This window comes from Amphibalanus amphitrite, unplaced genomic scaffold, assembly GCF_019059575.1.
Source record: "Amphibalanus amphitrite isolate SeventyFive unplaced genomic scaffold, NRLGWU_Aamphi_draft 000144F_arrow, whole genome shotgun sequence".
Classification (NCBI taxonomy): Eukaryota; Metazoa; Arthropoda; class Thecostraca; order Balanomorpha; family Balanidae; genus Amphibalanus; species Amphibalanus amphitrite.
Window position 1 is genome coordinate 817,046 of NW_024881639.1, and position 137,838 is coordinate 954,883.

Genomic DNA, 137,838 nt, shown 5'->3' on the forward strand with positions numbered 1-137,838 from the left:
TTTGTGAAACTGAATATAATAAGATTAAAAAAAGGGTTGTTGTCATTTTCATTGCAAAATAATCGCAAAATTGACATTTTTTGTTGCTGGCAAACAGTGCTTCACAATAAATACCTGTGCGTCATTGGTCAACTAAAGGATTTCTGTGACGTCATTATTATTACCATCGTAAGGTACTTTTTTAAATAGTTTGCGAAGGGAAATTGGCGCGCTTGTGGCAAGTAATTTTCGTAATTTTAGCGATTCAGTCTCTCAGTGACGCTTCAGAAGTCAAGGGTGTAGGTGCTCGATTGGAGCTCATCTGCTCATTCATAAAAGCCACGATGTCTGTCACTCAGGTTCAGTCAACGGTAAGAAGCTTTCAGCTTTTTTGCAGAGTATGACCAGTTTTTGTTGAGAAGCCATGCCAGGTCAGCCAGGCTGAACATCTCGACTTGTATGTTCAGAACAATTCTAGCCCTAGGACACTACAACTAGTGGGGCGACAAGCAGATATTCTTTTCAGATATAAAGAGAGGCAACACAGAATGGCAGTTAATTTGTTGAAAATATGATTATGCATACATGTCTGAAAATGCAGATGCTAAATATTCTCATCTTGATCTGCTTCCACAGGATGAATTCAAGAACAAGTTGAAAGAGGCTGGCAACAAGCTGGTGGTGGTGGACTTTTATGCCACATGGTGCGGCCCCTGCAGGCAGATTGCTCCCAAAATTCAGGTGAGTTGGTCCTTAATATTGGTAGCTGTGGGCACCAGCCAATTATTTTGCAATTGTGGTGAAATCCTTTTGTACCCTAATCTCAAAATTGAATAAAAACCAGTATTAGTAAGCCTGGCATCTCAGGAAGATGCCAGCTTGGGACGACGGAGATATATAGACCAAAAACAAACCTAACGTGACCTGACCTAACCTTACCTACAACCTACAAACCTACAACCCACAAACCTACAACCTACAAACCTACAACCTACAAACCTACAACCTACCCTACAAACCTACAACCTACCCTACAAACCTACAACCTACCCTACAAACCTACAACCTACCCTACACACCTGCAACCTACAATGGTATCTGGCATCTTCCTGGGATGCCAGGCTTACTTATACCTAAAAACCACACCATATTGTCCCAAACATATTAGAAAATTGTTCATAAAATCATTTAATGTAAAAAAAAATCAGATACACTACAAGCAGAAGTAACAAAACAAAATCTAACCTGACTTACCTTACCTAATGTAAAGATTACACTTAGTCATTAGTGAAATCTTCCAGTTTGCTGTTAACCCTATTCCTGGCGGGGGGGGGGGGGCCTCAGGAGCCCCCCCCCCCCTGAGGTTTTTTGGTTATTTCTCCCAAACGCGTTGAGCTAGGAAGCTCAAATTTTCTGACTTTTCCTAAAAGGCTTCTACGCAACATGTCTGAAAATTTTGAGTTGATCTGACCTCAGGTCAGGTCACCAGAGGCGGTTTGGTGACCCTACCTCAGAAAAGTTTGCAATCACGCCAGAGCTAGAGTTTTTGACCGATCAATTTCTTCTCTTCAGGGTTTAGTAAGGGTACCAGTATGTGCAATTTGTATATCTCGGAATTTTGATATCGGTGACCTAAGGTCAGGTCAATTTTGCGACCTCCCCATTATAAGTCAATGGGGGAAAAATCAACTCCCTGTTTTTACCACTAAAACGGGTCGGAATGGCCCCATATACCATACATGACTTCAAATACGATCAACCTTCACTACCTTGAGGTCTGTTTTGCTGTTGGGCAGCTGTGAGGTCATGTGACGTCATCAAAGGTCACCAAAGGTTTTTGGCCAATAACTCCGTACAGGAACAAGATACAGACGCGTGGATGGTCTCATTGTGTTCAGCTCGTCAAGACGCATCGAATGATATACATGATGACCTCGAGGTCACGTGACCTGAGGTCAACCTTTGACCTTGACCTTTCGAGGTCAACATATATATCATTCGATGCGGATTGACGAGAGGATCACGATGATGCCCTTAGTTTGTTCCTATCTTGACTAATTCGAAAGTTATTGGAGAAAAACTCTCTCCATATCTAGCGCCGCCATTTTGACTTTTTCGACCCCTGTGACGTCATCTTTGACCTGACCTGAAAATGACCTTTGTAAAAATTGTAGATCTTGGCCATGCGTATCCGATGCCGTTTACCGCTTGTCGCTATCTTGCTTCGTTCTCGAGATCTCAGGGGGGGGGGGGGGCCGAATCGGCCCCCCCCCGCCAGTTTCTTGTCCCGGCGGAGCCCGCCAGGAATAGGGTTAAGGCTATGGTTGTATTCAATGAATTACAAGGGTTTTGTGAAATATGCCTTACAGGGTGTCTCAAAAGTTCGTTCACAGGTACCAGCCATGCTTTTTTGTCAATAATTCTGAATCAACAAGAAATTAACAGTCGAAATTTTGCATGGGCATTGGTGACAACCTTCCTCAAGCAGTCTCATTGTTTTCAAGTTCATTCGACCCTTCATGAGCTCACAAAAAGGGTTCACCTCTGACCATGGGTCAGGCACGAAAATGTAGGTTGCAAAGTCGGGTATGTTGTGAAACTCTCTGTTTCAGGAGTAATGGGAGTGGTTAAGTCGGAAATGACACATGGCTAAGTGTCGGCGAGGATGAGTGCAACATGATGATCATCTCATAAAAACGGTGGCTAAAATTTTCGAAGGACGAAACCATGCGAGACTAACGGCGTTTTGAACGACCCTCGCACGACAGCAGACTCGTGTTCCGGAAAGCAGCTGAAAATGCGGTCATAACTATTGAAAACTGGCAAGAAGGTCACAGACAGAGGTTACCCATTTTCAAAAAGTGCAGGTAATCGTAAAATAAAGACAAATTATAATTTAAAATTGTTTATAATATCTATAACGCTAATTTTTGGGGACAATAACACAAAAATCGTCAATGCCAAGGACACCTGACCCTCCAAAAGTGTCAGTTATTGTAAAATTTTATCTAACGAAGTTTCAAGAGGCAGATCTGCAGCGAATAATTTTCTTTTAAACACAAAATCCCGATAAAACCACACGATGGACAGGTTTGGGCCGTTTACAAAGCAGAACATCTCCCGAGGAAAACACTCCGCAACCGAGCGAAGGTCTTGGCATGGGGAATGACGAGCGCTTGGAATTTGCAAAATTTGCACAATGTGTCTGAGAAACAGACGTCCGACACATTCTGCTACCATATGATGCGAAAAATTTACTCCTGGTACTTCCCGTTTGTTCAGGACTGGGGTCGTTTTGAAAAGGAAAATGGCGCTTGGGATGTCGGCGCCAGTCATTCATGAAGGAGTTAGCGCCAGAGAATGCCTACAAAATACTCAAGAATGGTGTCGATGCAAGCTGTCGGCTTTCAGGGAAAATCAGATGTTGCCGGGGAGCTAGTCAAAACTAAATCCGACGCAGAAACTGCAGGGGATTCCCCTGCAAGAGCTTGAAAGCTGGTAACCTTTTATCAGCCTCCGGCAGCTGACGGAGCAACAAAAATCGGTATGGGCAAATATTTTTGGAGATACAGCAAAGGGGTTGGTTTCCAACCTTCTTAATCAGTTGTCAAAGCATGCATATTTGTCTAGTGTACACACAGACACCAAAACCTTATACTTTTGGCCGGTTCTTACGAGTATATGCTTTATTGGCATGGGAAATGTGTGAACGAACTTTTGAGACACCCTGTATGAGTGTAAAATTTACCTTTATTTTCAGCTATTCACATTAACATTTACAATAGCAAAATTAAAAGTACCACTGCAAACTTTCTTATTTCACCATGTGTGCTGTCCAGTAGGTGATAAGTAACATATGGATGAGGTATGGATAATTAATGGTGCTGATGTTAGCCAAATGAGAATACCAGTCAAATGTTCTTGATCCATGATCATATCAATAACGGTTTGAGGCCAGTTCAGCTATTTCACATTTGGACAATGCATTCGCTGACAGATGTTAAGTCATCACTTTTGTTTAGTTTTGGAATGAGACAATTTTATTACATATTTGATTAAAATTATATCAAAGGCCGGGCTGTGGAATCTGAGTCGGATTCGGAGTCGATCGGAGTCGGCAGTTCTGCCCGGTGTCGAAGTCTGAGTCGGAATTCACATTACATGGCTCAAAGTCGTGGACAGCTTCTTTTTTTTTGTGAGAAAATATTACGTTTGATCAAGCCTTTGAAAACAGATTTTGCCGAATCTAGGGCCTGCTAAGCCCTTACTGCCATTTTGGACGAGCGTTTTGAGCTTGAAAAGCAGAATACTGCGGCTGCCCGGGAACCTGCTTTTACTTTACCGTTTGTTGTAAAGAAGGTACAATTGCAATGTAAGGCGTTGTAACGCCGAAGGAGAATGTTTCAGGCAAGATAAACAGTATCCGACGTGAGCTTAACAGTCATAATGTAAAGCCGGAATCGGTGAGGGATGTACGGAGTCGGTGTCGGAGTCGATAGTCCGCAGCTCAGCTGTCATCGGAAGACGCTCAGGGCCTTTGATTCTCGCAGCCGGAATGGCTTCCTAAATTGCGCCTTTTCAATGATGCATAATGCAGTCCATAAACTGGCCAACTGCCTTTGGGACATCCATTGTGGATAATCATTGATGAACACTAAGCGAAACATGTCCAAATTTATGTGACCGGGCAGCGGCAATATTGCGCCGGGAGTTTCTTGATAGCGTCACAGCACGGTCGATTTATCGCCTCCGCCGGTATGGGCTGGCCCGGCCTGTGACCCACCGAAGCCGCAGTCTCGTTCGTCACCCAGCCGCTGTCTGCGCGGACACCGGTCCCACCCAGCCGGTCTCTCGAACCGCACCGCGCCGCTGTCCTGTCCGCGCGGACACCGGTCCCACCCAGCCGGCACCCTGTCCGCGCGGACACCGGTCCCACCCAGCCGCCGCGCTGTCCCCGCGGACACCGGTCCCACCCAGCCGGTCTCTCGAACCGCACCGCGCCGCTGTCCTGTCCGCGCGGACACCGGTCCCACCCAGCCGCCGCGCTGTCCCCGCGGACACCGGCCCCACCCAGCCGTTCTCCGCCGTCACCCGCTTCCGTCGTCCACAGCCCGTCCGCCCGTCCGCCCGCCGGCTGATTGTTTGCCTGCCGTCGGCCAATGATGTCCGCCAGCGCGATAGTCAGCGACTGTGTCCAGCGGCGGACGTCTGCGGCCTAGAAAAGTGCAGTCCAAGGCCCTATATGTGCATTGTGCAGTCTGCGTGCGGAACAGTGGAGACATGCCTCGTGAGATGGTATAGCTGACCATCCAGGCTTATTGAGCGGCTGTTACAGCTGTGCGCAACTGCCATCAGCTGGCGCTGGATGTTTGTCTGCAGCTGTTGATGGAGGCCGTCCGCGGGCCAACGATAACGGTGAATCGGCGTCTCTGCGGGATAGGCATAACTGGCTGAGCACCGCCGTCATTCGAGATCGTTGTTGTAGTTTAATTTTTAGTTTAATTTTCAGTAGCTTGGTGTCTCATCTAGCATATGATTTGATTAACGTTTTGGTAATGCCCATTTTGTACAAAGTCCTCACCAATTATAGAGTGGTTTTGCGTTGGAAGGGATCTCTATTCGTTTTGCACATTTGCTGGTCTTTATTTATGTTTGTCAGCGGGCGCTGTGTGCGGGCGCTGGCGTTTTGTGGAGGCCCGCGGTACGGTACCGGGGCCACACCGGGACACATCAGGGATCGGCCAGCCAGATACGGAGGTGACGGCCAGCACGGGTCGGCCGTGGCCACCTGTCCGGGCGACCGTATCGATCCGCCCGTCCCGGCCCGGCCCGTGTGTGCGCCGCCCGCGGCCTGTCACCGCCCGCCCGCCTGCGTCCGTTCATGTTTGATGCGATGTGTACGCACTTACGGCTCTACGTGTTTTAGTCACGCAAAAAGGAAATAGGTACAAGCATGCCATCCGCAGGTGAATTATATCGTTGTCTGGGCTCCGGATAAACACGATATTTCACTTCGCCGAAAAAAGCGTAACAGTTGTGCAAAGCCTTTGAGATTTGGCCTAAACTGTGAGGATGTGCAGCTAACCCGCTCTGTACCGAAAATAGGGAAGGGTATCGAAGGACGTGTGTGTACGTACTTCTTGCTGCTAACTGGCTGGACCCGGGCGCAGTGGTGCCCCGGCGGTGCCTCAGCTCGCCGCTCTGTGCCACCACCGTCTCACCGTCGCCCTCGTCACGTGGTCGGACTGACTGCCGGCCGGCGAGCACCCTCGGAATGTGACCCAGATCGCACCCCTGGGTCGCTGCCGGCGCGCCGAACCCAGCCGAGAAAATGGCACGACCGGAGCTCGCGACGCGGACGCCGCGCCCGCGGGCGACACGTGCCCGGCGCTGCTGCGCTCGAACAGCAGCTCAGAGACGGGCCTTGATGCCGGTCTGTTTTCTTCGTTGATTTTTCTTCAATATGTTGTAGGGGCTGATGCGGAAGCGATCAACGCCTGCCTCTGAACAGCGACCCAGTCTACTCGTAGTCGGTCGCTTTCTCTTCCTTTCACTCTCTATTTCTTTACCCTTGTCTTACGTGTCTCGTCATGGGTTTCACCTCTTTTACGTTCATGAGTCAAGTCTCTTTACCAATTCTGTCTGCGTTGGCGACGTCACCGGAAGGCGCGTGATAGTCATGCTGCTGTCACTGACTAAAAATAGCTTTAGGAGTTGGCTTGTGCAAAAATTCCCGGCCTTCTTCTCTACGGCATGCAGAGAAGTGTCATACCGTGTTTTCCGTGCCACCCACCCGCCGCCCGTGCGCGAACCGTGCGACCCGGCTGCGGCCCGTGTCCCCAGCTCTGTCCGGCGCCATCTGACCAGTCTGATTACTGGGCGGCTCGACCGACGGCGTCACGGCACGTCGCTGCACTGGCGGGGGTACGTCAGTCCACTGCAGAGGTCAGGTCTCCCCGAGGCACGGAGTGAGAGAAGACCCGTGGACAAAGCAGACAGATACCGCTGCCCAGACAGAACCTGAGGACAAAGCAGACAGATACCGCTGCCCAGACAGAACCCGCGGACAAAACAGACAGATACCGCTGCCCAGACAAAAACCGGCAGCACGGACGAACCCGCTGCCCAGACAGGCAGATCCTCGCTTCCCACTTCCCAGACAGTAGAACCCGCTGCCTCGACAGCGGAACTCGCGGTCCAAACAGACAGAGCCCGCGGTCCGGCAGCCGCTTTTGTAGACGGCCGGGTGGCGTGCACGGCTCACAGTGCTTGGTTTATGCACGGGTCACACCTGTGGTGCACGTTTGTGCGCTTTTGTGGTGCACGTTTGTGGTTGGTCGCCACCGGGCTCCGTCCTGCCTCTATGTCTGGCCTCCCTAGTCTCGCACAGAATAGGGTGAGTGGTGAGTGGTGACATACCCAAACAATTTCCGGAGTTGTATTCGTGGCAAAGGTTTTGCATGATCTTCAATATCTCGACAATATTTTTTATGCCACATCGTAACAAATTCAGTTAGATACTGACTTTTTAGTTTTCTTTTTTGCATTTATGCATTTGTTTTCAATGTCTGATCCTTCGGTATGGGCATGGCGAGTAACTGTATAGGAACGCTCAAACTGTCCGCTGCTGTATCAAGAAATGCCTGTGGGATTTCGGACGGCTAGCCGCGAGCTTCCAAGTCGGTTTGTTCTGCTCGACACGATTCGCTGGGTTTTGGACGGCGGTCGTCGCCGGCGAGTCGGCTGTGACATTTTGGCCACTGTCACCAGGGTGATCCAGCTCTGAACCGCTTCTGAAATGGGGTGTTTGGATTTATCTAAGGGTCATCGTGAACTGTTTGTCATTACATGGTGCTCTGATGCACCGCCAGGGTATGTCAAGAATGTGCAACGAGCCGGTAACTTGGTTACAACCGTTATGCATCGTTAATATAAGCATTTTGGTATTAAAATGGATTTAAAAACGCGCCGAAAAAGAGAAAACCATTACTGAAAAAACGAACCATGTGCATAAACTTGGCCCGGGCGGCCAAGGCCAATGACTTTTCTGTTGTGCCAACACGCATTTAACCGCGACGAATCAGGTCGCTGGTGCTTTGTCAGTGATAAATCAGCGTCAGTGCTTTGGCGCCAACACGCGTCTTACCCTGGCGAATTAGGTGACTTAATCAGCACATCTCTGATGAGCTGAGGGTCAGGTGGGAATCCCCCTCTGTCAGGCAGGCTGGATACCAGTCATCACTCATCACGGCTGTTGGGTCACCTCCGTGGGCCTCACAACACTGATCACTTGTGCCCGCTGCTCAGCATAATGAAAAAAGTCCTGAATGCCCTTGTACAGGGTGGAAAGTAATTACGCGAACATGTATTTTCTTACAATTTCGCCTGTCAGTGGAGATTTTGCATGAGCGCGGGCTGTTATGGAACATGACTGGTCGTGTTTGTTGTCGCCTCATCTAACAAAAGTGACCTTACTTTGAAAAATGACTTGGAAGGTCTACAACACCTCTCGGCTTCGAGTGGTGCTGACGCCATACGCTGCTCAAGACCAAAATGGGCAAAGAGATCAATTTGAAGTTGCCAGGGAAAGCGTTTGTGATTATTTTGGCTGGATTGGTGCGGAAGGGACTCGGAACGGTCTCGGCACCAGCATAACTCAATTACACGTTTGGTTGAAGCATAATAAAACTTAAGAGGACTTAAAAAGCAAAGCCGTTGGCGGCAGTAAAACCTCGGCGAATTCAGGCGCCGAATGGGTGGTCACCATTTCCGCGACCAAACGACAACAGTCGACCCGAAAACAGGCGAAATGGTTTACTTTGGCCGGGTACCCCATCTAAGATATCACGATTCATACATAAATCCGTGAAAATTCGAAAATCAAGTCGTACAAACAATCGAGATGGCCAAAATTCATAAATTAACAGCAGGATTGTCAATTTAAGTTTTCTTAAGACCGCCAAACCTGAACAGAGGAGGACAGGCAGCTGGCTTTGTGGTTGGGTGAGACATCTTCGAAGCTATTTCATCCGTCAAACCTGCAGAACAACGCGTTGGGGGCTGCTGATGCGTCCGACGTCCCGCCCGTCCCAACCTTCAAACATCCGGCAAAGGAACACACATCAGCGTGTTATGAGCGCCCGGATGGTGTCAGAATTGCATGTAGTGACCAACAAGGCCACAAAAAATAAAGTATACAACTGGTGGAACATCCTTCCAGACGAGTCTCTTTATCTAATCCATCAATGCACCAAAAGGGGCAAAATGATTGAGCGCACTTTTGTGCCCGACGCAAAGAAACTCTTCTTCATGATTGATGAAGTCCTTCCTCTCACGGCCAAAAAGACGCAAGACTGGTGCTTTGAGAACCCGTTCTTCTTCTGGGCATATAATAGTCAATCTGGGAATAGCCCAGACCTCAATTTGATCAAAAATATCCAGGCGACTCTTCAGGAGAGCGTCTAAGAGCTGCTAGTAGCCACTAACATCGATTGCCTCACCAGACACCTCCAGGAGGCGTGGACTAAGCTTTGGCCAACAGTGCTTGACATGCTCATGTCAATTATGCCTGAACGCCTTTGTCAGTGTATCGCACATAAATAGGAATATATGAAAAGATGAAATTTTCATGTCACCGCCGCTTTTTCCATTGCTATAAGACGAAAAAATATGTTCGCGTAATTACTTTCCACCCTGTAGTTTGGTCGAAATTTCGAATATTCGCCGCAAGACATGTATTCGGTATAGTTAAGTTTCATGCTTTCTCGACAATCCTAAAACAGAACAGGAAATAGTCCTCCCTTCATAGAGATAATGACGACCGCTCGTAGCTCTTGCCCTTGAAATACGAATCTTCGCATCAACATGCTCACAAACCGCAGGCCTAACTTCGGCAACTCCGTATTCTATGGCTCCTTACTCAGCGGCGGCGATTGCGTCGTAACGCAAAGTTTGCTGCTCGTCAGAGCCAAAGTTATGGTTGTTAGCAGTGAGGCGGCAATGCCGACTGAATGCTGTGCGTCATCTGCGGGTCGGCTGCCAGTGCTGCTCGATCCGGTCCCTGTTAGAAAAGCAGGGTGACTGAACATTGTGGACGTTCCTCGGGGCCGGCACGTAGCCGACTTGAGCTGACGGTAGCTGCCGTAACTGTCGGTAGCTGACGATGCACGTCAGCTGACACAGGATCGCGAGCATTCAGCATGGTGATCTGGTTACTTATCACCGCCGCTGTTTGACGTATGGAGAAAATATCCACTGGAAAAGAACTGGAACGGCCTATACAATTTCCGAGATGTTTTTTTTTCGACAATTGGATATAACTAACCGAGCCAGTATCCGTGAAGCGTTATTTCCTCATCGACATGTCTGCGCTATTTGGCGGCGTCCCACGGGCACGGGCGGACCGGTGTTGGCCTGTGTCCGTTGGTGTTGCTGTTATTCGTGCTATCTGCCGGGCGTCGGCGGACTTTCTGTCCAGGACGTCCGACCGGACACGGGATCATGGCTGACAGGCACTAGCCGCCACTGACAGACACTGGCTGTCATCGTTTGTCACAGTCACGGCCTGTCACTCACTGTCACACTCAGTCAGTGGTTGTCGATGGCTGTCGCTGTTCGGCACTGTCACGAACCATCAACTGTCACCGACATCTGTCATAAACTGCAGTTGCCACTGTCACCGGATATGTCAGTACTGTCGGTCAGTCAAGTTTCAGGACAACCCTGTATGTATAATGTATGTAAAATCTGCCTCAGCCACCGTGACACTACTGACATCGCTGACAGACGTCTGCTGTCTGCCAGGGAACTTTCAGGACAACCCTGTATAAGTGTATAATGTATATGGATGATGTAGGTACGGCCCTCCAGGTATTAAGTGGTTGGTAGCCAACATCACAATAATCGAACTGCGTTGATGAATACGTCTAATGGCTGTTGACAACCACTGCCGAAATGTGTGCACGAGCTCTCTTCTCATTTGTATTGAGTCATTTTACAGGAGTGTCTCCGTCATTTAAAGTTATTACACCTAAAGCACATAGGCTAACCAACCACTCTTTTGCTGGAGGGCCATACCTATTCCAAAGTCTGCCATGGCCATTGGCCAGTGCGACACTACTGACATATCGCGGACAGACATCGCGGACATCGACACCAGCGACGGACGTCCTTCACAAAACGTTCACCGCTGTAGCCTGTATGCATGAACAGTTGAACACGGTGTGCACAGCACACTGCACAATGCACTTGCATATTGAACTGCAATGGTGATACCGCGGATAGACTTGCCTTGACGTACAATATCTGTATACTATGCTACGCCGCTACGGCTTTCAAGCACTTTGTGTACGGTTCCAATGTCCGTATATTGTGTAAATTGACTCTAAGAGGCAGACTAGAGGGTGATCGGGAGAATACATATTTTGTTTGCTACCTTTGAGCCTTTGAGGTGTTTTATTCACACCTCGCACAACAAACATACGATTGTCTAAATTAATGTTTTACCGATTGACCTGAACGTGCTACGAATTACCAGAGCTACTAAACGCCGAAGGTCGCCATTATAATGCGCTTCGGTTTTCGGATAAAGCTTCTAATAAATTCTACATAGAGCTGCCTGCGTATTGACGTAGAACGGGGATGGATACCGTAACTGATTTTCTAGCTACTTGTTATATATTTCTTCCTCCGATCCGATGATCATGATCATGATCATGCAGTTTGGTACAAAAACTTTGAGTTGAGCCAACTTTTTGTGGTACAACATTAGATGAACCACGATGAACGTATGAAAAGTTCAGCCGTTTTTCTGTAAACCAGTACCGTTTGCCTGTGAGGCTGTGACCATATGGGAAGAGAAGTGGTGGGAGTTTATTTGGGTACTGAGGGCCGATGACTGGGAAAAAACAGGCTGGGGGCTGCGGTCTGGCACATCGCTCTCCTCTGGCAGCTCTGCGCCGCCCTTTCCTATGGCTGCCACAGTTCGGCTATAAAGTGCGCCGCACACTGGATAATTGGTCGGCGCGTCTGGCGCACACTACTCAGTACTCACTGCTCAGCCCACGGTGACTCACCGCGACCCGGGCAGGGGCGTGGTGACCCCGTCTGGCCCCCGCCTAGACACTGGGTGACTCACTGGGCGGGCAGTGACAGGCGTGGGACCGGAGTCGCGTGGCCGCGCACTGCTGCCGTCGGTCCCCCGAAAGGGCCTCATGTTGATGAGCCGCCGGCCGTAGCGACCTATGACTGTCGCCGGGGATGATGGGCCTCCGGCCGTCAACGACCGATGACCGTGTCGCCGGGTGGAAACAGTCTTCGGTCTCAGAAAACGGCGTCGCGCTCGCGCCGCTGGCCGCTGCAGCACGATTTATGAACTGCCGAGCGCAGGTCTGGTCTCGGGGCACGCTGACAAAGTCTCTACTAAACAGCCGGGTCAGACCGTGCAGTGAGCAGCTCTGGCCTCGCTGACAGACTGAAGCGCGAGACGTAGGGGCGTGATGATAGGACCCCGGACATAGCACGGGTCGGTCTGACGACCGGTCACTACATAACATGGATCGAGCCGCGACCTGGCGAGCGGGCTACCAAAAATAGGCAGTGGGCCGTGGGCGTCTTAGCATGTGGATCGTGCCACCAAACCATCTTGGATTGGGGGCTGGAGTCGCGGCTGAGCTGCTTTACATTGTGACTATCAGATCGGCAATGCTACCGGGGTGCAGAGAGGCCGGGCCGGCATTACCAAAGGTCGATCCGCATTCTGTTCCGAAAGGTCACCAACACCACCACTGATGGACTCGCCTGTCACTGCCGGTGATAAATGGGCTGGAATGAAAGGGCTTTTCGCTGATATTAGCACCTTACATTCCGTGTGTTTGGATAATTATCGGAGCAAAGCCCATCGTTTATCCTCACCTTTTGCATTGAGTCTGTTTATGTACTGATATAATATGATGATCGAGTGAATTACCATTCAGAGGACTGACGGGTAGGGTTAAAGGCGTAGGAAAACCATGAAACTTTCCTATGCTTTTATTAGATTGTATGATAATTGATAAGCGACATGGCTTTTATAAGCTGGCTAATTCAAAGCATTCGGTGCAATTATTTTGTCGATAATGGGTACCTGCCTTCTATTATTCGCTGACTTTTTTTGGTGAAGGGAAGCCATCTCGGCGTTGATTCGTGTGGTTTCGACCCTAATTATCCTAAGTGCTTCCATTTTTGGTTTGGGTTTTGTATAGACTTCATTATTGGTCCATAAGGATCAAATAACAGAAGTGGCTGTTTCTGATTTGAGTGAGGGAGTCTCCAGTGGTGCCTTCATCTTTTCACAGCTCACCGCTTCGGCGTGCTGTGACTATCATAGTGATTGGTGATTTTCTTTCTTTGCTTTGTGCCATCTGTTATCCCTTCTCGATCCACAGTATCAGACGGTTTTTGTCTCTGCCGGCCGTCCTATTCCGTTGCGCCTATACCTATTGGACGCTGGGTTCAATGACTCCCCGAAATAGCGAGGTCCGCCATGAGCTCTGCACTCATGCAGCGCTCACGTACCGGTGTGCTAGCTGTCAGTCTTTTGGGACTGCTTTGTGGTCCGCTGTCCAGTCATGGTGCGCGGACGAGCGATAGCCGCGCTGTGGGGTACTCGGGGGCGCCGCACCGGACTCGATGTGCCCGTCATCCGCGGTGACCGGCGCCACCCCGCTGCCCTCGCCGCCGCTCGATCTGATGACCCCGGATAAGATTGGTGCCGATACGCGGGGGCCGATCAGCGAGATGTGGTGGCTGTCGAGTGTCGATCGACTGGACAGTGACGACAGATGAATAGACGACTCCCCTTCCCGAATGCGTTCTTGCCTCCGCACAATGAGCTCTTGTGAGTTGTGAAGGAACAAGTCTTAATCGTCCACGGAATGGCTGAGACAGACGTCAGTCTAGTCCGTCAGCGCAGGGGCCTTGTATTTGGTCCACCAGTCCAGTGCTCCTGATGGACCTGCACAAGATTTTGCCGTCGCTCTCTGCAGCGCGCATGCCTTCGGCCTGACACGGCTCTTCTGTGCGGTGCGGGCCGTATGATTCATTACGGGGTTCTCTGAAACAGGTGTGACTCATCCCCGCAGCCGTCAGTGCCAGGCCGCATTTTCCGGCGATGGGGAATAAAGCGCTTTTCACACCGCGATAATATCCCGGGGAAGTACTATGCTAATCAGAAATGACGAATGCTCCAGGCCCGGTTCCGGGCCCTGCTCAACAGCATCCCGAGTTGTTTGCTGTTGCATGACGCTGTCAACGACCATGACCAAGACAGACAATGTCTGTTGAGGTAGGCCGTGTCCTGCCGCGTGGCTTATTTATGTTCCGTGCACGCGGACAGGCCGGCCCTGCGCGGCAGTCCGGCCAGCCGGGGCGGCCCGCGCTGCAAAGTACTGGACCACTCACCCTGCCAGCAGTCGGCGGCGAGCGGGCCTGACCCGTCCACACGCCGCCGCTGCCGGGGGTGACGTCACGCAGCCGCCGAGATGACTCGGCAGTTTTACCGTCCGGCCGGACACGGTCGGCAGTGACCGGCGTGGTCCGATAGCCGCCACCGACCTGTCTGGGGGGCGCCACTCTTGAACAGCATCCCTATACGTGATGTTTGTGAAGTGCCACCGACTTAGCCCGCTGGGTATTCGTTACGTAACTGCCGAGTCATCCTCGGGCCGCGGCACATTTTACCATTGCGCGGCTGCCACATTTTGGCAACTGCGAATGTGAGGCGGCTGCCAAAAGTGCAGCTACACGATGACCTGGGCAGTCTATGTGCGAGGCTTGTTCTGCGCTCTTGTCCGAGTGCCGGGACTGCCGTGCTGTGGAGGGCCGAGAACTGGGCTGAACTCATGAATAGAGGTGGCAAAATGTGGACCCGAGGACCCGGTCCAAAGAACTAGTCTGGACCCATATGGGTCCAGACCGGTTTCTGTAAATTTTCTGACGGGTCCAACCGGGTCCTACCACAAACTAGACATCTTGCACACTGCACAGTATTGCAAAATATGAAGTGAATGTTTCTTTGCACACAGTAGCTCATGAGTATTCCCAGTGGGAAATAGGCTGTTATACATGATGCAACTAATGATACCTACAAGTAGTTTGTATTAATTGACTCTTGGGGAACGGGTCCAACTGGTTCCGATTCCAACTGAGACCGGGTCCGACTGGTTCCAGAAATGTCCAGCCGGGTCTGGTTCGAGTCTGGTTCCCAAAATTTTCATCTTTTGTCACCTCTACTCATGAAGTGCCGTGTGTGCCACAGTAACGCGTGGACTGACCGTGCGGTGTGCCGCAGTATCGCGTGGCCCGGCCGGGCGGGTGCAGCGGCGCGATCTGTGCGGCAGCTGCGGCGCGCCGTCTGACCTCCAGCGCTCCTCTGTCCGTCCGTCTGGTAGCAGGGCTGCCCCGTGTCGGCCCTCTGCCGCCCCCGGGCTGGGTTTACGGGGCACGGCGGGCGCCGGCGTGTCGGTCGCGGCGGAACCGCTGACCGATAGGGCTGTGTCCGTGGCCACACCGCCGCTGGGGCCTCGCTGGCCGGAACCACCGGCTATCCTGCTGGCCAAATGTTTGAATATGATACACTGCAAATGTCGAGGGTTGGGTTCGATTTGTCTCGCTGAATGATTGTAAGGGGCCCGCGCCGTGCAGCGCCGTCTCCGTCTCGCCATTTCCCGGCTCTCACTGGTCTGTTTACCGGCAGCACCCCGTCCGCTGGCTGTGCCGGGACGACCTTTGTGCCGCCGGCCGTCACTATCTTCTCTCCTTCCGACCGGACCCGCTTCCGCGCCGTCCGCCATTTCTGCGAGCGTCCGTCTTTTGTGTTCCAGTGTCGCTTGGCGTCCGCCATCCCTCATCTATCTATCTCTCCTCTTTTCTTCTGTCCGCTTTTCTCCGCATGTCTCCGTTTATCTGCCTCTTTTCTCACGGCTTTTCTCCTCTCTTCTCGGGTCCTCTGCTCTCCGCTGCTCTCCGTTTATCTGCTCCTCTCTCCTCTCCGCTCCTTTCTCCTCTCCCCTCTCCTCTCCGCTCCTCTTCTCTCCGGTCCTCTTCTCTCCTCTCCCGGCTAATATTTCCGCCCCTTCCCCCGCCGGATGCCAATGTTCAGCAGTGGTTATCCGACCCGACCACCCTCGTCGGCTATCGCTAGCTGCACGATACGGCCTTGATGCGTAGCAGAAGGGAAAGATCATCAGTCTTCCGTCAAGGTGTGCTTTTTTTAGGCAGACGGCGACCGCACCGCTACTTTGAATCATGCTCTTGAGCTTGAACGCCGGGAAAGGATTACTGGCGCCGGTGGGGGTTATCAGAGCGACTAAAAATAGACGGCTGGGACAGTCGCAATCGCGTCTTGTGTTGGCTGCGGCTGCAGCGGGGCGGAGCGGAAGAGCCGCGGCGTTTGGCCGCGTGCCGTCTGCTCGCTGGAGAACGTTGGCGCTGCAAGTGCGCGTGTATCTGAAAGAGCTGAAGCGATATGAAATAATTACGCAGTTTATTGTGTAAGGACAAATTTTGAAATAGCAATTCCAACTACAAATGGCTATTACATTGTTGCAAATTAATATGTGTCAAACAGGTGATAAAACGGTATATAGGCCCTTGGACAAAACCAACTGACGTTAGTTTGGTGTGGTGTGGCGGACCGCTTTTGACCCTGACCGCCTGTCTTTCATCATGACGACCGTCTGTTTCTGACGTGATATGGCTGACTGTGACTGACTGTGTGTGTCTGACTGTAACTGACTGTGTGTGACAGACTGTGACTGACTGTGTGTGTGTGACTGTGACGGAATGCGTGTGACAGACTGTGGCTGTCTGTGAGTTGTGACTGACTGTGACAGACTGTGACTGACTGTGGCTGACTATGGCTCTCCGGCAGGCGATGGCCAAGGAGCACACGGACGTGGTGTTTCTGACTGTGACTGACTGTGTGTGTCCGTCGGGCAGGCGATGGCCAAGGAGCACACGGACGTGGTGTTTCTACTGTGACTGACCGTGTGTGGCTCTCCGGCAGGCGATGGCCAAGGAGCACACGGACGTGGTGTTTCTGACTGTGACTGACCGTGTGTGGCTCTCCGGCAGGCGATGGCCAAGGAGCACACGGACGTGGTGTTTCTGACTGTGACTGACTGTGGCTCTCCGGCAGGCGATGGCCAAGGAGCACACGGACGTGGTGTCCCTGTCTGTGATAGACTGTGTGTGTTTGACTGTGACTGACCGTGTGTGGCTCTCCGTCAGACGATGGCCAAGGAGCACACGGACGTGGTGTTTCTGACTGTGATTGACCGTGTGTGGCTCTCCGGCAGGCGATGGCCAAGGAGCACACGGACGTGGTGTCCCTGTCTGTGATAGACTGTGTGTGCTTGACTGTGACTGACCGTGTGTGGCTCTCCGGCAGGCGATGGCCAAGGAGCACACGGACGTGGTGTTTCTGAAGGTGGACGTCGAGGAGCTGGACGACCTGGCGGCCGAGTACGAGATCAGCTGCATGCCCACCTTCGTCTTCATCAAACAGGGCGCCAAGGTGGGTCTGCCGGCCGGCTGGACGGACGGACGGAGGGACGGGTGGGCCCCGTACGGCTGCGGGTGAAGTCACTATGATTGGACACGGCTGGACAAACACCTGTGGCGGTGGTCAAACAGCGCGGGAAGTGTGCACTGCAGACGGACGCACGTCACTATCGGACGCGGCCGGCTGGCGGCGGGGCGGTGCAGTCTATTCTGTCCGTGCCGTTATGTCTATAGAGCAGTGGGTCCGTCCCGTCCTAATATCAGAGCGGGCCTGTCCCGTTCGTGCGGGCAGAGTGGGTCGATCCCTTCCGTACCCCCTGGCTTGTCTGTCCCGTCCTAATGTCAAAGCGGGCCTGTCCCGTTCGTGGGGGCAGAGCACGATTGTCCCGTCCCAATATCAGAGCGGGTCGATCCCGTTCATACTCCCCAGATCTGCGGGTATGTCCCGTCCATGCGTCCCCGTGTGGGTTCGTTTGGTCAGTACATGTCATGACGGTCCGTGGACAATCGGACATATTGAAAACGTGCATGTTCTGTACATGCGCGCATCAATCTGCTTTGCCCAATGCCCATTAGACAATCTCTTTCATGACTGGCGTCACGTGTGTTTGGTCACTGAGTGTGACCGGCCGTTCGCGGGCCGTGTTTCCGCGCAGGAACCGGCAGCCACTCGCTCCGGAACTGCTCGGTACACAGTGCTGGTCGCCCACGCGGCGGCGGTCAATAAGCGACCCGCTGACTGGCTGGTGGGCCGGGGTGTGATTGGGGCGGTCCATGGCTGGGCAGGGTGTGCCCGCTGACCGAGCCCGAACCTCTGAGAGGTAGTTCACCGTCAGCGAACAACACCGCGGCATCGCGGGACGGCATACAGACGTGCTCAGACGTCCCCCGCCGGCTGTCCGCCTCATCCGATCCTTTTTATTCGGTTTATCTCATAAATAAGCTGTGAATCTGTTGTGCAAATTCATTCTGATGAGCGTAGCGCTTTGTTGATGCAACCTATTTTGTGCAGAGTGGCTCTAGTGTCGCGTTGGTGCATTGGCACGTTTGAGGGCGCATTTTTGCTCTGCACAACCGGATGTAGTCCTGACCGTGGATCGTGTTCTGACCTCCAGAAGTAATTTGCATGTGCAAGCGTAGTGCTGTTGGTAGTAAGACGTGTTTTTCGCACCTTGGACGCCGTCACCCTCCCTTCACATTGCCTCTAGTCACCGCCTCGCCAAGGCAAACTAGCAAAGCTGACCGTTGCCTTTCTGCAGGTCACGAGCTTCTCGGGCGCCAACGCTGACAAGCTGCTGGAGCTGGTGACGCAGAACAAGTAGACGCCATCGGTGGCTCGGACCTCGGGCAATCACTCACCCCACAGGGCCGGGCGGCGGTGGTGACTGCCGCGACACCTATTCTGGTGTGAGCGGTGGCGCAGCGCCACCTGCCGCCCGGGGTGGCCAACATTCCAGCTGCCCGTCATTCGCCTCACCTCGCGTCGCCGCGGGCGGCCAGCCCGGCGACCGAGGAGCATTCAAGTGTGCTTCGTTGTTGCGCCTTATCCAGTACTTGCACACTTCTGTTATCGACGAGTCTCTCTGTAATGCGTGTCATGTTGCGACTGGACACCGGTAAGTTAATACAATCAGGTTGGCGTTTTCGGACTTTTTTCCTGGTTGCCTTCTTGGCCAATTATTGATGAAATTAATCACTCAACATGGGGCCATGGCAGGCCTACCTGCTTCTGATGAGTGCAGACGGCCGACGGGCGACTCGGGATCGGTGCAACCACCTTCAGTTCACCCATAAAATGTATTAGCAAACAACGAACGTAACACGGTGTGGAGGGCGGGCCTCGGCGGCCGGTCCAGGCGAGGCCGCCCTGGCGGTCAGGGATTGCGGACGTCCACTGGAGACGCTACAGCACCTCGCTGGTGTTTCGCCCGCGGCTCCAGACCGGGTCTCAGTGGTCACTGAACAATGGACGGACCTCGGATAACGTCAGTATCCGCCGCCCGTGCCTATGGGTGACCCAGCGGCCGGGCAAACCTCCGAGACGGCCGCCGACAGCCCGCTATGGAGTCAACAGCAGTGAGAATGATACGGACGAGCTCAGCGCGCACGAGAAACAATGCCACTAATGAACAGGCCAGAAGCGCAGTTTGAAGACACCACACATTTGAAAGACGCCAAGCCACTAAATGTGCAAAAACAAGCACAATTGATGCAAAGGCAGCGAGAAAACAAAGCCACAACCGGGTCGACAAATAAAAACTGGCATAGGTTCCGATTCCCTAATAAAATAACAAAACACGCAGACTCGATAGCACGGTCTAACGAAGCAATACAAAACAGCAAACTATAAACGCAAGCACACCCCTGTTCCAGATAACCATCCCTGCTAGTGAGAAAAAACTGGTAACAACAATGCACGGATTTACTCACTGTCAACAACAAACGTAACAACTAAGTAGCATGCGAAAGTGAGTCCTACTGAGACAGGTATCGCCAATCCTCCAACAAAGAAACAAAGGGCGAACGGCAGTCGGCAGCCGACGTGGCGACCCTCGGCGACAATCACGTGCGTCACCCCAGGATCGCGGCACACCACACACACTAGGACAGACTGGAATGTACACGCACAGCTGCGCTGGCCGCTCGGCCCGCGCGGAACCGACTGGGTCTCGGCAGCGGGCTCGCGGAGTATGCAGAGGATTCGACGGCCGGCGGTGCGCCCCTACACTGGCCCGGGCCGGCTGGCACGGCCCGGTACCGCTGAGGGCGGCAGGGACGGAAACTGAGGCACACCGGAGACCCGTGGCACTGGCCCGGAGGGAGATCCCTCGAGAGTGGCGGACGCTGCCGACAGACCCCCGCCTGTGGTCCAGCCTAGACCACAGCCACCGCGTCTGGCGACCAGGATCCCGGGCCAACGGCTGGGCAGCCGCACTGGCCGAGTAACTTGGAATGTACGAACGTAGCGACGGCACCGCACCAATAGAACTGCTCTCTGTCAAGGCACTTGACGTAAGGTCGATGTAATGTTTCATAGGCTAAAAATCTGTATAGGCACGGCAATCCCCGGATTTGTTGAGCCAAATGTTGGCGACCGCCTTGGATCCCGAGCGGGCCTGACTGACGCGTTACCGGTGAACTGCCGCGGACCGGTGAGCGCCTCAGAGGGCGCTGGGCTTGCTCTCGGTGAGGTCCTTCTCTGGCAGACGCGTCTCCTGGTAGCGGCGCGAGAAGCGCAGGCAGGCGACCAGTGCGAGCATCAGCAGGCCGGCGCACGCCATGAAGATCACCTGCCGGGGCGGGGAAAACAGTGAGAGACGGAGTGGCACAACCCGAGACGAACCGGGGTCTGGAACGCGCTGAGAGATGAAATGGGACACTAAGAGACGTACTGAGACACACTGAGACACGACAATTTGTCTCACGATTTGTTCCACGACAAATCGACAAGTGCCCTGCACCCTCATATCTTATTTTTTGCTTAAAATTGGTCTAATGGGTTGTGATGGGCGGGGAAGCCAGCTGTGGCAAGGATTTTTTTCTTCGAACAACGGTGTCCGAGATATAGCCTCGGGCAATTCTTGGAGTTCGCGCTGCAGCCCTATGTTTGGCGGCCTATAACTCAGAAACTATTGGTTTTCTACGATAAAAACTTTATATGGTTCAACTCACAATCAACCAACAAACACTTTGGCTATCTCGGATTTTCAATTTTTGAAAATTTTGATCACGTGACCTTTTGTCCTATTTTTCGAAGAGTGACCTTGATATTTTCCCCACTGAAAGTTGCAATTTTGTCTGATGACGATTAAAGCCTTATCGATTGTCATTCATATGCGATAATAAAAAAGTGGTTATCGCCCTGCGTTGACCTCAGGTCAGGTTCTTTTTATGACCTGTCCATTATTATGAGCAGGAGCGACAGCGAGATCTCAAGAATAAAGCAAGATAGCGACAAGCGGTAAACGGTAAAGGGTACACACGGATAAGGTCTATAATTTTTACTGAGGTCATTTTCAGGTCAGGTCAAAGATGACGTCACAGGAGCTAAAAGGAAGTCACAATAGCGGCACTATACATATATATGAAGTTTTTTTTCGAATAACTTTCAAGGTATCCCAGCTAGGAACAAACTAGTAGCACCATCGTGATCCTCTCGTCGATCCGCATCGAAACATGTGTATGTTGACCTCGAAAGGTCGAAAGGTCAAAAGTTGACCTTAGGTCACGTGATCTAAGGTCAACTTTTGACCTTTCGACCTTTCGAGGTCAACATACATATGTTTCGATGCGGATCGACGAGAGGATCACGATGGTGCTATTAGTTTGTTCCTAGCTGGGATACCTTGAAAGTTATTCGAGAAAAACTTCATATGTATGTATAGTGCCGCTATTGTGACTTCCTTTTAGCTCCTGTGACGTCATCTTTGACCTGACCTGAAAATGACCTGAGTAAAAATTATAGACCTTATCCGTGTGTACCCTTTACCGTTTACCGCTTGTCGCTGTCTTGCTTTATTCTCGAGATCTCGCTGTCGCTCCCGCTCGTAATAATGGACAGGTCATAAAAATGACCTGACCTGAGGTCAACGCAGGGCGATAACCACTTTTTTTATTATCGCATATGAATGGCAATCGATAAGGCTTTAATCGTCATCAGACAAAATTGCAACTTTCAGTGGGGAAAATATCAAGGTCACTCTTCGAAAAATAGGACAAAAGGTCACGTGATCAAAATTTTCAAAAATTGAAAATCCGAGATAGCCAAAATGTTTATTGGTTGATTGTGAGTTGAACCATATAAAGTTGTTATCGTAAAAAACAATAGTTTCTGAGTTATAGGCCGCCAAACATAGGGCTGCAGCGCGAACTCCAGGAATTGCCCGAGGCTATATCTCGGAAACCGTTGTTCGAAGAAAAAAATCCTTGCCACAGCTGGCTTCCCCGCCCATCACAACCCCTTACACCAGTTTTCAACGAAGAATAAAATATGAGGGTGCAAATTTAATTTTTTATTTGTCGATTTGTCGTGGAACGCCCCAGACACGGAAAGAAGATCTGGGTCTGGGACACGCTGAGAATGAGACTGCGTTCGTACGTACACACGCACGCACTGATATGCTGTTTTAGGTGGGTAACCAATTAACTGACATGGGTACGCTGAATGAACGAACGTAAAACTGGCCATCACTGGCGGGCGGATCCGGGGGGGGGGGGGTGCAGTCCCAACATAAAACCACAAGGGAACAGCTCATCCCGTCAAGGACGACGTAATTACAATATGAATTAATCAGTCCTGCCGCTTTCGAACTATAACAGTTCGAACATACACTAGCTGCCTGGAAATTACATCACTGCGTTGTAAGTATCCATGACAATAGCCAAAAGGGCGCCAGCTCCTTTAAATGGTATATCCCCACCCCACCTCCCGCTGAAATACGCCCACAACAAATAGCGTGTCGAGCTACTACCGATCATCCCGGCAGCGTAACCGTGAGCCGGAGAGTGTTCGTTCGGCGCTACCCTGCCCCGCTCGATGACCTAGTCTGAGGGTCATCAGCGGCCAGCGGCCGTGCACCGGGCCCGTAAATCGATGGAACCATGCGCCAGATTGGAGCTTAGGCCCGGTAGATCTATGTCGGCCTGGGCACGGATCCAACGGGAAAAAAAAACTTTCAAATGACATCCGACAGAAAGGCACCAAACGTTAACAAAACAGAGTCATTAAGACGGCCCGATGTAACATTCGAACCTGTACCAGCTACCCGACCTTAGGGCTTAGAAAGCAGGTGTCCACTGCACGAACATGTCCGCCCCCACGTGGAGGGAGGGGTCACAGAGCAAACAGCCGGCTATCACAGCCCCCCCCCCCCCTTCGGCCCTGCCGCGCGCGGCGGCTCCTCACCTGGTTTCCGCCGGCCGCCTCGCCCTGGTGCAGCCACAGCAGGCCGCCACACGTGATCAGGTTCATGGGTACGCGGAACCAGTTCATGATGGAGGCCCGCTGCTCCTCGGGGATCACCTGGCTGCGCAGGTAGCCCATCGACGGGAAGTACATGCCGACCGCCAGCTGCCGGTGCACAGGGGGGAACGGTCAGCCGCCGTCCGCCGGTCACACACAGACACAGTGAGCGCACGGGTGGGGATGGTGATTTGGAGTTTGCGCACGGACTGCAGCTGAGGTCATCGGCGCCCAGCTAACGGGCGAGACACGGTGCCTACTACCTACCGACAAAATCTTGGTTGTGAGAAACGCTCGACTGTTTTAGCTACTCTGGACGGCTGTGAAAACTTATTGAGGTAATTTGTCCTTAACTTCACAGGACGATTTTGCCGTGTCACATACACAGTTCGTACGATTAAACCCAGGGACGACATTCACATGCACACTGTTCGATGAACGCGTCCACACGGAGAGCTGGAGAAGTGAACCTATAACGTACCGTCACCTATCAGTGTAAACTGGACGGACCAGCGATATGGTTGATAATTGATATCGCGGTCATTACGGAGGGCGTGTCTCTCTTATCAGCAGAGCGGGAGAGGGAGGGAGGGGGTAAAATGTCACACTATCGTTCGATACGGGACATGAGGGCGGGCAGAGCAGCCCACGTGGTGTTCAGCAAACATTCCGGGTGCAGCTTGGTCTCTAACGGGACGCCAGAGAACAGACACGGTTATCGTCATCGGCCGTGACTTGACTGATGTAACGGGACAAACTGGTTCAGCTGGGGAGTGGGGACCGACCGACGATGACAGGCCTGTCATCTGCTTCTGTCCTATGGGCCTGACTGGTGCACCTAGGTCAAATGAGATGGGCGGGAACGGACACATCTGAGAGGAGCGAATAGTGCCAGCAGCGGGTTTCCCGGGTACGGAGCTCGGCTCAGACTCACCTCCAGGAAGAGGAAGGCGGCGAAGGCCAGTCCGGGCATGGCCGCGCCCGGCCCCGTGGCCACCGTGCACACCAGCATGCAGACGATGTTGATGGCGACGGCCAGCGTGAGCACGCGCTCGGGCCGCATGCCGCGGCCCATCAGCAGCGTGTTCAGCGACGAGCCCATCATGATGCACACCATGAAGCAGGAGAAGACCATGCCGAGCGGCGGCTGGCTCGGGTCCAGGATGGGCGTCCACAGGAACACGAACATGTACATGACGGACTCGAAGAGGGACTGTATGAGTCCGAGCAGCGCCACCACCTCGCTGGCCAGGATGGTGCGCAGGCCGTTGATGTAGCTGCGCCGCAGGTTGATCTGCTGGTTGCCGTAATTCTCCTGCCACTGTGCCGACACGAGGCCGCCGCACGCCACCAGACACGGGATGGCCATCAGGAAGGGCGCCACCGGACCGAAGCCCAGCCACTCGGCGGCCATGTTGCTGGCCACGCCGGCCACGATGGCCAGGATGCCGTTCCAGAAGGTGGCCTTGCTGAACGTCACGGCAATCCACTCGGCCGGAAAGTCGTGCGTCTCCACGTGCTCGTACACGTACCACGACTCGAACGTCGAGAACAGCATCGAGGTGGCGATGCCGCCGAACACGCGGCCCAGCAGCAGCACCGCGTACGTGCGGCTCAGCTTGGTCAGGCAGCACAGCGAGTAGGCCACGCTGAACGCGATGCACGTCTTCTTGCGGCCGAAGCGGTCGGCCAGCGGCCCGGTGGCCGTACCAAACACGACTGACGCCGCGAACCCCACCACGTAGATGACGGCGATCTGGTACTCGGCGAACCCGTAGTGGCTGTACAGCTTGTACACGTACGGGCCCTGCAGCCAGTCGGAGAAGAGGGCCAGAAAGTAGACGGCGAAAAACTGCCGCTGGAACTGGACAAAGTGCGGGTTGCTGGCGGCCGTCAGCTGCGCCTTGGTGTGACGCGCCAGGTGGAGCAGCACGAAGCACGCCACCGAGAGCGCCATGAACGCCGCGTACGTCATGGTGGTGACGTCCATCTGTCGGCGGGGGGGGGGGGGGAGTTCCAGTCAGAGAGCAGTGAGCACAGGTGGCCCACTGTGTCAGTCGCAGAGGGACGGACGGCCGACTGACGTGGCGCGGCCGACCGCCCGGAGCCAGGTGAGGCCGCTATAACAGACCGGAACACGATGACGTGGCAGCCCTGCCGCCAGCCGTGCTGCTGTCCGCACACCGGAAATAATCGGCCACCGGTGACGGGCGGATAAAACAGCAACGTGGCGCTCAACGTGCACCGTGAATAATGAACACACAGCTGTGTGTTTTAGCAGGACCAGTAACGCAAAGCCTGGCCGGAACTCGCCCCCAAACTAAGTTGAAGATGCTCCAAACGATTTTTAATGCTTAATGACGTTTGCAGAGCCCACCTCGTGATAGCACAAACACTACATATTTGATCAGTCTTGAATGCACACTAAATACACATGAGAGGTCAATGCCCCATAGGCTCATAAAAATTACTTAATATGTACCCCAGTCACGATTCCACGATTTCTTTCTTTTAATGGCGCCAGAAAATTTTTACCGGCAAGGTCGTTACAGGTTGGAGAGGGCAACTGACCTTGACGTTGGAGACGTAGTACTCGATGAATCCTTTGGCGGGCTCGGCGGCGGCGGCCGACTGCACCAGGCCCTCGGTCGGCAGCATGTCCCCCCGGTCGGCCGCTGTGGGCAGGGGCGCGCTGTCAGCGGGACACACAGCGGACGGCGGGGAGACGGCCGGGCGGTACACACCGGCCCACCGGGCGGCGGCCGGACACACTGACATACTGACAGAGCACAGAGTCACGGTCGGAGCCGTACTGGCAGCCCGTCCGCACTCAGCGGTGCTGCCCAGCCAGTCTGCACTCTGCAGGGTAAAATGTCCCCACCATCCCTCCCTGCCTGAATAGTGCACTGTGCAGCAGAGGGGCAGAGCTGCGCTGCAGCCTACTTCCTGAAACTGCCCAGTGAGCATACAGAGCAGAACAGCTTATGTCCCACACAAGCCAGTGATACGCGGCGTGAGTGCTCCGACGAGCTTGCTGTCCCCCTATGTAAAATTTTCTCGTCTTCTCTGTCTTCCGGTATTTTCCCTGAACAGTGGGCTGAGGCAAACATTGTTCCGATATTCAAAAAAGGTTCTCACAGTTCACCCGAAAATTATCGTTCAGTATCACTTCTCCCAATTTGCGCCAAAATCTTCGAAAAGGTAGTCGGTCAGCAAATCATGCATCATGTTCAGCCACTACTTTCGTCCTATCAGCATGGCTTTATGCCGGGCCGATCTTGCGCCACAAATCTGGCTACCTTTCTGTCCAGTGGATATGACGCAATATCTGAGTGTCCAACTTGATGCGGTATACACAGATTTTTCAAGTGCATTCCAGAGCGTTAACCATCGTCTTTTACTGTACAAACTGGAACACATGTATGGTGTGAGAGGGTTGGCTCTGAAGTGGCTGTCGTCATATTTAGGAAGGCGCAAGCAACGAGTTGTTTTAAACGGCAAGGTGTCGGAGTGGGCCCCAGTCGTCTCAGGAACGCCGGAGGGCGGTTTGCTCAGTCCGATGCTTTTTTCGCTCCTTGTGAACGACCTGCCATCTGTCGTCAAGACAGATTGCTTGATGTTTGCCGATGATTTGAAGATTTTTCAGAAAGTTAGAAATCACGATGATGTACAAAGGCTCCAGAACGATATTGATGCTGTAACGAAATGGGCGGCGGTCTGGGGGCTCAAGCTGAATCCCTCGAAGTGTAAAACTTTTAAAATCACGCTCAAAAGACACATATATCCATCTGTGTATCAAATCAGTGGTAGCACTCTGCAGGAAGTGACTTCGATTCGTGATTTGGGTGTGGTACTTGACCGAAAGCTTACTTTTGCAGACCATACAAATGTGATTGTTTCAAAGGCGAATCGGGCACTAGGGCTACTCATGCGGAGCCTCCAGGCGACCTCTCCGCGGTGCAAACTGGACAGGAGAGCAGTGTTCGCGGCATTCAATGCAAATGTTAGGGCCATCCTAGAGTACTGTTCTGTAGTTTGGGCCGGTGCTTCCAAGTGTCATCTCGTGCGTTTGGAACGTGTCCAACACAAGTTTTTGATTTGGCTGGCAAACATGACGAACGTTCACCATGACTCGATTGAATATCATTACCTGCTGAAGCTGTTCGACGTGAGATCGCTACATGCCAGGCGCATTGAGAGTGACATTATATTTTTGTGCAAGGTATTCAAAGGTTCGGTGTCATCCTCTCATCTTCTACGGTCGTTCTCGTTACACGCTCCGCTCAGAGCGACACGCAGCGCTGTGTCGACATTGTTCCATGTGCCGCGTGGGCGAGTGAACTGCATTGCAAACGGCCTGTTTACGCGCTGCCTTCGTGCCACCAACAAATTTCTGGAAGCCCAGCCTCAAACTGATGTGTTATGTGATCCTGTTGGAAGCATCAAGAGGCGCCTCGTCCTCTATACCGGATCCGTGAGACCCTAGGGCAATGTACATGAGAATACTGTTTTTATTATGATAGTTTATTGTGCATGGTTTTTTCGTATTTTATCTTTTGACTTCACCTATCATAGGGATCATGCCTGTTGGTGATATTATGCAATACAAGAATACAAGAATACTGTAGAGATAAACAGAGCAGCCCCACAATCGCCGCCCCAGCCTGAAACTGAAGAATGTCCCATGAGCGTACACAGTACAGTACCTCACCACAGAGCACAGTCCTACCCACGATATCCCTCAGCTAGCCTAACCTCAAGACTGTATAGTGACCTCTTTACTGCTCCCAAGCCTCTGTTCAGTGGTGAGCCTGCAGAAAGGTAGCCTCCTCCCCCCCCATCATTTCCTGTGTGACCAATGTCCAGTAATTGCCTACAGGGAGGGAAGGCCCCTCATCCCACCAAACCTGCCTGAGTTCTACTAACAGAGTGGACCATCCCTAGTTCAGCTTTCCTACCAAGTCCCAATCCCATCCACCCTTATCCATATCCATCATCCAGCAGAATCTACCATTCTTTACTACAAAACATCTGAGCACAGCATCCCCCATGACCATGAGCTAGGAGAAACAATTGAATTTGATCAATCCTGTGAAAAGTCCAGCCCAAAACCTCAGCCACATCAATTTAACAGCTTAAGTGCAGTCTAGTAGGTGGGCTTGCAGCCTAAAGGACACTGGACAGCTCACTAGGTAAATATGCTGTCCAGCCAAAAAAAAAAAGAACTTCTGCAAATCAGCCCTTGTGCATGCATAGTAACAAGTCTACAGTTTTTACTTGCAGATAAATTTCACTTTTCTATCATTGTATGATTGCAATCAAAGTCTTAGTAACAAAATTTACTCCAGACCCTTCTGATGTCTGCCTGTGAATCAAACCATTCCTGATCAACCTTCAATTCTAGCAGGCCTGATAAACCTTTGAAATCAAGCTACAAATTTTCTCTGCAAAAAAAACAAAACAAACAATTGAGCCAAGCCACAGTAATGCATGAATGCATCCTGAATTAGAATAAATGAACCATAAAAATTACATAGCATCAAAAATCTGATATCAGTATGATTAATGGTAGGTAGATAACTATCTGTAGTGTAAACACACAAAATTACCAAATGCCATCAACTTGTCTTTGGGTTATAGGTCACTAGGCACAGTAAGTAGGTATGTACATATTATAAGCCTTTAAGTACTCCATTGGATCTGCTAGAAGATCATAGAGAATACCTAGGCCTACTTATATTTGATAACCTTTTTTATGCCTAGGCAATGGGCATGCAAAATCAGTGTCCCAAAATGTATTCTGATCCTGGCTTGGGTGTCAAAGGGAAAATTAAAATCCTTTCCAAAAATGGTATGGGAATGGAAAATTCTGAGTGGAAAAAGGATCAATACCATAGCTCCATATGCTTGGTAGGATGCAGAATGTAAAACGACCCTCCAAGCAGGTGTTTTTTTCTTTCTTAAGGTTGCCAACTCAAACTGGGGTCATCAACTTTTTATTGAATTGGGAGTGAAAAATTGCTCTTGACATTGGACATGAGAATGAATTTTTTTTCATTTGGGTGTTGTTTCCCAGCCAAATCAACAAATTCTGCCTTTTGCAATGATGTGTAAAATTTGTGAACATGTCAATAGTTAAATGTACAAAATGCAATTTTCTCCAATAATTAACTATTTCACGATACTCATCAATGCTTACCAAGTTACATATAATTTGAAGCAAGGTACCAAAGACACTAGAAGAAAATTTATCAGGATTGACACCTTTTGATTTTGTATCCCAAGCTTGAGCTGAAACATGTTGATGTTGACGTGGCAACCGTTCATAATACATCTCAATATCCAGCTTTCCTTTGCCATGAAACCAAAAGTTCCTGCAACTGTTTTACGAGAACGTTATCAGGGATGCGATGGATAATATTATTCAACAAATCGGCATCAAACTCACCTAATAAATGCACCCCCCCGCGTCCCTCCGCCGACTGCCGCGATCGAAACGAATTTTGTTTTATTTTATTGCATTCAAAACAAAGTGAATGAAACAAGTTAAATATTGACGTCACAGATTCAGAGCCAATCAGCTGATAAATACCACTGTGTCCAATGTCCATCCTGTGTCTCATTTGTGTTCTGGCTTGTCGGGAGAGTTAATTTTTATTATGTTTTGATCCAATAAAATGTGGCTGAATTTGAGCAAAGGAAACGGAAATATGTCACTCCTGCTCACCGTATTTTTTCCAAATTCAAACATTTTTTTCAAACTATGACGTCATTTTAGCTGGGTTCTCGCAAAGCGAACCGCTCGCTTCGCCAGCCTTGAATGCGGCTACGTCACAAGCCGAGATGCATCCCAGCCGCCGGAGGGCGGGCGAGTTCGTCGACCTCCGGGAACGGACAGTCGCCAGGCGGGTGCAAGGAGACCGTTAACCAGGCCGCCAGCGACCACAAATGGGAGTTACCTACAGCGTGCGCTGATAATATGACGAGCTCGTCTGAGGACAGCCGGCAACTTTACCGCACCATAAACAACGCTGTCCCCTCATGCAACTGCGTCGGATGGTGTCAGGAGGCGGCAGTCCCCAAAGCCATGTGATTTTCAGAGGCTGTGAGGAAGCTCACTCGACCGAAGCAAGACTTGCAGTTCAGCGCAGTGCAGCACTGCACGATGTCCCGGCGACCTCCCAACCGACCAGTAGCTGAGCTGACTTTCAGTTCCAGCGACTGTGTCCCATATCGGAAACGAGGTCTGATCGGTCACAGTAAGTATATTAATTCAATTCACCATCAAAATACCAATCAATGAGCACCTCAGCTTTCCCGTCATCTCAGCTAGCTGTTGTTGTTGTTGTTGTTGTTCCTCCCGGTCACCGCCGAGGCGGTGACGGAGCCACGCGGCTCTTGTGGGCCGCGTAGCCGGCGGCCAAGGCCGCCACCACGTCGTCGCGCTGTACGTCTCGGGCCGTGCCTGTGATGTTACCCAGCGCTTGGAGGCGGGGGCCGAACAGGCACGGGCACTCCAGTAGTACGTGCGCCGGGGTGTCCGCGGCCTCGCCACAGACGAGACAACGGCCCGCCGGGCATGTGATGTCGTTGCACTGAGCGCACTCGGGTGTCGGTCTGCGCCCAATGCGGTGGAGATATTGTTCCGACCGTCCCCAGTGTCCCGATCGGAGTTGATGTATGTCGATGGCCTCCTCCCTGGTAGCGGCTCGGACCGGGTCGGGGGCGCGGTCCGCCATGACGTCTCGGTACCAGCCCGCAGGCCGGCTCGCTCGCCACTCCCTGCCGGCGACCCGCGCAGCAGCCCGCGTGAGGGTGCGGGCGTCGACCGGCGTCGTCCGCTGGGACATCCCGGCCGCCTCCTTCGCTAATGCGTCCGCCCTCTCATTACCCGGGAGCCCGCAGTGAGCCGGTACCCATTGGAGGTGAATTGAGCTGTTGCTTGCTTGTAGGCGCAGCAGTTGGGTCCACACACTGGCACCCAGTGTTGTGGTCTGGGCCGAGGCGCCTGCAGCCAGCGTTAGCAGGGCCGCCCTGGAGTCCAGGCAGGCGACCACCGGCAGGCCCGCGCTTCTCGGCAGTTCAGCGACTGCCTCCAGCGCTGCCAGCAGCGCGGCGAGCTCCGCGCGCGTGCTGGAGCACAGCACGCGCGCGGAGCTCGTGCTAGCTAGCTCGTCATCTCGGCAGTCATCCACAGCGCACACCCGAACAGACTCGGACGGTACTGAGTGTGGCGGACGGGGCCGACACGGCGGCAGCGGCGGCTCACTGCGCCAGTTTGGTCAGCAGGCGCGCCGCGTCGGCCGCGTCGTCGCGGATGTCGTGGCTGGCGTCGTCGGCGGCGGCCTGCAGCGCCGGCGTGAGTCGGACGCTGAGCGCGCCGGCCGCCGCCAGCACGGGGAACCGGCGCGTGTCGCGCAGCTCGCCGACCGCGCGCAGCACCGCCAGCGTCACAGCCACCGCCTCGCGCCGCAGGCTCGGATACTTGGGCGTCTCTGCAGAACAAAAATCAGCGTTCAGCGAGAAGTCAGCGAGTAGCTCTACATCAGAAATCAACGAGTAGCTCTACCCTGAATTTCAACAATATCCACACTTAAATAACGTCACTCAGCCACAAGGCTTCGCCACGCTCGCCAACCCTCCCCTTCCCCGGACCCCGACCCCCACTCGGAGCTCGCGCCGCGTCACTCACCCAGCGCCAGCGCCAGGACGGCGCCCAGCTGGTTGGCCGCCTCTGTCAGCGCACTCTGGTCGTGCTCGGCGCTCGGCGTCCTCAGCAGCCAAAGGCGGTCGACCACCGCGCGCAGTGACGTCACGATGGACAGCTGGTGCGCGCGTGTCGAGCGGGGCATGGCCGCCGCCAGCAGCGCCATGTAGCGCGGCCAGAACTCGGCTGAAAAAGTCAGGGATGGCGAGGTCAAGTGGGGACACACTCGGAGGGGAACTAGACAGCGAGAGTCGCGGGACTCGAGACAGTTGGCGGGCTCAGACGATGGCAGTCGGCAGACTCGGACACTGACATGACAGATGACCGGCAGCAGAACCATCCACGGTAGGCCTTAGAGGCTACAGCACATTCAGACAGCAAATTCAGACACGTTGGCGGATTCAGACAGGCAGTCAAGGGGTCTAATCAGACAACCTGGGTCAGGCAGTAATTCAACGGCGCGGATGGTAGTAAGCTCAAAGCGGCGGTTCCGTATCATGTGTAGCGGCGTCGACGATTTAGGCCGTGTAGGGAGAGTTACAGTCACTCCGTACCCTGAGTGGCGGCGTCGGCGGGCCAGGCGCGCCCCAGCGCCGTGTAGGCGGCCTCCTGCAGCTGGAGCCGGGTGGCAGCGCCCATCTCGTCCTCGTCGCCGCTGCCGTCACCAGACTTGGACTCGGCCTGCCGGCGGCACAGTGCGACTCACATCTCTCATACCCTTCAGTCGTGGGTCTAACCTACGGCACCGAGCTTGTAGCGTGATGAGGATCAACACCCAAACTGGACCAATTCCATGTAATCAAATAACGATACCAAAAAGTAAGCCCCCGCTCACCTTACGAGATCTGCTGCGATGATACAGCACCCATAGACTCCCGCCGTCGCTGATTCGCTCCCCTCGCACTTCCGTAACTGAGTCGCTCCCCCCCCCCCACCGTCGTCGCTGAATCGCCACTCTCACTGCCAGTAACCAGCCCACCCACCTGTAGGTAGGGCTCCACGATCTGCAGCAGCCGGCCGAACCTGTCCAGCTGCAGGTCCCGCAGCACGCGGCCGGCCGCCGCCACCGCGTGCACCTTGTACTCGGGCTTGTCGCGGGCCGCCTCGGCCAGCACGGCGTCGGCCAGCCGGTCCCGGTCGGGCACGGCGGCCGCGCAGTTCTGACACACGTCGGCCAGGGCGGCCAGCAGCGCGTGCTTGCCGTCCCAGGTGCGTCCGGGCAGCGCGGTCAGCAGGGCGTCCAGCACGGCGTGCAGCTGGTCGGCGGGCAGGCCGGCCGACAGCCGGGCGGCGGCGGCGCCCAGCGCGCCGGCCGCCTGCGCCTTCATCGGCCACGACTGGCCGGCCAGCGCGGCGCGGCACAGCGGCACGATGTCGCTCAGGTAGAGCCGCAGACCGCCCTCGGTGCCGGGAGACAGCTCGTTCCACACCTCCTGCCAGCGGGCGATCTCGGCCTCCGTCTCTGGCGGGGGACGGCACCGTCAGTCACGGAACAGTATCGGTCACAGCTCCATCCACAGGGTTCCAAACAGCGGCCGACCTCGGCGACCGGCACCGGTCGGATATTTGCCAACGGTACCCACCACACGACGACGGCACACAGCAAACATCTATCACCAGCTTCACACACCATCGAATGGACACGGTTGTAAGATACCTTAACGAGATACTAATTAAAATAGGTAGACATTCCCATATCGCATAACAATCCGATTATGTCAGACAGCGTTCGTCCGACTCACCCGTCGTCTTTTGTCGGTGCATGGCGAAGAAGGCGAGACTGGCGGCGTCTGCGGCGTGCTCTTTGAGCTGGGCCGAGCCGTGCTGACTGAGCGACTGTAGCGCCTCGGCGCAGACCGGGCGCAGACTCTCGTCTGAAACACCGCAGTAGAATGACCTGACTCAATGGCCTGACGCCTCAGCGCAGACTGCGATCCTCATCTGAAACGCTGAAACTGGAACGAGTGACTGCTAATGTCGGAGTAACTAGCCGTGTGAACATCAGCTCGGATGGCTTCAGCAAGTATCTACCATATCACACAATGACTGACTGACTGCAGTTCCAGAGCGCTGTAGTCAGTCGCAGACTGTAATTTACGAACGAGGCGTCGATGTTACGGAAGCTTGACGTGGCCAGGCAATTAGCCATATGTCCGTCACCTGCCTCACTAAAACAGAGCGCGCTCCTCCCAGCAAGTGCGTATGCCTACCTTCACCCTCCATGTACCAGGTGCGCAGCTTGGCGATGAGCTTCTCCACCGAGGAGGCTTTGGCAGCGCGGCAGACGTTACCGCAGGCGGCCGCCGAGCAGCGGCGCACCGTTACGTTCCTGTCCTGCATGCCGGTCACCAGCACCGAGAGCACCTTCCCTGTCGCGGACACGGGCGGTCAGAGTCGGCACTTATTAACTTCCTTCTCTGTCACAGACACGTCGAATAGTTTGAAGTAGAACAGCTCAGCAGTGCCACATTTTCTGCTACAGACACGGATGGTCAAGGTTGCGTTCTGCAGGATCTCCGTAGTATTGACCTGCCGTGTTTCGCAGCACAGCTGACCTGCCGTGCTCAGTGTTTAGTAACACTAACATGCCGCGTTTCGTTACACCAACCTGCCATGTTCACTATTCTGTTACACCGACCTGCCGTGTTTTATTACACCGACCTACCTAACCGTGTTCAGTTACACTGACCTGCCGTGTTCTGTTACACTGACCTGCCGTGTTCTGGAGCGCCAGCGGCCTCTCGGCGGCCAGCCGGGTGGCGAACAGCGCCACGCCGCACTTGGTTCCCAGGCCGGTGTTGCGCTTCATCAGCTCAGAGAGCCGCGGCACGATCTCGGCGGCCTCCGCGGCGTCCACGTACTGGATGCACTGCGGCACAAAGCACCGGCACGTCACGACACGCGCTACCGGCACGTCAGGGACGGCTCAAACCAGCAAGTCAGGGGCGGCACTCACTACGGAACGTCAGATACGGTCACTGCGGCCGTCATGTCCCGGTCTCCCAATTAGTGTGTTCCCCCGAAACAAGTATAAGCATGTTCGTAGCTTACTTTTCCAGCGTTACAACGCAGACGCCAGTCAAATGCTACCAATCATGCAGCTGCACACCCGTCAGAGCCCGTCACAGAGCTGGGCTGCCCCTGCTGCCGCTGCTCTCCTCCCGACCGGTCGACACGCACCTGGCACAGCGTCTTGAACATGAGCGACTCCTTGGTGGCGGCGAGCCGGGCGCGGTCGACCGCCTCCTGCGTGTCGGCCTGGTGGCCCACGGCCACGCTGATGTGCCGCACCGTGGCCGACTCGAGCGTGGAAAGCGCCTCCAGCAGCGCCGGCACCAGCAGGCGCAGGTGGGGCCGCAGGCGCGCGCCGGCCGACCGCGACAGGCGCACCACCGTGGACAGGCTGCCGGACAGGGGGTCGGTCAGACAGTCCGCACAAACGGCGACCCGGGGGACGGCAGTCTGGTGAGGTACGCCAATGGTACGCTGCTCTCAGACTCAGTCGCGGTACTCCTCCGTCCTCAGGCAATGATGGATGCGTCTTTTGTCTTAATTGAATAATAAAAAGGCATTATAACGCTTCGACAGAACAGCTACACAACACACAAGCACGCGATAGTACAGGAATCTCCGCAACATCCCCAGAACTTTTTTACAACTTCAAGTTAGCGTCTTCGTGTAGTTACTTTTTTGTTCTCATTAAACAATCGAGTCGTGACGTCGATGTCCAATTCACAAGCTGTCGAAGCCCGGAGGTCCACACGAGATGGGTTTCACATATTGTAAACATGCAGCCGACCAAAAGCCCATTGAGCAATTCCGTGAATGCAACGTCATAATGCACCAGAAAAGAGCTGGATTATATTAACTTTTCTAAACAATATGCACGAGGCTCGTTTGTTCGGACCAGTCCATTCCGTGGTGCTATTAATAGATTCTGTTTGGTACTGACACGCGATGCCGGTGGCGCGGTACCTAACTACTGTACCTATGCAGTGCACGACAACTGCGGTACTCCACGGTATCCAAAACCGGTCCCATGTAGTGCCCGACGAGTGCATGGTCGATGATTAGCGAAATGCGGCGCGCCAGCCAGCTCAGTGCAGGCCGGGAGGGCCAGTTGGACGGCGGCCGGCGCAGCTCCCTGTCGACACCACCATGGCGAGACTCGGCTCAATCGCCCTGCACACCACGGTGGTGTGCGCCGCGCTCTCCTGGCAGTTGGCCATCGGCGTCCATACGTCCTGCGCCCCCAACCAGAGCTGCACCGTCATCCACCAGTGCGCCGCCTTCCAGACGGCGGAGCAGATTCACAGACACCGGCCGCGGCCGTGCGGGTTCTCCGCCCTGGTGCCCCGCGTGTGCTGCGACGCGGGCCCCTTGACAGGCGTGCCTACGCCGGTTTTACCAGTAGGAGAGTGCGGAAAGCCACGACCAACTGTTCGACGAAGGTTCAAACGCCAGACCCCTTTCCAGGCGCCTTTCCAGAATCCAGCGCCAGGCTCTCCTACAGACAGCGACTTAGCCGCTGGCGCCGTGGGAGGCATCAACGCCATTGTGGGCAAGTGGCCGTGGATGGTGCTGTTCGGCCGGTGGACGGACGCCGGTCTGGGCGGCTGGTTCTGCGGCGGCACCCTCATCACCGACCGGCACGTGCTCACGGCCGCCCACTGCCTGCGACCAGAGGAAGCCGGCACCGTCGGCGCGCGCATCGGTGACAACGACCTGAACCGGCTGGACGAGGTGGAGCACCAGCAGCGGAACGTCTCCGGCACCGTGCGCCACCCGCAGTACGTGGGCGCGCAGAACGACCTGGCCGTGGTGCGGCTGGCGACGCCCGTCACTGTCACCAGGGACGTGTCGCCCATCTGCCTGCCGCCGGCCGGCGCCGACCACGTCGGACGAGACGTGGAAATGGCCGGCTGGGGCCTGCTCGAGTTCGGTGGGAACACTTCGGACATTCTGCAGGAGGTGGCCCTGCGCGTGGCCGACCCATCCGTCTGTGAGACCGCCTACCGGCGCGTGCCGCAGTTCGACAGTCGCTTCCCGGGCGGCTTCCAGGGCACCAAGGTGTGCGCCGAGAGCCGGGACGGCGAGCCGCGCGACGCGTGCCGCGGCGACTCGGGCGGCCCGCTAATGGTGCGTCTGGAGAACGACACCTACCAGCTGGTGGGTGTGGTCTCCACTGGCGTCGGCTGCGGCAACCCCGAGTTCCCCGGACTGTACACCAAGGTGTCGGCCTACATCGACTGGATCTTCAGCCAGCTCACATGACCCGGAGCGAAAAGAACGCATCTGGCGCTCTTCTCGCCTTCTTTTGTGCACAATGCTGACAACTGATCATTTTTACAAGACGTTTCATCACATCATTTGGAAAAGTTCGTCGGGTAACGTAAATCGATGTGCCAGTGTGCCAGAGGAACCTTTCAAGGTTCACCGCTTAGCGGTTTGTTGTTTAACTTGGCTGTGGAAATGTTAACGATTAAGATTAGGGCGTCGGCAAACATAAGGGGGATCAAAATTGCTGGTGAGGAAATAAAGTTGACCCAATATGCGGATGACATGACTCTGTTTCTGAATGAGCCAGATTCTGTGCATAATGTGCTAGAAATGCTAAACGATTTCCAATTAGTGTCTGGTCTCGCTATTAACATACAGAAGTGTAATATTATGTGGCTGGGAACGATGCGTCAAAAGCGAGAGGCGGTATGTGGCATCGAAGCCCACGGAAAGGTCAAAATTTTAGGAATATGGTTTAGTGCTACAGAGTTATGTAATGAAGATAATTCATCCCCCATTGTCAAAAAAGTAAAAAATACCATAAATTTATGGAAGCAGCGAAGTCTTACAATAAAGGGTAGAGTCGTGATTGCCAAAGCACTGTTGGCCTCACAGCTGGTGTTTGTAGCATCGTGCTGTACGATCGCAAGGGTAGATTTGAGAGAAATACAAAGTGAAGTTATGAGGTTTATTTGGAGAGGCAGGCCTCCCAAAGTAGCGAAAGGTACACTTTGCCAAAGCATAAAAAATGGTGGCCTGAATGCCGTTGACGTGGAGCTCTTCTACACGGTTTTGCGATTTAACTGGATTAAACGCATGGCTAAAGACACGGGAGCGGCTTGGAGAAAACTATTGCAGTTAAGATTAAGAGAATTTAATCTTAGTGATATACTTAAGATCAAAAGTTGCAAGTACTTTTTAAATCTACTGAAGATACCGGTGTATTATAAGGAAGTCATTACAAGCTTCCAAAGCCTGTGCCAGGAAGACGTCAACGACGCATCGGCAATTAAATTACAAAGCGTGTGGCATAATGACGAGATAGTGATCAGAGGGAAGCCGCTTTTTATTAGAGACATGTACCTTAACGGCGTTAAGTTAATTAACGATATTGTTGATGATGAGGGAAAAATTATGAATAGCTGCAAAATTAGACTCAAATATCCATCAATAAAAACTGATTTTTTGACGATCCAAAGCATTGCAGCCGCGATTCCAGACCGATGGAAAACAGTACTGCGTCAGAACCCGGGCTGTAAATTGGATCTGACCAGCCGCACTAGTATCACCGTTAAAATAGATGGCAAAAGGCTGCCAATCGAGCAGGTGGGAAGTCGCCACATTTACAGAATGCTGACGGAGCCTAGAACGCCGGCAGCTGTTGGCAGGTGGGCTCATTACGGGATTCGTCCACGCAGCTGGCGGGCAATATATGAAATACCCTACAAATGTACAAGTTCAACGCGATTGCAATCATTACATTATAGAATTATTAACAGGTACATTCCCACTCGTCATTATTTGTATACCAGAGATGTTATAGGAAGCCCGCTGTGTCATAAGTGCTTTGTAGTAGACGACCTCAAACACTTTTTCTTTGAGTGCGCTGATGTAAAGCCTTTGTGGGGAGCAATATTAAGTCTGATTAAGGAAAGGTTTAGGCTGCAAATAAATGATTACAAGTCGGTGATACTAGGAAGGCCTGATGTGGATCCAATAGTTAACCTCATATTGCTGGTAGTAAAACAACACATAGTAACCTGTAAACTATCTTGCGATGGCGTGGAAGAACCACGACTAGCGAGGGTTACGGCTATGTTAGATAAATTTTCAAAGGCAGAATCGATAATCGCGAGGGTAATGTAAATCGTGTACGCCAGGTCGTAAATAATTATTTCTAGTTATTTCAAGTATCCGAATAATGAATTGCTGTAAACCCCGCTTAGCTAGGTAGGTCTCACCAAGCTCCAGCAACGATAGCTTCACTGATGATAGCCTGGTGTTGCCCAATAAATTATCTGTGAAGCCCGAGGTGCGTATGAGCTCCGTAACTAATGGCTGTCTGCTCACTGCTGTCTGTCTGAATGTTGGACTAGCTAAATGAAATATAAAAAGAAAACGTAATTGACACGATGGGACGCGACCAAGTGAAAGATGCGTCTGAGGTGGTAGACAGAAAAGCAAACATAGTTTGAAGACGTCCTTCGGTCATGTTATTAAAGACCATCGAAAGTGGCATTGAAAGTTCTACAAAGTTCATGTTCAATGGGTGATTGACATACTTTGCTCTTCCCCTGGTCGTTTAGGGTGAGCAAAAAGAGACAACGTTGAACTCCCTCCAATTGACTAAACTCTCGCACCTACGGGGAAGGGGCTGGGGGAGGTTAAAGACTGCGAACAATATCATTTCAAAATATTCTATCAGGTCCCAATTTTCACGACATTCGGGTCATTGAACTGACATGAACGGTAATCCGATGACCTAGGACCTTAAAATTGGGCATCATCGGCTTCCTCTCGTCAAAAGCAAGATGCTCGGTTTTTCCGTGAAGCTCCAGCTTGATCAGGGAACGAACGGCTGCGGGTGTGTGTGTGGGGGGGGGGGAGGGGAGGTTCCGATCAAACCCCATCTTTTGCGGCTGTGAAAATGCCAGTGCAGTCACAAATAACCAAGAGTCACAAACACAAAATAAAGCTTACCATATCAAACTCCCTTGAACAAATTTAGTGAAGGATGAACAACTCGACCCGAATCTGATACGTCGTGAATGCTGCACCGTGTCTTCAGATTCCGTGAGGATCAGTGATTAGTGAACGTCCATATACATGTTAACATGTAGTTGTAAAATCCATAAGACAAGTCACAGACCGAGCAGCGGCCTTTGTTCCCGTTCGTCGAGGCGGAGCTAAAGTGGCATTCCCCACGGACTGACAATCTCCTGCGCATGACCGACCAGCGCCAAAGGAGCGCTTCTGTGTTCGGCGCCCGCGCTGCGGGAAGTCCGATAGCTGCTCCTGTCGTCACGATCATGTAACTGCCGTCCGCTCGGCCTGGTCGACGATTGTAATCGCCAAAAACGGTAAGAAAGGCGGCTGGACGGATGTGGGTCGTGCTTTGCTGCAACGTTCGGCATCACGCATTACAAGAGTAGGTGTGTTGCAAATAATGAAGGGTGCTGCCATAAAACCAATGGCCCTTCAACTGAGGCATAGTATGTGAGAGGATTTAACATTTAAGGTGAAAATCTTTGACTATTTTAAAGGCGATCGATCTTTGACGCAACGTGCCATCTAATATGTTGAACATAGGAATAGGAACTCAACGTGCTACAAAACAAAGGGCGAAAAAGGGTGCTGGCGCAAAGGGCGCTGCTTTATCGCGGCGACAGCGTTGATTGTCCAGTGAGACGATCAGAGCCGGGGCAATTACATTAAGACTTTACATAAAACTTTGTAATTTAAGAACTAAATTTCACGAACAATGAACTTTGAGGATACATTGCTGCTTGACCTATTTTTCCTAACCTTATTTTCACAAAAAAAAAAACATCGAGGTACCACTAGGGCTAAAATAATGTTCTGGGTCAGCGGCGGAGTCACAGTCGAGGCCGAGCAGATTCTGCGAGCTGTGCAAACATTACGGCTGCGCAGATGACAGCTCGGTGAACAGATCCGTGCAGGCAGTGGAGACTGAGGCCGCACGGACCGAAATCCGGCACTGTTTATATGTAACCTCTTCACGTGTCGACTGCGCAAACTCCGCGGCCGGACGGCGGCCGCAAGTGGCTGGAACCGCGAACCTAATTTACATAGGCATTTGTACGCTGGCCGGGGGTGGCCGAGCCGGCGCTCAGTGTGTGCCACAGAGCGCGGGGGACCGGGTGTGCTGAGGCGGGCTGCCGGGAGGCCACGCTGTCACTATGGTGCGCGCCCAGTGGTGCTATTTAGCGGCCATCGCCGCAGTCATTGGTGCGAGTTCAGGCTCCGAGCTGATGTTCACGCCGTCTGTGAGGAAATTGTGTGGTGATACCAGCAAAAAGTGCGTCAATATTCGTCAGTGCGCGCTGTACAAAACGAGGGAGGATCTGTCGAGGCACCCGCCGCAGATCTGCGGCTTTTCCGGCATGGCTTCCCGCGTTTGCTGCCCGGCCGATCAGGTGGCGATTCCGTGGCAGATCTCGGGAGGTCCGGAGGTCACAGGACCGGTCACAGGAGGACCTATGCCCGAGCCGCCCGTCCCGGAGCCGTCGTCACCGCTGCCAGAACAGTGCGGTCTGCCCCGAGAGACCGTACGATTCATCAGGCTTAAACGCAGCGCAAACACGCCGACCTTTGACTTCGAGATGGCTAGACCGATACCGCAACTAGTCGCAGAGCTCTCCACCGAGCCACCGATCCAGGCAGCCGTGGGAGGCATCAACGCCATTGTGGGCAAGTGGCCGTGGATGGTGCTGTTCGGCCGGTGGACGGACGCCGGTCTGGGCGGCTGGTTCTGCGGCGGCACCCTCATCACCGACCGGCACGTGCTCACGGCCGCCCACTGCCTGCGACCAGAGGAGGCCGGCACCGTCGGCGCGCGCATCGGTGACAACGACCTGAACCGGCTGGACGAGGTGGAGCACCAGCAGCGGAACGTCTCCGGCATCGTGCGCCACCCGCAGTACGTGGGCGCGCAGAACGACCTGGCCGTGGTGCGGCTGGCGGCGCCCGTCACTGTCACCAGGGACGTGTCGCCCATCTGCCTGCCGCCGGCCGGCGCCGACCACGTCGGACGAGACGTGGAAATGGCCGGCTGGGGCCTGCTCGAGTTCGGTGGGAACACTTCGGACATTCTGCAGGAGGTGGCCCTGCGCGTGGCCGACCCATCCGTCTGTGAGACCGCCTACCGGCGCGTGCCGCAGTTCGACACTCGCTTCCCGGGCGGTTTCCAGGGCACCAAGGTGTGCGCCGAGAGCCGGGACGGCGAGCCGCGCGACGCGTGCCGCGGCGACTCGGGCGGCCCGCTAATGGTGCGTCTGGAGAACGACACCTACCAGCTGGTGGGTGTGGTCTCCACCGGCGTCGGCTGCGGCAACCCCGAGTTCCCCGGACTGTACACCAAGGTGTCGGCCTACATCGACTGGATCCTCAGCCAGCTCAGTGCGGTGCTTTGATTGTTTGTGATTTGATTGTTTGTGATGTTTTTACCCCCATTCGCTTCATCTGAAGCCCCAATGAGTGCCCAGCAGGCCCCCATAGGTGTCTAGTACGAAATCGCTGATAATTAAGTACAAATAAACACTTTTGGCACCGGACAATAGTATCTTAATAACGGCTTCATTGCATCTCATTTGTGATATTTATCACAGCGTCAAGTTCAATAGTAAACTTTTTTTGACGTACAATACGAGTAAAAATGTTAATTTTCACGCAATCGACAATCAGGCCGTTCAACATCGAAAGTTACTTTTTTACCAAGCAGCCTCCAACGTTAATCGGTGCACACGTTAAAAGCGTCAGGACGCAATAAGACCTGATGGGTTGGGGGCGCAAGTTTGGTAATGGGCAATAGGCAATCAAGGCATGCTATCCACTATCCAGTGCCCATTAGCCCAAGTGACTAATATTTAAACTTCCGTCCGTTAAGGGGCTCCATATCGATATAAAACAAGCAAAGGGGAAACAAAATGTTAACTGTTTTAATTTGCATTCGTCCGAAGGGCGAATGGAATTTCCACAAATACATCACCAATCATCCCATCGTCTACTTCATTTTCGCTTGGAACACGGCCGGCGGCAGCAGTACAAACCGGTCCCGTCGTCCTTGGGTGCGACGGGTCATACCCGGAACATGTTCCGATCATAGTCCGTTCCGAGAGTTGCACATTTCCCGGAGAAGCCCGCCTTCCGCGGCCGGCAGCAGTCGCGGTATGAATCACACCAGACTTGCGGAAGTTAACCATATCTACGACGACAAAATAATTAATAATAGTATACCGGCATTCGGGAGCGAACTGACCAGCTTGTTAGATACCGAGGCGGAATAGGTTTGTCCCTTTATCAGATAGAGAAGCAATAAGGCTTCCACCCATTTTCTTTTTGCCTGGACCGGAGGCGGATACTCTTTTTCCTGCCACAGAGATCTTTCAACCTACGACAGGTAGACCTCACAAGTTTACACGGCTCGAGTAAGCACATTCTAAATGGCATGGCCTTACCTGATGGCCCGCACTTCTCTGACGGTGGAGGCCAGTCCCGTCTCCAGGAGCACCGGGAGGACGAGCGTCAGTGTCTGCTCGCTGGTCTTCACCGACTCCTGCTGCTCGCAGAGCCGCACACACACCTGCCAAAAGAGCACGCACATCTCAGGCTCCGGTCGACACACGCGTTACCAACACAAGGCTCATGTCCTCCTGACGACGAACGACTTGCGCAGAAAGCGTTTCACTACGGACGCGTCGGACCGTATCCATCAACATCCATTCGTCACTTGCCGCCGAAGGTATTAGCAATTGTATGTCCCCGCACAGCAGACTAGCCGACCCTCCGTTCCCGACCCCGCGTCACTCACCCTGCTGAGGACCTCCAGCGTCTTGTTGGCGGCCAGCCGGACCGACTCCTTGATGTCGTCTCGCACCCTGAACAGTGTGCTCCACATCTCCGGCAGCCGCGGCAGCACCGGGTCCAGGCCGGCGCCGCAGAGCAGCTCGGCCAGCGCGGCGCAGCACGACTCGCGCACCCGCCACAGGCCGTCCGTCAGGCGGGCCAGCACCTGTAGAACGACAGGGGAGTTACCCTACACTACCCGCTACACAGGCCTTCCGTCAGGCGAGCCAGCACCTGTAGAACGACAGGGGAGTTACCCTACACTACCCGCTAAACAGGCCGTCCGTCAGGTCAGAGCCAGCACCTGCCACACACAGACAAACAGGGGGCTCAGCAGATACCATCCGACACAGGCCGTCCGTCAGGCGGGCCAGCACCTGTCACATAGACAAACAGGGGGCTCAGCAGACACCACCCGCCACAGGCTCAGCAGATACCACCCGCCACAGGCCGTCTGTCAGGCGGGCCAGCACCTGTAGAACGACAGGGGAGTTACCCAACACTACCCGCTAAACAGACCGTCCGTCAGGCGGGCCAGCACCTGTCACACAGACAGGGGAGTCAGCAGACACCACTCGCCACAGGCTCAGCAGACACCACTCGCCACAGGCCGTCCATGAGGCGGCTAGCACTTGTCATACACGGCACATAACTGACCTCGTCCATAATCTGGGGCAGATACAGCTGAACCGTCTTGGTCGACTCGGGAACGATCGAGGACCAGATTGAGCGCATCGTCTGCTGCACCTGCGGCTTCGGGTCGAACTGGTACCTGACGGGGACGGGGCACTGGTCAGTGGTTGGTTGGTAACACTGGTCTGGTCACTGGTCAGCTGCACGTAAAACGGACACGGACTGCCCCGGTACCCAGACAGTGTAGTGAACGAATAACTCGGGAATATTTTAGAGAAAACACAGCAGGAAATTGTACTACAGTACTTCAAGCATATTATCTGAAATGTCGGCCAGGCACTGGCTAGACTGATTCTTACAGGTGGTTGAGCGTAATCGAAAAATAGGATCCGACAGCGAGACTCCTAGTTACAATATGCAATGCATGCTCTTCAGGACAGCGGAGGTCAGGGTCTACCGTGAGCGTGAAAAGGGTCGAAGGGCGACCCGTGTAGACAGCGCTCCCAGCGCCCAGTACGTACCGATACAGTTTTGGCACGATGTTGGCTAGGTGCGGCGTCAGCGCCTCGCCCGCCTTGGAGGCGATAGAGGAGAAGCCGAACGCCGCGCCGCGCCGGGAGTTCCACGCCGCATTGTGGTTGACCAGCGTCATAAACTTGTAGATGAGGTCGGGCTGGTTCAGGTCGGAGGCCAGCGAGCACAGCTCCTTGTATGTGGACAGCTGGCCCCTGCGGCAGCGAGACAGTTGGTGTTGGACGAAATCAGCAACTGCTATCAAGACATGGCGACATCACACACTTTCGGGCGGCGGTCGCAGCAACGACGAGTCCTACTCACATGGATCTACTCACAGCCTACCACAAGGCCGCGCCCTTTGTCTCACCCTGAGGGGTCCTTGCCGAGCTCTCCCTGGGCGAACAGCTTGGTGTCGGCGGTGACCTTCTGGGTGGCGGGCCGTGCGGCGGAGCCGGTCAGCGCGCCCACCAGGCCGTCCACCAGAGTCGCCCGCTGCTGCTCGTCCCCAGAGTCGTACACCAGCGCCAGGCCCTTGGAGGCCGCCTCCTGCACCAGGTCTGCCGAGCAAAGGACTCAGTGAGCGTCTGGGAGACGGGAGAGGCTCATAGTTACAACGGCGGACAAGCGTGAACGTATAGCAAGACTGAAGACACTCGAAACTTAAGCTGCACCTGAGAATCACGAATGCCTTCCAAACCTGCAGTCAGTTCACAAAGGAAGGACAATATCGAAAAAAATCGAAAAAATTTGGCATCAATACACCACGGTCGACCCTCACTCAAAACGTACCGTTTCCCGACGCGAGTAGCTCCATGAATGCCGCCTGGATGTCGGCCAGTTTGTCCTTGAGCCGCTGCAGATGCTGGCAGTGCTTCACCAGGGCTAGTAGCCAGACGGCGGCCGACTGACGCACCTTCGGGTGTGTCTGCGGTACACAAAACACAACAGGTTCGGGTCTCAGGTGAACCGTACACAAATGCCGCGGTATGATTCTATGTAGTAAGCAGTAAGCAATACGTAATTCACGGTACGTATGATACCTTGCGAAATCAGCATGGGTTTGCATGCTTCATTCTTTTAGAAAATACCACTTTAATCCGCGACTGTCCATCGAGCACTACGTAACTGCAGGGACAGTTACCTGTGTAAGTTGCGGCTGTTACCTGTGTGAGCTGGTTCTCGAGCAGCTGGGACGGTTACGCTCACCTGTGTGAGCTGGTTCTCGAGCAGCTGGCGCAGCAGCCAGGTGAGCAGCTGCTCGGGCCGGTGCGGCTCGGCGCCGGCCGGCTGCTCCGGTGTCTGGCCGGGCTCGGCGGGCCGCCACGGGTCGGCCGCCTCCGGCGACTGGGGTCCCAGCACGGCGCCCACCAGCGCCTCGCCCACGGCCATCTGCAGCTCCAGCTCGTCCAGCTGGCGGCACGGCGGGCCGGGGAAGACCGTGAAGACACGACAGACCAAGGGGGATCATCAGCGATCAGCTGGACACGGCGGACCCAAGGGAGGCTATCAGAGACCATCAGCCAGACCCAGGGGGGGGGGGGGGGGAGACCGTCATTGGCACAGCGAACCCAGAGCGGACGGGGACACTATACCTGAAAGCACAAATCACAGGCACCCAGCGGGAGTCGTGCTAGGATGCAAGAAACCAGCGTCAGCTCGGTGCCGAGTCTAACCTCGCTGGAGACGGACAGAAAGTGCTCCACTATTTCCCGTCGGAACGCCAGGCCGGGGTCGCCCACACACACCAGACCGCAGGCGACTATGGCACGCTCACGCATCTGTAGAGAAAGACGGACGGGTTACGAAGCGCAGCATATTTTCATCAGCCATTCGAGGTGTATAACCTACCAGAAAAACCCGAACATTTTGATTTTGCTATGGACTTCAGCTTCTTGTGTGCTTCTGTAAATATTAACTGCCAGAACGCTTATTTGAGATAAGTTGGTGACAGAACATGCTGTTACAACTCACATAAAAAATATCAGCCATCTGGTACATCAGCTGGTGTATGTTGATTGGAGCGGGCTGTACGTCCTACCTTGGAGGGCAGCTTTTTGCTGGTGGCCGTTTTCAGCAGCGTGGTGACCACGTAGTGCAGTGACGGCGGGCTGCGCTGGTCGGCCGGCCCGGCGGCCACCGGCAGCGGCCCGGTCCTGCCCAGCTCGGAGACAGAGCTCAGACAGGCGGCCTGCAGCGCCGGCTGGCTCGACTCCAGGTGAGCCACTGCGGTCCAGAGGACGGGGACGCAGGGCGTCAGTGGCGTAAAGCGGGGGTGTACACACATGCAGCAGAGCTGCCACATGGCACCAGGCAGAGACCTTCCCACAGTCATGACAGATGCCTATTCAGCAGCACATTGTGACCTCATTCGGCTGGGAATACTACCGCAACTGGCCCCATTGACTCCGAAGATACGACGAAGGGCGGTCCGACTGAAACAAAGCGACTAACATGCGAACTTATCCAGCTGAGAACTATCTACGCATTCACATATCACAATTAATTTGTGGCTGCATATTCCGCTATGCATTCAAAATATGTAGCCGCGTATACCGAGCGGAAGTGACAGCCTGCTCCCTGCGGCGCAGTGTGTAGGTGTTGGTAACTTACACAGGTCGGCGGTCAGCTGGATGACGACCTCGTCAGTCCGCTGGGGCGGGCGGTTCTCCCTGGCGCGGCGGGCCAGACACTGCGCCAGGCCGAGCATACCACCGTGCTGTTCTTCCAGCACCTAGTGGACAGACAGACAGACATCATACTCAGACAGACACCCAGACACTGAGCCAGGCCGAGCGTACCACCGTGCTGTTCTTCCAGCACCTAGGTGGACATACAGACAGAACTGACAATCTGTGACAGATACACTGACTCAGACACACCCAGTCACCAAGCAATAACAGACCGGTCAGCACAGGCCGCTCAAAGTTCGAAGATGTTTGTCTTCCCAGCGTAATCCTGCTTGAACACCACCACTTTCACCATTAGAATATTCTTTCCGTATCCGGACCACGATTATCTCCCCGCTAGCAGTGCAGCTCTCCCCGTGTTTGCGCCGGTACCGTTGGTCAGTCCCCCCTCGTCACCGTACTACCCTCCCCCGTCTCCAGCGGCGGCGCCGTGCCCCACCTTGCTGGTGGCCAGCTGGTGCATCAGCCGGAGGCTCTCCCCGAACTGCTTGTCGTCCTGGATGGCGGCCGCCACGACGCCGTACAGCTCCGCCGCGTGGCCGCGCACCGTCTCCCGCGGATAACACACCAGCGTCTGAGGGGAACAGAGGCTGTGGGAGAGAACTCGCTTCGGCTATCAGATTTCATCTGATATTGAGCCGCCCAGGAGCCAGTAAACTAAGCTAATTACACAAAGATAAACTAAAATGAAATAGTAGCGGGACTCACTTCAGTACCATGAGCTTTCAGTACAGTACTTTTGCTCAAAACCACCAAACAGTGATATGGGCCTCGTTTCATAAAGCGAGTCCGTAACTTACGTAACTTACAGTGATCACAGTGAAGCCGTAAACTCAGCCGGTTCTCGTCTTACCTTGAGCCAGTCGAGCTGGTCGGCTAGCAGCGGCGCTAGTCGGCCGGGCGCCGCCGCCACCGTCTCCAGCAGACAGAACAGCGGCGCATCTGTCACACTGGCGCGTAGTAGACGTATCGTCAGCGCCAGGAACGTCTCGACGGGCGCGGCGAGCGCCGGCGACTGGAGCGCCGCGCCCAGGCCGGCGGCGCGGCCGCGGACCAGCTCCGTGCTGACGGGTCGGTCAGGAGCCGCCTGGTGCTGCAGGCACAGGCTCAGGTACCGGATCATCTGCGGGGAGAGTGGGATGGGCGCGTCATTTACGGACAGGCGAGTCATAAGGCCAGCGGTGCGGACCGTGTCAAAGGCCAACCGTCACTGACGGCCAGCACGGCTCGTGTCAAGCACAGACAGCTTTTGAGAAAAGGAACAGCACGTTTTTGAAAGCAATGACTGTCACTGAAGCCCGAATACACCATGGACACATAACTGCTACTCGGGTCCAAAATGCTTGCGCTTGCCGGCCCGATCTATAAAAGTGATGACGGTCCCAGTCTGCACTCACCATGGCAAAGGCAGTGGGCGGGAACGGCAGCACGTTGTTTCCCACCGTAGTCGTCTGCTTCTTGGACTCGCGTTCGCTGATCTTCCTCGTGATGCACGTGATCATCTGCGCAAAGTCCGGGAAGTCGCTAGCTTTCGAGCTGTCCTGGACATCCTTCCCGTCCAATTTGAGATGTTTCAGGGCTTCGGCAGCAACTTCCTCCTGGCTATAACCAAAAGGTTGACAGAAAACTAAGAACAATACCACAGCTTCACCACACAGCTGGTATCAGTCCATATAGTCACATCCAGGGCTGCGGAGTCGGAGTCGGAGTCGGAGTCGGTCGGAGTCGACAGTTGTGACCGGAGTCGGAGTCGGAGTCGGAGTCGATTTTAGAAACCCGAGCCGGAGTCGGAGTCGGAGTCACCGAAAATCTGTCGACTCCGCAGCCCTGCTAGGTTTGCGGAATCGGAGTCGGGAGTTGGAGTCGGTCGGAGTCGACAATTCTGCCCGGAGTCGGAGTCGGAGTCGGAGCTGGTTATTGAAAGCCGGAGTCGGAGTCGGAGTCGGAGTCGCCGAAAATCCATCGACTCCGCAGCCCTGGTCACATTACCCAAGTAAAAATTAAATAAAGATAAAAAACTACAGCCAACCACCGGCTTGCAGTTATTTAGCCCCCGGCCGGACTCACCTGTCGGCGGTGGCCAGCAGCAGCTGCAGCCGGGACACGGCGTGGCTCTCTGGGAACACGACGGCCGCGTACTGGACGGCCACCTGGCGGGCGCGCGCGCTGGGCCGCTCCAGGCAGCTGCCCAGCAGCGCCTCCATGACCGTCTGCTGGGCGTCGTCCAGCCGGCGCAGCGACGGCCCCAGCAGCTGCAGCGTGTCCTGCACAAACTGGCCCGTCTCCGACTCCTCCTGCAGAGTCACAGGAAACGGGTGGGGCGTGTCAAACAAACTGCGATGGGAGCTGCAGCACAGCACATCACTGCATACTGCAGGATGCTGCTGAGCCAGTCGCTACCCCAGACATGACATGCCGACACGTGAGTGACGATTCACTAAGAGATGCTCAAAATAACTTTCCCACTGAACCAGTGACTAGCACTCCATAACATTACATGCCTCAATTGAGGCATATGCTACTCCCTTTACACGTCGGCTCCCGAAAGGACGGACGACAGGGTATCGCCTTCAAGCCGGGCGCCGGCCGTCTCACCTGCTCCAGCGCGTCGAACAGCACCCGGACCACATTCAGGTCGCGCGAGATGACGGCCGGAAGCTTCTGTCCCAGCCGCCCGATGGCCGTGTAGGCCGTGGAGCGCAGCCGCTGGTCCGTCTTCTCCTCTGCAAGCACACTGTGGAGCACGCCCAGCACCATGGGGCCCAGCGGCGCCAGACGGGACTCTGTTGAGCTGTCGGCGCATACGGGGCAGCGTCAGAGAGTATATCACAGAACAGTCAGCCTGTTCGGACCACTCAGACCAGTTCAGCAACGGGCGAGAGTTCGGAGAAAGTGCAATAGACTACTGTTTCCTGAATGTATGACGCAGTTTAGCTAGAGTAAAATAACCATTTGCGAGCATGTGAGACGCATAAAGGGTGACACTCACTGTTGGATTATCTGTATAATGAACTGAAGGGCCTGCAGTTTCAGCTTGGGATTGGTATTTGTGCCGTAGAAGCTGTCAAACATCACCTGAAAAGAAACGGGCACGTGAGTAATGATTCACTGAAACGACATTCGCACACCTCACTTAAAGCAATGGAATAACAACGATTCACTACGACTACCCTATGGAGGTGAATGTGGACCTACCGAAGCAAATCGAATGCAGAAAGGGGCTACTACGAGTTACGACAGTTGGCATCCATCTACTCAGTCTGATCAAGAACGAAATATCACCCGCTTCAGCCCATCCCACCCGTCCGCCGTGAATACCTACCTGGACCGACTGCGGGAACATGGTGGCCGCCGTCTTTGAGCGGCACAGGTAGGGCAGCAGCTTCAGTCGGATGCGCGTGCCGACCGGCTGGCGGCGCTGCTCCTGAGGCGGCGCAGCCGGGCCCGACGGCGGCGCGTTCTTGTTGACCAGCGTGCCCAGATAGAGGGAGCAGAGCTGACTGATGAGCGTCGGATCCTCCCAGTCCAGGTTACTGCGGCAGAACACGTATGACGTACAGATAAAACAACACTCGAAAGAAGACAGGACGAATAATTCCGGTATCATCAAGGCATTATCATCTTTTGTATTTCAGCATCAAACGTGTATGCTTCCTAAATTGAACGTTTCAGGGTCCACAAATGACTTACACAGTCTTAAATCGACTAAAAAGATCAGTTCCTCTGTCCTCATATGCGATCTCCTACACCGACACACTGCTTCACTCAAATCGTCACTACTCTCTCCTCCAAACTCACTCACCAGAGCCGCCTGAGCTCCATGTCGGCCAGATTGGCCACTGTGAACCGCGTGTCGGCCATGGCCACCAGCAGATGGGGCGCCACCCGGCCGGCCGGCAGCTGGCCCAGCGACAGGAAGCGCACCAGGCCCGCCTTGAGCCGCTCCAGCCGCTCGGGCGGCGGCGGCTGGTCGCCCAGCGCGCGGCGCACCGCCTTCTCCGACAGACCGGGCGGCGGCACCGGCGGCGCCGCCTCCCCGCCCTGAGCGGCCGGCGGCGGCCACGTCACGCTGCCAACAGGCAGGGGTCAGAGACGGGAGGGACATATTCGACTCAGTACTGATTAACACTCTTCCGACAAGAGTCTATGAAATTGTTGTACTGACCAGCACCCGTATCAAAGAAAGGTCTTGAAATACACAATTTATCGTCCTGCGACCTACTGAGCTCCGCTACCGGAGGGCGCCACGGAGCGGCGGCTGGCGCGCACAGCTGACGGTATTCACCCGTAAGGCAGCAGCAGCAGGTCCAGGATAAAGTCCAGCAGGAGGGTGAGCACGGCCGGCTTCTCCTTCAGCTTGTCGATGTCGGCGCGGCCCCGCTCGTTGCTCAGATCGGCGGTGGCCAGCACGCTGGTCACCAGCGACAGCAGCCTGCAGCCAGTGGCCAGGACAGGCGCGCGGGCGGGCACGACGTCAGAGCGACATAATAAACAAGTCGGTGAGATGATAAGAATAGACTGGGACAGTGTGTAGATACATGTGTGTGTGTAGGTGCAAGGTACAATGTACATGGTTGTTTCTGCCATCCTGGGGAAAACCTGTTGACCTTAGGTGACTCAAGATAATAACTTACAGATTGAGATTTTGATGAGCTATTGACAACTTTTCTGTGATATGGGTCTATGACTTTATCAGGCAAAGAGTAAATTTCTTATATAAAACAAATGCTTGATGACCTTTGACAACTTTTTGTCAGGCCTAAAAATGACTCAAATTTCTAGGAACACCATGAACCACTTGTCACTGTATAGCCAAAGAAGTTTGGTTAGTGGGGTGTGAGAAAAATCATCCCATCCCTCTAGTGTTACTCCTGGACTAGCAGAGGTAGGTAACTAGGCACTGGTAATTGGACTTACGAGTCCTGATGTGAAGTAGGACTGTCCTCTATGCTCAGCAGTAGAGGTATTGCCAGCTCAGCCTGCTTGGCTGGCTCCAGTCTTGGGAAACCCATTTTCACATAAATCACAGTAAAGTTCTGAAACACACCAATACCTAAGTCAAACATTACATTGAGTACAGATGAGCTATGTTTGACATGCAAATTGCAAAGCAAACAATAGGGTAAGGGCGGGTAAGAGTACGCGGGCGATAAGAGTACGCATCAGCTGTTTCGGTTGCTTAGCAACGCGGGTTCGAGCGTTATGATATTATTTTGGTATGGTACAATAATTTTGATACTTGGCAGTTGAGATAAGGTACATTTCCGTGATTGTTGTGAGAAACTTCTGAGGTTATCTTGGGAAATACTGTGCAGTGCAATATTCTGTTTGCGAAGTTTTGCACAACGTTTCGGGGTTGTTTTGTGAGCGAATTGCATGTACGGTAAGAGGACGCACTGTTCAGGAGGGTAAGAGTACGCAGAATTATACATTAAATCGAATATACAGAAATATAAAATTATTAATCTATCACTCAATGACGTTTGTTTTGTAGGTATATCATCAATGGAGCACTGTGATGCAGATGCGTACCCGAAATTCTTCCAAATACGAGTTATTCTCCCTTTTGATTGTGCATTGTTTTTTAGAAACACACGACATGATTATTTCCTGATTTATAGACTTGAAAGATTTATTTTATGTTTTTCTTTTTGGATACTAGAATGAACTTAAATGCCTTCTCAGTTTGAAGTTAAGCATTTGGGCAGTACAAGCTGCATAGGTGTGTGTGTTCATATGCTTGCGTACTCCACCCGCCTGGCGTGCGTACTCTTACACACCCCATATGGTAAGAGTACGCAACTGCAGCGGTTCAGAAAATTTCAGTTTTAGACCACTTCCATTTACGCTGAAGGATCGTTGCCCCATGGGTTGATGGCTAATTCAGTGAAGTTTAAAATTCCCTATTTGCGATTTCTTTCTTTCAAATATTAAACAAATGAGAGCAAGAAATCCACTAAGTGCGTACTCTTATACGACTTCACCCTATTACCTATTTGAATTTTGACATAACCAGAGAAAAGAAGACCCAACCAGGAGGAAGGGAATCAAGGGCTTTGGTAGGGAACTTGCCCAGTCAAGCCTTTTCCATGAAGTTGGGAAAAGGTCCTTCACCTTGTAAGAAAACAGTTTGCATAAATAATATAAATAATATTGTGTGGACTCACCAGTCACTGATAGTTAAGCCTATGTGTCCCTACATTGTGGGGCCTTTGATTGAGTTACCACTGTACCCTAGCAGCAACATTGTTTTACTGAGATCTTCATGGTCCATGGATGCTGAGAATTTGGTATGGTACCCAAGGCCCCATGGTTTCAAAGAAATTAACCCGCGCCCTGCTGGGGGGGGGTGTTTGAACACCCCCCCTTGTGGTTTTTCGCGAATATCTCAAAAACGGCGGCGCGGAGCGCCGCCGTTTTTGGTACACCTTATCATACATCAATTCTACACATGTTGTGAAAATTTCAGACCAAGGTCATTCAAGGTCAGGTCACCAGGTCACTTGAAGTGACCTCACCTCATAAAAAGTTTCAATGTCTGTCATAGCTACACCGAGTGACCGATCGCTTTGAAACTTTCAGCGATTGCTAAGAGCAATAGCATGTACAAAATGTATATCTCAGAATTTTGATATCGATGACCTAAGGTCAGGTCAATTTTGCGACCTCCCCATTATAAGTCAATGGGAGAAAATTGAAATGCGCCTCTTTTGGACGAAAGACATTATACACACTCCCAAACACTGAATTACAAGTGGTTTAGACACACTGAACATGAAAATGGTGTCCGTGACCCCTGTTTATGCCCTGAGGTCATCTTAGGTCACGAATGGTATCTAACAGTTTTTCACAAATAACTTTTGATAGAGGCATGCTAGAGCGATGAAAACGCCTTAGATGTGTTCAGCTAGACGATACGGATCGACTGATATGCAACATGACCCTTTCCGGTCAGGTCATGACCTTGACCTGAGGTCAAATTTTCAAGTTGACCTTTCAAGGTCAAGTTATAGTTCATTCGATGCGTCTTGACGAGAGGAACACGATGCCGGTAAAAGTAAGCTCGTACAAGGCTTGGGTCAAAAGTTATTGCAGAAAAACTGTTTCCGAAAAAATCGGCTATTTTTGCAGTTTTTGCCCCCTGCAGGCAAAACCGTTGACGTTAGGTCAAATCTGAGAGAATTACTCAGAAAGGGCGTTAATAGGGCTATCGAATGCGCTTTTCCGCGGCGCTGTAGCTCTATTGGTTCCCGAGTTATGCGTTGGCTTCTTGGAAATTTTCGACATTCGACCTGGAAATCGGCGAAATTTTGCCTTCAATGACCTCTGGTGACCTGACCTTTGACCTGACCAAAAAATTGACCGAAGTGATTTCGTCATTATTTTTGACGCTCTTTCGAACGCCGCCTTCCGCGTATCGCTACGTGGCCCAGGAGCCGAGTTAGAAGGGGGGGTGTTCAAACACCCCCCCCCCCCAGCAGGGCGTGGAAATCCAGGACCCCCAGCAGGGCGCGGGTTAATGAATGAAATTAGATTCATGGAGTAATTAGGAATTACTGAATGAATCTAGTAATTTCTAGCTGGATTGGCTTTTCCAATGAATCTTTTCCAGCATCAAAATTAAGGCTTCTTTGCCCAAGCCTCCTAGGTACCAAGCGATTTTTGGCAAGCATCTCCTCACCCTGATACAGAGTGATCAGTTACCAGCGCCAGCAGAAATCACCTTTAGGAAGCTAGAGGCAGCTGGATCCTGATACTGCAGCAGCAGAGTTTCCACTGGAAGCTGGACGACTGGACGGCTCTTGAGGCGCTTGTTGACATGAACCAGTAGCTCCATCACCTGTTCAAGAACCCTCTGGTCACAGCTAGCATATGTACACACATGTAACATATGTGAGTCACATTTGAGTCACCATCAATAACATAGATCATTTCTTAGTATTTAAACTTGTTTACACACTATGGCAATCACAATTAAAAAAGTGGCTAAGAGACAGTAGTGGTTCATTCAGATATGATCCTGCAAAACATCAAATCTTAATTGTTATCAATCCTAAACTAATATTTTGTCTGTTAAACAGGACACAATTCAAGCAAGTACTGTAGGTACCCTTTGAACTTTTTAGCACAATATTATCATATTAAAAATCAAACCTTTTTCCTAACTCCTTCCTGTGTGCTGGATAACTTGAGCAGAACTGGTGGCAAAAATTTGGTAAGGGCATTTTGCAATTGTTCATCAGTTTCTGCTGACCCAATGCGCAGAAACACCCGCTCCACCAGAGCTGAAACAAAATAAATCAATCTATCTGTTATTTATCCTTGCTTGTATATGGTAAAGCAAGAATAAAAATACACTTTGATTGAAAAAAAAGAAGGCAAAAATGTCTTAATCAATTTTAATCAAGCTATGATAAACAGACTAGATTGACCCAAGTGAAATCAAACTGATGCAGAAGAACATGAGTTTTAAAATGTTTAAAAAAAGAGTGGGCTACGGCATAGACCTAGACATTTGCTTTTAGAGCTTAAACAACCATGAATCTCGATTCAATAAGCAGAACTCTAAATTTTGATTTGGGCGCAATTTATTCGTGACTGGTGTATGTTAGGCTTTGGAAGCAATGGGTTGCTTTCTGGTAGTTTGAATTAATCAACACATTGTTGGAATCAATCAATAGAAAAATGCAGCTTGTCTAAAATACTTAAGATAAATACAAGGCTAAATTTGATTTGCAAAGGGGCAAAATAAGTGTCCAAGCCTACTTAGCCAGACTTAAAATACCAACAAAGTATTTTGCAACTGGATTTCATGAAAATAATCCATATCAAATCAACACCGTGCAATTGAAATAATCGTGGATTAGAATAAAATAGAATATTCCACAAAATGTTATGGAGATTGATGGTTTTCAGTTTTAGGCCGCGTCAATAACGTCTCCAGCATCAAAAGACATTAGTAACAAGCCAATATATGATCTGGTGAGGTACAACTAATGAATGCTATCATGTCGTTGTGCCAGAATGCATAAATTTAGTAAATATTGCAATATAAGGTCAAAAAACATACCAAGCTCATCTTGATTCACCGGCGGATTCTCCATGACTATCAGCTTGCAGAAACAGCACAACAATTCCTTCATCGTTTTGAAGGCAAACCGAAGCTAATTATTTCAAAATTGAGCATTTTTTGGCTATTAACAATAGCTCATATCAGAATTTTTTTAGAGGAACATGGAATTAATTATTGATTTGAAATGCAATTGCATTACCTTAAAAAGCGGTTGACTTTAAAGGAAAAATTAGGAATTTTCTGAAGGCAAATATGTAGAGTAATACTTTCCATTCGCTACCATATTTTGTTATTGTCTAAGCTGCGGGATAAACGTCAAAAATGGATATCAATTCGCTTTGCACATATTTCTCTTTGGAGAAGGCGTATAGTGTAGTGTATTTAAATATTTTTCAGCGATACGTTTTTCTATCTTTTTGTCATAAGCAAGGATCCAAGTGAATATATCTTTTCACTTGCTCTGCTTTCAGGTAAAAGCAACAACATAAAGTTGCATATGAGCGCCAGGACAAGGAGTATGATGTAATTGTAAATCTCATTCATTAATCAACTCGAAATATCTGGCTTTAGTTATCTAGTGTTTGATTGTTGATATCTGACATGCTCATTTGATATAATATTTTTCATTCATTTTTATCTATTAATTGATGAGTTTATTCTGCTTATATTGCTTATATTGGGTGCTATTATGCTTATATTGCATGTTAATTGCTTCGGCAGTGCTGGATTTCACTGTTTTACATAATTATTTATGCCTGTAAAACCTTGTCCTTCAAACAATTTTGTCCTCTGCAAAATAATCAAAATCATTTTTTTGTTCGTTTGATATTGATATATGTAAATGATTAGGTACCTATGGCATAGGCAAAATTATGATTATTATGTTAGCTTGGTAGGTATGTACCTACCTACTTATCCCTGCTATTTTTATAAGCGTGTCTCATATCACTTACATCTAGATACATTTGATAAGGTACAAAAGCTTTCAATAATAATAAGTGATAATAGATATTTCTTAGGTTGAGGTATCTTTTTTTGTAAATGCATCACTTCAAATATATTGATGTGCTTTGAATCCATTTGCTCTGGATAAGATATATTAAATTTGTAATTTTTGCATGGGTAATTGTACTGGATGTAACTAAAAGTAGGTGGTAGTAAGTTTTGCTACCCTGACTTGATGGGGTCATGTGTGGTCTAGAGTTTCTTCAAACCATAAAGAGGTTACCAACAGTGTAACAAAGTTAGTAAATAAACCATAAGTCAATATAGATACACATCCTTTGGTGGAAGCTATTTTATCATGCTCACTGCTCTCTAGGCTCATTTCATTTTAGCAATATTGAGTACCTATTTAAATAACTTATAAGCTTGTATTTTTCATAGGAAACCAAATAACTGATGCCTGAGCTTTGGATTTTGATTGATAGATGGATTCCCTTTTTATGCTGTTGTGGTAATGCAATGGCTTTGCTAAATAATTGTTCAATGTTAATGCTCACATTTTGAACATCACATTGCTCACATTTACCCATTTTGAACATACAATATATAACTAAACCTTAGCATAGACGGGAAATCGGCTGTTTCGTGTCAGAAGCCATGACAGAGACTGTCCTTGTTGGGCTTGAGAGCCCTCGATTATTATATACTTGTGTCATATTTGTATGGTTTGTCAATAAATGTTGAAAAAAATAGATAACTAAACCAAGAACTAAACCATCTAAGGCTAGTCTAAGTCAGTCATCTAAGATTAACTTTTCTTAGATATTCCATTTTATTAGTAGAAGAATTTCCAAATATTGTTTAAGTATTGTGCAGATATTTAAATATTGTGTGCATACTAAGGTAAAATTTGGGCGGATGGGAAAACAGGTGCACAGAGCCAGTTTCAGACTCCATCGCTTGACCTTTCCACCAAAATAGTGTAAAACTGTAAACCTGCTTATCAGTAACAGTGAAATTAATTATTAATTGATAATGCAAGCAATTCCTGCTCATCGTTGTTATATTAAATATACTGAATATCTGAACTTACCCATTGAGATGCAAAATGCTGTCTAGTGATGCTTACCAGGGAAGCAAACTGGTTGAAAATGAGTGGATGTTCAACAGGTTAACTCAGATTGTGACATTTGACAAGGTTTGCTTGTTTCTATCAAGGAAAGCAAAATATGTCATGATAGACAGAAATTGGGAACATGATATATTAACCTTTGTTGCTAGTGGTGTATAGCTGTGATTGACTGGGACCAGATGTGGTCACAGCATTGCTCACTGTCTCTTAATTTTATAGCCCATGGGTTTGTGTTACAGGTACCTTATCTGGAAGTGTGAGTGTATAAACCATGGCTGCAACACTGGATCCACATGACAGATCAAGGTGAGCTCCTGGCGTATGCCAGTCTGACCCCTCTACTGATCCTGCTTTTTCCTCTCAAGTTTCAATCACTTCTACAAGTAATTTACCTAAGGCATGAATTAGCTGCTGTGATTTTGGCACTGCTGAGAGTTCATCAAAGACAAACACTAAATGAATGTAACTCATCACTGCCAATGTCGCCACAATGTCCTCTGGCTCACAACTCACATGCACTGGCGACACTTTGGTTTTGTCATTGGCTGAAGGGGATTAGGAGGTCAAAATTGGGACAGGATCGGTGAGGAAGGCGACAGTTGCTGCCTGATCAAGGCTCCTCAGTGGCGAGGGCGCCGTGAGCAGACAGATATACCGATACTTCGACGCCTCGATAGCGAGGTTGGCCGAAGCCGACTGGCCGCACCCCTTGTATGGAAAGATGCTCCTTTCCCCGGTGTCGATGGCGAAACACGGGAAACGAGTTATGCCCTCTGTGTTTCGATGGCGAAACACCGATGGCCGCCCCCCCCCCCTCCTCACACACCCCAATGAGCTGAGAAATGCCGAGGTCCGCGGAAGTAGGACGGGTCAAAGTCACACGCGTTTGTGGCCTGTTGTCACTCCACGCACTTCCGTCACCTCCGTCTCTCAGTTCTCGTCACAGCCGCTGAGTTTAACCAATGGAGATTTATTGGCACTTCTCACAATTAACTCCAGAGTTCAGCTCCACTCCGCCCCCCCCCCCCCCACCAGACAGCATAACCCACTAAACCAGCCTACGGCTCACCCTCCCGAGATCACCTCGCTGGTGTCCCGCCGCCGCGCCGCGGGACACCAGCGACCAATCAACGCGCTCCCCGCGCACGACCTCAACAGGTCAGACACACCTCGGGCGCCACGGGGCCGCAGCGGCCGGCTCGGCAGCCACGCGGGCCGGCCGGCGACTCGGCATCGGTCGGGGACAACAGCCGTGTACTACCTACAAATTTTTTCAATGAGGCTTGTATTAGCCTTCTCCCTTCTAGTTTGTCAAATAGGTCTGAGGTGCCACACCGCCGCTGGACTGACTGAGTGGCCTGGCTGTGTGTTCCAGCTGGTACTTTGGTCAGATGTCGCGCCAGGACGCCACCGACCTGCTCATGTCCGAGCGAGAGGGGGGCGTGTTCCTCGTCAGAGACTCCACCAGCATCCAGGGAGACTATGTGCTCTGTGTCCGCGAGGATAACAAGGTCTCACACTACATCATCAACAAGATGCAGAAGGACGACCAGGTGGGTGGGACAATCGATCAAACTTGTCGCACTCGCTGCTTTCAGTATTAGCTTTTACAAACGTCTTCTGGTAACAGCTGGTGTGGCACAAGCTCTTTTGTAAATGTGACGTATTTAGATTACATACTCGTATATTCTTGTTGCCTTCCAACGTTCTAGCTGTTGTTTGCGGGTGTGCGACGTTGTGTTCGTGTGCGCTGCTCAGCGTCTACGGCTGTTTCGAGTGCTTACTGCTGGGTCCCGGTCAATCCACGGCCGCCTGTTGATTCAGCGCGTCCTCGGACAGGTCCAGTACCGGATCGGCGACCAAAAGTTCCCCGACCTGGCCAGTCTGCTGGCCTTTTACAAGTGTCACTACCTGGACACCACGCCACTGGTGCGGCCGGCGCCCAAACGGATAGAGAAGGTCACCGCCAAGTACGACTTCGAGGGACGGGTGAGTCTGATGCTGGGACCGGGTTCGCTGCTGCAGCCGAGTGCTGCTGCGGGATCGTCGATTGTGACAGGTGGGTGACAGCACGTGATCGCCTGAGGCGGTGGGGAGGTAGAAATATTTTCGTCATTTAATGCTCAATGCAATCGCTGCGACTTTTTACAAGACCTTCTCCTCATCGTTGTTTCTTGCTTTCAACGACTGGTCCCCGAGTGATGACTATCCTCACGCAAGATATGATGAATGGAGCTAGCAATATCGAAAAAAAGATATCGAAAAAAGATATCGAAAATAATACAAAACACTTCTTTTGAAGGAGATGAATTGAATGGTTTTGGAGCCTCACGAAATATGTTTCAGATGACGCGTCACACAAACTGACGCATAAAGACTGTGTTCAAAAGCGTGACCGCGATCACTTGTTGGCGAATGAAAAGCGTAGGTACTGCCCGGTCGCCATAGCAACTAGTAAGCGTCACAAACTTCGAACACTATCCGAGTGCGCCAAGTTCGACTACATCGAGGACGATGGATGATGATTGCCAGCTGATTAATCTAATGAGACGCGAATAAATTCAACTTTTGTTTGAGATTGCGAGTAAATATGTGTTTGTTTATTTCAAATATCATTGAATTAGTTTTTGTAAGTAAATTAACTACAAACGCCTCTGCGCAAAGTGTTTAAAAGGATAAATCAAGGCTTATGAAAATCGTGAGGAGGGTTGGGAAAAGCAGGAAAAAGGGTCACGTGACTGGTGTCCCAACCTTATCTGTAAGAATCTTGGATTGTGATGCGTTGCAGTGGCCGTAGCTGTAATTTCTACTGTAAGACGAGTGAATGGCGTGATCGATTTATCTAGTTGACTTGCGAAGAACCTGGTTAAAAAAATGTAGAAGAGGCATGTATTTTGTCTTGTGATTAGTAAGTTGAACGCAATGACGACGTATTAGCCGGATAGCGACAATTGGCGTCACCATCTATTTCCGACACCTGTTGTTCGCTCACGGTGCTGTTCTCTGTGGTGACGCAGGACGCGGAGGACCTGCCCTTCAAGAGGGGTGAGGTGCTAACCATCATCTCCAAGGACGAGGAGCAGTGGTGGACGGCGCGCAACAGCGTCGGAAACACCGGCTCCATCCCCGTGCCCTACGTACAGAAGGTGAGTCCGGTCCCGGGGCATAGCGCTGACTGTCCTGTTACGAGACTGAGAGGAGCGGAAAACCTAGCGTGTCAGACGCTCAACTCAGTTTGGGCGATAAAGCAGCTGGTGGAGGTCATTGAAAAACGTTAGTTCAAATGTGTATGATGTCCCACTGTCACCCCGATGTATTGTGTGATATTTGCCTTTTTCGCGTGCCTCGCCCCGTTTGTGGCCTGGTGTTGACCCGCGCCCGCTCCCTCCGGTCGGCCAGTACGAGGAGACGCCGTCGGTGGCGCCGGGCGCGCCCAGCGGCGCCAGTCCGGCCGCCAAGGACGCAGCCGCCAAGCCCAAAGTCAACCTACAGGTGAGTCGGCCGGGAGAGGCGAGCGCACGCCGCCCGAGCCGACTGTTTGGGGATGAACATGGATCATTCACTGAGTCGGTATGTGCTCCACGTACATTTGCAGTCAGGCCTAGGCATTTTGACTCAGCGTCTGTGTTATGTTGTTCCGAGCTATGTTGCTCATGTTTTCGTTCATCAGTTAGGGTGTTGAGGTCATGGGTCACGGGCAATTTTACATCATTCATGTAGACGATAGATGCTGTATACATGTCCTGACGTGCCTGCGTGTTGCGTTTCAGCGCCAGCTTCCAGCCGACGCTCGGGTCAACAAGGCGCGCGTTCCAAACGCCTACGACAAGACGGCGCTCAAACTCGAGGTCGGTGACATTATCAAAGTGACAAAGATGAACATCAATGGACAATGGGAGGGGGAGCTGAACGGTAAACACGGCCACTTTCCGTTCACACACGTAGATTTTGTGCAGGATCTACAGGAGGGTGACGCGCGCTAGTGACATTGCCGTTTCGTGGGGGAGAGACGTTGGTTCTCGGCGCCGCCGCAGAGTGTCGCTGCAGTCGCACACAGTCCGCTGGGCGGCGGTATCCTGCCGACCGCCGGACGGCCCGGAGAGGCGGGCGGCCCGAGTGGCCGCGCCGCCACCGCCGCTGCCGGGCGGAACTCGAAGAGGACGGCGCTTCCTGTGTTAGACAGTCCGCTTTTACTAATTGTGGACGGGTGTGTCGGCCAGCCGTCCGGTCCTGTGTTCAGGAGAGAGGCACCTGTCCCGCAGCGGTGCCTTACCAGAGCTTTTAGGAAGCAACCATCTCTCTTCCTGCCTGCCAAACGTCGCTCGATTTTCTGGTAGGCAGTGTGTACCCAATATTTTATCCCTTTTCAATCAGGTGATTGTGTAAAGCGTGTTGTTTATTTTGTCATTGCTCGTGTAGCCGTTACGATGGTGGGCGGTCGGCAGTGACGGGCCGGCGAGTTGTTTTGTGCTGGTGCGCGTCCGTGGGCCGAAGCTGCCGCGGCGCTCGTCAGGGGTGCGGGGCGGCCAGCCAGGCCGGCTCCGGTCGATTTTTGTATGCTGTCTGCGCGCCAGCGCCGGTCGAGTTGTGGAATAATACTGTGCTGCATCCTAGACCCCATGTGTATGCTGGGCCAGATGTCCAGGTGGGAGGGTGGTGAGCCATGTTCAATGGAAATCTGCCTGCATTGTGGTCAGGGGAGCTCTTATCTGGCCTTGTTTTGGACCGGTCTCGATGCTGATTTCGGATCGGTTGACCTGTCGTAAGGCAAAGCAGTTGGCTTTACTCCTGGGCAGACACCTTTGGTTGAGACGGAATACTAGGCTGGGATGGGATCCAACTACGGATAGTTCTGCAACATCTGCAAAGCCTGAAGGTAAGCGGGATATTCATGGGTTTTATCGCCGGGATGTTCACGGAGGGGATCATTTCCCGGGCTGGTCTTCCCAGCTCGTTTCCAAGGACCGGCGGGTGACTCATCCACCTCGGAGCAGAGACCGGCTGGTAAGTACGCTGTATTCATAGCGTCATTGGGTCGGCGCCACCGTACAATCGGCGGCTTCGCCCACCGTCCGTCAGCGATTTCCATATAAACATTGTACGATGACGCGTCGGATCAAGTAACAGCCAACGGTGAAAGCCGACCGCGGGCAGGCCCTGGTCGTTCGCTCGCGTGCGGCGGTAAGATAGCACCGCGAGTGGTTGTACATGAGCGCTGCCCTACTCACAATCTCGCCTCATCCCCGATCACCTGCATGAGGGAAATTGACTAGGCCGGCGTGTCGCGCGCCCGTCTGTGCGGGCGGCCACCGACGGTCGTCCTGCCGGCGGGTCTCGGGAGGACGCGGGCGGCGCCCGGTCCCCCGCCACCCCTGTCGGCCCGGCACTAACACACAGTCTGTCCGCTGGCCGGCCGGCTCACTGGGCGGGCCGCCTCCTCCGACCGCCGCCGCGCCGCCGCAGACTGCCGCGGGCCGGCGGCGGCGGCGGCGGCGGCTCGGTCGCCTCCTCGGCGGCGAAGTCGGCCGAGACGGGCTCCAGGTCTATGGGGTAGTCGTAGTCGTAGTAGGCGGCCTCGTCGGCCGGCGGCGGCGGCGGCGGCGGCTGGGTGGGCCGCGGCGCCGGACGGCGACCCGGGCGGCGCCCGAACCCGGCGGCCGCCTGCCGGCGCGGTCCGCTCGGCCGCCGGCGGCTCGGCGCGCGCTGCGAGAACGTGTCAAGCACCTCGTTGTCGACGGGCGGCTCCTCGGGCAGGGCGGGCTGCTGCTGAGCGGGAGAGGGCTCCTCGACTGCCGGCGCCGGCGCCGGCTCCTGCGCCTGGGGCCGCACTCGGGACGGCCGCCGGCGGCTACCGGGGCGGCCGCGCAGTGCCGGACGAGCCTGTCGACAAACGGGGCTGGTCAGACACGGCGCATTGCTCGACTACTGAGCGGGCTGTTCATTGACCTGACGGATTACTTTGTTGGAACGATATCGCACGTTTTTGTCAATAGGACATGCATGCATATCTCCCTGGCCATTATTCTCGGTAAATTAACACATGCGTACCCATGTATAATTGTTCAGCTCACCCCGTTTTCCCTCGGTGCTTGGAACATCTACATCCACATTGCACTATCATTACGGAAAATTGATAGTTTTCAAGCACTGTGGTTCAAGTTTAATTGTGTAATATGGCAAGTGAAAGTATTCCAATAGGTGGTCAGTGCGGTCTTGATAAACTGGTTTGACCCTCGGGTCTCGTTCTGGCGTGAAGGTGGGTTTCGACTGTCAGCCGATGGCAGGGCGGCTCGCATGCTGCGATTTCTTGGGACAGAAACAATGTGACGTCTGTCTGGGTGTCCGGTGTCGCCGAAGCGTGACGGGCATGACTGAAGTGTATTGTGTTTTTTTATAGTGGTGTCGGGTGTTACTGCGCTTGCAGTGTTCAGTGTGCATGCATCGATATGCGTGGTCGTGATACTTTAGCTGTGTGTTTTTCGGGCATACACCTGTAAGCATGTAACTATTTGCGAGCAACTAGCTGCATTGTCGTAGAATCTTTTCTGCCTTTCGTTGCGTCCTCTTTTGGTCTCACCTGTTGTGGCGCGGCCTGGGCGACGGGGACGGCCGGCTGTGGCGGCGGCACCTCTTCCTCAGGGTAGTCGTACACGTAGTCCTGGACCGGGGCGGCGGCGGCGGCGGCCCGCTGGGGCGCGGCGGCCTTCTGCTGCTCGACGGGCACCGCCGCCGCGGCCGTCTGCTCCGCCGGATAGTCGTAGTCATACTCGGGCGGCGGCGGACGGGGCCTCAGCGGCCGGCGGCGGCCGCCTCCGTTGGGCCTGCGGCGTCCGCCGGCGCGCCGCCGACCGCCGCCGGGGCGCCGTCGGCTGCCGGGCCGCCGCTGCAGCGAGCGACGCGTCGTGGTGGTGGTGGTCGTTGTGGTCGTTGTGGTGGTGGTGGGGGCTTGGGCTGCCTCCGGGTAGTCGGCGTAGTCGTAGTAGTAGTCGTCGTAGTTGTAGTTGTAGTCGTAGTCCTCGTAGGCCGCCGGGCGCTGTTCGAACGGACGCTTACGACGCGGCTTCTCCGTGGTGGTGGCCTTGTACAGCGGCTCGTTCCTGGTACACAGAGACACGGGCAAGTCAGTCCAGCGGATCGGGCAAGTCAGTACATGGAGGCTTGTTCCTGCAGCATACTAGAAGTTAAAGCGGCCAGTTTGCGAGCATGGCATAGGCATCGATGGTCATTGAAGTTCGGGTACTCTAAAACACTATGTCATGAAATCAGTCATCATCCGATAAGAATAAGCCAACCGGACGATTTCTTTCCAGCGCGGCGGCTCCGGAGCTCCCTCTGCCATTCCATGCTCTATTCCTTATTCAGCGTGCTGGTATGCGGCACCCGAGTCATGAGGACCATTGCGGGGAAGGATGCTATTGCTAAGGGGCCTTACCTGCTAACAGCCAGGGACTTATTATTATCCATGAGGTTAATTCCCATGAAGCAACAATCCACACCACCCTATAGGTGAAAGGGGTTTGAGTTGCGCACCCTGCAGATTTGCTTTGCACATCGCTTCGCCTTGCGCCGATGTGCAAATCCTAACATTCGAAAGGGATAAGCCCGTTGAACCTTACAGTTCACTTTGCTCGCTGCACTTGTGCTTTTATTATTGCTTTGTGTTGCGTTTGTCATAATACCCTTGGCCCCTCTCTCTGTATATAGTTATCCTTTCCGCGGCATGCCATTCCGCTGACCAGTCACTGTATAAGTAAGTACAGAGCTCGGGGAACCGGCCCTCGTCGCTGGTATACCGTTCCGTCGGCATTCTAGCCACCCTGCAGCCGCCGGGGTCGGTCGGGGGAGGGCTACCCCTCCCCACCATCCGTCCGCGGACAGTCCGTCGCTCCGCCTCTGTGCAGCGGTAGGGGGAGCTCGGCCGGGTTTTCCGTGCCGCGTGTCGGCTGCAGTCGGGTCGTGCTCAGGTATGCAGTGAGCTAGGCGGAGCTCGCGGGTTCCGCCGCAATGCAGACAGTGGGGGCTGGCCGGGAACACAGCAGTAACTTGGGAATGTAATCGGTGGACTGTATTTGATAAAGAAAGCCCTCTAATGATATATGTAAATATTTTTCACAAACTTATATAACCTTACCTGCTTATATAACATATGTATGTAACCTAACTTATATAACCTAGTCGTCAACAGCTATGTTCCTAAACATATACACCAGTATAACGCCTTTTGGGGCGACTAACGGAGCGAGCGAGAGGGTGGGCCTTGCACGTGCGAAATTTCGAGGGGGTACCTCCAACTGACTTGTGCACGGCACTCTACTAACCGGTCTCTAGCGATGTGCCAAATTTGAGCACAATCGGCCTAGCCGTTCTCGAGATCTGAAAGCGGCACCCTGCACGTGCGCACGTGCAAAATGGGTCCCAACTGACTTGTGCACGGCACCCTACTAACTGGTCCCTAACCGTGTACCAAATTTGAGCGCCATCGGTCCAGCCGTTCTCGAGATCTGGAAACGACCCCTGCACGTGCGCACGTGCAGCAGCACCCCAACTCTGGCACATGGATATGCAGTGCCTAGTGGGTGCCTACCTACATGCCAACTTTCAGCGCAATCGGCCAAGTAGTTACCGAGATATTGCAACAATTACAAAACTGACACCTCTTCGTTTTGCACGTGGCACGTGCATAAGGGGTCACCCACATGCATCGGGAATAGTCCAATACCTGGTAGAAGGAATGAAGCTACCCTACAAAAATTACCGCGTGTAAATCGGTCAAGTGGTTGCTGAGATATAAGCCTCGCAAAAGCGTCCGCACGGCCGGCCGGCCGGCCGGCCGGCCGCTCATACTCAGAAATTTCCGTTAATCTAAGGAAAGACTACGCTCGCTTCGCTCGCTCCGTAATAAAGGTACATACATTGTAAAACATGTACATAAGTACATTGTACATGTTGGTGGTGGTTCGCGGAACGAAGTCCCCGATATTCAGTGTTCTCCTTATTTTTGTTAATTGTATCCTGGCATGAAGATTAGTATCGTGAACATTGTTCGCCACCATTCCCGCCGTCCTGTGTCGCGTTTCAAACTCTCAGCTCGCTCAGCTGTGGGACGACCCGCTGCGATCTCCTGGGACAATATTCTGAGCTATTCTGAGTGCACGGTCAGGGGATCTTCACTTCACCCGGCCCTCTGCGATCACACTCACCTGTAGGCGTACTTCTCCGAGTTGTCGCAGTCCACCACGTTCACGAACTGGCAGATGAAGGTGCGCATGTCGAAGGCGGTGTAGTTGCCGCAGAGGAAGTCCTGCCTGATGCCGTACAAACAGTGGTGGTATACCTGCAACAGCGCAGACGGGGTTTTATGTAGTTTCATTTGCCAAGCTGCTCCCATACCTAGTTGATAACTGCAGGCCAGACTGGAACCCTCAGTCGTCCACTGAGGCGGGTATCAGAACAATGCAAACCCAGGTTATACAATGCTGAGCCAAATGAGCGGGGAGGTCGCATGCCTACATTTCCTTTAAGAACATACATAATGTCTAGCTTGTGTGCTATCTTACGATTGTTGAAACACGTGTCCAGTGGAAACTCGCCCAATCAATGCTCGCCGTTCACGGTCGAAAGCTACTCTGCACGCTTTCTCGATTTCGTTATTGCTGGTCTTTAGAGTCGACAGACCTGATGGTCAGGTTTCCCTTGAACGGTCTTCCCTACTGTCAATGTTTCGGAAAATGTCTGTGTTTCATAGACTGCTAAAACTGCCGACTCTAGTGCACGGTGACGTCTGTCGTCCCGCATGTGCACGGGGCGTGACGGGGTGCACGGCGCGACGGGTTTCTCCGACAGCGGAGGTGCGCTGGTCACACAGGCCGCCGCCCGGCCGGCCGGCCGCCAGATACCCCAGTTTCTCCGCCTGCCAGCGGTGCTGAGCTATAAGTACCCAAAGGAATATTGGTGTTGAATAGGTCACTGTGTAACGTGACCAGAGAAGGCATCTATTTAAATGGAATGAATGACGCGGGGTGTATTTTATGGTGACAGGCTGAGGCGTGATTCTGCTCAGCAGGGAATAATTCGCATTTTTTTACGGCCAAGAGACAAGGAACTTAACAAATTACCTTAATATTTATTTGTTGTCTTTTATTGTTACCTGCGTTATTTATGCCTACACATTAGTGTCTCATTTTGGTGTTTCCAGTCTTCAAAGTAACTTTCCAGTCTTCCAGTCTACTTTAAGTTAGGATAACTAGATATAGGTGGCAGATATTATCTTTTTTAGTGCAAGACGCTTAAGCGATTGTCTTACTCTCGTTGCGGAACAGGTAACCGGTCCTTCTGGTCAGCAGTGTGGGGTTTCCCAAGGGGTTTCCCTTTAATTTGCAACGTTTCCTTCCCATTCTTATCGACTGACGACTCTCAATAGGATTATGAAATACCCGGGTCCTGGACTTCCATAGTTAGGTCATATCTTCACATCTTTGTAGCAGTTAGGTCCCTGAGTCCGCATGCGCCCCGTCCGGGCCCTCACCTGGCACTTGTATTCAGTGTTGGCGTAGAAGCCGTCGATGCGGTCGGTGCAGCTGAACTTCATCTTGGGCGGCACGCGGCTGAAGAAGGGGTAGCCGGTCATGTTGAACCCCTGCAGCTCGCGCGGCAGGTTCGGGTCGAACTCCCAGTCGATCTGCGGGTCGCCGGTGAAGCGCGGGTCGCGGCCGGCCTTGCCTCCCTCCCCGGCGGCGGGTGCCTTCTCGCTCGGCGCTGCTGCCGGCTCCTGAGCGCGGCACACGGCCAGCAGCGCTGGGAAAGGGAGAATCGGTCAGATACACACCACCGCCGGCTCCTGAGCGCGGCATACCTACAGCCAGCAGCGCTGGGAAAGGGAGAATCGGTTAGTCAAATGGCCACGCCTAGCTCTGGACGGGTCACAGAGTCGCCAGTATTAATAGGGTATTGAAACAGCCGTCAAATAGGACACTGACGCGGTAGATATTGACTAAAAACCTTACGTGACGCACACTCTATCTCTATTGGATAGATCTATCCGCATTTGCACCCATGAGACGTTTATAGATTAAGACCATTGAAGACAGCATTATTGATTTTTGGGCACCAAAATTTTATGTTCACGACGTATCAACAAGCCATTAGTCACCAAGTTAACCCACGAATTGGTCACATTCACCACTGTATGCCGCTTCTCAGTACCGTTCGGTTGCGTGGAGGTCCGCGGTCTAAGTGTGTGGCGATGCAGTTCCCGCCTCCCGGTCAGGATACTGACATGTGAGTCATTGCAGTCTCCACTCGCCGTGATCTATCAAACGCGCTCTACTGTAGTTCTACTAAGCATTGAGGTTTTTCCCCAGTAGCTACGGACCTGTTCGCAACTGAACACATCCTCAGTCGCCAACACCTTCTGACAGCTGACCGTCGTTGGCTGAACTAGCCGATATGACACCTGAGGACCAGTCGGTGGTCGCCCGACACCAGTCATTTATTCCGTGCTTTATGTTGTGACCCGTGGATGCGGATGAACCTTATTTTAGCTACTGTTCTTTCCATAGCTGCTATTCTGCTGATGACTTTTAGTTTACCGATCGCTCTTCGTTGTCTTGTGGTTGAGGCGTTGACCTCTTGAGAGACTGTAATAAGTCATTGGCATATATATGCCGGCCATTCTAAGGGATCAGACGCCCACTGCTGACCCTCTGAGCAATCACCAGCTGCTGTCAGCTGATCTGAGGGATCAGCCGCGGAGAGCTGACCCGTCGATGGCTCTGCCGGCCGGTCGATCAGTCATCGGTGACCGGGCCGGCGCCGGGGCCGCCCAGTTGCGACACGTGCCGGCGCTGCCCGCCCCAAGGTCCTGCCACCGCCGCCGGCGAGCGCTGGCGGTCAGCGCGGCGCGGCGCGGCCCTGACGAAACCGGGCGGCCACCTTTCACGGGAGCGGCGCATAGCCACCGCGGCGCCGCCGGTACCTACTTGGCCTTTTTCGCAACTGGCATCCCTGCGGACGGCGCGACGTGGCGATGCGAGCGTCGTCTGACCCGGGCCGGGTCGGACTCCTCTGACCCGGGCCGGGTTGGGCTCGTCTGACCCGGGCCGGGCTGGGTCCGTCCGCCCGCTGCCGGGCCCGCCGGCGGCACGGAGCGGTGTCGGCCCGTTTTCCGTCCGGCTGCGCCCGCCGCTCGGCTCGTGTCGTGCTGCTCAGGGCGTGTTGTGGCCGGTGGGACCGGGCCGCAGCTGGTGCGGACACGCCCAGGCCAGCGCGGACGGTGAACTTTCCCCGGACAGCACGGCGAACGGAACGGCAGACTGATAAGGAGTGCTGCAGCTCGCCGCGAGGGTGGCTACGGCCGCTATACGCCCGCTACACGCCCGGCTGACCGATTATATCACCGAGAGGAGACGCGGCGCACTTTGTCGTGCTTTCATTGTGTGCACGTCTTAACCTTCGGTCTTTTCTGTCATCATCCTCACCGAAGTGACATTAACCAGGGTTTCAATGTGCATTTGTATCAATCAAGCTATGATCAAGCATTGAAATCGGTGCTGATTTATTATTCTTGCTGTATGACTCCGTAAAAATCACTTTAACAATTTGAAAGCTTGTTAAATGTTAACTAATCTGATTGATTGAATAACCACAGCTTGTGAACACCGGAGTGAACTTTTGCGTTTAACGCCGGTCTGTTGTGTAAAAAAATATTGACGCATGAGTCTGCACGTCGTGACTGCTTACCTACTTTGATTGCACGATACGATGTTTAAATCAATAGTCATGCTCCGAACCTATATGTGAGTTGACGAAAATCTGAAATAGCGCCATATCTACATACGTTTGTGACTTCAGTCGATCGATCGATCCCCTTACATCCCAGCTCGCTCAACGTTTGTTCTGTATTTACCGTGCTATGGCTGGTGCCGCATGCTCAGCTGCGCGTCCTGCCAAGTGCCAACCTACAAGCCTGTGGGCTGTGAGCCATGGCAAATAGTCTTATCACCCCGCCCTCTCACTCGACTACTAGTCCCACGGCTCCCTCTCTCAATGCCACCCGGGTCAGAGCCGCGCCGCGTCAGTTACTCACCAGTGCCGGCGATCAGAAATACCACCCTGGGAGCCATTGTGCCCGGGTGGCAGAGCCTGAAACACAGACAGAACAAAGGCCGTCACAATAACGCACAGCGCCGGCATACAGTCAGAAATCTCACGGAATTGGGCATTGATAGGAGGCCTAAGTAGGTGACGAATAAGGGGTTAGCGCGTTTATTGACGGTATGTTACTACATTTATGTAATGTTTGCATCTAAAGGAGACTCGTTTATCAGTTGATCGTGAGAAGTTACCTAATTTCTCATTCATGAGAGAAGGTAGGCCTAATTTCTCATTTGTGCCTGAATGCGTTCTCCCTGGGTGCCTACTCGTCTCGGGTAGTTATGTCAATGTGTACTCAATTAGTAAAGTTGTAAAAAAAGATATTAAGAGATAGCTATGTTATGCATAACAAAACACCACCAAACATGCCATATCTGCCGGGGAAACGAGCTTGGCTTCCAAGTACCTTATCTCATATTTACTCTGCAGCCTGCACGACTTTTTCACCAGGTTTCCGGCTTGGTCATTGTGGCACTTATCTACTTTTACGTAATATGTTTTCCGGTCGAGTGTCAAGTTATTGTCCTTCCGCCCACACTGGCCGCATGAGACGTTTATTGCGCGGCGCACGCTCTGGGGTCACCAGGTGACTGAGGAAAGTGGGCCGCTGGCCGGCGCCGCTCCGAGCACGAGCGGCTGGCTGTCGCGGGTGGAACAGGTGTGTGTCGACTGTCGGTGGTCGGCCATCCTCGGCCGGCGGGTCAGGGACCGGCCGGGCGGCACGGGGGCGGCTCTGAGCACCGGCCGACCGCACACCGGTGGCTGCTCAGCTAGCCGCCGGCCGTCGGTGAAAGTGGCCACTCAAAGTCAATGTCAGCCGACTGACTGACCGACGGACGGACGGACGGACGGACGGACGGACGGCTGACTAACAACCCGTCTCCATAACACAGCCCCGTAACACTCCGTGTCCCGGGGCTGTAGAGTGCCGTGTAAACGGGCGCACGTGAATTGGGGCTCACCAGGCCGGTGTGATCGCTCGGAGTGGCAGCGGCGCCCTTCAAGGCCTAACCTTGGACGGGTGTTTTACGTGGGTGTCCTTTGAAGAGTTAACGAGTGGCACCTACATCATTAAAGCACCGTCTCAGAGCCAGCTGACATACATCCATGAATCTTCACGTACATTGTATGCTCAGGCAGTTAAAACTATGAATACCATTGGATGATTGGCATTGTGATAGGTATCCGCGCAGCGCCTCATGGCCTCCTTGACGGTATGGTAATTCCACGGCCGGCGATCCCGACTCTGCCGACGTCACCGGAGGCAGAGGTAGGGAGTGCGCCGCGGTGCTGGCCGGTGCGCGCACCGAAGGCCGCCGCCGGACCGCTCCCCCGCCCCGGGCGCCGGCCAACCGTCCAGAGTCGAGCGGTCGTGCGCGGCGGTCCGGCTCCGCCCGCCCGAGCGTGGCCCGTCTCTGTAACGGGCCTCTCACCGGCCACAGAGCCGCCTGGGAAGATCCCAGCGCGGACCGCACCCGGCAGGCCACTGTTTCCGGGGTCGACCAGATTAATTCCTGCTCTCCATTCACCTGATAATGAATGGTGGCGTCTTTTTGCCGGCCAGTGAAAACTTCAAGGCATACTACTCTGTATGCGGTTGGCAGTGTTCGAGGTCTCTCATTTGACAGGTTTCGCTCAGATTGATTGTCAGCTTGTCTGTTTCCTAAGCTTGTTGTTGGCAGGAGACCTGTTCAATGCTCATTCCCTCGGTTGATTGATGCCAACTCAAGGGAAATAATTTACTTTTATAATTTGTCTTAATCCCCTGTTTATTACCGAGAGGCTGGCATTGGCCACTGCGGCTATGATTCAACTCCTCCAGTAACTGAGGTTGTGCTCACAGGTGCTGTGGTCAGCTCTCGGTGGCCATATAAAATTGGTTAGTTGAGCCCACTTGAGTCGTTAGTCGGACGGCTCCTGTGGCTGCACCCGACTCCCGCGGATGTGATTGGGCCCACTGACTCGCTGCAGCTGCTGCTGGCTCCAGTGACTGTGCTCACTGGACGGCTCCAATAGCTGCCGCCGGATCCAGTGACTGTGCTCGCCGGCCGGTTCCAATAGCTGGTGCCGGATCCAGTGACTGGCTACCTGCCGGCTCCAGTGACTGTGCTCACTGGCCGGTTCCAATAGCTGCTGCCGGCTCCAGTGACTGGTTACCTGCCGGATCCAGCGGCAGCGACTACTGACAGTAGGTACTCCGGCCGGCTGCAGTAGCTGTGGTTGCCGGCTTCAATAGCTGCTGGCGGCTCCAGTGACTGCAGTTGCCGGCCGGTTCCAATAGTTGCCGGTCGACTTCAGTGGCTGCTGCCGACTCCAATAGCTGCAGTCCACTCCAGTGACTACACTCGACTCCAGTGACTGCAGCCGACTCCCCTGGCCGTATGGGCCGGGTACTGCAGTCGGGACGCGGCGGTCGGCTCTGCGGCTTCCGGAGAGGCTCCGAAGGCTCTCGAGTGACGAGCAGACGGGTTCTCGGTACGACCCGGCGCCGGCGCCGGTGGCCGGTCGGCCTCCCAGCCACCAGCCCGCTCAAGGTGATCTCTCAGTGAAGGTGAAAGGACCCGGTCGAGGTGACGACGAGTCTCTGAATCCTGGCATACATACATCTGGACACCAGTGGACGCTGGTGAGAACCCGACAATGGACGAATGGCCAACGTGTTGAGAAAGAGGAAGAAGAAAAGACGGCAAAGCACTGCAATGTCATTTTTAGGAGCGTTGCGCAAGTCATCAGAGCAGCTTTTTGAATTGCAGGATGGTGCAAATAGGTGGGCCGGACTGGCCAACCAGTTCATTAGTCAATGATGTATGACTCAACTCTGTCATTTTGGGTAGAAAAAAGACATCTTGTTCAATACTGGTACGATTGCCAGGCTGCCACAGTTCGAGCTGTCAACCAACCGATGGATAAATTTCTTTACTGCTAAAATTTGCTTCTGGCTTGAAAGTTGTACTTGTTACCGAACCAATTTCGCCAGGATAATTACTTATTACTCAGCTAGGGAACCAATGTAAGTTGTGCTCCTCAAGCTTTGCATTTTTGCGCCAATCTGGAAGATGCAAGAGGTCTGTCATTTACAAAACTATCAAAGCTCATGTGATTACATTATCTGCAGTCTGGTGTGCGGAGCAGCTTGTGCCACTTTCTGCGGCTCGGGCGCCGCAGCGGTCGGGCTAGTTTTTACGTGGGCTGCGCTTGCGCATGACCAGTGGCTAGCCGGGGCGAGCTGTCCGTCTCTGAGGGCGACACGGCCCCGCGTGCGACCCCGCCCGGGGCGCGGCGCGCCGCCGGAATTGGGTGACCTTGGTGTCCGCTCGGCGGCGCTGCCTACATGGGTCGGCCAAGGCTAGCCTGCGCCGCCGGCTCCGGGAGCCGAGCAGTGGGGCCGGCAGAGCCAGGGAGGGGCGCCTCTGTCCGACAGAGGGTCCGAGATGAGCCGCTGATATAGAGACGTCAGGCCGAGGGAAAACACGGCCTGTTTGCGCCCGCCACTCGGCAGAAAACAACGCTGGGGTCTCGTTCCGGCGCTAGGTTAAACGTGCGCTTCGACTGGATACAGTGCATAACTGATAACACTCAATCCTGCTGGAAAGGTGCTTACAGTTATCACGATTCACGGCGGACAACTTTCATCCGTTGTGGGTTTTGCAACGGTGCACGTCCTAAAAGATCAGATTAAGCAATAGTGACGGGCATGCACTCAGAAACTGGCAATTAAGTTTCCTCTCGGCTCTCAGGGCTCTGTCTAGTTTTCAATTGATAGTTTTGACCGTTCAGAACCGCAAATCGAAGTGCGCTTAATACGTCGCACTGAGTCATGTTGCGCAGAAGCCCATTTGCTTTCAGGAGTGCACCATGTGCAGTGTTTCTTTCTGCAAGACCGGCTATCTTATTCAAGGCCAAATGCTGACAATCTCCGTCGTAATCCTCAGCGGGTGCTGAGCGGGACGGGCGGCTCTGCCGCTCTCAGGGTCTCACCAACCTAGCTGAGACGGCAAACACACAGGCTTATAATTTCTAGTGAAGCTGCAGTGATAGCTGTTTTTGGCTGCAAAAGTGTGTATCAACACTCCACTACGAAGTGCTGCCCATTAGAGAATTATTGTGACTGCTGACTCAGTAAAGTAACTGAATGCTGTGGCTGAATGCTACTAGAACTAGTTAAAAGTGAAAAATTGTAAGATGAGTAAATTACTCTAAGTTACAAACTGGGGATGATGGTTGTAGGTGGTCTGTGGCTATAGGTACTGGTTGTTTGGGAGCTGCCGCAACACTTCAAATGCACAAGGTACGTCTGTTCGTGAAGCGCCTGTGGTGGGAAACAGTACGGCATGGGATGCAACATACTCTGGTAGGTGACTAGAGGTAGGGTTCTACCTGTGCGACGAGGGACTCTGATATACGGGCCCGTGCTCTGGCGGGCAGGGGTGACCGGCGGCCGGTCGTCTGCCGTTACCTGATGGGGTGTCCTGCAGTGGCCGGTTCTCGGCGGTGGCGCGGTGGACGGCGGTCCGAGACACGGGCGTGCGGCGCGCTGGCGGCCCACTGGAGAGCTGAGCGCGGCCCGTGCCGCTGACGCTGCCTCACTGACCGGCCGTGCAGCGGCCGCTCTCCGGGCCGCTTTCTCTCCGGCGGCGGCGGCCACGACTCCGCCAGGCGGCGCCCCGCCCCGCCCCGCCCCGCCTGTCGGTCCGGCCCCGCCCCGCCCCGCCGCCCGGGCAGATAATGGGAGACGCACTGAGCTGGCTGCTGTTAGCACCTTGACTCAGTGGCCACCGTATCTGCAGGCTGTCGCTGCTAAATGGCTGCACATCAAGACGCGTTTGCAATTCAACTGTTGTCCAAGTCTCAACGCCCCGGGGTAGACCGATTTGCTTTGGACTAAGGGGGAGTTGTCTGGCATATTGATGCTACTTGATAGGCACTGGTAGTTATCGGAGGAGACGGGAGTGCCAGTCTGATCTAAATTGATTTAATGCAGCGGATGCAGCTGTTTAACCTACTGACACGCTTAGGCTGGAAGCGCCCTACCTGGAGGTTTAAGTTTGATGTAGCTGCCTACTTAATTGGTTGAATTAACCCTCGCCCGTAAACGGCGATCTGCCACCTTCGCCCATGCAGGGGGGGGGTTGGTGCGACCCCCCCCTTGGCGTTTGAAAACGGAGCGTCGTAGAGCTTAGCGGAAAAGACCAACGGATTGCTCTCGCCGAGATCTCGCGATTGGTGGTATATTTTTTGGTCCTAGGTCAACATTTGACCTACTTTTGACCGGTCAAAGGTCAAATTTTCGGAAAAATAGTCTTTTTTCAACTTTCCGCGGCGATTGCGGCAAAACGGTGGGAGATATCGACTTGAAACCCTCACTATCGTGTTCCTTGATCAATTCTCTATCGTTTGGTATGTATTTCGTTTCCCTAGCTCTAAAAATGGCGCGTTGGGAGCGCCGGAAGTCGGCAAGGTCACAGTCGGCGGCAGAAATTCGAAAAATCAAAATTTAAATTTTTGAAATCTGATTGTATTTTTGGATTTGGAAGGTCCATTTGCTCCCTATAGAAGCTAATATTGCTGCATATTCCCATTGAGGTGACAAGAATTAGCAAAATAGTGGTTCGGGCGCTTTTCAAAAATAGTACCGGACGCTGTTCCTCTTGTGACGTCATAGCTCCGTGACCTGACCTGACCCGGTCAAGTTTCTTATACCATATGATAGCCAATACTTGCCCCAACATGCATGGGAAGTTTCATCACGATCCATCAACCGATGTCCGTACCACCGGCAGGAAACCTCGGGCGTTGGCACTCAGTTTGTGAAAATCCGGCCGGAGGCTGTTCCCTTTGTGACGTCATAACTCCGTGACCTGACATGACCCGGTCAAATTTTTTTTATCAAAAGATGCGCAAGGTTTGCCCCATAAGGTACCCAAAATTTGGCGGCGCTGCGCGCCGCCGTTTTTGCACTATTTCCGAAAAACCTCAGGGGGGGGGGTCGCACCAACCCCCCCCCCTACATGGGCGAGGGTTAAGGCTGACCGCTGAACCCTCGCCCGTATTGGTGTTTTGTCGGCGTATAACATAGGGGGAGGGATAGAGGGTCCAATAGACCCCCTGCCGTTCGGCCCTTTGAGCTAGAGCTTCGCGAAAAAAGAACGTGTTGCCCGTAATGAGAGGAAGCCAATGATACCCAATTTTGAGGTCCTGGGTCATTGGTTGACCTTCCAGGTCAGGTCAATGAACCAAAAGTCTGGAAAATCGGACCTGTTGGCAAAATAAGGTTGTAAAGGGGTTTTACGGGGTGCAGATCACGAATTTCACGTTAGTTTTGATCACAGATGATGTCTTCATGCAGTTAAGCCACGTCGGGTCAGGTCAGGTCAGGTCAACCAGTAGGCGTCCTGCTGGCTTGCTCCATAGTAGGTCTCAACCACCACTGATAGCTTTGTAATATGTTACGAAGGCACTAAGACTGCTTCGTAAATATTTAAATGGGAGCCAAAGTCGAAATCAGCTGAACAATTACCCTAGAAACATGAAAGGCTCGAAAAAGTGAACCGAGGTCATTCAAAGGTCAATGACCTTGACCTAACCTTCGCGTGACCTAGACACTCACCATAATACACGGGACCAACATCGTTTCACATAGTTGAACGTTTAAAACCACAAAAGACTGGAAATGCGGGACCGGCGGGATAATGTGAGCCGACGCACGCGGAATCGCGATTCCGGCCAAACATGGTCTCGAGAAACAGGTCACAGATCAAAGGTCATTTGGGTCAGGGTCATGAAATTTTCAGGGTAGGTGTAAAATTGATCAACTCAAGGGTACTGAAAGTTTCGTTGCGATCGGCCGATTTTTGCGTGAGTTTTTTTTCTTGCGAAAACCCGAGGTGGGAAATCTCTTCGACTCCTTTTTTTCACTGTAAGTGCGAGAAGGCTAGCTTATTCTACTAAGGTGAAGATTGCCATTTTAGTCCGATGGAAGAAGGATACCTTTAAGTCTTGTTAAATTTCTCTCAAATCGTAAGATATTTTTATTACATTTGAAATTGAAAGCTAAGATCCATATATTTAACTTAAGCTTTTGTCCAAAACGGTCTTCGTGTGTTTCCATGCTTGGCCATCATGGAACCACTGATCACATTAGGTGATCCGTGATGTAACCATCTCGTCCTAAATGCGTATAGCATTTATATATGCATCAGGCTTACTTAGTTCATCATCTAGCACGAGCTCGATGTGAATTGGATTCACTAAACATTTATGTATGTAGGTACCGGTTATTACTTGAACATACAGCCCTAAACGCTCTAACTTTAATTCGGTAAGGTAGAAAGAAATAAAGAAATATTGGTAAAAAAGCGCGAAGTCAAATTATGCTTTTTTGGCGTTGATATTCACTTATCATAATAAGGTCTAATTTTCATGGCCTGCGCAGTCGTTGGTTCCCACGGCGTGTCCAAGGATGTTCCGCAGGAGAGTCGTCCGTGGTTTGGAGTCCCCCGCCGCGGGCGCCCGCGGTCTGATGGACCGTCCGCCGTCTCTGTCCATGCTCTGGTGCTGCTCGCGCGCACACAGACCCGGAAGCAGAACTGGCTCTGGAGCGGCTGGCCGCTGACCTCGAATCTTTGTCTCAGACAGGGCTCATCCATGAGCACATGGCTTATTCACATGGGTATTTATAAAAAAACAGCCGTTTAGACCTTTTGTGTATTGGCTAGCTTAAACCAACTACCGGTTCATTGGTACTGTATGTGCAATGAGTGAGGACATTTGGGTGAATTTGCCAAACTACGCAGCTCCGAGTCCCGGCAGAAACGCCCATACCTACATACACGACAAACTATGCTAGGGCATTCAATCACTTCCACATAACTATTTTTTCATTAATCCATCAGATCTGACTATGCAGTATGCATGGTCTATATTTTAGCACGAAAATGATTTGTTTTCCATGCTGAAAAAATATTCCGTTTCCTTTTCACATAGCATTGATGTAAGTCTAAAGATTATTAGGTACCAATGATTAATGAACATTTGGGCACAACAGAGAGCCATCTTATGAGCTTTTTACCTCGCATTATAGGGTACAAAGCCCTAGGAAAAGCACTGTCTCCGTTTTAGCCTACCGACAATAACAATTGACGAAAGACTCTGTTTATTTCAAATGACTTGTCATACACCGCACAGGTGAGTGTTGAACACTTCACGCCAAGAAGCGCCAATTTCCTCCTGAACACTTCCTCCCACTGCTGCCTATACTATGGGAGCAATGAAGCAGTACCAACCCATGCATTAGCGGAGCAGGCTCGAGTGATTATCATGCACTCTAGTCACATATCCTATAGACCACAATGACAATGACAAAACAATACTCGAAGATTCACGGCGCTCATAATACGATAACTGCAAATACAATAATTATTACACTCATATTACATACGGCACACTCAACTCAAATGTGCGCATTGCCCTTCTCCTTGCAAGCACTGGTATCAATTCGTGAGCTGCACTGTACAGTGTATATGAGTTGAATATGATTTCATGAATACCAAAAAAGTGTCGACTCTAACTATCAACACTATCAACAATTATAGCTATTTTGTTCAGAATTAGTGTAAAAAACTGGCATTGCTAGTTTAAATCAAGAACTCTTCCAATAGAGAACAGCGGGCTTCATTTAACAAGTGGTGTGAGTATGAACGTATAGCGGATATACGTCTCATCGAAACATGTACTCATACACGAATAGATACGCGTACACGAGCATAACCGCTAAACGTTTAAAACATTTATCACAGACACTGCACTTACGACAGAACATGGAGCTAAAACATTGACGCTCGAACCAATGGTCATTAACTGGACAACAGTTACATTGGACTGGACACAGTGAACTGACACTGTGAACACTGGAAGCGCTTGCGAGCCGTGTTGTCGTTCACCAACACTGTTAACGGTACTCTGATGGTCACTGCGGGCTTCCATCAGTATCTCTCGCATGATGTGTTGTACCAGTGGTCGCAGGTGTTTGTTTTCGCGTTGAACGCTGTGCCCACGCCGCAGAGGTAGTCGTACTTCTTTCCGTCCGGCGTACACTGGTGGTACACCTGCCGAGGACAGCCGGACGGTCAGGTCCGACTCACAGGACAACTCTTCACCGGTCTCGGATATTGGCGGCGCCTGCCGCTGTGTCACGATTTGAATGAATGTTGAAACAGCTGCTTTCATTGCCAGTATACCGACTGAAAGTGTGCAACAATGAAAAGAGCTGACGCGTAAGGGACATTATTTTCGAAACAAGTAACAGTTGCCCTTTGACTCATCATTAGGATTTTTGCCCCTGGCCATTATGCTTATCTTTACAACAAACATGACATCACTGAAGCTGCGGCAAGCGCTCAGCGGTTCTGTCTCGAGTCAAGAGATGAAACTCGTGGAATCACGAGCATTATCAGAAATAACGATGCCTAGAAGCTAATGTGATGCAACGTCTGGGAAGAACATCGACGCTGGGAAAAGAACATCGCAGGCGGGGAGGCTGATGCCTGGCCTTGCGGAATGCAGGAGTGTCGCCGTCTCATTATTCTGAGAAGTCGTGCGGTGCGGTTAGGGTGGAGGGTGAGAAGCACCATACTTTGTCTCCTTATTTACAGTACGTATAGAGCTGCGAAGACTGCCTTGTTACCGGGGTTTGTCCGGCGGTCTGCGGCAGTGCTGTCCGGGACGCGCGGCCGTGCCGGGGTCGGTCACCAGTGCAGTGGTGCAGTGACGACACCAGCCCTGCTCACCCCCCTCCCTCTCCCGCGGCCCCGTACCGAACCGGACCGGTCAGCCGGCCGCGCCGCGCCGGTCCGCAGGGAAAGGATGCTGGGACGAGCCGGCACCCGCTCCGAAGGTCAGCTGCCCCGCCCACCACCGAGCACGTCTCCAGCTAATCGCCGGCGACATGTCAGTGCACGGAAATTGATGACAGTAATTCGTTATGACAGTGAGAAATAAGCTCTAATGTGTGGAGAGTGCAGCAATGGAATTAGACAATATGTTGTGCCAAGAATATCGCTGGGAGTCAGAGACTCAACAATGCACAGTACACCATCACGAAAAGGCGGAGGCCGCAACAGTGCACACTACACCATCACAAAATGGCGGAGACTGCAACAGTGCACACTACACTATCACACACAGGCAGAGACTGCAGCAGTGCACAGTACGTTAGCACACAGGCGGAGACTACAACTGTGCACACTGCACTAGCTCATCCAAGCGGCGAGTGCAATAGTGCCCAATACACTATAATTACACACAGGTGGAGACTGCAACAGTGCACACTATAGTCTGTTCCATATCAAGCTTGTAGTCGGAGTTTCTTCGGCAGATCGCTCCTCCGCTCAAGAATTTGCGTCTTAACCCTCGCCGGCCGAGGGGGGGTGCCGCCCTCCCATAGGTTTTTTTTTGCGATAGCTCCGAACACGCTGGCGATAGAGAGCTGAAACTTGGCATACCTGACCTTTGATCCAAGCCGCATCTTTTGACACCAACCGCATTTTTGGGTCAGGTCAGGTCACTGACCTATGACGTCATAAGTGAACCTCTGCACGGTCTTCAGATGTCGCAACTTCGCAACGCCCTCACTGCCAGAGGAGATGTCACAAGGAAATGAAACTTGCAGGATCTAGTATCCATTATGAGTCTCACAATTTGTATATCTCGGATTTTTCCTAAAGGTCATATGAGGTCAGGTCATTTTCGTGACCTTACCATTATAAGTCAATGGGGAAAAATGAAAACTGCTATTCTGGCGCCGGGAACGATCTCCAACTATCTCAAGCACACAGAATCGTGATTTGATGCACTCCTTGCAAGGTTAGATGCGTCACTTTTGCAATGTTGATCTTCCGTGACGTCATTTATGACGTCATCAAGGTCATATTAGTTTTCGTCAATAACTCCCGATCAAATTGAGCTAGCGAGTCGAGAAAGCCACCAATGGACTCAGGAAGACCTGCCGAATCGAATGATATGCGACATGACCTCTTTCGACCAACTTCGTGACCTGGGGGTGCTGACCTGACCTTGACCTGAGGTCAACACCCTAAGTTGACCTGACCCGAACAAAAAGTATATCATTCGACGCGCCTGAGCAAGGCGAATACGATGCTGCCAAAATCGCGGCTCTGCGGCCGTTTTTTACGAAGTTATTCACCAAAAACTAAACCGTACCCTTGGGCACTTGACCTGACCTCAGAGGTCATCACTTGACCTAGGACCTTAAAATCGGGTACCAATCTCTGCGTCTCGTAACGGCACACACGCTCGTTTTTCCGCGACGCGCTAGCTCCACCAGGGGCGAAACGGCGAGGGGGGGTCGTACCCGCCCCCCCCCACTCCCTCGGCCGGCGCGTATGTAGAAAACCAATAGGTCCGGCGAGGGTTAAAATGTAAGAGCTGTATATGCTGAAATCACGCACTGCTTTCAGCACGGCACTTCGGCTGCAAGCTTGAAACGGAACAGAGTATACACTATTAGGGTAGGGTGGGGTAATTTGAACATGTGGGGCAATTTGAACATAGTGTGAATAACACAAAATTACGGAAAATCCATAAGTCGAATGACAATAAGACCAATGAGAGAAATTATCGTAACTAAAAGGGCTATCATATGAACGGGGTTTAAAGTTTCAGGGAATGAAGATGTTGACGCACAGTGTAAAAAAATCAATTTCACAAGGAAAAACGCCTAACAACACGTCATTGCAACTTCATTGCAACGCAAAATCTTGCATTGCTAGCGCCTAATACGCAACGGCTTTTGTTGTATAATGACCTAATCAGTGCCTTCAATCCAAGAAATTTGCTTTTGAACCCTGTTTTTTAAAATGGCAAAATAACTTTTAGCGTGGGGTAATTTGAACATAGTGTGAGAATTTGAATGAAGACAGGGATAGCTCCGAAAAAAACAACGCTCCCAGTTTTTTTTTGCCAATATTTTCGACCCAAGGCAGTAGCAGATAAGTGATGCCAGTTTTAGAAAATTTACGTCTAATATCCGTCTAATGTCCGGCATTTTTGTTGATTTTCCGTCCAAAAATGTTAAAGTCAACTATTTGTCCAAATATGTCCGAAAATTTATGCAGCTATCAACACTCGAAACCGTCATTTATATTGCTTATCATGTAATTTTACCAGCCGAAAAGTTTTCATTATATTGAGAGCTTAACAAGCTTTCCATTCGCCAATCAATCCTATGCACGATTACTTTATAAAAAGCGGCAAGCGCTGAAGTGTAGCAAGCCATCGTCCAATGTTGTCCAGTCTGCTACCTTTGTCCAACCAATTCCGAATTGGACATTGGACAAAATCAGAACTCCAAATGTCCAGGTTTCGATTGGCACCACTTTAACAGATGTAGTACGGTTGGGAGAGTTTTTATTGAACAAAAATGATAGACGTTCTGTTAATTGAAAAGGGGCGAATTCTGTCAACTGACCGGTGTGCAGCGTGCAGATATTGATACTCTGCAACTGTTATTTTTGCTGTTGTGTTGATTTTTCAAGTGAAGGTATGTTTAGAATTGTTCTGCCTATTTGTTTATGGTTCAAACAACATCGGTGCTGGCGAGACTATCGTTTTTATGACAGGTAAAGGCAGTATGTTCAAATTACCCCACGGTGGGGCAATTTGAACACACCGTGACTTATTATAGTGCATGTATGGCCTAAACTTTTGAATTCATTTTAAAAGGGGAAAAAACGCAAGAAATTAGCCGAAATAGAAATAGGGTAATTTCTTGCGTTTTTTCCCCTTTTAAAATGAATTCAAAAGTTTAGGCCATACATGCACTATAATATGTCACACCTGTCAATTGATAATCCTCAACACCGTGACTTGGTGGAGAAGTGAGGCTATGCTATTCAAGGTATGCTCGGCTCGTCCAAAAATGAGGCTTGCATGGTGAAAGCAAGTGACACTTGCGCTACTGAAGCAGTTTTTCTTCATCCAGGGTTGAACTGGAATTTGGTACAATGGAGAAGACGTAAAAATATGTTCAAATTGCCCCACACTACCCTATATATAGGCGGAGACTGCACTAAAGTGCACAGTACACTAGGTATTAGAGATGTCAATCGGATACCAACTTTTTGATATACTGATACCAAACCGATACCAACTTGGTATTTGGTATTTCAATCCTAATGTGTTTGGTATTTTGTTGGTATTATGAACCCTCACTAATGTGTAAGAAGAGGCTAAGAAATTGGTAAGAAGTTGGTATTTCCCTCTTGTTCCCATGTTGGTTCGGTTTCGGTATTTCCCCGCGGTTTTGGTTGGTATTTGGTTTGGTATCGGTGTTCCGATTTTCTGTAATTGACATCACTACTAGGTATCATGTATAAAGGCAGAGACTGCAACAGTGCATACCACAATCGCACATACAGGCGGGGACTGCAACTATGTACACCACAATAACACATACAGGCGGGGACTGCAACCGTGCACATTACAATAACACTGATGAGTAGAGACTGTAGCAGTGCATAACGAGGTAACACCGATAGGTGGAGACTACAACAGTGTATTGGAACAGTTAATGCAATCACAGTAACACCGAGAGATAGACTGCAACAGTACCTATCACAGGAACACCGGATAAGTAAAGACTGCAGCACTGCACAACACAGTAACACCGAGAAAGGGAGACTGCAACAGTACCTACACAGTAACAATGATAGAGACTGCAGCAGTGCACACCACACTATCACATACAGACGGAGACTGTAACAGTGCATAGTACCTACACTATTACATACAGACGGAGACTGCAACTATCCACAACACACTATCACATACAGCGGAGACTGCAACAGTGCACACTATTTACGATGAGTAGAGACTGCAACACTAGTGCACAACACGGTAACACCGATAAGAAGAGACTGCAACAGTGCACAACACGGTACCACTGATAAGTAGAGACTGCAGTAATGCACAACACGGTAGCACCGATAAGTAGAGACTGCAACAGTGCACAACACGGTAACACTGATAAGAAGAGATGAACTGCGCACACTACAGTAACACCGATAAGTAGATACTGCAACAGTACACAACACAGATAAGTAGAGACTGCAACAGTACACAACACGGTAACACTGATAAGTAGAGACTGCAACAGTGCACAACACGGTACCACTGATAAGTAGAGACTGCAACAGTGCACAACACGGTAACACCGATAAGTAGAGACTGCAATAGTGCACAACACGGTAACACTGATAACAAAAGACGAACTGTGCACACTACAGTAACACCGATAGGTAGAGACTGCAACTGTGCACACTACAGTAACACCGTTAAGTAGAGACTGCAACAGTGCACAACACGGTAACACTGATAAGAAGAGACTGCAACTGTGCACACTACGGAAACACCGATAAGTAGAGACTGCAACAGTGCACAAGACGGTAACACTGATAAGTAGAGACTGCAACAGTGCAAACACGGTAAAACCGATAAGTAGAGACTGCAACAGTGCACAGCACGGTAACACTGATAAGAAAAGACGAACTGTGCACACTACAGTAACACCGATAGGTAGAGACTGCAACTGTGCACACTACAGTAGCACCAATAAGTACAGACTGCAATAGTGCACAACACGGTAACACTGATAAGAAGAGACTGCAACTGTGCACACTACGGAAACACCGTTAAGTAGAGACTGCAACAGTGCACAGCACGGTAACACCGAGAGGTGGAGGCGGAGACTGCAACAGCGCATATCTACCCATCGATGAAAGGAGACTGCAACAGATCATAACACAATCATACCAATAAATAGGCAACAGCAGTGCACAAGGCACGGTTTCGAATGATTTAGTCTGCAGCGATGCGCACCACAACACACAGAAGGAAACGATACAGCTGTGAAGCCAGATCGGCAAGCAATGGTGTTCATTCTGTCGGATTGTTCCGATTACCGTCGACAGGTGGCACTAAGCTCTCTATGAGTTCTGCAGTGAGCACAGGTGGCACCACGGCTCGGCAGCCGCGGTAGCGCATGCCTATAGTGCCAGCGCGACCTCTGGCGGTCATACACTGTACCAGTAGCTCCGTATCTCCACACGCAGCATTTAAGGGTCCCACAGGTGGGCACAAATTACCTTACTTACCTGATAAGGCCTCAATCAAATGCATAAATGCGAATGGACCCTCTGCCCATGTGCGGTAATATAGCTGTCTCGGAAGGTATACGGTGGTCTTAAGGACCACTAGTAATATGAGAGAACCTCACCCCGGTCTAAGATGCCAGAGAGGGCTCAAGGAATTTCGGAATTTTATAGGTAGGTATGGGTCAGGAGTCAGGACTGTTACGATCCCAACAGAATCTTCATTACCTGACCTTTGATTCAAGCTGTATCATTTGACATCAATTACTGGGAAAAGAAGAAAGACTAATGACAAGCAGTTAGGATATGAAGGTATTACACTAAAAAACAAAACACTGGAATGTTCTTCAAAGTCGTCTAAGAATGGCTGTAAGAAATGTCATACTCCACCATCCTAATGCCAAGCTTCACATTTGAAGGCCAATGAGAATTTACGACTGAGCTGGACGTGAGTTTCAAACGGCCTTGAGGTCGTTATCTTGCATGACAAGCGTCTCTCACTGGAGCACACCTGTGTGATCTGTGATGTGATTTTGAAACGGCCCCATGAGCCAGCTCTGATTCGGCCGACTGGGGCAGCTGGGGCCGATGGCCGGCGGCGCCGGACCGTCTGGGAACTCTCCGGGGCTGGGCTGTCTCGCAATCCACCTCCGTCCTCTGTGCGGCCTATCGCAACTGGCAGCGGCCACGGCTGCTGCCACCGTGACGCGACCAATTACAGTCGTCACGGACAGTGACGTCACATTGGTCACTGTGCTGGGAGGTGGCAGGGGCCGGCCCGCTGAATCCCAGGGGCATGGGCAACAATTTAAATACCGGCTTAGGCCAGCGACAAGTATCCACAAGGAATACCGTGTCTGATCCAGGATTTTGTTTAATGCGTTTTATCGTTTGTACCTTTTTCGCTTCTCCAAATAATGGTGTTTTAAGCTTCTATGTTTTAGAAAAGCAAAACTGCAGTTGTATGTTTCTAATGCACAAATAAAATGTAATAATTGGCAATAAACAGTGATCTACTGGGTAATATATCGAGTAACTCATGGGGAGGGGTAATGCTTCTTTCTCATGTTTGTAGGTAAGCCCATACGTTAGTGCCTCTGATAATCTATCAGACTGACTACTCTACAATCAGATTACCAGGAGGCTCGCCTCCCGAGAGCCATCGGTCACTTATTTATCTATCCTTCTCTGTAGTCTCACCTACAGTAACTCCCGTTTCGACTGACAACAAAAGACTGTCTTATGTCTAGCTCACCGTTTTAGCTGTCTGCTATATCACCGACCGTCTAATCTGCATCACATCAGTCTCACCTGGCAGCCGGTCTGCGAGTTTCCGTAGAATCCCGGCGCCCGGTGCCGGCAGCTGAAGTACACCCGCGCCGGGATGTCCAGCAATCCCGGGATGACGCCCTTCTGGGTGATGGGCATACCGCCCTCCGGCACTATGGTCGTGGTGAACAGCGAGCCTGCGAAACGCGGCGACGGTTCAGACTTCAGACATTCAGCCTTCGACGGCATGCATATTAGTCGGAAAATACAATAGTAACGTATACGAGTATACTGGATATGACAACGCAATAATATAAACATTAAAGTAAGCATTTCGCCTCTAGTTATCGAGTATGCGACCCTCCCTATCGTACCTGGAGCTGTGGGGAGTGGACTGATGGCCGCGGCGACGTGCTCCTCCGGTCTGTCGGGCGCCGTTCGGATGCTGTTAGGGCTGACGGAGCTGTACGTCCTCCACCGCCGCTCACTCTCCGTCCCGTCCGTCCGTCCGTGAGGCGATATCGGTTCTTTGTGAGGTGTGACAACCCCTGTGAGACGCGTGCTTGTATCTTTATGATATTTGTCCTGCTGTTTAGCAGGATTATTGCCTCCATACCGGTTGCCTGTCGTTGCTTGGTAGTTTGTGGTATTAATGTGCAGTGTGTCAACATGTTTGTGTGGTTTTCCGAATTGTTTGTGCAGTTTTTCGGTCTTCAAATGAGATATAAGGGCTTTAACGAGTGATTTGTCAGTTTCTGTGTTGGGCTTGTCGGTTTCTCTTGTAGTCGTTTCAGTTTCCCTGTGTCGCTTTTCTATCTCTGCGAAGTGTCTGTAGGCCTCCGAGTGTGGCTTTTCAGAGCCTTTATGCTGTTTGTCGGTGTCTCTGTGTAGCTTGTTGATCTCTCTGTGAGACGTGCCGGTCTCTAGGTGCGGCCTTTCGGCCACCGCTGTCTCCAGCCGGCCGCTGCCGCTGTTCGCTGCCGCTGTCTCCGTGCCGACTCCGTGCCGGTTGTCCCCCGCTGCCGAAGCCCTCACCAGCGCCCAGTCCGGCTGCTCCGGGGGCGGTGTGCGGGTGGCGGCGGGCAGGGTCGTCTTCCGTCTCCTGTTCCGCTGCGCCGGAGAAACAGTCGCCGTGTGCGGTGCCGGGATCGGCTGGGGCACGGCTCTCGCCCTCAGAAGCGACGTCTCCTCCAGTAGCCGCTCAGCGAACGGCAGCTCGTCGGCGCTCTCTGTGGTCGTCTCCCGGCTCGGCGGCGGCTCCTTCCTCTTCAGCTCCACAGACTCGGGCCGGAGCGCGCGCACGGTCAGGGAGTCGGACACGTCGGCCAGGTGCAGGTCGATGATGCGCTGCAGCTGCTGCTGGGCCAGCAGCTGCGCCGCGCGCCGCCGGTGCTGCAGCGTGCGCCGCCGCAGCTGGCGCAGCGCCCGGCACCGGGTCGCCAGCGACGCCGGAGGGCCGCCCGGAGAGTCGCAGTCGAACGCCGACGGGGTGGGCAGCAGGGCCTCCACCGGAGCGGACGTGGTGGTCTCCTTTGGTGTCGGCGGAATGGTCGGCCGGTTGGGGGTGGTGGTGGTGGTGACCACGACGAGCGGAGACTCGAGGGCGGGCTGTCTCCCGCCGCGTCCGCGCCCATCGTCACCGTTATCGTTCCTGTCACCATCACTGCCCTCTGCAGCTTCCCTGCCGTTTATTTCATTGCTCCGGTAGACGGGGAAGACCAGGAACTCTGGCGGCAGCCGGCGGGACCGCTGTCCAGCCGCCAGCGGGCTCCGCCGCCGGCCGGGTCCGCTCTCCGCTGCGACGACCGACTGCGGCGTCTCCAGCTGATCCCCCGGCGCCGGAGCCTGCGTCGGACCGCCTCCCTCCGAGCTGGACTGACCGTTGAGCAGCAGCCGGCCGCCCAGAGTCAGTGAGATGTCTGCCCGGCGGATGGGTCGCCGGTTGGATTGCCGCCGGGACTGGAGGGTGCTCGGCGCCGGTCCGACGGGATTGAACGGTAGGCCGGATGTCGCCGTCGGCCGTCCGTCTCCGGTAGCGTCACTGGGGCTGTTAGAGTCCATCAGGAGCGTGGCGTCTGCACGCAGCAGGCTCAGAGACGCCACCAACAGGACTGGAACCACGCTGCGGCGCATCGACAGGCGCGCCAACATCGGTGCATTCATTATCGCCCTGTGAACGGTTTAGAAGACTTAAGCTCAGGCTACACTATCAGCGTTTTTTCGGTTTCTGCGTGATTTCGGTTTCCGCGTTTTTACGGTTTCTGCGTTTTTTCGTTCCGGACGGCCGCCGCGTGGCCGGTGTTGTTTATTAGCGTAGTGATGGATACGTGATCAAATTAATTAATTATTCATGTTTAAAATTATCGTGTTTTAACAAAATTATAAAAAAATAATTGTTTAAAGGATTTTACAACTAGCAAGAATATATTTTCGATCATTATCATTTGTCAGCTTAATTACAATGATCATATTTGAAGTAGAATGATGACTTTTAAAACACATCTTGTCTTCTTTAATCATGAATTACACGATTTTCATTATTTACATTTGAAACTGTTCCATCGTTACAATATTATTAGCAACGATCACTTCTAATCATTCATCACTAAAACGAAATCCCGCAGAAACCGAAAAAAGTTCACAGCCCTGAACTTTTTTTCGGTTCCGACTCGTCGGTTTTTGCGGGTTTTCGTTCCACGGGACGCCAAACTGGCAGTGTAGCTTGCGCAATGTATTCGCTATGAGGCGAACTTGACGACGCGAACCGAAATCCCGCAGAAACCGAAAAAACGTCAGAATTCATACTAGTGTAGCTTAGGCTTTAGCAATTCGTAATAAAAAGATGCCGCAAAAAATAAAAATAATCGGGAAACTAAAATATAACGCATTTATACATTCGTATAAAACTACTTTGTAAGCGAAAATTAAATACTAATGATAACCAGGACCTAATATGGGCTATTTAAACTGTTCTAGACTCTTTCAAATGCCGTGGTCCTGACAGTGGCTACTTTTCGAGGAGCGCTGTGGCCCGAAGCCCACTTGACTGAACGTGATCTAATTTTACTTAAAAACAAATTACCTTTTTCAATAGTGTTATTAATGGTTCCTAAGATTAAGTTATTACTTATTTGAAATTAAATTAGTCACCCTAGATACAGTGATAGACACGTCTCGCTAAATGCATGCTAATGAACATTGCCCAGCTCCAAGTTTACACAGAAGGCGGGACCCACCTTTCAGTGTTTCATCCCCGGCGGTGAATCTCTCCTGCGCCTCTCCGACTGTCGCGCTTCCCTCTGCACCGACTGTATCAGCTCTGTCGGCTCTGTGTTCTGCCCTGCACACGCAGCACTGTGGCCGGCCACAGTGGCTAGTCGGTTATATCGCCGCAGCGTTGGGCAACTCTCAGCAGCGGCAGCCACTCAGATGACCGGCACGCGGCGCCACGCGCCACGGGATGCCCCCGGCAATGCTGGAGGCCAGCGCGCTCCCACGGCACGCGGCAACGGCTGGGAGCGGCGCTCACTGGATGGGAGGGTCCCCGCGCCCATCGCGCCGCGGACCGTCGTCGGTGGTATCTGGAGGGTCCCCGCCCATCGCGCCGCAGACCGTCGTCGGTGGGATCTGGAGGGTCCCCGCCTACAGCGCCGGGGCAGTCGTCGGTGGGAGTAAGAGGGTCCCCTCCGACCATCTGGGGACACTTGTCAGTGGGAGTTGGAGAGCCCCAGTGTGCATGGCAGTGATAAGAGGGAGGTCTCACCTAAGCAGGGAGAGCAGCAGTAGCATGGAAGTTCTACTTCTAAGCTCATGACAGCCTGACAGGCGATCATCTACCTTTTTCTCATGAGCTCAAGATAACGGTGCTGTGACGACTTTGGGTCCATGTAAATACAGTGTTGCTGCGAACGGTGAAAGACTACATATCTTTTAAGATTGTTTTGTTGCGAGACGTTAAGAAAAAAGGCGACCAGGGTTTTATTAAAGTTTTCTCTTTAGTCTCACAACTCCAGGACATGGATGAGTCACCATCACCAGATTTGACTCAAATCCATGTAAACAGTGACACCCAGGTAAAGGGAGGTCAAAACTCAGTTTAAGTGTCCATGAAGGAGTAAACCTGACAAACAAGTTCATAATCATTGGCTCTCCCATTTGACACCCATGGCCGGCAGACCATGGTAGATCTGTGGACTGTCGAGTGTCGAGCCACGTTCCACGCCGGTGCAGGGCGGCGATCACTGACGGTGACAACCCGGTCATCTTCCATCGAACGGTGGCACGCGAACATAATATTGTTCACATCTTCGAGCCATAAATGTGCCACTGTCCACCAACCTATAATACCCACTCGTTGTAATGAGTGTCAGCCTTATTTATGAGTGTCATATGTCATGATACATGGGTATTTTAAACATGATCGAGCCTTTCAGCGTCACAAAAGTGCATCAGCCCCCGAGCACCGTGGTGGGCTGTGTGACGGTTGACTCATCCGAGTGGCCTCGCGGTGGGGTCGGCCAGCGGCCCCCCGGCCCGACGCCGGCGCCGCGCATGGCACAGTGGCGTCACGCGGCGTTACGTGACGGTAATGGAGGCTCGTTGCAGCCTGGGAGCCGTGGAGGCCGCGCTGACCGCCCAGCCGCGGACGACGCCCGTATAGATAAACGGTATACGGCACTGTTGCAGAGACGCGGTCAGTGCAGCCGCGGGAAGGCAATCGTGCCTCGGGATTGTGAATACCGAGTCATGAGGGATAATAAGCTTCTAGGGAATCTCTGGAGACATGTCAGCATGCATATCTGCGCTTATCGTACGCGTAAAATCATGTTTTTTATTTATGGTTACGATTTTGTTGGTCAAAGTGCAGCACTAACACTATGCCCTGATACATAAATATCATGTAGTGCCTGGATGCAGGCTGTTGTGTGCACAGGGCACTCACAACCATAACATTATAGGAAACTGCAGTATCGCACATGACACAAGGAAAACAGAACGGCAGTGGCGAAACAGACGGGAGTGGCACACAGAGCGCCAACAACATATGATACTGCAATTGCGCATGAAACTATAGCATCATAGGAGACTGCAGTAGCAAACACAACGCTAACACCATAGGAGACTGCAACAACGCACACAACACAAGCGTCATGGCAGACTGCAATGACGCATATAACACTAGCACTATAGGAGACTGCAGTGGCGCACAGAACGCTAGCCCCATAGGAAACTGCAGTTTAGCGGACACAACGCTAACACCATATGATGCTCCACTGACGCTCACAAGCGTCCTGGCAGACTGCAGTGGCGCATAAAGCGCTAACACCATTGGTGACTGCAGTGGTGACTGGTAAACCGTGGGTAAACCCTTCGCACTCGAACATCATATAGGAGACTGCAGTAGCGCACATAACACTAGCACCATAAAAGACTCCAGTGACATGCTTACCTCACACGAGACTGCAATGGCGCACACAACACTAGCTCGTAGAAGCCACTGCAGATAGCGCATAGAACGTTAACACCATATAGGCGACTGCAGTAGCGCACATTACACTAGCATCTTAGGAGAGTGCAGTGTCGCACTCAGCACTAACCTTACACGAGACTGCAAGCGCACACAACACTAGCTCGCGGAAGACATACAGTAGCGCTAGAAACGCTAACGCCCTATAGGAGACTGCAGTAGCGCTGAGCGCACACAACGCTAACACCATAAGGAGACTGCATGGTGGCACACAACGCTAACACCGAGAGACTGCAGTAGCGCACAAAACTCTAACACCGCCGTGGCGACTGCAGTGGCGTATAGGACGCTATCACCAGTGGCGACTGCAGTCGCGCGCACTCAAGGCAGGCTGGGAGGACGGTGCATATGGCCTCAGGGTGGGGGAGGGGTGGGGAAGGGAGGCACAACACGCCAGGGCATCAGTCAACGGAGGACGGCCAGCGTGTCAGAACGTAAGTTTTTTATTCCTCTCTCCCATCTACACCCTCGCGCCTGGTTTTTTATTCGTTGTGAACCCACAGGTGCGGTGGTTCTCTCGAGACAATTCGTTGAACAGGGGATCGACCGTTACATCAGCCAACGCCGTAGGAGACTGCAGTGACGCATATAACGCTAACACCATAGGAAACTGCAGTGGCGCACAGAACGCTAACACCATTTGGGGCTGCGATGGCGAACCCAGTGCACTCGTACCTACGTCATAGGTGACTGCAGAAGCGCACATTACACTAACACCATAGGAGACTGCAGTGACGCACAGAAGCACTAGCATCTTTGGAGGGGGCAGAACGGTGCACACTATAGGAATTGTAGCATCGTAGCTCGTGGTACGCGACACAGTGGCGCACAAAAATTTCACACAATCGCAGGAGATTGCAATGGCGCACACAGCACAATGTAATTTCCCTATGGCAAAGCAGTGGCGACTAAAGCAATTACAGATGACCTTGTGTAGGCGAGGCTGAAGGCATGGGAGCGATAGCCCGGTCCGCATCCAGCCATGACGCCCCCCGGGGCCCCGTCGGCTGTGCCGCGGCCGGCTCGGGCCGCTCCGCGAGTGGCCCGTATCCGTCGGTCATCGTCGGTCCGCCGAGCCGTGTGCCGAGAACCCGCACCGAGTCAGGACGGACCACCCCTGGATGTGGAGGAGGCGGCCATCCGAGCCAGCACCGCGGCTCGCCCGGCCCAGGATTCGGGATGCCGTGGGGACGCGTCCAATTGTGCTAACACATTCTCACACTCGTCATGCCAGCTAAGCAGCATATTTGGGTCAGCCGCAACACAAGTCTCTTGCAATGCATTATAGACGCCGGCAATTTAGTCGAAGGATTCCCAAGGGAGCTGCTAGAAACGTTGCGGCGTCGGCGGTTATATTGCGAGCATACGCTGCGAAATATTTGTTGTTGAGGTAGCTGATTTTCCTAATTGATGGGAACGCAAACACTGCGAGTATATTTAAGCGCCGTGCGGGGGGGGGGGGGGGGTGCCTATACGCCCCCTTCAGTTTTATCGCAAATTTTTCAAAAATGGCGGCGCGCAGCACCATCTTTTCCTGGGCCATTCAAGGTCAGGTCACCAGGTCACGTCAAGTGACCATACTTCAGAAAAAGTTCCAATGATCGCTTTAGCTACACCGGCTGAACAATCGTTTTGAAACTTTCAGCGATGGATAAAAGTAGCAGTATGTATAAAATGTATCTTGGAATTTCGATACCTGTGACTTAACCCTCGCCCGTATGGGGGGGGGGGTCGAACGGACCCCCCCATGGTTTTTCGCGAATAACTCGCGTAAAAAGCGGCCGATCGCGACGAAACTTTCAGTACCCTCGCGTTCATCAATTTTACACCTCTACTCTAAAAATCTCATGACCCTGACCCAAATGACCTTTGACCTATGACCTACTTTTCGAGACCATGTTTGGCCGAAATCGCGATTCGGCGTATGTCGGCTCGCATTAGCCGCGCGTTTGCGGACTTTTCGTGGTTTTAAGCGTTCAAACATGTGATATGATGTTGCCCCCATGCATTAGGGTGGGTATCAAGGTCACCTGAAGGTCAGGTCAGGTCATTGACCGTTGATGACCTCGGTTCACTTTTTCGAGTTTTACATGTTTCTAGGCCAGTTTTTGGAGCTGAATTCGAATTTAGCAACCGTATGAACATTTACGAAGAAGTTTTGGTTCCTTCGTAACATGTTGCGAAGCTGTCAGAGGCGGTTGACACCTATTAGGAATACCCGGCAGGACCCCTACTGGTTGACCTGACCTGACCTGACCCGACCTGGACTAAATGCATGAAGACATCATTTGTGATCAAATCTAGGGGAAGCCGGGGGAAGCCCGGGCGCGGGGGAAGCCCGGCCACCCCGTTTCCGGCTAAATTATTCACAATAAAATGCTCAACCGTTTGTTCTTTCAGCGTGGCAGCTAAGGTAACGCCAGCAAAAAAGTTAAGGCTAACAAAAATTGCATATTGTTAAAGTTATAGAGCAAAAATGATATTTTAAGGGTTTTTAGCTAAAAAGTGAGATATGTTGCACTGTTAATGTTATACCATACAGAACTAATATTCATACGAATGTTATGTAAGGACCGTTTAAGTGTTTGTAGTGAGGGGTGACGAGGCAGGTTGGCTTAAGTATGACATTTTTTCGAACATCGCTGTTCTAAAATAAAAATTAGCACATTGGGGTAACCCCGGGCGAGTGGCCAAGCTTACCCCCAACCGAGAGCAATGCCACTAAACCACTGTTTTCCATGAGATAATAGGTACTGAGCAGGTTTGGTTTACACCTAGATCAAAGATAAATTTCGAAAATAAACATGTTATCATAGACAAAGCCAGTCATGTCACTTAAGGTCAACTAGGGTCAAAGTACCTTTTTGCAGATAACGCAACAGACAATGAAGCTAGAGCTTCAAAAATGGTGTCGTTGTGTTCTTCTTCATCAGCCGAGTCGAATGATATGCAATATGATGCATTAAGGTAAAAAGAAAAATAAATTTTAAGGAATTTTGAAATACACATTTTTTATCAATTTTGCATCACGATTTTCATCGACCTGTACTGTATATGTGGTAGACGCTAGCTAAAATGGCAGTAGTGACATAAACTCTAAGATGTCCAGAGCTAATCAGTACCTTAATGTTTCACTTTCCGTTAATATTTGGAAGACACATAATGGTTTCATCAACTCGTTGTAAAGCGCTGGGGAGGTGGCCGGCGTTACCCCTATGCCGGGCTTACCCCAGAAAAATCAACACTTTTTTAAAACTCGATTTTCTCAACCTTATACTTATTCCACGAAACCGAATTTTTGGGAAGAGACGGCCAATGAACTTAGCTAGCTAACAGGATATCAACATTTCATACAGCACGTATGGTATGAAATAAAAATGAAAAAGAGCTTACTATGCCGGGCTTCCCCCGGCTTCCCCTAACATGTTATTTGTGATCAGCAACCCGAAAAACCCCATAGCAGCCACACTTTGCGATGTTCTAACAGGTCCCGATTTTCCCGACTTTTGGGTCATTGACCTGACCTGCAAGGTCAACCAATGACCTAGGACCTTAAAATTGGGTATCATCGACTTTCTCTCGTCACGGGCAACACGCTCGTTTTTCCGCGAAGCTCTAGCTCGATCAGGGGCGAAACGGCAAGGGGGTCCAACGGACCCCCCCCCCCCTTATACGTTCGCGGCTGGAAAAACACCAATACGGGCGAGGGTTAAGGTCAGGTCAATTTTGCGACCTCTTTTATGAGTCAATGGGAGACAATTGAAATGTACCTCTTTTGGACGAACGTCGCTCTTAACAATCACGAATTCATCGCTTTATAGATGAATATGACAAATTGAATCGAAAAATTACATCCGTGACCTCTCTTTGTGCCCCTGAGGTCATCTCAGGTCATGAAAGGTCCCCAGCAGTTCCTAACACTTAACTTTTGATAGAGACGTATTAGAGCGGTGAAAACACATCAGATGTGCTCAGCTCGACCATACGGATCGACTGATATGCTGATGCAAAACGAACTTTTCCGGTCAGGTCATGGCCTCATGACCTGAGGTCAAATTTTCCAAAGGACCTTTCAAGGTCAGCTTATAGGTCATTCGACGCGTCTCGACGAGAGGAATACAATGCTGGCAAAAGTAATGTCGTGACTCTCTAGAGGCAAAAGTTATTACAACATCGCAAGAAACGGTTATTTTTAGTTTTTGCCCTCGAGGCTGAACCGTTGACCTGAGGTCAAATCTGAGGTCACAGCCAAAAAAAACGTTTAAAGGCCTATCGAATGCGCTTTTTCACGCGCTGTAGCTTTTTTGGTTTTCGAGCTATGCACGGTGCACCGGTTTTTCGAAAATGCTTGAAATCGGCAAAATTTGACATTTGATGACCTCTGACATGATCTTTGACCTGATCTAGAAAGTGACTGAAAACTGATGCATTGTCTACATTATTTTTGACACACCTACTGTCGATTGCCGCTTACCGCGTGTCGCATCAAATGGAACGTTGGGTTGCAATGGTCGGATAATTTTTGCTTTCTCTGTCGACCCTGGTAGTTGATGGTCGCATGTTCTCTGCAAGTTTGAATGAAATCGATGCAAAACTTTTGGTTTTAGATATAGCTAAGTAAAATAAAAAAAGCATACCTACCATTCGACGCGCCTGATCAAGGCGAACACGATGATGCCAAAGTCGCGGCTCTGCGACCGTTTTTTTGCGAAGATATTTATGCAAAACTGAACCCGTCCCTTGGGTCATTGACCTGACCTAAGACCTAAGAGGTCACCGGTTGACCTGAGACCTTAAAATGGGGTACCGGTCTCAGCGTCTCGTAACGGTGCACACGCTCGTTTTTCTTAGATGCTCTAGCTCCATCAGGGGCGAAACGGCGAGTGGGTCGTATTTCCCCCCTTCAGCCGTAGCTTATGTAGAAAACCAAAGGGTCCGGTTGTTCATGTCCTGATCCTGTACTGATGACCCAAGTTCAATGGATCATGGGACAGAAAATGCAAAATTTCCACTTTTACAAGTTTATCAGTATTATAAAGAGCGAAAACGAATACCACTGCAGTTTCACGAACATCGAATTCAAGGTCATCAACTGTTTTCATTTTCATTTCTCATTCTCGTTTATGCCGCGGAGGTGTGTGGTGTGTGGTGGTGGTTTGCGAATGTAAATTGCGATATTGAAGTATGATGCCATTGTAGTTCAGTGTTTTATTAACTTAAGCCTTTGGAGGTCGCTGAAGTGTCAAAATTTTGCAATTTTGTCCTTAGGAGCAGCCATGAGGCTTTCAAGATGCTTGCGAAGCGTGAACAAGATGTTGGAATATTACTCTGGATTCAATCCATCTCCTTTGTCCATAAAACAGTTTATTGACTTTGGTGAGTTTTCATAAGTAATTTTTGATGACTTGGGTTCAAGTTCCCTGAAACTTGCAATATCCAGCCTCAGTTATTTTGTTTGTATATTGTAGATGCCTATGGTATCGGTGTGTTGTATTCATTAGGTGGATCAATCCTTGCATTCAGCTATTTACAGTGGTAAAATACGTAATAAGGATATGCAAAAATAATTTGTGTTAAAATGAATATCATTAAAGCAAAATAATAAAATAAAATCTGTCCCTGTTTCAGAACTGTGAGGAGAATGCTTGCTTCCTTCCATTTTGACACAATTGCCCTGCAACACAGTGGAGGCTTGTGGTTACAGGGAAAGGCTGCACCTTGTTATATATTCTGTCTGTGACTTAAAGTACATGATTTGAGCATTTGTGTGTTTTTATTTGCTCATAATTTGGCATCTGCATAGTGCACGTCCACGTGCACTTAGTCCAGGCTAGTTTAAGCATTCTAACCATCCATAACCTATTAAAACTTTCAAGTGCTTTAATTTTTCACACATGGCATGCTTTGGAATCTTTCCAGGTAAGGCTGCATCAGAGCAGCAGAGTTTCATATTTCTTCGTCAGGAGGTGCCGGTGCGGCTGGCTAATATCATGCGTGAGATCCAGCTGCTGCCCGAGAGTCTGCTCACACAGCCATCATGCCGTACGGTGTGTGAGTGGTACATGCAGAGCTTCAATGACATCCTCCGCTTTGAGGAGACCGGCCCGCCCACCGACAGCGTTCTCAGAGAGTGAGTGGGGCCTGTCCCCAAATTTGGGGCATGTCGGGATAGTCTGTTGTTGGTATTTAGTATTTTGACAACAAATTTGATGATAATGAATCAATAAGAATGGGTGGGTGAGGTGTCTCGATGTATGAGCATGCGTTTCTGGAAGCAGCCAGCTATATTCAATTCAGGTTATGAGGCATGCATCTGACTATATCATCATCTTTGACAGAATACAGGTTAATTCAGAGATCCTAGCTTTATAGGTGTGGGAGAAAATTAGCATCCTAATTTCAATTGTTACAGCAGATGGTGATCCATCATCCAGGGCGACCATTTCCTTTTTCCTTTCTGTGCCCTGCCCAACTGTGTTCGAATATAGAACATTAGAGCTATCTTTTATTTGGCCTGGCCCCAGACCATTTTTATGACATAGCAAAAAGATTAAAACAAAACAAACAAACAAAAACTTCTTAAATTTATCCGTGCGATTAGCGCAAGATCTTGTCATTTGGCGACCGACACTTTGGCGACATTTGGCTTGTCGTAGCTCTCATTGCCATTGGTGCCTACTATACCATAATGGAACATGACATCTCCCGGGGTTCCCGGATCCCGAGATAAACGTGTGGTCTGTGGCACCGTGCCAATCCGCTGACGTCACTTCCCGCCCCGCGCCGGCAGTTTCTGCGAGACGCTGATCACGATCCGCAACCGGCACAGCAGCGTAGTGCAGACCATGGCCGAGGGTGTCATCGAGATGAAACAGAGCGTCAAGCTGGACACCTCGACCGAGAACAACATCCAGTACTTCCTCGACCGCTTCTACATGAGCCGCATCAGCATACGCATGCTCATCAACCAGCACAGTGAGTGGGGGGAAATTCCCTCGGTCTATCCCTTCTCCTTTATCTTTCCCATTCCCTCTTCTTCTCCTTACTACCTTCATGAGCGATGACACTTTCGCTTGTCATCGCTCTCCGGTCGTCCATATTCACTATTCAGCGAGTCTTCGGGCTGGGCTGGCTCATCTGGCTAGGAATCAATGCTAACATTTAGTTCCCAAAATAGTTTGTCGATCCGTAGGAGAGGACGGGACGGATTTAAAGCTGGATATCACGCCCCATTGCCGTCATCGGCTGTTAGTTGCGTGTGCTGTCGGCGATGTAGGGCTGTTCGGCATTCCCTGATTTGAACTTGCGTCGTTGTCGCTTGTTCAGATCAATGTAACATGCAGATTTTGCGGGCTGAATTTAGTCAGCCGCGGGCCGCCGGTCTGACCGTGTCACGCGCCGTGTGCTCGGCAGCGCTGCTGTTCGGGAAACAGCGCAAAGAGGCCGGCGTCGGTCAGGTGGGCTGCATCGACCCCTTCTGTAACGTGGTGCACGTGATCGAGGACGCTGCTGCCAACGCGCGCTTCCTCTGCGACCGGTACTACCTGGCCTCGCCCGAGATCGAGATCACACAGGTCAACGGTGAGTGGGGCGCCGGACAGATCACACAGGTCAACGGTCAGTGGGGCGCCGGACAGATCGCACAGGTCAACGGTCAGTGGGCGCCGGACAGATCACACAGGTCAACGGTGAGTGGAGCGCCGGACAGATCACACAGGTCAACGGTGAGTGGGGCGCCGGACAGATCACGTCAGGTCACGAGACTATCCGATCTGGCTTACAGTTACTGGGACACAGGCCGGGTCACACTCTTGTCGGTTGCAGGTGAGGTCACATTATCGGCCCATTACAGGTCTAGGTACCAGGTCAGCGGTCACGCTTCATCCGGAACTTTTAAAAGTTGCGAGGAAAAGGTAGTGTTAGCTCAACCGCCATGCTAAGATATTTGGTCATATACTGCACGACAGAGTCAGGTCAGTATCTAAATGTCAGATTAGAAATATAGTATTAGTGAATGCAAACAGTTCCCTCGGCGATTGCTGCCCCAAACGAACCACCGCACCGTGGTAGGTATCCAGTATCCTCCCGGCGCTAGTTTCCCGTGTCGATGGAGCTGCCGGTGCCTGCTGCAGCTGCATGCGGCTGGCCTCCGTGTCCCGATAGGTTTGTGTTGCCTTCTTATGAGTTTCTTATGTCGGTCTTTGTGTCCCGGTGGTTTTATCTCGTCGCCTGTGTCCCCGTGGGTTTATTTCGCCGGCCTGTGTTCCCGTCGGCTTATCTCGCCGCCTATATTGTGTCCCGGCGGCTTTATCTCGCCGCCTGTGTTCCCGTTGGCTTATCTCGCCGCCTATATTGTGTTCCCGGCGGCTTTATCTCGCCGCCTGTGTCCCCGGTAAGATTACTTTACTGGTCAGTGTCAGTAGCGGCGGAACACCTTCAATTTTTCCCCTTGAGCGGAACACCTTCAATTGAGGGGGGGGGGGGCACTGCCGGCTTTTGGTCCCATTCTTTCCATGCAACGCCCATAGGGTTAATGTTAAAATGGCAAAATCAAAGGTGGCACGGTGCCCCGGTGCCCCCCCCCCCCGTTCCGCCGCCTATGCTCAGTGTCCCGGTGGTTTTGCTCCGCTGGCATGTATGTACCGGTGTTTTTCTCGCCGTTCGATCCGACCGGCAGTGCACGGTGGATGTGTGTTTGGGTTTCACCGGACCAGTAAAATCCCATGTTCTCCGAATACTGCTGATGACACGCCCGCTGCAGCAGTAGCTCGCTGTGTATCTCGATGTTGATTCAGTCCTTGTGGAGTGTGTGTACACTGTACAATAACTGGTTCAGGCTGTGCTGTTGTATAACGGGCTGACACCGTGACAGATGCTATTTTCATTGAATAATATAATCAACTATTCACTGTTTTAGTACCGACCCTACTTCCGTGTGGATATTCCTACGTCCAACGACCAAGCCGACCGAAGGTCTCCATTGCTCAGTCATGGGCCAATCAAATATAATGTGAAACAAATTCAAACCTTTTGATGCTTTTAATGATAATATTGATCATTGTTTTTTAATACGGGTTTTTAATTTATTTCGTGCCTAAAAATGCGGTTGGTTCAATGTAAGATCACGTTGCATTACATTACCTTGCTCATCAGACCCGCTTTAAAACCCGAGCTGCATGTGTATCTTCCACACAAACTGTAAAGCATCTTGATGTGTGGACTTTGGAGTCAACCCCGGTCGAGTCACATTAGAATGTTTGTGCTTAGAATGAAACACTGGCAAATAGAAACCGGGGCTAAATTTACTTTGGCAAAGGCAAATGAATGGCGCATTTGATGGGCATGACTTAACACTTCGCCAAGTTAATTTAATGGTCTTTGCCAAAAGACAATTGATTGAAACTGACGTTTTATGTTTTGTTTGGACCTTTTACCTGCATTTCGGGTGACATACGCCGTTGCTGTGACGTAGCCCGCCACTAAAGTTACCCAGTTTAGGATAGAATATGGCTGTCGCTGTGTGAGTGTTTGCCGCCGGCCGTGACTCCGCGCCTGGGTGTGTAGCATGTCGGGCGCGGCGCGCACCACTGACCGGGCCGACCCCGCCGTTCCATGTGAGCCAGCCATGGTGGCCCCGGACGCCGGCAGCAGCAGCGACAGCGACGGTGAGTACCGTAATCTGGGAGGGCGCCGGGCGCCCGGCCGGAGGTCACCAGCGGCCGCGGACGGCGCCCCTGACCCGGCGGTGTCCACGCACCGGGACGGAGACCGCTGTGTGGCGCCGCCTGTGTGTGTGTGTTTATAGCGGATGGGTCGGTGCCCCCTCCCCCCGAGCGACTTCGTGCGTTGTACCCGGCACGATGGCCGGCCGCCGGCGCCTCTGTGCCTTTGTGGGATCGGTAAAGTGCCGGGGTGCCAGTAAAGTACCTCTTGAGTATAAGCACATCCTTCACACCCTTGATGGTGTGTTTACCTTGGCGTCTGGTATATATGGCTCTACTGATATTTCATAGGCCCTTTGCTCTCGGGAAAATTCGCACAGTAGTACCAGACAGTACCTATCATCAATTACCTATTAATTGTACATGTTCGTCCATGGTGCATATTGCATAGCTAGCTATGCTGCGGCACATAATCCGGGTCTCTGTTTATTCGATGGTTGTGTCCGTGTCCAGTGTTTATAAAATAGTATTGATGCCAGTATGTGTGCTATTAGCCCGTCGCAAAGATGTAGTTTTCTTCGATACCCTTCAGAACATTACCGTGTAAATTTGACTGTATCAACGCTGAAAGCAAAAACAGCGCGTCTCGCTCGGTCAGCGACCGTTAGGTCCGACCAGGGGCCATGACCCGCCCTGTTTACAACACTGGCTCAGCGCGGCCCCTGACACGCGCGGCCGGGGCCGCCGCCAGCCGCTATGTGGGAAATGTGTAAACACCGGCCGGGAGACGGTGGCGGTGACGGTCGGACGCCCTCGCCGTACCCCAGGAGAGGTCGGGAACGGTGGATCGACCGATCAACGCCACGGGGCGCCCGGGAGCAAAACCGAATACACAACAGCGTTCTTCGGTGTGATTTAGGCTATTACGTCAAAAGGTCAAGGCTCATGTATTTTTTCTGGGTATGGTACGAACTTTGAATTTTGAAATTGATGGACAATACAAGCATGGCTGCCCTACTGAGAATATGTGATTTGATACATACTTGCTCTGGTGCCCAAACACACAAATTCTAATTTTTCTTTACTAACGCGTACTAATTGCAAGATTCCGCAATTTCTGATTGCGAGTGTGCCTATACAAATAAAAAAGTAGGAACACTCCAAAAAACCGACGCTAACTAGTGGTAAAAGGATGGAATTGTGACGTAACCTACGATTCAAGGTGATGTGAACCTGCGTTTGTATCAGTACCATTGTGAGGCCCGCTTCTTATCTGTCAATCATCCCGTGTACGTGAGCTGGCCGGCGGCTCGGCTCGGCGTGTGTCTGTCCGTCTGTTCGCGAGCTAACGGCGCGCGTGTCTGTGTGTCCGTGTGTCTGCAGGCGGCGTGCAGTCGCCCATCACGCTGGTGTACGTGCCGTCGCACCTGTACCACATCCTGTTCGAGCTGCTGAAGAACTCGATGCGCGCCGTGGTCGAACACTACCCGGACACCTCCGACTTTCCGGCCATCCAGCTGCTGGTGGTCAACGGCAAGGAGGACCTCACCATCAAGGTCAGTACGGGAGAACCGCACAGTCACCTCACCGTCAAGGTCAGTACGGACAGGCCCTCACCATCAAGCTCAGTGTACGGGCCCAATACCTTATAAAGGTCAGTACGGGAGAACCGTACAGTCACCTCACCGTCAAGGTCAGTACTAGTGATGTCAATTACGGAAAATCGGAATACCGATACCAAACCAAATATTAACCAGAACCACGGGAAAATACCGAAACCAAACCAGCTTGGGAAACTGAGGGAAATACCAACTTTTTACCAATTTATTAGCCTCTTATACATTAGTGAGGGTTCATCATACCAACAAAATACCAAACACATTACGATTGAAATACCAAATACAAAGTTGGTATCGGTTTGGTATCGGTATACCAAAAAGTTGGTATCCGATTGACATCTCTAGTCAGTACCTAGGACAGGATCTCACCATCAAAGTCAGTACGGACAGGACCTCACCTCACCGTCAAGCTCAGTTCAAGCTGCTGTCTGGTCTGGCGGAGAGATAGGAGCGCTGTTTAGAAACGTAAGTCCCGCTGCCAAGGCCCGTGCATTGTGCATTATGCGGGCTGGAGAGGGCCTTATCGCGGGTGCTACTGTCTGCAGTTTGGTTTATCTGGTGCCTGTGTACCGTTCCTAATGGCACCCGCCGGTGGGCGACATTCACTACAGACACGGCATGGTTGTGGAAGACATGCTATACACCAGGATAGAGCTTATACAGTACAAGCTGACGGCTTGTGTTTATGGGGGAGGAGGGGGGGGGGGAGTGTCAATTTATCGACCCACTCGACATTTGCACACGTCATTGTTTACCGAGTCGGAATACTTTTCTTGCTTACCAGCTTACCAGCTTAGCGCTGCTTACTAATAACGTATCGTTGATAAGACTCAATCGCCGACAGGGTTCCGCAAGTACGTGCCACGCCATTTAGGCACGTGCCTAAAATCGCAAAATTGGAACCAGAACAGTGTGATTGTTGTGTGACCTCTGGAACAGACTCCGAATATAAATGCTCCTGAACTAGGTCGACTAAATTTGTTTTTCCATATCATGAATGTGGGTTTATTATACCTGTCGCACTTTCTTGAAGTTTCGTGTATGTCCGGTCAGCAAACCGTCCAACGGCGTCAAACCGTTCCACTTCCAGTGGACAGGTACTACAGTACCGTTCGGCCGTCCAGCCTTTGTCGATGTAAGTAGCAGTTGGAATCGACGTTCAATGGCTAGGTTAGGTATATTCGCTGTTTTGGACTAATTGGTCATCCGGCTGTTCCAGTCGATGCGTTCCCGTGTAATTAATATCGAGCAGCGCCACGGCCCGTGCAGATATGACGTCAGCGGCCGCCGCCGATGGCTGGCAATTTGGCTGGCACGAATGTCCTTTCCTCGGACGTAAAATGAGCACGCTAGATCTGGCTATGACAAGCTTGTCAGGAAGTCATTTGTCCGATAGTGGATGACCTAGCGTGACCCAATCACGCTAAACTCAGTACCGACTGAAAGTAGGTATAGACGAATATTTTGCCAAATTACCATGACAATAAAATCCCTTTCATATTTTTTTATGTTCATTGGTGAATTTACGGCTTAGTGAAGTGTCGATTGATGCGGTTTTTTTTGCGTCGCTGAGCCGGCTCGATCCGGACGGGAGCGCTCCTTGGTAACTGCGGGCGGTGCTGCTCAGATGTCGGCCGGTCCGTACGGGCCGACCCCCCCCCCCCCCCCACTCCCGCACCGGTTACGGCCGGTTCGTGCCCACGGTGTCGGCACTGGTGCCGTGTGCAACGGACTCGCGGACCGGACCGCCGGCCGTCTGTCGCCACTGTCCGACTGTCTGTTGACGCTGTCAACAACGTCTGCAGATGGGCTGCTGCCACTCGCCGATACCGATACGGCGGGGCTTAGAGCGGGCGGGACGACAAATACATGCGGGCGGTGGCGGCACTGCTGGGGTGTGAGGATCTCCTATCCGCAGTAGCCGCTCGTCGCCCAGCAAGTGTGACTAGTAGAAGCTCGGCGCCGTCGGTCGCGGCTGGGGACGGGTGGCAGGTCGCCCGACAGCCGGTGCCGACCGGTCTCCTCCGGTCCCCCACCCACCGACGAACCACGCCTCCTCAATGGTCCAGTCCCCCGCAGCGGCCGAGTCTGCTGACAGTGGAAACTCCCGGGCGGAATCCGTCCGGCGCCTGTGCCAGAGAGCGCGCGGCGCCGGTATAAATATCCCCGGGCCACAACCACGTGGGAGGGCGGGCGTCGTCAGTGGGGGGCGCGTCCGCTACCGGTCGCCAATGCGTCTCACGTGCACGCGTCCTGGCGGCGTCAACAGTGCCGGCACCGGCTCAAGGTGACATTGCCGATCGATCGGCGAACCTTTACTGGCCGGCCGGCCAGCCAGAGACCGACTCCTTTGACCCATACGTCACCCCGCCCCTCCTGTTATCCCGGTCTTACGTCAGCCCGGTGACTCCCCAGTTTCCCGACTGGGCGGGGGTGGGGAACATAGTCGCGTTGGCCGCCCCTATCGACGGGCCGCAGCCGACGCGCGGACCCCGGCCGGCGGTGTGGAAAACCACCGGCGGGCGGTGATGGACGGAGGCTGGGCGGCGCCGATAGCGGGGCCGACGGCGTACTGCCAGCGGACCGCCTCCGACGTACCCCCTTCCCCTCCCCCCGTCGGCACCCGTGCTGGCTGGTAACTGACCGCAGTAGTTCCCATCCTCTCAACAGTATCTACCCTACTTATCTACCCTAGTCTTAGTTTGAAGTTAAACCATTTTTTTTTTTAATAGCCGAACGGATGAAGATTTGATGTCATTGCTATGTTAGCCGGCTCCGTATTATTTTACAATTTACGATAGAGTCAGCGGGCCACCAGCCCGCGTCGGCGGTCCGTCGTTTGGACCGTCTGGCACAGTACTGAGATCGGTACCAACATAAGACCACCGCCGGCATTACCCCGCGGCGACTGGTGTTTTTACGGTGACGGCTGATGTCACCACTGAGTCTGGGTACGAGCGGAGCACTCAGTGTGCCGCCCGGCTCTATGAACTGAGTGACGTGTTTATTGGTATTCATCGCCACCTGCTGTTCGAATCGTATCACTGGTCGCTCATCGATGACCGCTCACCGCCGAGCGCTGACAACTGATCGCTGACCACCGAGTGCTGACAACTGACCGCTGACCGGCGCGGTGACCGGTGAACGCTGACCGGCGACAACTGACTCGTGACCGCTGACCGGCGCGGTGACCGGTGACCGCTGACCTGCGACAACTGACTCGTGACCGCTGACCGCTGACCGGCGCGGTGACCGCTGACCGCTGACCGTCCTCCCTGTGTGACCGGCAGATCTCGGACCGCGGTGGCGGCGTGCCCCGCAGCGTCAGCGACATGCTCTTCCACTATCTGTACTCGACGGCGCCCAAGCCGTCGGCCTCGGGTGACGCCGCTCCGCTAGCAGGTGGGTGTTCTTGTGAGCTAGACCATCACCGACGCGACTGGACGAGACCCAGCCCATCCCGATCCGACCTGACCTAACGTGACCTGACGGCTGACCCGACCCGACCCAAACCCTCTGGCCTCTCTTCCCTCCCCTGCTGTCAATCGGTGTGAACTTCTCCCCCATCTGCCAGCTGCCCTCCGCCGGCTGTCAGTTACACGGCCCTTTTTGTAAGCTGCCAGCTGCCCGTCCCTAGCTGACAGTTGCCCATCCCCAGGTGCCTGCTATCTGTCCCTAGCTGCCAGCTGCCAGCTGCCCGCCCCCAGCTGCTATCCATTCCTAGCTGTCTGCCGCTCCCCAGTTGCGGCCGCTCTGTGTGGATTACAGAAGGCCGCTGTCGACCGTGCCAACTATTCCCCTCCCCCGCGGCCGGGTGGACAGACCTAATGTCAACACGGTGTGCCCGTTGCTAGGCAGCCGGATGCGGGACGTCTGGAAATAGTCATGAGGATATGTGGAATCATTTGGTTTTTTATTTTTGTTCAGCGTCATGTTGACGGATGAAGAATGTCGCGAAACTGTCTCCGGGTGCATTTAGTTCGAATTCTGCAGCGTTCTAAGCATTCATTGAAGCGTGGTTAATGGCTTAATGTGAATCTTTGGGCGCCCCCAGCAACCATTGCTCTCACAGGTCGATCTGAGCTATCAAAAAACGTTATCTGAACGGATGACAAATACAGACCATAGACCACTATATATCTATATCTATATAGATTTACTATATAGGTATATGCTGATGCCTATCTTTATGCAATGGTGATGCAAACTATCCATAACTCATGCTCGCAATAAATGTACTTTTTATATTGAAAAGATGGCGTGCGTACTTCAAATATGGGAAATTTATTCAACATTGAAGCCAAACGAGTTTAGAGAGAAACGAATTTCAAAACGCATGCAAGAATCGATGTTCATCGTATCTTATTTAATAGTCGTGCGCCGTTATTTCATAGATTCATCAATGATCTAGTCCTTAGCTACTTTGTTTTAGTTTTGTTTGGTTATGCTACTTTTTGTTCTACTTATGTTTAGTTATGCTGTCGTTTTTTTTTTTACAATTGCATCTGCGTCTTGTCTAGCTGTACGTGACTGGAGGCTGTTCTTCTGTTGTTGACGGTCATGTGCCCGCTACTCTCCAGGGTACGGATACGGCCTGCCGCTCTCCCGACTGTACGCACGCTACTTCCAGGGTGACCTGATCGTCAACTCGTGCGAGGGATACGGCACAGACGCCATCATCTACCTGAAGGTACGCTGGCAGCGCCCGCTCCCGCCGTGTGGGCTGGGCGATATTGGAGGGATGCGAGGCAGCTGTGGAGCGGGGTCTGTATTGATTGTGCTTGTACTGACACGTCAGGAACGACAGGGGTGTTTGCCGAGCTCTTGGAAAATGTGTCACGTTGGTTCGTGGAACGGTGACTTGGCGGAATGCTGTTTATTGATGGACTGGGGGCGTGTTTGCGCCATATTGCATGGCTGGTAAACTAGCCGCTGCAGCCGTGACGGGTCCGCGGCGGCAGTAACCCCTCCCGCGCTACCCTTGTTTGTCTGATATCGACAGACCCCGCCCGGTGCGCCTTTGTATGCCTGTTGGTGACCGGTATTTGCCCTCCGCTCACAGGCGCTGGCCAAGGATGCCAACGAGGTGCTGCCTGTGTTCAACAAGTCGTGCGAGCGCCACTACCAGAGCGCGCTGCGTGCCCCTGACTGGTCGTCTCACGTGCTGGGCGCCAACACGGGCAGCGCCGGCGGCCGCAACCTGAGCACCTGGGCGGCGGCGCCTCCGGCCGGCACTGCACGCTGTTGACGACGGGCCGCGGCGGCCGGCCGGCAGGCCATGACGTCGCCGCCCGTACTGTAGGCAGTGGAGAGGACACCGGTCACAGTAGCCCGGGGTCCGCCCACGGACCAGGACACCGGTCACCGTAGCCCGGGGTCCGCCCACAGACCAGGACACCGGTCACCGCAGCCCGGGGTCCGCCCACGGACCAGGACACCGGTCACCGTAGCCCGGGGTCCGCCCACGGACCAGGACATCGGTCACCGTAGCCCGGAGTCCTCCTCTGGACCAGGACACCGGTCGCAGTAGCCCGGGGTACTTCCCTTGAGTGGGCAGCAGACCGGGGAGGGCACCGACCGCAGTCGCCCGAGATTTTCCGTCGCTGTGGATACCGGTCAGTAGCCCGAGGGCCGCCCTCGCTGTAGGTAGGCGATCGCAGAAGCTCGAGGGCCGCCCTCGCTGTGGGCAGCGGCCCGAACACCGGTCAGAGGAGGCTGGTGCACAGTCAGGACCGCCCGGGGCTCAGCCGCCGGCTGACGGCGGCTGACCAGGTAGCCGGCTGCTCTAACAGGTCGGGCCGGCGGGGATCGAGTCCTGCGCTCCCGCCCTCTGTGCCATGTCTCTGCAGAGACTGCCACCGATCGCCGGTGCAGGCAGGGTGTGCCAGCCTACGGCGGCGCCCCGGTGTGGCTGGAGTACAAGTGTCTGTTGTCTGTGCACCAGCGTAGTATGATTTTATTCGCGCACTTCCAGAGCTCTATACCTTTGTTAGCACTCAGTACAAACAGGTTGCCAATGCTGTTGGTTTCTTGTGCCATATATAGATTCTATCGTAGTTTAGCCTTCACGATGGTCAGTACGGTGGATAACGGTGCCCTCAACACACAAACTTTCGGATGCCACCAAGTTGCCACACTCAGTGAAATGGCCGCGCCTCCGAATGCGGTCGGACGCTCTCAGTGTTCACCTGGCTGTGTCGTCATGCACCATGGCTTTCGTTGTACATCTGAATTACGTACCTACTAGGAATCCAATCATGACATCTTCGTCCCTTCGTAAATTCTCCGATTTCCGTTTGTTTTCAATGGATGATTGCCGCACTTGTATTTTTATGGAGGCTGTGTGAGTTGAACCTGTGACTATGACCTTAGAGTCAGGGGTGGCGGAAAAGTTGGGTCGGAAGCGTTCGTTTATCGCTGTCAGTGATCGAAGCTCTTTTGGAACGCACCAAGAACACACGCAAAATAAGTATCGTTGGGCCATGCGATGTTGATTCTGTAGCCTCGTATCAGAGCACTATTGGCACATGATGGTATATTTTCAACCGTGGATATCGAAGACGGCCGCTTTTAAAGAAAGTACGGGGTATTAAGTTTGTGCAGAGTATCATGAAACTTTGGCGTGATTTTAGTGACCTATGAGCGTGCAATGTTAGCATATATTGTTTTAGTAAGCCAGATGTACATGGTGACCCACCCCGTATACATAGCCGCTGTCCCAGCCGAGCGAGGTAGACTACTAGCACCCTATGGGGATGAGTTTGTGAAAATGTACCGGTTCTGCAGGTGAAGGCCGGTCCTCAGTCGATTGTTACCACCTACCAGTAGCGGTGTTTTGGTTGTGTGACGTCTTCCAGCTGAGAGGCTGGCCGTTCGGCGAGAAAACTGTGTCGGGGGTTAGGGCGTCTTCCTATAAATGCGAGTGAGATATTCTAGAATAAATGTGGGTTTGTGTGCTGGTAAGGCATTTTAACTCGCGGTGTGACCGAATTACGAGTCTGGATTAAACCACACATTGAGCTGAATTGTCTCGGAAACTTGAATCTCCGCGCTGTCCCGACTGCGGTTCCGAGGTGCGGACGAAGGTCCGTTACTCGCTGGGAGTGGCTTGCTTCTGTTGTAGGGATCAAACTTGGCCGGAACAAGCCATCACAGAGCTATATGCTGATGGGATATAGCGCAGACATTGGATGGACTGCGCGGACCACCAACGAAGCGCAGCAGCGGCAGAAACCGTCCCGGTGAGGTAGGAGTGTCCCGTTGGAAGTTGGAACAGCCCGCTCTGCCGCTTAGACGGTCATCTCGGAGGAAATGTAGATCAAAGGGATTTCGTCCTCACCGCTCCACCGGTTGTTGCCCTTGCCCCTTACCGGCACCGCCCTACCTTTGCTCGAAAAAGTAGCATGATGGAAGATGCAGATTGGTATGTCCTGAGAGGACGGTACTGAGGATGGACCGCTTGGATCCGGTCAAGACTATAAACTATTGGATTAGTGACGACCGGGTAAAGGTTTGGTGCTGCTGCACTTGCCGAACTTGGGGGCTTGTCATGGCATGTTAGGTACAGTTATTACACAATACATGCAATCAGGTAACAAGAATACGGTCATAGGCTTTGGGGGAATTACGGATCATTTAAATTGAATTCCCCAATTTCCCACAAATATGATGACATATTATAATTTAATGTGCAAAACATTGTCGAATTATGCAAGGGTTAGTGTGATTATTGTTGCAACGAAATTTGACAGCGTTTTAGCAGACAGCTTCCAATCAGCTGATTATAAACAAAGCTTATCGTGTTGAAAATGGCGCTGCTGCGACAAGACTCGATCTAAAAATCTAACGGTACCCTGTGACATTTTTGTAGGGGGCAATCCAGTGGGGGCAATTGACATTTGTATTCAATTCTTAGTCATGGTAAGTGTTTTTATTTGTTTAAAGTTACCTAGACTAAGATAAGATCCTTTGTTCAAGATCTTCTGAACGATATGCTGGATGTCAGTGTGCTTGAAGTGCCAAGAATAATAACGAAATGATTGAGTGCTGACCAGTGACCAGGCCAGAGCTTGAACTCAAACAGGCTTCATTATATCAAACTAAGCGTAGGCTTTAAGCAAAAGGATGCAATGATAGTGAAAAACACTACAATTTCATTGCAATTAAATCATCATCCTTACATTGTTGGCAACAGAAGCTTATTGTGTTCGACCAATCGTATTGCGAAGTTGAAGTTCCAAACCAAGTCGAGTCTTAAACTGCATGCTGATTGGCTTGCTCTGGCTTCTGCGACAGGAGGCTGCATGTTTGGCATTCTTCTGTAAAGCACTAAATTCCTATGCTAGGCACCAAGTTTGAAATGAGAAATGACATATCTTTGCCTAGGGTGGTAGTTGGACCATGAAAGCTCCTGATTTGTGCTTATCTCAGCTCAAGCTACGAAACCTACAAAACTGCTATTCCAGTTCAAAACCCCATATTAAAAGTGTTGTATTACCTTTAATATAGTGTGTGCACCTGTGTTGTTGTGACTTGTGTTGTTCATAACTGGTCATTATCATTGTCTTGCATTTCAGGCCAGGTTTTTCAAAGAGCAGGATATTGATGGTAAGTTTGGAATATATATTTCTCTCCCTCATTCACTCTTTTCTCCCCTCCTTCACTCTCCTTTTCACCCACCTGCTTCCCCATTTGGTACTTGGTACTCACTACTCAGCACTCGCTCTGCTTATTTATTCAATTTCAAGGTAGATTTCTCCCTATTCCCTTTCCTAATATTTTGCCTTATAGTTGTAAAGGTAATTATGTCAGGTCACCATAACTGACCATAACAGAGTAACTTGCTTGAGGTTCAGGATTATAGTTTGCTATTGTTTTATCAGCCATGAATTAACATTAACTTTGTTTCCAGCCTGGTAGTTTGGGCGTATTTCCAGCGATGATAGATCCTCGTTGGCGGCTGTGGCTGCTTCAAGCGATTTTTCTTTTCCTCTGCGGTTCTTTGCGTGTATTAGTTGCGACTTGCGCTGGCAGTTTTTGCGACGGTTTCCAGCTGTGTATTGTTTTCCGTCTGAATTGTACCGTGTGCCGGCAGAGTTCCGCGACTGTTTCCACCTGTTCGCCCGCCACGGCGGACAGATCACCACCATGGACGAGCTGACCGTCATCATGAGGTCCCTGGGCTTGTCGCCCACCATCGCTGAGCTGCAAAAATACATGAAGGAAAAAGGTAAGGAATTCCAACTTCATTGGAAAAAACATCTTCGGATATCTAGAAGAACGTGTTATCTACATATTGCTGTTATTGCTCCTCCCGCAGTGCCCGAAATTGATGGAATTTTTACAGTTTCCCTGGCATAGAAAAGCACGTAGGTACCAAGTTTTTTTAAAAAAAATTTTAAGACTGCGCAGTGCCCAGCCCGGTGCACGTGACGCAAGGAAGCGAATTCCATGAGTTTTGGGAATAATTGGACCTGTTTTTGAATTATGCCTGCCGCTTCGTTGCAAACCACTGTAATCTATCCGAAGTATTTGAATATAATTTGCAAACTAATTTGATAGTAATATGTAAGAATTACTTTGTCAGGTAACCGGTAACTGAGCATTGTCTATGTATGTATGAGTTAGGCCGTGAGTTTTGCCATTATTTGCAGGCGGTAAGATGACGTTCGCCCAGTTCCTGGATGTGATGCACCAGCACACGCAGCAGGAGAAGATCCCGAAGGAGATAATCGAGGCGTTCCGCGGCCACGACACGTCACGCCGGGGGATGCTCCCGGCCCGTAACCTGCGGCACATCCTGCTCCGCTGGGGCGAGTGTCTCAGCCCGAGGGAAGGTCAGTACACACACGGAGCGACTCAGAGTCATTAGCTTGACCCAAGTTCAACGTGCACATATTTCGCACTTGTATGTCTAAATATTCACCTAGCAAATATAGTTAGATATTGAAATGGGCTCCAAACGCCGAAATTCCTGGAATCCCATTCATTTCACAATCCTGACGCTAGATGGCAGTCATGACGAACGCTGGGAAGGTAGTCTGTGCCGCATTGCACACGACTGGCTAACTTCGCCGTGTGGCTCGCTCGATAGTGAAAGGATTTTACTCCCGTTGTAAATAGCAGCAGCATTATTGTCCTGTGCTGTGCCATTCCGTTTTTTTTTTCAGTGGCGCTTACCGCATTGTGTTCATTCATGCGCTGTTCGAATCCACGTCACCCGTAGGCAGCAGCTTCTGATACCTACACTTCCCTTTCTTTCTGACCGCAGTGGACCAGATATTCCGGGAAGCTAACATCCAGCCGAACGGCTTTGTCAAGTACGACGACTTTGTGAAGATTGTCTGCGCCCCCGTGCCGGACTACTACTAGCTCTAGCTGTTGTCGCAGCGGCACGGCTGGACCGCTCGGCGCGGTCGGCGGCCCGCACACTCATCCCACCCCGCCCCCTGAGCCGACCAGCCCCGCCAGCCGCCGGGAGATGACTCGGCTCCTGGTGATCCCTCCCTCAGGCTGCTGATACCGTTAGGTGCGGCACTGACCGTCCATATTGGCACCAGCATAGAGGCGTGACCATGTTTGGTTGTGGGGACTTTCCCAGAATATATTTTTTATCATGTTTTTATTGTCCTGCATTCATATTTTGAATACTTTTTATCGCAGAAAGATTAAAAGGTGTTTGTTATTTATTTATTGTTATCCGACGCATAATCACTGCACTGTATCGATGTAATCTCACCAGCATTCCACTCATAGTATGCCCCGGCCTGTCTTCCGCAGAGTGCCGTAGTTATTAGCAAGTGCCGGGTGCTCCTGAATCTCACTGTCGCCTTGTACGAAATGCGGTGTATGAAATTCGTCACAAAGTATCACAATATATATATTTACAAGTAATATGTTGGTTTAAGCGAAAGCTATAAGATCATAGGTATTCATCATACAAACATTGATCCTAAAACAAGAAAATGCCCATTGAATGTCTAAAACTGGGAAACTGAATTTTCCCTCATTCGACCTTCTCTTCATACACAATCACTGAGAGGAAGCATTGTAAAACATGATGCCCAGTTTACCATATATGTCGGTGACTCGCACCGAGGCCCGCGTGCACCCTTCACTGCAGCGGTGTCCATGAGGTGCTGTGAGGGTGTTTCGCCGACAGGGTCTGGCCACTGGAGCCCCACCTCGAGCGTTCTCAATCCTCCCGCATAACCAGCTGCTCCTCAGAGCCAAACCGGTGGGCGGCGATCGTATCCAGGTTGCCATTATCCACAGTCAGTTCGGCGCTGAAATGTGACGTACGGATGGTGTCACTGGAGGAAAACAATATACCATCCAGCCCAGCCTCTTGCACCACTTCTTGGTTGCACCGTATATCCACTATAAGACTCTACCGTGGCAATTTACTTATAAAATCTACCAAGCACCTATAGTTTACCTTACGAGCTGTTGCAAAATAATTTACCACCCTTAGCTAACTCAGGTTGGCAGGTTAGCTAACTCTGATGTCGGTTTTTCGATTCTACCTAGTTAGGTACTTTGATGCAAGGGGCCTCAGGAGGCAATAATAGGCCTCATCCATGAATCATCAGGTGGCATGAATACCAATCATCTGCCCAGAGTAAGTCACATATGGCAGCAGATGTTTTATGAAGGTGGAGTTGCCCATCTGTCAGGTGCCGTCCGTTGGCCAGGTTACTTGTGGGTGTTCTGTAGGGACTGTTACCTGTCTTTTCTGTAGGAGTCGTTACCAGCTGCCTAGTGTGTGTAGGGGGTGCTACCTGCCTGAGTTCTGCAGCCGTAGTTACCTGTCGGTGTTCCATTGTCGACTGTAGGGGATGTTTGTTACCTGTCTGGGTTCTGGTGCCGGCTGTAGGCGATGTTTCTTACCTGTCTGAGTTCTGGTGCCGGCTGTAGGCCAGGTTCTCCACCGAGTGGTGGGTGCCGCGCGAGCTGAGCAGCCAGGAGGGCAGCCAGGCGGCGCGCTGTCGGCGGGCGAACCACAGTCCGAGCCCGGCCAGCGCCGCCGTCAGCACTAGCACCAGCACCACTACGCCGAACGCCGTCCAGCCGCCGCCGCCGCCGGAGCTCTCTGCCGCAGCCGGCCGCGGCGGGTCAGGGATAGTCGGCCGGGAGTCAGCGCACAGCCGGTCGGGGGTCAACGCATGACAGCCGAGGGGCCAACACACAGACGGCCGGGCGTCAACGTAATAAGCCGGTCAGGAGCCAACGCACAGTCAGTCGGTGGCCAGTGAAAGATCTTACGGCGCCCTCGCGAAACTCAATCGGGAGCAATTGCGCTAATGCATGGGGCATAGAGCGCCAGTTCACAAGTGGGAATGGTCGTGGATTTGAGAAACACTTTGGTATGGTAGAGCTACGAAAAGTTGAACTCTCTACCACAAGGCTGTGATGTGAGATTTGCACGCTTCCCAAAAAAGTAACCGGTCTGTGATCTGTCGAATGCGAATATTGCTTCTTGCATGCTCATCGCTCAATGTTCTGCCTGCACCATCAGATCTCGAGAGCGACGTCGATTTTTTTAAGTACTTGTTAATCTTAATGAGTTCCATTTAAAGGCACATCCAAGAACGCGATTCGAAGTGATAGCTATGCTTACCTCCACCCGTGATGGCACCTGCGCCAGGTCCTTTCATTGCTGGAAAACGGTGTCGGTCGTTAGTTTGACTGGACTATGTTTGGACGATGAACTGATTGTTTAAACACAAGGAGAGTAACTGATAGCAAATGCAGAAAAATCAGATCATCATCAATCATCATATTTCACCACTCATCAAGTGTTGGTCATTCTCGAATGTCTGGCCTGTGTGTGACAGTCATCCTCGAGCAAAACTAACGACCCTGAGGGGAAGGTGATTCAAACACCAGACCTCGCTCCGCCCTCCAAACCGGCGGGACCCACCGCAAAACTAAGACACGCGGACTATCGTGCTCCGTGGATCCCCTGAGTAGGCTCACCCTTCATGCAGATGTAGGCCGTCCGGCGGCCGCAGTCGACCGTCTCCCATCGGCCGTTCATGTGTCGGGACACCTGCACACAGCCGGCCGGCCGGGTGGGCTCACTGCGCTGCCACGCCCGGTACGCCATCGGGCTGCCGTCCGCCCAGTTGTACTCTGCCAGAGAGGAGAGGGAACCGTCAGCCAGGGGGTACCATCGGGCTGCCGTCCGCCCAGCTGTACTCTGTTAATGAGAGGAGAGGGAACCGTCACCTAGGTATGTACCATCGGGCTGCCGTCGGCCCAGTACTCTGCCAGATAGGAGAGCGAGAGAACCATTAGTGGGGTGCTGGGCCACGGGACTCGTACACATGTTATCTGTCATCAGTAAGCAGCGATGGAACTGCTAGTGGGCTGGCTGGACGCCACCGGAGCTGCCGCCGTTCGACAGCTGTATTTTATCAATGGAGAGTCGCCCACAGCTTTACCGTCAGTGTGTCCGATCAGTGGCCGGCGGGCTAGCGCGCCGGGACCGTTCCTGGTGGCTACCATCTACCTCTGTTCTGCTGGCTGCTCAGTCCGTCCTTCGAGCACATACCTTTGTTCTGCCGGCTGCAGTCCGTCCAACTAGTGCCTACCTTTATTCTGCCGACTGCTGAGTCCGATCCAGGCGCTGAGCCGCGAGGAGAGCGTCTGCACGGCGTCCCGGGTGGCCCAGAAGTCGGTGACGGACGAGACAGTGGCCAGCTGGTAGCCGCGCTGCTCACAGCTGAAACACGGACACGGAAACTCAGTGGGTAACACACAGTTGTTGATGACACGGATACATAGCTAATAGGCAACGTGGAACTTCCCCAAATCATTCTCACGTTCCGGCATCCCCCATATCTGTGTAGTCCTCTACCAGCTCTCTCTCTCCAATCACAGTTACCCGTCCTCCTCACCCCTTCCCCGCCCCGCTAGAACGACCCCTTCCTCTCTGTAAGAGCGCCACCGTGCGCGGCTCACCCGGTCTTGGCCTCTGTCCAGTTGAAGCCGGCGCCGCTCGGCTCGAAGGCGCGGTAGCAGCGCGAGTCGCCGGCGATCCAGCCCTCGACGGCCGAGCAGCGCCCCCCGGGCTGGGCAGCCGCCTGTCGCTCGGGCGCCACCTGGCACACGAACGGGTGCCGCTCCAGCGCGCAGTCGCGGTGCTGCCACCGGCCCGAGGTAGGCACAAACGCGGCGCACGAGTCGCGCGTCGGCTTGCGCGAGTAGTCGGGGTCCCAGTTGACGAATGTGGCGACCGGCGGCCACGGGCTGGTCCACTCCATCATCCCGTGACGCTGCCGAGTGGAGGAAGACACTGAGTCAGTCTGCTGACTGCTAGAACGGGGATCAGTATCGCTCATGACCCGCGCACGCTGCAAAGGCATACTTGGCATGAAGATACAACCAATGTAGAGAATCCAGAGAATCGCAAGCTGCTACAGATTTCGAGGGATGGTGGAGTTCTGTCGGCCCCAAATGGAAACTGCTACCACGCTTCTACATCTACTTTGCGCTGCTTCCGTCCGTGCCAGGCCACAGTTAGTGGCGATATGTCAACTGAGATCGCTGCCTGACCCGCTGATCTGCACCTATGCCCTACATGCCCCTGGTACGTACCGCTGTGTCGCTAAGGCCCAGCCAGTACACGTCGGTGCTGTGCCGGAACAGCAGCTTCACCAGCTCAGCGTTGTCGAACAGGTCTCCGACATAAGCCAGCGCGCCGCCGTCCGCCTGGCACACGTCGGTCGCGTCGTGCCACGTCTTCGAGTCGTGGCTGACCTGCCCAAAACGACCACATGATCCTCAGGGTCTCAGCACACGTCCACCGCCAGCACATCTGTAATCTTTTCGACATGTAGAACTGTCAATATCTGTTGAGCAGTGACACTCAACTGTGGTTCACCAGTGTGTCATCTGACAGCGGACTGATACCGGCGTGACAGTGAGATCTCACCTTGTAGCACGAGCCGCCGGTGGCCACGTACGAGTTGGTGTTGTTGCAGAACGTCTGTGTGATGACCAGCGAGTTGTTGGGCGTGGCCGGCCGCTGGCACACAGCGCCGTACCGCATAGAGCAGTCGACGTCACTCCAGGTGGCGGCGCTGGTGGTGCGCCTGCCGTCGATCACGCCGCACGTCTTGGGACAGGTGTCGCACTGGCGGGAGGAGCGGGACTCGGCTGTCACACTGTCAGGAGGAGCGGGACTCGGCTGTCACACTGTCGGGAGGAGCGGGGCTCGGCTGTCACACTGTCGGGAGGAGCGAGACTCGGCTGTCGCACTGTCGGGAGGAGCGGGACTCGGCTGTCGCACTGTCGGGAGGAGCGGGACTCGACTGTCACACTGTCGGGAGGAGCGGAGTTCCGATGTTACACTGTCGAGACGGACATGACTGGGCTATCACTGTCGCGAGGAGCAGGACTCGACTGTCACAATACTGAGGGACGGTATTCAGCTGTCACAATACTGAGGGACGGTACTCAGCTGTCACAATACTGAGAGTGGATCAGCGGAAATATACGGTCACAATTTCGGTGGGGGGGGGGGGGAGGGGAAGAAGAATTAACTGTGACACTATGATAGGCGACTGAATTCTTACCAGCGTGGACGGCTGTCCAGGTGCCCGTCTTACCAGCGTGGACGGCTGTCCAGGCGCCCGTCTTACCAGCGTGGACGGCTGTCCAGCGCCCATCTTACCAGCGTGGACGGCTGTCCACGCGCCCGTCTTACCAGCGTGGACGGCTGTCCAGGCGCCCATCTTACCAGCGTGGACGGCTGTCCAGGCGCCCATCTTACCAGCGTGGACGGCTGTCCAGGCGCCCATCTTACCAGCGTGGACGGCTGTCCAGGCGCCCGTCTTACCAGCGTGGACGGCTGTCCAGGCGCCCATCTTACCAGCGTGGACGGCTGTCCAGGCGCCCATCTTACCAGCGTGGACGGCTGTCCAGGCGCCCGTCTTACCAGCGTGGACGGCTGTCCAGGCGCCCATCTTACCAGCGTGGACGGCTGTCCAGGCGCCCATCTTACCAGCGTGGACGGCTGTCCAGGCGCCCAGTTGGTGTAGTTGACGGGCGTCTCGTCGGTCCAGGTGAGGAAGCGCTGGTGGTCCACCTCGTCGTACGATAGGCTGATCCACAGGTTCGCCTTGGAGCCGCGCACGGCAGAGGTGAGGAACGCTGCCGGCAGGACGGACGGGCGGGGTCAGATCGCTTTGGGTGGAAGGTCGCGGTCGACTCGGTGGGAGTTCAACTGACTCGACTGACGGTCACGTGACCAGCTGTGGTCACGTGGCCAGTGACCACAGCAGCATACCCCCCTTACACCAGCAACTGACCACATGCAACCACAGTAAGTGATCCCGCACGATCCCGAAAATTGACCTCGTATGACATGTATCTGAGCCCGTATGACCCCGGTATCTGACCCCCTGACCCCGGTATCTGACCCCGTGACCCCGGTATCTGACCCCGTGACCCGGTATCTGAGCCCGTGCGACCGGTCGACTGACCCTGGTAGACGGCGTTGGGAACGCTGATCAGGTCTCCACCGTCGGCCTGGTCGCGGCACCACTGGCGCGCCTCTGTCCAGCTCATGTTGCGGTTGACGAGCCGCAGGCAGCGGTCGACGCCGTACGGCTGCCAGCTGTCGGGGCAGCTGGAGCGCGGCGCCGGCTGCTCGGGCGGCGCCAGCTGCGGCCGGCCGCCGTACACGGGCCGCTGGCAGACGTGCGGCTGCGGCGCGTTACAGTTGACGGCGCGCCAGTAGCCGTGGCCGCCGTCCAGCAGCGCGCAGCTGGCCATGTCTGGCAGATCAGGGCGGAACGGGACGGCCGGTCAGCGGACGGCATGGGAAGAGAGCGCAAAGCAGCAAGCGCCGACCACACTGGCGGCGGCACACACACAGTCAATGGCACTCGAGTGTACACATTCATCGGGCTGGGCGGGTACAATGAAGACCGCCAGGGGCGGCCAAGGAGGGAGGGACGGTCAGAATCCCACCTGTGCCGGTGGTCGAGGCACCCGACCAGTTGGCGAACGCCACTGCCGAGCCGTCCGTCCAGCGGTAGGCGCGGGCCGAGTTCAGCTTGGTCAGACCGATCCACGCAGAGACTCCGCTCAGCTGCGGGCACAGATGAGCCGTCAGACGGGGGCACGGGAGCTCCAGCCGGCCGTCTCCGGCACGTGGAGAGGGCGGCCGGTGGCGAGCAGCCACCACGCGGTGCTTGTCAGCAGGCGCATCAGGCACTCATTGGTCACTGGATGGTTCGTACCACATTAAGGTTTCAACCTACTACACTAGGCAGTAGGAACTGTCAACGTGATAGCCGACTGAAGGTAGCCTGTGTTCACAAAGCACATTTTATTTGTGCCCGCTCACCTTTCCCCGGATGTGCTGGTTGAGTGCGACGCTGGTGACTTTGACGAGCGTGCCGCCCCGGCCGCGGCAGTCGAGTTCCGAGGCGTGCCAGCTGGCCGGGGAGTTGGAGACGAGCAGCAGGCAGGTGGAGCCGAACTGCCACCAGTCGCCGCCGCCGCAGGCCACCGACACTGCCGGAGTGCACGGAGGTGTGAGGAAGAGCTGGAGACCCACCGCCGGCCGACACCGCCGGAGTGCACGGAGACGTGAGGGAGAGCTGGAGACCCACCGCCGGCCGACACTGCCGCACGGAGACGTGCGGGGCGCTGGAGAAATACTGGTACTCTGGGCCCCCAACCGATACATGCGCTAAATACGGACGAGATCGGGGCGCTAATCTTTAGTCGGGGAACTACTAACAACGATATGGCACGTGCCGCTGATAGTGGTGAGCCGTGACCCTACACCTCCTGAACGCCTTGACAACACTCTTCGCTTCACTGTCACTCGGACCTAAGTTTCGACTCACAAAAGGTACCCACATGTCAAAATTATAACCAAAGAATTTCACCTCCATCAAGTCAAAACGGAGTCCAATTATTATCACCGAAAGTCATTGGTTGCTAATACGCCGAGAAACAACGCTGTTCCCCGACACATATCCGATGCGGACACATAGCTGCGCACATCCGGCGCCATGCGACAGATGGCGCGCGGCCCGGCACGGAGGCTGGGGTCCTGAGTGGCACAAGTGCCTCACTGATTGGTGACTGATTGGTGACTAGTAGAACGGATGTAGGGAAGGGGAATGGGCCGCTGGGAGGTCACCGTCAAAGGACGAGGGACATCCGTCAAACATTGGCAAACGATACTGACGATACTGACCAGGGGTCGGTGTGGTGACACTGACCAGTGACCAGGGGCCGGTGTGGTGATACTGATACTGGCCAGCGGCCGGTGTGGTGGCACTGATACTGACGAGATGCCGGTATGGTGATACTGATACTGATCAGAGACCGGTGTGGTGATACTGATACTGAGCAGTGACCAGGGGCGGTGTGGTGATACTGATACCAACCAAGGACCGGTGTAGTGATACTGATACTGACCGGGGGCCAGGGTAGTGATACTGATACTGACCAGGGGCCAGAGTAGTGATACTGATACTGACCAGGGGCCGCTGTGGTGATACTGATACTGACCAGGGGCCAGGGTAGTGATACTGATACTGACCGGGGGCCAGGGTAGTGATACTGATACTGACCAGGGGCCAGGGTAGTGATACTGATACTGACCGGGGGCCAGGGTGGTGATACTTATACTGACCGGGGGCCAGGGTAGTGATACTGATACTGACCGGGGGCCAGGGTGGTGATACTGATACTGACCGGGGGCCAGGGTGGTGATACTTATACTGACCGGGGCCAGGGTAGTGATACTGATACTGACCGGGGGCCAGGGTAGTGATACTTATACTGACCAGGGGCCGGTGTGGTGGTCACTGTCGGCGGGCGCTCAGTGGCGTCCACACTCCGGCAGCAGGCGAACGGCTTTTTCGTCGCACAATCGGTAGACAACCACTTCGCCTGGAAAGGAAAGTAACGGCGAATGTGACCACCTAGGCTCAGCCCGTCATTTGGACATAGCGAATGACGGTTTCAATACACAAGACCTTTCACTAGCGCGGCCCGACGGGATTCATTGCAGACGGTGGCTGCAGAGCAAATGACAAAGTCAGTGTCCCCGCATCGTTCCCGTGCTGCATTCCGTCCCGCGTCGTGCACCAACTTGTGTATTACTACGCATTCGGTCTCGCCGTGTCCCAGGCAGTCATCTCCCATGTCCCACACAGTCCCGTCCCATGTCCACCTTGTACCCCGGCCCGTGTCTCACCTTCGCCCCGTGTCCCGTGTCCCGTCCCTCAGCCTGGCTCACCGTTCTCAGGTCGAGAGTGACACAGGTACGGTTGGCGTTCGGGTGACCGGGTGCCCAGGCGGCGAACGCCGGCTGGCCGCCGCTGGCCCAGCGGAAGTCGGAGCGCTGGTCGGGCCGCGACAGGCCGATCCACACCGAGCCCGAGATGAGCTGGTAGCGCGCCCTACCCCATAGAAGCGGACGGAGGGGTGTGGGTCAGATCGGCCGCCCGGAGAGCACTCATGGATGTCACTAGACGTGTCGATACGTGCCTTGGAGGCCTACTCCAGTATGTTCCAGGGTAATTGTTTATTCATGCCGAAAGTGTAAAGTGATGCTGTTTGCTCAGCTCGCAGGTCAGGCAATCATATGTAATATGATCGGACAGCGAAGAAGGAATAACGACAAATTTTAGGAAACACAGCTGGTCTTACCGGAACGTCCTTTGAGCCTCCTCGCTGTCGAACTGTGCCAGGTGGCCGCCCTTGTCCGCGCACGACTGCTCCGCCTCCGCGTAGCTCTTGACGTCCAGGAAGATCTACGTAAATGGAGAAATATTCGAAAAATATCAGGTCAGGGGAGACTGAACAGGGGTTGAGTCAGTGATCTTGATTCAGAGTGACCCAGGTTTTATCAAAGCATCTAAAGATACCCGACATTCAAATATATCGACAAACGTGTGTTATTTTCGGGAACCACAAATGCATACATGAAAAATAAATCCATAACCAAATAGTTTTATGTTATGTACACCAAAGGGGAAGCCAGTGTTAGACCACATTGCCTGATATAGATCGACCATACGAGCTGATGCCACGCTGTGTGACTGCGCCGGTGTCACCCCCCGGTTGGCTGAGCGGCGCGGCGGCACTCACATGATGACAGCGGCTGGTGAGCAGCCACCAGTTCTCCCCGGTGCACGGTGACGGGGTGGTGGTGGCCGGCGCCGCCGTCGAGCCGCCGCCGCCCGACGGCGCCGGTCCCAGCGTCGGCGGCAGCGGAGTGGTGGTGGAGGGCGGCGGTATCGGCGTCATGGTCGCCTTGGAGGCGCTGTACTCGCCCTTGTCGTCGGTGGAGTCGTCGGCGGGGCGCAGGCCGGCCAGCAGCGCGGCCTCGTGGGCGCGCAGCCAGACCGGGTCGGGCCGCTGGCGGTCCGGACTCACCTGGCGACACGGGACGGCAAACGGACGGGTGGAGAGGCGGTCCGTGCAATAACCGTGGGGCGACGTACGGCGAGGCACCACACGTTACTTCACATTGGCGTTCACACAGCACAGTGCTCCACCACACAGCACGGCACACCACGACCAACAAAATCGGATCACATAGCAAAGCCGTTCAATGTTTAAAACAAAAACTCTACTGGCCAGCATGCACTGCGCCCCATGACGACCGCTACCCCCGGTGTCTGTACTGACCACCGCGGCTGCTACCCCCGGTGTCTGTACTGACCACGGCCGCTACCCCCGGTGTCTGTACTGACCACGGCCGCTACCCCCGGTGTCTGTACTGACCACGGCCACCTGGACGCGGTCGGCCGCCTTCTGGCAGACGTAGTTGAGCGGCGTGTCGCAGGCGGTCCAGTACCAGAAGCCGTCGGCGGCCGTCAGGAAGACGCACTGGTGAGAGCCCGATTCCCCGGAACTGGCGTCTGTCGACAGCGCCGCGCGCACCACCGTGTGATAGTTTTTACTTTTAAAACGGCTACGCTCCGACGTTACAGTAGGTTTACGAAGTAAATATGCCCAGTTGTAACAGTCGTTCTTCGTACTATACATAAGTAAGCTCCTTTAGCTCTGAAAGTGATAGTCCTTTGTTCAAATTGTTGTAGTGGGAAGTTCCCTCCATTGAGGGCATACCATCTCCGGCTAAAGAGCCGCCATATCTGCAACCGCCAGGTCGTCCCCGGTCACCGTACAGCCTACTTAAAAAACTACACGCGATCTGCCCCAGGCTATGAGATAATCCTTGTCTATTTCTACAAGCTAATATGCCTTTGAGTTATGTTACCGTACGTTTTTATTATTGCAAAGAAGCTAACACACTAAACCTACTTTTAATCACTTTCTCCTCGCCGAAGTTGTCGAGGGCGCCGTCCTGCCTCTCCTCCATGCTGGTGGTTCCGGACGTCTTGCGTATGCCAATCCACCAGCGTCTCTCGAGGCCCACGGCTGGAACAGGGACACCGCGCGTCAGTGGACCGTGGAGGCAGCACCGTACCCCAGACGAGCCAATCAGTGGATGCGTATTTACTGCGTGTGTGACTGGTGTCTGACACCGGCACAGCAGAGGAGGTCTATAGTCATCGATCATAGAGCCGCTATCTTCTACCCAGGTCATGCAGGGCCGGCTGGGAGGTAGTGGTCGGGAGGCTAGGGCCGGTCTAGAGGCAGGGACGACTGGGAGGCAGAGGTCGGCCAGGCTCACCGTAACCCAGCGCGGCCGGTCCGCTGAGCAGAGAAAGCAGCCGGCGGTGCTCGTCCGGAGGCAGCGGCGGCATCTGCGGGACGTCGGTCCACCGCAGCGGCAGAGGCGCCGGCACCGGCGCGGCCGGGGCAGAGTTCAGACCTGCCGCCGCGGCCCCACACCGTGAGCCGCTGCACGGGCACAGGACGGCCGGGGGAGCCGAGGGCGGCCCGGGCCCAGACAGCGGCCCCAGGCCCGCCGCCTCGCTCCCGCCGGGCTCCTCCCCGCGCCGCCGAGACACCCCAGGGCACCTCTGAGCCGACAGAAGTAACCCAAACAGACCACCTCGTGCACCAGTCACTGGCACATTGACGACGTGCATTTGTCCCATTATTTATCTAAGCTCCGCCAGGGGCAGTTTAAGCCGTGAGAACACTGAAAGACAAAACGGCTACAGTCGGGGTGAGAAAACCCGCTACAAACCTCAGCATGTCAAGTGACCATGTTGTCTAGAATCCACTGTATCCCAGTTAGTGCCCCTCTTAGTGTGGCCATGCTGTACTACACTACCGCCACACCACATTCACACCAGGCGGCCAACGAGTTGACCTTACCCGTCTGATCTCCGCGCTGTTAGTGGTCCACTCTGTTAGGGATCGACTCACGCCCAGTATAATACACACGACCTCGTGTCGGTCTCACCTTTGAGCAGGTCGACCACGTCCAGTAGTTTGCTACGGTCCTCCATCATCACCAGAGAGCCGCCGTGCTCCTGTCGACGGGCACACACCGGGGTCACTGAAACTGCCTCCAAGTCGCACCGGGGTCAGAAACTGCCTCTAAGTCGCACCGGGGTCAGAAACTGCCACTATGTCGCACACCGCGATCAGAAACTGTCTCCCGCTAAGGGTCTCTTTCTATGTCGCACAATGGCGGCCAGAAACAACCTTCAGGGGAACTGTCTGTGCAAAGACTCCCCAACTACATATGTCGCAAACGGACGTTAATGTGAAAGGCTGCCTTGAGGGGCGGCGAAAATTTTATTGGGTAAACAGCGCCAGTGGCTGTTGAGGAACACGATTCGAAAGTAAAACTGAAGAATGAAGCTGACGACATAGTCAGAGACACCTTCCATCACAGACCCCAAGTTCATGTTCAGATTCTGATACCAACATGGCCCTACTGTTCCTGATACCAGCAGACCCTAACCGCTCCCTATGACGACAGACCCACACCACTGATCCTGACGCCCGCTAACCCACACTGATGCTGACGCCGGCAGACCCACCTGGCAGTGCTCCTGAGCGCCGGCCCAGCTCAGCGTGCTCGAGGTATTGGTCAGGTAGCACCAGGCTCCGCTCTGCAGCCAGTCGGCCGGGCATGGCGTGCCTGCGGCACACGGGTACCAGTGATAACATTGATACACAGTCCGTAGATGACCCGGGACCCCTTGTCCTTCATGTACGCATGTTTCCGCTAATTCATTAGCGATTTTCGAATAAGTACTTCAGCAAGCTTCAAAAGCAGCATGTTTCATAAAGAACAATCAAAGCTCCCAGCACAGTTTTGAATCCTGAAAAAAAATCAGTGATGAACTGCGTTGTAACGTAGGGATGTGATGCTGTTGTGAATTATCTGCTAGCTTATGGGCGCCCCGTGACCATTGGCGGGCGCCCTGTGACGGTCGGGGGGGGGGGGGGGCACCATGTGACGGTCGGGGGGGGGGCGCACCATGTGACGGTCAGGGGACGCTGAGACGATCGGGGGGCGCTGAAACGGTCGGGGGGCGCTGTGACGGTCGGGGGGAGGGAGGACACCCTGTGACGGTCGACGGGCGCTGAGGCGGACCCGCGGTGCCGGACGCAGCGCAGCTCGCCGGGGTCCGGGCGCCACTGACGCGCAGCTGGCCGGTCAGAGGTCGGCCGGGCGCCCTGTTTATGTCGGCGGTCAGCTCCGCGGCGCCTGGCACGTGCCCGCCGGTACCCGGCGCCGGGCGGCACGGACAGGGGTCCGGGCCGGCCACAGACCCAGCCACATGGCCCTCCGGTCCGATAAACAGCGCCGGCCGCCCAGCGGAGGCCAAGTCGCCTGTCCTGATACCTGCAACCGTATCAAGAACGCAACCGCAGCAACACTGCAGACGTCTGCCGGATGGTGTAAGAACCCCATGCGGCGAGTGAAACAACACCCGTTCCGTGCTTCTATCCTCAGGATACTGAAATCCTTCTCCTCCACGCCGCAACCCCCCTCCGGGCTGGACAGGCAACTTTATCTCATGCGGGCTGCTCCCTTGGAGCGGCACCACTGCTCCTGAGGGAGCGCACCCCGTAGCCGGGTGCAGTGAGTGCCTTGGGGCTGGGTGGCCTGTCCTCTGGACGGGCTCAGCCCCGGCGACTCACTAGGGTGCCTGCCCAGACCAATGTCTCCCCCTATATCCTAACATCCTCCCGGCTCTGAAATGGTCTAATTGGACCGAAAGGGCCTAACCCAACAAAACAAGCAAACAAACAAAAGTGAAACAACAGTCGATAGGAAGTATCATAGAGCCGTTTCTAAATTACATCGCCACAGCAAGATATACCTTTGGAAGCAAGTAGCACAGATGGCTTAAAAACCCTTTGACAAAACTAACATAACTGCGTTTTAGGCTACTCCAATGTTGATTGTAAAGTTCAATCGCTAAACAACAATAATATAACCTACCTTAGTGTGGCAACTGGGACCATATAATTGTGAAAAGCATCACACAGGCGCAACCATCGTAGCACGATCCAGCCGCTAGTGGCATCACACGGAGTACGAGCTGATTGTGATCGGCGTCACACGGAGTACGAGCTAACTGCGAGCGACCTCACACGGACTCACGGAGTACGAGCTGATCATTGTGATCGACGTCACACGGAGTACGAGCTAACTGCGAGCGACCTCACACGGACTCACGGAGTACGAGCTGATGATCATTGTGATCGACGTCACACGGAGTACGAGCTGAGAGCGGCGTCACAGAGTACACTACGAGCGTACTCCTCGTACTGTGCGAGCTAATTACGAGCGACGTCATAAAGAATTCGATCAAACTGCGAGCGGGGTCACACAAATTACGAGCTGAGAGCGGCGTCCCACGCACACATCACAGGACCACGATTCGACAGCGATACACAGCTCAAATCGTATGCGATTCTCAATGAAGTTGCGAGAACTCCTTACCCATATGTGCAGCCAAATAACAACACATAGACTGGAAGCCAGCGTGTTTCAAAATAAGACCGACATAATTAAGATACGTAACGTCTCCCGACTGCAACAGTCCAGTATGGAATGGCACCACGCTTGAGCCCACTAAAGCCGTTTTAGCGACATATTTTCATACGCTATTCTTTTTAAAGAAACTCCGATAATCATCATAATAGAACTTAATCTCGCGATAAAAATACTTTCATCGTTTGCATTAAAATAGTCGATTCACCTCGAAGTGTTCATAACCTGTCAACTGAAGTTTACTACAAGGGTGTTGAGCCAGCAGCGTTGTGACTAGATGAGCTCACCTGAGACCAGCCGGGCGGCGCCGATAGCCAGCAGTGCTGAGACCAGAAGGCGGGGGGCGGGCGCGGCCATAGCGCCGTGTGGAGCGGAGCGCGGATGACCGCCCGGTCGGCGACACCACCGGCTACTGCCGCCTGTCCGTCCGCTGCCGGCGGTGCGCACCGACCGTCCACAGCCGGTCGGCGGGACAGACACCGGCCGCCCGCGAGACGGGCTCCAGGCGGCGACACGTCTGAGGGTGTGCGGTACAAGAGTCAGATGGCTGCGAGGGGCGGAAAAGTGGACAGATCATAGAGCCAGGGCGATGTATACACATTACAACCGTCGAGAAGGGTCGAAATGGTGGGCAGATGATCGAGCAGGGGGACTAAAGTGAACTTCGAGCGGACACAAGCGACTAGGCAACCAAACGAGTAACAGTGTCACGTCAGACAAAGCGCCAGGTACTAGCTCTGGCTCACTGGCTCTCGATCATAAACACTCGCTGCAATATCTTGTTCACATTGCTTCATTTCTCACCAATCGGAAGCCGAGGCACTGGCTACGGTTCTACCGTTCCATGGGCGCAATTTTTTCAGCGTTCCCCGCCAGCACACACCGCAGGTCACACTGTGGACATCGGCCAACTGCGGCTCGGTAGGGGGACCCTCCTCGATGGTGGGCCAGGCTGGCCGGCGGTATCCGATTAAACGTCCAGCTATCCACAGAGCAGGAAGGAGCCACTTGTAATTTGACGCATCCGCCCCCCCCCCCCCCATCCTCGTTCGCGCGTCCGATGGCACAGCAGTTCCCCCACCGACGGACGGGCGGACAGACAGGCAGATAGAGACAGACGTGGTGCGTCGCAGCACCAGGCAGTGACGAGCACTGAGAGGGGACGGACTCTGGGGAGGGGAGGGGTAGAGGAAGGGAGACAGTTTATCACAGACAAGGAGCGATCGGCAGCCTCGGAATCGTGGCTGTCGTGCAGAAACATGACACGGAACCGCAGTCACTGAGATGGCATTAGGAGCTGCACTGCCATCACGTCGTCACTGTGATGGAATTACGGGGACTGGAACCCGAAACAACCCGAACAGGGGGACGCAAAATAGCCACTGTTACCCCGTGAAAGACGATCTATACCGACTCATTCACAATGCATGTATTTCAGTGGCGTATAAAGTCATCGTTTCCACCCACACAGAGAAGGGCACTCTCGTCCACTGTACGTGAGTTGACATTGGGCGGGGTCGACCTGCGACCGGTCGGCCTCGCACGGCTGACCCGTATGGCCTGAGCAGCGGCGCCGGCTCACAGGGAGCCGTCCAGGGGCGGCCCTCAGTGCCGCCGGGGGCGCTGACACTGTGACAGCCGCTCCCAGCCGCGCGCCTGGAAGTGCCGACGCAAACTATTATTTCCCAGATCAAGGCAACTGACAGCACTGTGCACACATCCACAATCCACAGTTGACATCGGGCTGAAAATGGTCTATTGAGGTGAACACGACTGCTGCATTCAGAGCAGTAACCCAGCTAAAACGGAGAGTAGCGTGGTACAACATCGTACAGACACTAAATATTACTGTCAACGACATCAGAAACGCGCGTGTCTCTGCTACTGTAAAACCCAACAGATTCGGCACTAACTGGGAGCAACGGAAACCACCGTAACAAGCTCGCAACGCTCACTGATTGGGGAGTACGTACGATCATACGTACCGATCGCAAAACTAGCTTCGTCACAGACTCAACGTCAGCGTCAAGGCCGTAACACGATTCGACCGTCGTTGCGAGCGCTCCAGGCGAATTAGCACCGATCACGTCCAATAAATACGATTGATATCATCAGCGCCAGTCAGCCCTACCTCAGCGGCGCCATTCGACCAGAATCGATCACATTTGAGAGCTAGCCTCACTACGTCTGACACAGGAGCGTCATGTCCTGCCGCCGACACACCAGAGATGGGCCTACAGCCGCGGCGGCTGCCGCTCCCGCTTGCAGCGTCCCGGAGTTCAAACTATTCTACTGCGCCGTGCCGAGACTGGGCGCCTTGGCGGCCGCCCACCCCGACTTTGCAGAGCACCGGCGGTACTAGCGGGGCTACCAGCGCACAAACGGCTTGAACTCGTCGTGGACGCTCCAGCGTTTGACCGACTCGTAGCCGAGCACCACCATGAAAGAGAAGGTGACTGAGGAGAGCAGCCGCGCCGACAGGCCCTTGGTGAAGATGCGCCACCGCTCCTCCATCCAGAGCGCGCCGACCGTCTCCGGCAGTGTGCCCGCCCGCTGGATCTGCCGGCCGGGGGAGGACTCCGTGTCAGCGGAGAGGCGCGGGAGCCACCAGACCGCGGCCGGAGATAGGCGAACCGCCCGACCGGGCCGGCGGAGATGTGTGTGTCGGGGGGGGGGGGGCAGAAGGGGTACAGCACACTGCCAGCGGAGTGCACCGGGCTATCAGTCCCTCAGACCGGACCCGTGTACATACAGCCCCGCGATGTCCGCGCAGTGGACGGCTCCAGCGTCAGACGCGCGGCGCCAGACACCATCTCTGACCTTTGGCCGTCACTGACATACACCAGGCGCCCGCCTGCAATAACAAGCCCCGATGCGCCGCAACGAGCCGAATGGGACCTTCGGATGAGAGGTGCATCATACGGTTACCACAGAACCGCTTACAAAAAAAAAAACGAAACACATTTTTACAATCGCTGACTTTTTCGAAAAAGAAAGGACAGCAGTCGGTAACATGCAATGGTTCTGACGGCCCCTACAACGCAGGTCACGCTATATACATGTGCAGTAAATATACGTCATGAAGTATCTTCCGAATTAATTTGAGAATCGCTTTCATCGGGGTGACACAGGTAATATCAACGAGTACAATAAATATAAATATAATTGTGTTTGTTTTGTAGTTACGTCATTACGGTCTTATAGGACCTTTTCACAACCGGAAGGGTGATTGGAATTAGGGAGACATTGGTTTGGGCGACCACCCTGGTGCACCGCCGAGGCTGAGCCAGTCTTGACGGACGGGCGGAAAGAAATGTAAGAATTCGATGGAAATACAATTCGTCTCATAATTCGAAACCAATTCGATATTACGATGAAACACATTACAAGTGTATGATTTTCCACCGCGGAGAAGGGTGCATAATGATATGTTTGACCACTCGCGGCAGCGCGGCGTACGAATCGGCGAGGCCATTTCCGCTCATTTCTCGGGCGAGCGGCGGCACCCCGCGGTGGCCGCGCCGACCGGACGGCAGTCCCACTGCTGACTGACCTGGTACCGTGCGCGGACACAGTCGAGCGGGTTGGTCAGCGCGGTGGTGGTGACGCCGCCTAGCGTCGCCGAGAGACACTGCATCAGCAGCAGGGGACACAGGCTAGGTGGCAGCACCTTCACCAGCTGCTCTGTGGACACACAAACGACGGCGGTCAGCCCGGTAGGCGGTAGTCATACCACACACCACTTTTTCAGGCCCAGAAGGTCTCAGGGTGATTTGAAATAATCCATTGGTGAAACTGAGACGTAACAGGAAAAAATGCAAGTTCTGGGTATTCGATGGCAACGCCACGTAGGCACACATTATGCATAACTGAGACCCCCAGCTAAGGCACCGATTACAATCAACGAACAATGAGCGAACAGCATCGGACGATGAACAAAGGTGCATAAAACGAGCCATTGCACATGACGCTAATATTGGCAAAGGCTCAAAAAGTCTTAATAGAATAAGGCAAATTAGGAGTCTAGGACCTGGGATAATCACACTCATTGTTGTGGTAAGACCTTCGTGAGTCAATGAACTAAGGCACACCATAAAATTTACATGATAAAATATTCAACTGAGCAGAGGCAACATTGGTAATTACCTTGGTAAAAGTGGTAAAAACTCCACCATAATGCCGAGTTAGGAACATATGCACAGATGGAGGCGAAGTATCCCCGATAAAATCCCCGTAGCCCGTCTTGTTTGTAGACTTCTTTGATAATTTCTAATGCTATCTGAAAAAAGGAGACAAAAATATTACCAAATTTACAGGCAAGCGCAATGCACCATGCAACGCGATGTGCTCCATAAAAAATAATGGGTAGTTATAATAGTAATAGTTATATAATAGTAATAATAACTTTTTTTTAATACATCCATATCTTCATTAATGTAGTAATAATTCATATAATCATACCCTTTAATTCATTTTATAGCTGCCTACGAAAACAAAGCAGCCAAAGAAACAACATTGGAGTAAGAACAACAACAATTACCCATCAAGTAGGTACAACGAAATCGCCATCATCATCCACGCTCCACGCTCATACCCTTCGTTTGGAGATGTTCTCGTACTGGATGCGCAGCGGGTTGAGTTTGCGCGTCTTCTTGCCGGGTCGCGCCTCCACCTGGCCGAGCACCATCAGGTGCTGGCTGATGACGTCAAACGGCACGATGATGGTCTGGCCGACCAGCGAGGCGGCGCCGCCGCCGGCCAGCGCCCGCATGCGGCTGTCCTGCCAGCGGCGGCGGGCGCGGCCAGAGAGCGGAGCTCAGGTTAGAGGCACCGCGCGGCACCGCGCGGCGGCCGGCGCGACCGCGGGGGGCGGGGTAGGTCAGCGGCACCGCGCGGCGGCCGGCGCGACCGCGGGGGGCGGGGGTAGGTCAGCGGCACCGCGCGGCGGCCGGCGCCACCGCAGGGGGCGGGGTTAGTTTAGAGGCACCGCGCGGCGGCCGGCGCGACCGCAGGGGGCGGGGGTAGGTCAGCGGCACCGCGCGCCGGCGGACTGGCACATAGCGGCCAGAATAGGTGAACCGTGTGTCAGAGCAATGTTTTGATCCAGCTTCGTTCTGGTACGGTCAATCGCTTATCAATAGGTATGGAATTGTCGGCATTGATTCAATGTGCAAGACGGAGATACGCAGTAGAGCTACGGTAGTGCGGTGATAAGTGCAGGCGCCAACCACGCTGCGACACTATTGTGCTATATAAACAATAAACACACACCGACCTTCACAAAGGTCAGGCGAGCAGATCGCAGCACACAGTTCTAAAATCATCTAAAAGAATGGTGACGCTTCACTTTAACACACGATGAATCAAATAATTCACCGGCGCCGTGAGAGGCATCCACAAGATCTGTGGGCCCGCTCCGTCTCGTTTAGCCGTTCCAAACGCCCGCGAGCCGCTCTTACCTGCACGCCGCACTTTTGGAGCGCGTGCCGCACGGTCTCGTAGGTGGTGATGTAGGCCACGCCGGAGACCAGCTGGAACGCGCTCACCCAGAAGCCGCGGTACAGGCCCGACACACCCTCGTGCACGAACGTCTTGCGGAAGGCGTCGAACGTGCCACTGTAGACGCTGTGGTGGTGCTGGATCTGACGGAGGGGCGGGGCGGGGGCGGTCAGAGGCGGGGAAGTCAGAGGAGAGGAAGTGGCCAGGTGGTGGGATGCTAAAGGACAGGGGAAGGGTCAAATGGAAGGGAGCAGGCGGAGAGTGGGAGGGGTCAGAGAGGAGGGATCCGGCCAGAGATAATGAGAGCGCATTGCGTCGACAATGAATAGACAGTGAATGAATGAATGCATGAATGAATGAATGAATGAATGAATGAATGAATGAATGAATGAATGAATGAATGTACAGCGATGAATAAACGCACGGCTTGGTCCATTGTTGATTTCTCATTTATTACGTGGCTAATCAAGCTAAATTGCGGAAAAATACACGCTGCTCTATTCATCCCTGAGATCAGGGATTTCGGGTCTTACTCTTAGTTCCACACTTTGCTTCCAAGGGCTAAAGGTCTGGCTACACTATGCGTTTTCTTCGTGCGTTTTTTGCGTGTTTGCGTGTTTTGCGTGATATCGTTCTAGAAAAAAGAACGATATTACGTTTTTGTGATGTTTTTCACCTTAAATTTTAGTTACATAAGAGTTATATTAGCTTTTGTATATAACCAAAGTAAAAATTACATTGTTTATAACTTTTTTCCTAGAACGATATTACGCAAAACACGCAAACCTGCAAAAACGCACGCAGAAAACGCATAGTGTAGCCAGGCCTTAATGGCGTGCCCAGTTGACGGCACGCGGGCCACACGTGGCGCCTACCTGCAGTCGCGTCTTGATGACGGTGAACGGGTAGAGCAGGCAGCGGATACTGAACGAGCTGGCGATCGACATGGGGATGAACTTGCGCTTGTCGAGCATCTCCCACTCGATGGTGCGGATGTACGGCTGGGTGTCCATCTCGCACCGCTCCGGACACCGCTGTGGGAGAGCAGCGGGGTCAGGTCAGGTCAGGTCAGCGGGTCAGGTCAAAGGAGAAGATCGGGGCAGAGGGCAGCACAGCAACCTCTTCGGACAAACCTCCTCACCCGACCGGCCTTGACCCGACATTCGGACTTTTGGGCCTTCGGACTTGAATGAGGTCGAAATCCAAGCTAACTGTTCCCAGGCAACGTGCATGTTATTAGACCGGCTGGACACAAGAAACGCGATGATATTGAAACTGCTGCTATGCGACCATTTTTCATTAACCCTCGCCCGCATTGGCCTTTTACAGTATAGGGGAGGGAGGTACGTAGGACCCCCAGCCGTTCGGCCCCTGATCGACCTAGAGCTTTGCGAGGAAAATGAAAGTGTTGTCCGTGATGAGAGGAAGCCGATGATACCTACCCAATTTTAAGGTCGTAGGTCAATGGTTGACCTGCCAGGTCAGGTCAATGACCCAATAATCGGGAAATCGGGACTTGCTGGAGAGAGATTGACTTGATGAGAGTGATATTCCAAACTCAAAAGTAAGATTCTTATGGTTTTTTTCCGGGATCCCGATTACGAATTCATGTTAGTTTTGATCAACTATGATGTATTCATGCATTTAGAGAGGGTCGGGTAAGGTCAGGTCAGGTCAACCAGCAGGCGTCCTGCTGGCTATCCATACAAGTGTAGGTGTAAACCACCACTGACAGCTGCGCAACATGCTACTTAGCCCCAAAACTACTTCTTAGATGTTCAAATAGGCGCTAAATTCAAAATCAGCTCGAAAAACTATCCCGAAAAACTACTCTAAGGTCAATGGCCTTTACATTGCCTTCATCTTCATGTGACCTTGAAAACTACCATAATGCATGGGACAAACACCATTACACATGTTGAAATATTTACAACCACAACAAGACTGGAAATGCGCAGTTAATATGAAGCGACATACGTCGAATCGCCAT

The 137,838-nt window shown here is 52.8% G+C and overlaps 13 protein-coding genes across 20 annotated transcripts in view; 6 read left to right on the plus strand and 7 right to left on the minus strand.

The window, feature by feature from the left end:
* Window positions 1–217: 217 nt before the first annotated feature.
* LOC122382660 (thioredoxin-like) lies at window positions 218–19,164 on the plus strand. Its single transcript, XM_043368298.1, has 4 exons — window positions 218–350; window positions 616–720; window positions 17,408–17,533; window positions 18,780–19,164. The coding sequence occupies exons 1-4, from the start codon at window positions 324–326 to the stop codon at window positions 18,840–18,842; spliced, it is 321 nt and encodes a 106-aa protein (XP_043224233.1). The 5' UTR covers window positions 218–323; the 3' UTR covers window positions 18,843–19,164.
* Window positions 19,165–19,303: 139 nt separating this feature from the next.
* LOC122382676 (molybdate-anion transporter-like) lies at window positions 19,304–30,010 on the minus strand. Its single transcript, XM_043368331.1, has 5 exons — window positions 29,931–30,010; window positions 26,054–26,157; window positions 24,417–25,472; window positions 23,426–23,590; window positions 19,304–20,810 (listed from the first exon to the last, which is right to left on the minus strand). The coding sequence occupies exons 2-5, from the start codon at window positions 26,138–26,140 to the stop codon at window positions 20,682–20,684; spliced, it is 1,437 nt and encodes a 478-aa protein (XP_043224266.1). The 5' UTR covers window positions 26,141–26,157; window positions 29,931–30,010; the 3' UTR covers window positions 19,304–20,681.
* A 1,651-nt stretch (window positions 30,011–31,661) lies between these two features.
* Window positions 31,662–36,463, minus strand: LOC122382669 (proteasome adapter and scaffold protein ECM29-like). Its single transcript, XM_043368325.1, has 9 exons — window positions 36,378–36,463; window positions 35,370–35,592; window positions 34,902–35,058; window positions 34,400–34,558; window positions 33,932–34,063; window positions 33,173–33,651; window positions 32,744–32,870; window positions 32,175–32,375; window positions 31,662–31,977 (listed from the first exon to the last, which is right to left on the minus strand). The coding sequence occupies exons 1-9, from the start codon at window positions 36,461–36,463 to the stop codon at window positions 31,748–31,750; spliced, it is 1,794 nt and encodes a 597-aa protein (XP_043224260.1). The 3' UTR covers window positions 31,662–31,747.
* A 140-nt stretch (window positions 36,464–36,603) lies between these two features.
* Window positions 36,604–37,580, plus strand: LOC122382683 (venom protease-like). The gene has a single exon (XM_043368346.1). The coding sequence runs from the start codon at window positions 36,765–36,767 to the stop codon at window positions 37,461–37,463; it is 699 nt and encodes a 232-aa protein (XP_043224281.1). The 5' UTR covers window positions 36,604–36,764; the 3' UTR covers window positions 37,464–37,580.
* A 4,013-nt stretch (window positions 37,581–41,593) lies between these two features.
* On the plus strand, window positions 41,594–42,622 carry LOC122382670 (venom protease-like). Its single transcript, XM_043368326.1, has one exon. It carries the CDS (start codon window positions 41,594–41,596, stop codon window positions 42,620–42,622), a length of 1,029 nt encoding a protein of 342 aa, XP_043224261.1.
* A 1,040-nt stretch (window positions 42,623–43,662) lies between these two features.
* On the minus strand, window positions 43,663–57,008 carry LOC122382671 (proteasome adapter and scaffold protein ECM29-like). Its single transcript, XM_043368327.1, has 23 exons — window positions 56,961–57,008; window positions 56,045–56,175; window positions 55,614–55,730; window positions 52,808–52,926; window positions 52,176–52,322; window positions 51,693–51,959; window positions 51,213–51,423; window positions 50,880–50,965; window positions 50,486–50,681; window positions 49,958–50,184; window positions 49,288–49,492; window positions 48,744–49,013; window positions 48,330–48,464; window positions 47,814–47,934; window positions 47,242–47,426; window positions 46,877–46,981; window positions 46,410–46,613; window positions 45,993–46,128; window positions 45,571–45,760; window positions 45,209–45,415; window positions 44,712–44,826; window positions 44,020–44,220; window positions 43,663–43,791 (listed from the first exon to the last, which is right to left on the minus strand). Exons 1-23 carry the CDS (start codon window positions 56,992–56,994, stop codon window positions 43,663–43,665), a joined length of 3,738 nt encoding a protein of 1,245 aa, XP_043224262.1. The 5' UTR covers window positions 56,995–57,008.
* A 265-nt stretch (window positions 57,009–57,273) lies between these two features.
* Window positions 57,274–63,655, plus strand: LOC122382677 (adapter molecule Crk-like). 3 transcript variants are annotated; one of them, XM_043368332.1, is made up of 7 exons: window positions 57,274–57,433; window positions 59,280–59,346; window positions 60,416–60,593; window positions 60,880–61,029; window positions 62,058–62,186; window positions 62,440–62,532; window positions 62,811–63,655. In XM_043368332.1, the coding sequence occupies exons 2-7, from the start codon at window positions 59,312–59,314 to the stop codon at window positions 63,021–63,023; spliced, it is 798 nt and encodes a 265-aa protein (XP_043224267.1). In that variant the 5' UTR covers window positions 57,274–57,433; window positions 59,280–59,311; the 3' UTR covers window positions 63,024–63,655. The 3 variants fall into 3 exon arrangements, with proteins under 3 accessions (XP_043224267.1, XP_043224269.1, XP_043224270.1); XM_043368334.1 differs by having other exon boundaries at window positions 57,296–57,485; XM_043368335.1 differs by lacking the exon at window positions 57,274–57,433 and adding an exon at window positions 57,467–57,478.
* A 387-nt stretch (window positions 63,656–64,042) lies between these two features.
* Window positions 64,043–76,826, minus strand: LOC122382672 (translation initiation factor IF-2-like). The gene is made up of 6 exons (XM_043368328.1): window positions 76,649–76,826; window positions 72,125–72,180; window positions 69,566–69,834; window positions 68,241–68,374; window positions 65,618–66,137; window positions 64,043–64,920 (listed from the first exon to the last, which is right to left on the minus strand). The coding sequence occupies exons 2-6, from the start codon at window positions 72,159–72,161 to the stop codon at window positions 64,459–64,461; spliced, it is 1,422 nt and encodes a 473-aa protein (XP_043224263.1). The 5' UTR covers window positions 72,162–72,180; window positions 76,649–76,826; the 3' UTR covers window positions 64,043–64,458.
* Window positions 76,827–80,327: 3,501 nt separating this feature from the next.
* On the minus strand, window positions 80,328–91,299 carry LOC122382680. Its single transcript, XM_043368340.1, has 3 exons — window positions 89,000–91,299; window positions 88,668–88,822; window positions 80,328–81,296 (listed from the first exon to the last, which is right to left on the minus strand). Exons 1-3 carry the CDS (start codon window positions 90,786–90,788, stop codon window positions 81,174–81,176), a joined length of 2,067 nt encoding a protein of 688 aa, XP_043224275.1. The 5' UTR covers window positions 90,789–91,299; the 3' UTR covers window positions 80,328–81,173.
* A 7,960-nt stretch (window positions 91,300–99,259) lies between these two features.
* Window positions 99,260–112,392, plus strand: LOC122382662 (pyruvate dehydrogenase (acetyl-transferring) kinase, mitochondrial-like). Of its 2 annotated transcripts, XM_043368302.1 has the most exons (10): window positions 99,268–99,528; window positions 100,072–100,282; window positions 100,943–101,127; window positions 101,566–101,733; window positions 103,776–103,817; window positions 105,198–105,370; window positions 108,724–108,835; window positions 110,014–110,123; window positions 110,496–110,649; window positions 110,699–112,392. In XM_043368302.1, the coding sequence occupies exons 1-10, from the start codon at window positions 99,429–99,431 to the stop codon at window positions 110,713–110,715; spliced, it is 1,272 nt and encodes a 423-aa protein (XP_043224237.1). In that variant the 5' UTR covers window positions 99,268–99,428; the 3' UTR covers window positions 110,716–112,392. The 2 variants fall into 2 exon arrangements, with proteins under 2 accessions (XP_043224238.1, XP_043224237.1); XM_043368303.1 differs by having other exon boundaries at window positions 99,260–99,528; window positions 110,496–112,392.
* Window positions 112,393–113,260: 868 nt separating this feature from the next.
* On the plus strand, window positions 113,261–116,326 carry LOC122382663 (calmodulin-like protein 4). Its single transcript, XM_043368304.1, has 5 exons — window positions 113,261–113,353; window positions 114,010–114,040; window positions 114,528–114,662; window positions 115,087–115,269; window positions 115,704–116,326. Exons 1-5 carry the CDS (start codon window positions 113,351–113,353, stop codon window positions 115,802–115,804), a joined length of 453 nt encoding a protein of 150 aa, XP_043224239.1. The 5' UTR covers window positions 113,261–113,350; the 3' UTR covers window positions 115,805–116,326.
* LOC122382661 (C-type mannose receptor 2-like) lies at window positions 116,300–131,281 on the minus strand. 2 transcript variants are annotated; one of them, XM_043368300.1, is made up of 23 exons: window positions 131,154–131,281; window positions 130,637–130,866; window positions 128,380–128,480; window positions 127,794–127,863; window positions 127,113–127,253; window positions 126,740–126,856; window positions 126,200–126,336; window positions 125,561–125,848; window positions 125,120–125,223; window positions 124,707–124,869; window positions 124,252–124,357; window positions 122,793–122,962; window positions 122,414–122,534; window positions 121,924–122,217; window positions 121,443–121,591; window positions 120,372–120,572; window positions 120,035–120,196; window positions 119,399–119,712; window positions 119,029–119,159; window positions 118,412–118,567; window positions 118,053–118,091; window positions 117,323–117,524; window positions 116,300–116,718 (listed from the first exon to the last, which is right to left on the minus strand). In XM_043368300.1, exons 2-23 carry the CDS (start codon window positions 130,704–130,706, stop codon window positions 116,628–116,630), a joined length of 3,327 nt encoding a protein of 1,108 aa, XP_043224235.1. In that variant the 5' UTR covers window positions 130,707–130,866; window positions 131,154–131,281; the 3' UTR covers window positions 116,300–116,627. The 2 variants fall into 2 exon arrangements, with proteins under 2 accessions (XP_043224235.1, XP_043224236.1); XM_043368301.1 differs by lacking the exon at window positions 127,113–127,253.
* Window positions 131,282–131,754: 473 nt separating this feature from the next.
* LOC122382665 (solute carrier family 25 member 44-like) overlaps window positions 131,755–137,838 on the minus strand; it is a 14,233-nt gene continuing 8,149 nt past the window's right edge. For all 4 annotated transcript variants that reach the window (XM_043368319.1, XM_043368320.1, XM_043368321.1 and 1 more), the window contains exons 2-7: window positions 136,724–136,882; window positions 135,809–135,991; window positions 134,944–135,129; window positions 134,496–134,628; window positions 133,903–134,033; window positions 131,755–132,908 (exon numbers count right to left, since the gene is read on the minus strand). In XM_043368319.1, coding sequence (XP_043224254.1) covers window positions 132,717–132,908; window positions 133,903–134,033; window positions 134,496–134,628; window positions 134,944–135,129; window positions 135,809–135,991; window positions 136,724–136,882 — 984 coding nt within the window. In that variant the 3' untranslated portion in view covers window positions 131,755–132,716. The remainder of the gene's footprint in view (window positions 132,909–133,902; window positions 134,034–134,495; window positions 134,629–134,943; window positions 135,130–135,808; window positions 135,992–136,723; window positions 136,883–137,838) is intronic.

Coding starts and splice junctions, on each gene's coding strand:
- LOC122382672 (XM_043368328.1), bottom strand. CDS start 72,161: ATGGCTCCCAGGGTGGTATTTCTGATCGCCGGCACTG. Junction 68,375..69,565: donor ACACTGAATACAAGTGCCAG/GTGAGGGCCCGG, acceptor GCGCTGTTGCAG/GTATACCACCACTGTTTGTA. Junction 66,138..68,240: donor TCGGAGAAGTACGCCTACAG/GTGAGTGTGATC, acceptor TCTGTGTACCAG/GAACGAGCCGCTGTACAAGG.
- LOC122382670 (XM_043368326.1), top strand. CDS start 41,594: ATGGCTTCCCGCGTTTGCTGCCCGGCCGATCAGGTGGCGATTCCGTGG.
- LOC122382676 (XM_043368331.1), bottom strand. CDS start 26,140: ATGCTGCCGACCGAGGGCCTGGTGCAGTCGGCCGCCGCCGCCGAGCCC. Junction 23,591..24,416: donor CCGCCTTCCTCTTCCTGGAG/GTGAGTCTGAGC, acceptor GTGCACCGGCAG/CTGGCGGTCGGCATGTACTT. Junction 20,811..23,425: donor AGGCGGCCGGCGGAAACCAG/GTGAGGAGCCGC, acceptor CCGCCCCGGCAG/GTGATCTTCATGGCGTGCGC.
- LOC122382661 (XM_043368300.1), bottom strand. CDS start 130,706: ATGGCCGCGCCCGCCCCCCGCCTTCTGGTCTCAGCACTGCTGGCTATC. Junction 128,481..130,636: donor CGCCGCCCGGCTGGTCTCAG/GTGAGCTCATCT, acceptor CGTGTGCCGCAG/GCACGCCATGCCCGGCCGAC. Junction 119,713..120,034: donor TGGGCCTTAGCGACACAGCG/GTACGTACCAGG, acceptor TCCACTCGGCAG/CGTCACGGGATGATGGAGTG.
- LOC122382663 (XM_043368304.1), top strand. Junction 114,041..114,527: donor CAAAGAGCAGGATATTGATG/GTAAGTTTGGAA, acceptor GTGTGCCGGCAG/AGTTCCGCGACTGTTTCCAC. Junction 114,663..115,086: donor AAAATACATGAAGGAAAAAG/GTAAGGAATTCC, acceptor CATTATTTGCAG/GCGGTAAGATGACGTTCGCC.
- LOC122382671 (XM_043368327.1), bottom strand. CDS start 56,994: ATGGAGAATCCGCCGGTGAATCAAGATGAGCTTG. Junction 49,493..49,957: donor CTGCTGGCCACCGCCGACAG/GTGAGTCCGGCC, acceptor TTTTGGTTATAG/CCAGGAGGAAGTTGCTGCCG. Junction 44,827..45,208: donor ATCGTGCCAAAACTGTATCG/GTACGTACTGGG, acceptor CGTCCCCGTCAG/GTACCAGTTCGACCCGAAGC.
- LOC122382669 (XM_043368325.1), bottom strand. CDS start 36,463: ATGACGGTGCAGCTCTGGTTGGGGGCGCAGGACGTATGGACGCCGATG. Junction 35,059..35,369: donor TGTTCAAGACGCTGTGCCAG/GTGCGTGTCGAC, acceptor TTTGTGCCGCAG/TGCATCCAGTACGTGGACGC. Junction 32,871..33,172: donor TCGTGGAGCCCTACCTACAG/GTGGGTGGGCTG, acceptor TGCCGCCGGCAG/GCCGAGTCCAAGTCTGGTGA.
- LOC122382660 (XM_043368298.1), top strand. CDS start 324: ATGTCTGTCACTCAGGTTCAGTCAACG. Junction 351..615: donor TCACTCAGGTTCAGTCAACG/GTAAGAAGCTTT, acceptor CTGCTTCCACAG/GATGAATTCAAGAACAAGTT. Junction 17,534..18,779: donor TCATCAAACAGGGCGCCAAG/GTGGGTCTGCCG, acceptor GCCTTTCTGCAG/GTCACGAGCTTCTCGGGCGC.
- LOC122382683 (XM_043368346.1), top strand. CDS start 36,765: ATGGTGCTGTTCGGCCGGTGGACGGACGCCGGTCTGGGCGGCTGGTTC.
- LOC122382662 (XM_043368303.1), top strand. CDS start 99,429: ATGAGGCTTTCAAGATGCTTGCGAAGCGTGAACAAGATGTTGGAATAT. Junction 101,128..101,565: donor CATGCTCATCAACCAGCACA/GTGAGTGGGGGG, acceptor TGTGCTCGGCAG/CGCTGCTGTTCGGGAAACAG. Junction 105,371..108,723: donor AGGAGGACCTCACCATCAAG/GTCAGTACGGGA, acceptor TGTGACCGGCAG/ATCTCGGACCGCGGTGGCGG.
- LOC122382680 (XM_043368340.1), bottom strand. CDS start 90,788: ATGAATGCACCGATGTTGGCGCGCCTGTCGATGCGCCGCAGCGTGGTT. Junction 88,823..88,999: donor TCCACTCCCCACAGCTCCAG/GTACGATAGGGA, acceptor CGCGTTTCGCAG/GCTCGCTGTTCACCACGACC. Junction 81,297..88,667: donor ACTCGCAGACCGGCTGCCAG/GTGAGACTGATG, acceptor TGTCCTCGGCAG/GTGTACCACCAGTGTACGCC.
- LOC122382677 (XM_043368332.1), top strand. CDS start 59,312: ATGGCTGCAACACTGGATCCACATGACAGATCAAG. Junction 61,030..62,057: donor AGTACGACTTCGAGGGACGG/GTGAGTCTGATG, acceptor GTGGTGACGCAG/GACGCGGAGGACCTGCCCTT. Junction 62,533..62,810: donor AGCCCAAAGTCAACCTACAG/GTGAGTCGGCCG, acceptor GTTGCGTTTCAG/CGCCAGCTTCCAGCCGACGC.